Below are 144,179 nucleotides of genomic sequence, written 5' to 3'. Positions count from 1 at the left end.
GTGGTGGTGTGGCTTATAATCAGGTGCGCTCTATAGTCCAGATTTTACGGTATGTAATTTTGTCTTATGCTAATTAGGAGGCAGTGATATACTCAAAGAAAGTGCAAGTTGCCGTATTAACTTACAAACTTCTATCACTAACAAATAACCGACCCAACAGCACGTAACAAAAATAAAACACTTACTTGTAGAACAAATAACTGTTTCGGGTCCCATTGATCCTACAGGTATACACGTTGAGTTTATCAAGAAGCCGCAAGCATTATGTGTGATACAGAAGCCGGGCTGTCGTCTGCTTCACGTTCTGATTGGCTAAAAACAAGCGCTGACAGATATATTAATTGAGTTTGAGAACGCTGCCATAAGCAAAGTTTTGTATTGGCTTGACTGGGAGCCAAACTCACAACTCTTAGTGTATAATACAGCTGAGCAACTGGCGATGTCCTAATATCAACCAAAACCCTCATCCTATTTAAGTAAGTCAGCCATTTTAACCCCAAAATGGTGAATTTTGCCTAGAGTTAAGGTTTTCAGGCAGTTTCTTTTTTGTGGGTAAATTTAAAAATAGTTAAGGTCCTCTGTCAGTCTGTTGTGAACATGAAGGTGATGACATCATCAGTATGCGCCTCACAGACGGCTGCTCCTTGAGCCACAACCCAAGTAATGTCTGCCACGTCCTATATAACATCAAAAGTATTAGTAAGTTTTAACGACAAATACACAGAAATTGATTTGACCAAAATCGTACTTGATTCGGCTCCGCTAGCTGTTGAGTTGAGAAAAAGCTCGATGTAGCGATGTTCTGTCAAAAAAAAAAAGGTAAATCCAATCAGTCCAATGGATGACTTTCTACTTGGGGGTAAAAATGAGTACTGTACTTTCTGGTTTATTAGGCACACCTCAGAAATTAAAAATATGCAGGAAAGTGCATTTAATAGACTGGAAACGTAGTTAATAAAACCAGAAATGCATAATTACAATCAAATGCTTGTTTATATGGTAACCATTTATGAAGGAACATTAAGTTTGTGAAACAAAATTTCCGTATATTTGTGTGTGTGTAAAGCAGGGATGGCCAACCCGCGGCTCGTGAGCCGCATGCGGCTCTTGAACTAGTTTCATACGGCTCATCAGGTGATGTTATAAACTAGTTTAATGCGGCTATTTAAGGAGCTGTAACATGACAAAAATGTTTAGCCGACGCTGTTATTTGTCTTCCCTACAGCTAGATGGCAGACCGACAATGTAAGCCTGTTTAAGTGACGTCAAACGAGCGAAGAGAAAATAATTGCTTGACAAAACGTATTGTCAATTTACGTGAAATTACCTCTTGAAATGGCAGGTAAAAAAAGCACAGCCAAACAAAAATACAATGAAGAACAAAGGACATTTTTGCCCGAGTGGGAGAGTTTATCTTTTTTTATTGAACGTAATGGCAAGCCTATCTGCCTTATATGTGACGTAGTATTAGCACATTTCAAAGCTTCAAATCTGCGTCATTTCAGCTCACGCCACCCTAACGTCGAACAGGAATTTCCAAGAGGGACTGAACTTCCTAAGAAAGCAAGGTAGAAGAGCAGTTGCATTTTTTCCCAAAAATTATGAAACACTCGGAGACCGTAACACTTGCATCGTATCAGTAAACTTGGGATAGAGCACGGGCTAAAAAGCCATACAACGAAGATGAATTCATTAAAAAAATGCCTCATTGACGCCTTTGAAATCTTGGCTCCTGTAGATAACAAACTAAAACAGAGCATATCAGATGTTCAACTGTCTCGCCACAGTATGGAATGAAGAATATCCGATAATAATAAAGCTGTTGAATCACAGTTGCACACTGACCTTCCAGCATGTGAATGTTTTAGTGCAGCATTGGATGAGAGCTGTGACATACAAGACAAGCCTCAGTTGGCAATAATTGCGCGGTCTGTGTCAAATCAATGTGCGATAAAAGAATAACTCCTTGATATTGTGCAATTAAAAGACAACCTGTGGCATTGATGTGGAAGAAGCAATAATGGCCGCGTTTGCACCCACATCAAAACTGACTGCAATAGCTACGGATGGAGCGCCAGCCATGATTGGATCCAAGAACGGGCTTGCGGGGCTGTACAAAGCTGATCAAACATTTCCAAACTTTTGGGATTTCCACTGCATCATCCACAGGGAGCAACTCGTGTCAAAATCACTAAATTTTCACAACGTCATGAAACCTGTGATGGAAATCGTCAACTTCATCTGCACACATGTGCTAAACCACGGGTAATTCAGGAATGTCATCGCTGAGCTGGACCAAGGGCTTCCAGGTGACCTGCCGCTGCACTGCACTGTGAGGTGGCTGTCAGAAAGCCAGATACTCTCTCACTTCTTTGAGCTTTTGGATGCAGTGAAATTGTTCATGGGGGAGAAGGACAAGGACTATCCCGAGCTCTCAGACCTCAAGTGGATTATGGATCTGGCATTTTTAGTCGACATCGTATGCCACCTGAACAGACCGAACCTTACCCTGCAGGGTAAGTTAAAAATGCTGCCTGACCTGATGCAAACTGTGTTATGTGTATAATGTGGCATTTTAGTAACAAAGAAAAATTCGACTCGACTCGCCCCCGTCGACAACTATGATGTGGCTCTTTGTAGTAACACAGACGAAAAATTGGCTCTTAGTTGCTGAATGGTTGGCCACCCCTGGTGTAAAGGATGAAGGAGCTATGGAGGAGATTTGGTTAAGCACTATATAAATTCAATCTATTTACAATTTCAATGCAAACCTCACTTATATTGTAGTCCAGTGTGCTCTATATTTAAAAAATATTTACCAATATTTTTGAAGGTGAGCCTATTCAACACTGTAACAATAATGTTTAAAAAAAATAGCATATATTTCTGATTATCAGGTGCACTAAAAAAACAAAACAAATTGGCCAGATATTTGAAAGTGCGCAATGTAACCTGGTACGCCTTATACACCGAAAAATATGGTGGACGATATTGGAAATGCATGGTTACAGCACAGTAACTTCAAACGGTAACTGTTCTGCCTCTGTGAGGTCGAGTGGTTTTTGAGTGTCTGGTGGTTAATAAGTTGTTTTAAGAGACAGTGTGTAATATTTGGTGCCCCCTAGTGATACAAAATACTAATTCAGTAAAAGAAAAAAACATTGGTTGAATAATAAACAAAAATACATCAGCTATCAATCCAATAATATTTTCTATAAAAATATTATCGTTTGGGACTTTGGTATTTCTTTTTCATAGTGAAAACCCTAGCTAGAGGTCACCGCCATGTTTGTCTGTCATCTTGCTGCTACGCTTTGCTCTACAGCACCGACCGTCTGGCAAGGCACACATGCCGAGCAGCGAGAGAAGCCCAGGCAAGCCCAACTTAATAATTAACATTTTCTGCCCGAACCCTGCCCGAATTCCAGGCCAGGTTCAGGCCCAGGCCTAAGATCTCACCTATAATCCATGTTCACTGTTAGAACACCTTATAATAATAATAATTAATAATAATAATTTCCTTTGTATTGTCATTCTTTGTAACAATGTACACAGAACGAAATGTCGATACACCTGACCCGTTGTAGCGGGTCGATGCAGCCGCAGCCAGAGGGCGCCGCCATTATACCAATTAGGTATGTCTCGGTCGAGGCGCGAACCAGCGACCTCCCAGTCTCAAAGCGGGCACACTACCATCTAGGCTACTGAGCTGGTGATGAAAACCAGAAAAAACTGTAAATATGCCAAAACGTCAGGAAAGCACCTAGAGCAATTTGATTGGGTGAGCAGTAGGGGTGGGCAGAGCTATGCACGCACTACCTCATAACTCTCGTCATGCGCCCTTTTTAGGACTTTAAATCAATTTTAAAACTTCATCAATACCACTAAAAGAAAACATCCGGTGTGACTCATGTATTTTGCAGAGCCACAATTATATCTGCAGTTTACATTTGCAATTTTAAATATTGCGTGTGCATTTATCAAGGCCTATGTTTTTTAGACCTTGAGTAAATTACAAATCAATTTGCTTTTGAGACAAATCGCTCCACGTGTAAGTGTTGGGTAAAAATATAACTTTTCAATTGCAGGAAGCTTTCCCTAGAAATGTCAATACAGAGAACTCTCGGATTTCACAGTTAAGAGGTACCAGAACCACCCGCAAAAAGTACAAATCTGCAAAAGTAGTGTCATATTCATTCATTCATTAGAGCGGACTTGCCTGACTGAGAATCAGAGAGCAAACAAATTTAATCTCAGTACCCATTTGAATTTTTTTCTTTTTTTCCCCGGGGTTGCGCACGCTGATCTAAGGGGAAAAAGGAGAGCGAGCGAGAGGGATAGAAAACAAAGGCTTCAGCATGCCAAAGGAGCGGGATACAAACTGTCATAAGATTAATAATACGTGGCCCCCCAGCAATGTTGGCCGCAGTGTAAATTACATTTGTAGGTTGGTAAGTGTATCCCTTAACCACTAGGGTTGTAGGAGCACCATTTCCTGTGGTGTGTGTAAAGGCACCCATCCCTCTATATGCCACAAATGGTTACACCTGGTTTTGAACCGTATGTTAGGCGAATGTGCCAAATATTTCTACCCAAAAAATAAACAAAATAAAATAAAAAAAAATCAACATTTCACCAAATGATGGCAGTAGCCCGTTGGCCTCCTTGCTCTTGGCTTTCTGAGAGAATTTTAGCCCACCCAATGAACGACATGGCGACTGTAAATCAAAAAGATACGTTGACCATGAGGGTTACCACTTCCAGGACAAGTGGAAATTTGAGTATTTTTTTACCAAACTCAAAAATAACCGCGTCCGCCTAATTTGATAAGAGACTGTGGCTGTTTTCAAAGAATATAATATCAAGAGGCACTGACAGACAAAACATGCTGATTGGAAACAAACGCTGTGAAAAGGTGAGCAAGTGGAAGCTGTTCAAACAGCACAGCAGCGATTTATCACGAGATCCTGCGAGTCAAATTAAAGTGCTACAAAGGCGAACCACAAGGTCACACCGCTGATCGCCAAACCTTTCACAAAGGGTGAATTTATTAAAGACTGTTTAAAGAATGCCAGGCTGAATAGTCGCCCTCACACATTTTGAGCTTAACAAATCTTGCCCGCTTTCTGAAAACTTTGGACATCCGTGTGCTATGATATGAAATGGCCAATCTGCATCGGATAGCTCAAATCAAGAGGCGTGAATCATGGCTGCTTTTATATGAGAAAATTATCACAAATACTATTTTGGAGGGATGCACCTTATAATCTGGTTCGCCTCATGGTGCCAAAAAGACAGTACAATGGATTTATACATTGCAGGAAGTTACACTTATAGTAGTTAGCACATCATACAAATGCTCAGATACAAAAAAAGTAATATGGAAGCCGTACGCATGTGGTTCTTGTCTTTGGACATGGCTGCCATGGCGTCCTTGTGGGAGTGAAACTCTACGTTGGCCTCTCCCGTCAGCTTGCCATTGACGTCCACGTCGATGTGCACTCTCAGCGGGTGTATTGGTGAGAAAAACTGCAAAAAAAACCGTTACTGACAAAGCAAAAACTGACGCTGATGATGCATTCGGGTACAGTCTTCTTACTTTAGCCACATCCATCTCATTGGCACGGAATGGTAAGCCCCTCATATGGACAAAATGGCCACCATAGCTACCTTCAGACTGACGATTGTGACTTCCTAATGACAAACACAACCACAATAAGAGTAATGGTACTTGTAGAAATGGATACGTCAACTGTAATTTACAGTGAAGAAAAAAAGTACTTGAACACCCTGATATTTTTCTATTTCTCCCACTTAGAAACGTGTAATTTTCTCAGGTGTTCAAATACTTATTTGCAGCTATATCACACATATAAATTGTTAAAAAATAATGCATTGTGATTTCTGGATTTTTATTTTTAGTTTATCTCTCTCACGGTGGACATGCACCTACAATTATAATTTCAGACCCCTCCATGATTTCTAAGTGGGAGAAATAGCAAAGTAGCAGGATGTTCAAATATCGTATTTTCACGACTATAAGGCGCACCTAAAAGCCTTTTATTTCTTTCAATAGCTGACCATCCGCCCGCCTTATAATACAGTGCGCCTTATATATGGATCAATATTGAGTCGCAAGGTCTCGCAACTAAGGCAAGCAGCCACCGACTAGATTTTCCCCCGAAGGCGAAGTAGTCAGCGGTGTATGCTGGGATGTATACCAACGTTTCATTTCACAACCAATCATCTTGAATCGGTCACTATTGGCTTAAGTTATTCTGAGGTAAAGGAGGCGGGTCCTTTTTAGCATTTACAGGCTTGCATAGGCTAAAGCGGGGCAAAACAAAGCCTGCAGTTGGCCAAAAAAGATGAATGTGAAACACATGTTAGGTTGCTCTACAGCAGTGGTTCCCAAAGTGGGCAGTACGCACCCCCTGGGGGCAGTGGAAAGATCTGGGGGAACGGTGAGGAGGAAGCGGTGGTAGGGAGACGGCAGTCAGAAGCTTCAACTATTGTTTGACGATTTGTACACAACACGTTAGGGCCGCACGATTCACTGAAATCAAATAGACATCGCAATGTGACGTAGTGCGGTTGTGAAAGCGCAAACCACTACGTTTTTTTTTTTCAAGGTTTTGTAGTGAGTGATGGAGTTTTGGCAGACCACAATTGTTACTGAGTTTTAAAAGCACCTACCAATCAGAGGCAAGTTTTAATAATAGCACAAGCCAATAAACGCGATTCAAAGTTTGCAACCGCCACACTATGCCACACCAACCATGTGAGCTCATTGAGTGTAATTGCGGACTCCGTAAACAGTGCCAGAGTCACCAACGAGAAGGAAACGAAGCTTGCACCGAAGAAGGGCGGTACATCACTTGTTTGGACCTATTTTGGTTTTGATGAAGCGGACATGGAACAGAAGCTTCTTCTGGGGCTGAGGTTTTGGCTTGATTCCTCACCACTTATCCATTTTTCTTGTGTTCTCTGTGCGTCTACTTTGGGAAATTATATGCAAATGCACGACCTTATAACGCTCTGGAAAGTCCGGAAGCACGAAGGCATTCGATGCAGGCTTCTGATTGGCTGCAGAGTATGCAAATTGCCAAACGAACTTCCGAAATTCTCAAACCGAACAAAGGTTTCAAAATCGGAATAAAGCAAACTTTCAATTCGAAAAAAATAAATAAAAAGTAAAAACGAAATTTTTTTTTTTCTAGAAAAACTTCTCGGCCACCCGGGCAGACATCGTTGTGTAAGTTGTACGCCCAACATAAGAAATGCACGCCCTGGGCGTCCAGGCAGACGTCATTTCAAACACTGCCAATATTCAGATATTCGTCCTACCTTGTATATACTCCCATCCAAGCTGTATTTATATTTATAAAATAAAATACTGGAATCAGGTGGTCAGTTTATATGCACATATTTTATTTTTGCAATACATCGTTCCTGGATATTAAAAAAACATCTTGGACATTACCTGGAAAATTCAAACGGATATATTCAAATGGTTTAAAGATAAAATGGATATGGAGTGTCTTGGCTGTGATAGTTTTAAAGCTCTCAAGATTGCACGAGCCAAGAAATATGAAGACTTCATCGCTCCCACACGTTTTTTTTATATTTTATCATGTGGCTATTTTTAAGCCGTTCCAGAGGGTCAGCTTTAATTTGAGTATGTACAGTAATCAGTATCTAGGTAGTTACTTACAAAATAACACGCTACTTTTGGGTGTCAGTAATATGGGGGCTAACACATTTTTTTCAATGTCACTTGTAACTTTAACAATTTTTTTTTTATTCGGTTCCATGCCCAACACTGGTCCTGATAGGCAAAATCTTTCCAAACCAGAAGTGATTACCTCTAGATCCTCGCTCTTCCCTTATGCGTTCATCAATAAGGCAGGTTCCGAAGCCATAGTTGCTCAAACCGTTGTAGCTGTTAAAACTATGTCTGCAGCCTGGAAACACACAAGCAGGAAAATTTAAAAAAGGAGAAAACGTCTTTCTATTTTGCCTCGTCAATGGCAAAACAAGCTCTACAGCAGACTAACTGCTGTGTGTGCGCTCCCTCAAGTAACCAAATACAATAAGGAAAATTTGTGGCTCTGTATATTCACCAGTGGAAGTTTGACCTTAATTTTTTTCTTCTGTGAAGCCAGGGGTTTCAAACTCAATTTAGCTCAGGGGCCAAATGGTAGGAAAGAAACATTCTCACACGGCCGGACTATTAAATTAATGGCATAAAAAGGGCTGGGGGTATTTTTGGAGGCTGCCAGTGTGGCAAAATTCTCTGCCCTCTAAGATTTGATCTGCAACCTTAAGACTAGGCTTAAAACACACATTTTCTAGAGCTTACGAATGACCTTTATTCGATGTTCATGATATCTGGGTATTGTTTGTTGAGGCATCTATTGCACCATGGTCATCATGAAGGAGGTATTACCTAATGTGAGGCCCCTTGTTAAGGTTTCTTAATTTCCTTATGCTGATGTTTTTGAGTTTTTACTGACAGAGGACCTTAACTATTTTTTTCTCCTTCTTGTTATCAAAGGCTATACAAATAAGCTTGACTTGACTACTAAACTAAGGTTGAAATTTGTTGGGGTTTTTTCAGTCAAACTGTCCAGTCAGGGAGACAGCAAAGCTTTGCCTCACGTCACGTATCCATCCATCCATCCATCCATTATTTTCCGCTTATCCAAGGTCGGGTCGCGGGGCAGCAACCTTACAAGGGAAGCCCAGACGTCCCTATCCCCAGCCACCTCCTCCAGCTCATCCGACGGGATCTCGAGGCGTTCCCAAGCCAGCCGAGAGACATAGTCTCTCCAGAGTGTCCTGGGCCGCCCCCGGGGCCTCCTGCCAGTGGGACATGCCCGGAACACCTCCCGAGGGAGGCCTCCAGGAGGCATCCTCATCAGATGCCCGAGCCACCTCAACTGGCTCCTCTCAATGAGGAGGAGCAGTGGCCCCACACAGAGTCCCTCCCAAATGACTGAGCTTCTCACCTTATCTCTAAGGTAGAACCCAGAAACCCTGCGGAGGAAACTCATTTCGGCCACTTGTATCCGGGATCATGTTCTTTCGGTCATGACCCAAAGTTCATGACCATAGGTGAGAGTAGGAACGTAGATCGACTGATAGATCGAGAGCTTTGCCTTTCGGCTCAGCTCCCTCTTCACCACCACGGACCGGTACAGGGTCCGAATGACGGCAGACGCTGCACCGACCCGTCTGTCGATCTCCCGTTCCATCCTACCCTCATTCGTGAACAAGACCCCAAAATACTTGAACTCCTCCACTTGGGGCAAGATCTCTTCCCCAACCCGGAGGGAGCATGCCATCCTTTTCCGACTGAGTACCATGGTCTCGGACTTGGAGGTGCTGATCCTCATCCCGGCCGCATCGTTCAAAGAGGAGGTTACGTGGCTTGTAGCAGACGACGCAACACAAACATTGCATGAATGAAGATGAATACAGGTACATACTGAGGCAGATGGAAAACAGCGATGTCATATACATGTAATGAATGTTATAAGTAGATTTATAATAAGCTTAATTTTGAAGTGTTGTTCTGTTATATATTCAGATTATCTATCCCTAATACTTTGCAAAAATATTCTTTTTTTATTGCGATTAGTCGTCCTATTGTGTTTTAAGTAGTGAAAAATGGGGCAGGCAGGCAACTTTTCAGAGATGCCTGCCCTGGTGTCCGATAACTTTTTGTCATGAGTTTGACACTGTTATTAGTTATAGTATTAGCAAGCCAAGAGAAAGCCAAGCCATTTAGCCATTTATTTCTTTTTATATAGACTGTTTTTGAAGAATGGAGGATTACCTAAAGATGTTATTATTCAAAAGTAGTATTTAACATATTACTGTACCAGGCATCTGTAAATGCAAAATGAGAAGCATAATTCTCTTGCCTCTTGGCGGATGGCAATAGTGAGACCAAGGATTCAGATTTGGTGCACATCTCAGCCACAAACATTTCAATTAGTAATGGTATAGCAACCTAGCAAGCTAAGCCATTCAGTATTTTCTTTTTATGTGTTCCGCAGGTTCGAGAGCGTTCTCCATCCGGGCACCGGTGTTGTGGAATGCTCTTCCCCCTGAGATCCGATCTGCAACCTCAGTGGAAATGTTTAAATCTAAGCTTAAAACTCACTTCTACTCTATAGCATATGAATACCCTAAACTGCTTATGTGTAATAACCTGTGAAGCCCTTCAAGACTCTTTGTGATTAAGGGCTATACAAATAAAAATGACTTGACTTGCATAGACTTTTCTTCATAATGGAGGATAACGTATCTATTAACGCATTCTTTCAAAAGAAGCAGCAGAAAATGTTCATTTCCAAGTTAAAGTACGACATTTTTTTTCTATGCTTCACTTTATGTATTGCTTTCTTGCTGCCAATCAAATGTTATAAAGAAGTAGGTTTATTCATTTGTAAATCTGACTGTGCCTTCCAGACACAAACCTCACCGCATATCGCTGTTGTGAGTATGACTTTTGACTGAGGTTTGAGCAAATTGAATGTGACTTCAGCTCAGTGAGCATCCTAAACATACCTACCCCCATTTCCCCCGCCACCCCTCACGGAGTCTATAAGGGAAGTGCTGCGACTGGGACCAGAGCCAAAGTATCCCCCAATGGGGCCCTCCATCACGGGCCTGTCATAGGGCCCCGATCTCTGGCCCACAATAACTCGTCGGGGTTTGTCTAGGTAGTCTCGGATCTCGATGCGACTGCTCTTAAAGATCTCAATGTACCTGCGGGACGGAGAGATACGGTGAGGTGGGAGGGAAATGGACAACGTAGGTAAACAGAAAACATATGCACAGAAAAGACAGATTTACCCCTAATATTGGTCTACCACTGGTCAAATAAATTCTTAAAGGCACTTCCGCTACCTGAAACTCAGCAAACTGCCCCTACAAGCCCAATTGCCCTGTTTACATGTAAGAAATAACAGTCATAAGAAATTACACAGTTCATTGTATGAAAGCCCCATTTTAAACAGTGTCATTACTCTAGAAGTCCCCGCCCCTTAATAGCAAAAGAATACAATGTAGAACCCAAGCCCCACGACTAAAGTAGAAGAAGCCATACCCAGAGCAGCCCGTCCCATTTGCCGTAAATCCCACCTGTGCCCTATTCTTTCCTTGTGCTTCCCCCGAGCCTTTTCTGCTATCTCCTTTGAGGCAAACTGCACGAAGGCTTCCCCTGTGCTCTTCCCCTGGTAGTCCACTGGCAGAGTAATCCCATTCGCCACGATTCTCAACCCTTCAACCCAAGCACACAAATACAAAAGTCGGTAGGTAGGTAGGCTGGAGCATTCAGCTGGGGGAGAAAGTCATAAGGGCAGCCAGCTGCTACAGCTACGGGCGTGCCCACGCCAAGAATCAGGCATAATTGCGCTGCATGGAATAGGCCTGGAGGAGGTGAGGGGAATCGGGGGAAATTGACACAAGATCTGGCCTGGAGTTGGCAAACACAAAAATAAAAGTTGGATTTTTGTGCTTGGGGAGTGACTGATGCTAACTAGGAGACAATTTTGGTCCACCTGCCCAATCAGTGAGCTAACAATTTTGGCATTCTTATTTGTATTTATGTCTTTGTAGAACTCAAGCTATCTTAACTTTTTAGTTGGAACTAGCAATTGATATTAACTCAGGATATTGACTTGTGTATAACAGAATACAGATTATTTAAACTGGGCTCTATCTTATTTAAAGACGTTCCAATGGGGTTATAATTTAAAGTTTCCAAAAAGCCTTTCACAGTTCCCATTTTTGTGCCCCTTTTTTTAACAGAAAAGAAAAAAAAACACTTTTTTTTTCCTAACATCAAGTAAGCTTTGAAAATAAAATCACCCAAATTGGTTTTAAACAAATACAGAAAAATATTCCAAACATAATGATTGCTTTTTAATTCGATTACAGTATTCTTTTTTAAATCCAGAGTTTCATTAGACCTTGTCTATTGTGCGGCATGAAATTGTAACAACTGTACAATTAGTCCATATCAGTAAGGTGGCAGCAGATGGCTTTTCCTATTATGCAGTAATTAACTGCTCCTGAGGTTCGACAGTATATTCAATAACTTACTTTGTTTGGTGAAGCTTCTAAGCTTAGACAGCAAACAAAAGAGTTTTAAAAAATATCGAATAGGGTAAAAAGCTTGCATAAAATTTTGTTGATTTTAAGTTGTTTTTTTTTTTTTTAATCGAGATTTTTGTTTTTTTATTTCAAGTTTGGTATTTTTTTTTAGAAAAAGATCATATAATTTGAAAAAAATGTCTAAAATACATTAAAAAACAGAATTACAACCAAAATGAATTACCCATATTGCCTCCTGAGCCCTTTTGACCACAAATGAAAAAAATAAACAAATGTTTACAATCAGGTCAGGGAACATTTAAAAAAAAACAAAAAAACCATGAGTTTGGTTCTTGAACATTTTCCATGGACAGCGTACCTTGAGATGAATTAATGGAAAAAAGTGTGCCATGGCTTCAAAAAAAAGTGGGGAAACACTGCTATATTAAATGCAAAACTGCAATTTAAAAAAGATTTAACTAGTATTCAACTACAGTAATTGCCCTTTGTTATGTTATCTGGCCTGCAAAAGGCAGCACAAGGAACTCCAGATCAGTATCATTTATCATTCATCTCCCCTGACCTATTCCATTGATTACGTTTCTCATTAAAACATATTTAAACATTAAATCATTTTCCAGCAACATAGTGACTCATTATGAAAACAAGGTCAACATGTTAAAAAAACAGATGGACATATGCACACATGTAATCATGCCTTTAAAAAGCTTCATTAGAAATACTGTTGATCATAGATTTGCTTTATTGAAAAAAATATATCCATAGAAAGATATTTTGATAAACAGTAAACTTTAGACCCATGTATGGAGGGAAACCAACTAACAAACAAACAACATGTATTAAGGATAATAATCTAAAGGGTGTGTGTCCTGCTGACATACCTGAAAAGAATTGAACTATTTCCTCCTTGCTGCAGCCAAAGGGCAGACCCCGGAGCCTCAGCATGCAGCCGCTGGAGCTGTCGTAGTCGGCCGGGCCACTGCGCTTCAACACCCAGTCCATCTCGCTACGGTTGGATTTGAACACTGACAGGTGCAACAACAATAGCAAAAAACAATATACAGTCAGCAATTCAATAAAAATGTTGAAATCTTCCTATGCCCGAAAAATTATATTCAATTTACATATCCAGAAATCTTGCCATACCCTCAATGTATCTGTGTCCCATGTATTTGCGATCTTTAGAAAGAGCATTCTTTAAATCCTCCGATGTTTTAAGCTCCATAAAAGCCTCCCCACTGGGGCGCCCTTCTTTTGAGTAGGTGAAACACACTCCGTTGACTTTGCCTACGATATCACAGTCTGCACACAAGGTAGGTAATTTTTTTTAGGGGAACAATGACAATGTGATTTACAAGACCACATTTTCTTCCCCAAACCATCACCACAATAACCAAACATGCAAGGCAGTGAAAAAATGTATATACATTGCCTTTGAATAGAAAAAATGTATATGTTCATATTTTATCCCTCAAATCGTATTTTGGAAATGTGTTACTGCTAATGTCTGTATTACAACTAAAGACTTTTTTACATCACTCATTTTTATATCTACTTCACCTATTATTAATGCACTTTCATATACTGTATTTAAGTGTAATTGTGATCAATTACGTCTAGATTTCCTCACTTGACTTTTTAATACACCGTGTCATTCAGATGTTAGATAGATAGATAGAGAGATAGAGAGATAGATAGATAGATAGATAGATAGATAGATAGATACTTTATTCATCCCCGAAGGGAAATTCACATTTCCAGCAGCATCCCTGAGCTGAGAACAGTACAATAATAAAGCCAAAAGAATACAATATACAAATACCCAGTGTGACGTGCAAATGCCCACTGTAGCGTGTTATATAGAGTAACTAAATAGTGCTACACAGAGTACATATTGCAGTAAGATTCGGTAATATCCAATGTAGGTGGTGTGGTTTAATGTGGGCCTTTACTCTGCCGGGTGGAGTTAAAGAGCCTCATGGCATGAGGAAGAAAAGATCTCTTCAGTCTGTCCGTAGTACAAGACAGTGACAGCAGTCTGTCGCTGAAACTGCTCTTCTGTCTGGAGATAATGCTGTGTAGTGGATGCGATGGATTGTCCATGATTGACCTCAGCTTTTTCAGTGCTCGTCTCTCAGCTACTGTTGTTAGGCTGTCCAGCTCTTTGCCCACAACAGAGCTCGCTTTCCTAGCCAGTTTATTGAGACGAGAGGCATCCTTCTTCTTGACGCTGCCTCCCCAACACGCTGCTGCATAGAAGAGGGCGCTTGCCACTACTGTCTCATAGAATATTTTCAGGAGCTTTTTGCAGATGTTGAAGGAGGCCAGCCTTCTGAGGAAGTAAAGTCGGCTAACCCTTTCCTACATAGAGCTTCTGTGTTGGCAGTCCAGTCCAGTTTGTTGTCCAGCTGCACACCCAGGTATTTGTAGGTCTGGACACAGATGTTATACATTGTTGTACATTGTTTCAAATTCTGTTTTGGTTTGCGTTGGGATAAGGCCTTGAATCTGAACAAAACCTGTCCCTGACCCAGTCCAGACAAAGGGACGGGGTTCAGTCGTTTTTTTTACCCACTGATGTCACGTTTTGCCAGCCCTCTTGGTATAGAAGTTAATGTCAGCCATTTTGACTGCACATTGTGTGAGACCATAAAGCCTTGCTCTGTTATCACATGCCCAGAATATGTTCTGTCTATAGATAGTGTGATTGTAATAAAAAGCTCAATTGTAGTGCTTGACTCCAGCGTTTGTTCTACCAGTGCCGTCTAACAAACCCAGATGTCAAACAAACACATTGAGGAAGAAAAGTCGTCCTCCAGTTCATTGCACTATTGTGCTGATGCAATGACGACTTAGACTAGTCGACAAACACTACCTTGTAAATATTTGCTTATTTATCCAAGCATTCTGTTATATCGTATTTTTCTCTTTTAAGTGTTTAATCCCATGTTCATCCTGGAGCTACACTTACAACTTCACAAACAATGATCACTATGTTGATTTTAGAGGTAAGATCCTAGGCCTTCAGCCGGGTTTCTCTCTGGCTGACCTTTTTCCCCTGTGGTATAATCGAATTTAAGTGCAGCATTTCTGGCCACCACTAAATAGAAATATCGCTTTGTTTATGAATAAGCACTGAGCACTACTGCTTCTTACAGCAAGGAAAATGAGGGGAGAATCCAGTTAAACGCGATGCCGTGATGGTTGTTTTGTGAGTACCACAAAAAAGTGTTAATCTTAACCTTCTTTATTGTTATGTTTCTTTTCTTCGTCGATGATCCGTGCGATAAATTTCACAAATAAAATATGCAAATACGTGCTTTCTCCAAGCCTGGTAACTCAAATCATGTTAATTTGTCGGGACGGTCAGGCTGTTTATTAAGGCCTGATCTTACCTTAAGTTGATATCATAAAAAATTAAGTCAATTCTTATTCCAATCCTAAATTTCACTATTGGGGTTACATGTCATTCCGTGTTAGGCTCATTAACCCAAATAAAACCTGCCTGAATGAATGCAATTTATATTAATTCCATTATGTGTGGCCATTGCAATGTGTGTGTTTCACCTGAGAAGAAACTCGCCACTTCCATCTGCGTGCAGGTCCAAGGAAGGCCCCTGATCCTGACCACAAAACCTTCTTCGTTAGAAGACATCTTCACTGCCGCGCAGGATACTGGATATGAAGTCATTTTTAAAAAATCAACAGTAAACACTGATAAGTCGAGTAGGTACACTCCCAGGCCCCCGCGACGAAGCGAATTCGGCGGACGCGGCGTCACACAGCACGACGCGAGAAAAGGCGACAGGCGTGATCGGGATTTATGAGTTTCTAACTATGTGCATTCCTGGTAGAGTTTTTAAGTACAAGGACCAACTTGTGCTGGAAGTGCCCAATTAAAAATATAAGCACTCGGGTGACCGAGGCTCTCTTATGCTGCCGCCAGGCTTTGAAATCAGCCACAAGTAATGTTGAGTCTTATTTCTGACCCAAGCTGCCTTAAATCCAGGATATAAACCTCCTTCTTCAGGCTATTAATACTCAGTAGAACAAGGACACTTTCATTTAATTTAATTTGATCTTATTTGATACGGTTTTGTTTATTGATTTGATTGTATTTTATTGTTTTTATTTTTTTATTGTTTGGTTTTTACGTATTGCTTCTCTATTATTAATGTAAAGCACTTTTATACAACTAAAGGATCGTTGTAAAGGGCTGTATGAATAAAGTTCTTTTATTTACTTTAACTCCTCCCGTTACCAACTTTGGTAGTTCCTATGGAAACCTTAACAACAGCAAGCAAACCAAATACTTAAAATCAGCAGAAAAAAATATTTTTCTGTATGTCTGACGTCTGGAGAAAGGTTCTCCAGACACCTAAGGCCAAACATCCCTTTCATCCCTTTTGATTAATAATAATACTAATAACAAAAAAAACCTAGATTTGTTGAACACCAATTCAGTAACACATCGAAAAGTGAAGGTATTCCTCTGTAGATTCAAAAGCCCCAAAACATAATAGGTTTTGTCACTTTTGTGTGTCGGTACAGGAAGGGAAGTCAGATTTTAAATTTAAAAAAAAACATTTGTTTACACAGCGCGATTCAATGAAACCACGGTTTCATTTACAATAAAAATCCGTTACAATAAAGCTATTATAGTACATCATATAAAGGCTATTAGTGTACCATTAACTGTGATTTTTTTGGTTTGTCAAGTCAAGTCATCTTTATTTGTATAGCCCTAAATCACGGAGAGTCTCAAAGGGCTTCACATATTATTACACTATATTACACAGACTATTTTTCAGCCGACGAGAAGAGCGCAGCGTGAGAAGCAGAATGCACGTTCATGCGGGGAGAGGGGGGGGTTGCAGGGAAGTCAGATTTAGGCACAACACCGGCGCTTATTTGATAGATGTGCTAATGTTAGCGTTTAACGTTAGCAGTTAGCTTCAGCTAACACGGCGGTCAAATGTATAACGTGAGCTAACTAGCTCTCTGATGCGTTGTCAGTGTTTGACAGGATTCGTCACTGAAACTAAGCTAACCGGGCGCAAGCTCATGTGGTTAAAAAAAGACTAATTTGTCTCACAAACTTGATTTGGGGCGCCAGTGTCTTCCTTCTTCCTCAGGTGACACTTCCTGACTGTCATCGCTTTTACGTTGGGTTCTCGCGAGATTGGGATTTGACAATACAAAATTTGGATTTTTGCATTACTTCGGGACGGTTAGGGCCACAAATATTTCATTCGGTCAAGTCAGGTCATGTTTATTTGAATTGCCCTTAATCACAAGAAGTCTCAAAGAGCTGCACAGACTATTACAGACAACAGACGTTAAAAGCCTTTTTACGCCCAATTTATGTTTTCCAATAGTGTCCAAATAACAATACTAATTTAACAAACAAAAACTGTCACCTAAGTCTTTTTTTTCTTCCTCAACCCCGTTTTTATTCTTCTAGACTTTCTTCTTCATGTTCCTTTTCTGCCCATCCATATTTTGCTGAAGAGCTGATCTTCCCCAGCAGTTTTCGTTTGCTAAAAAAAAGGGATGAAAGTCTGCAAAAAGTGTCTTTGAAATTGTATTACACAAATAGAAACTACTTCAGTGACTCAATAGAAAGCCTGTTCCTCTCATTAGCCCACTGGCTCTGCATCAATGAGGAATCTCTCTGAACATTGGCATCATGAGAAGGAAGTGCAAAGACAAACTGTGAAGTCTTCAGGAGTTCATAATAACATGCAATGCTTTTGGCTGTCTCAAAATATTTTGTCCACTTCTGGTGCATCTGCAAGCTACTGAACTCCTCATCACTGTTGCACCTTTCTGTGAATTTCCTCAGATTGGTGACCTGGTCAAAACACTTCACATCATCAATTGTCACCCCATTTTCTCCCTGGAACTGGATGCAGGCCTCCACATCATTCCAATCTGGTGGCTCACTCAGATTCATCCACATGAATGTGGGGAACTCTTCCATGGGAGTCATTCACTTCTCCAGATACTACAGACATGCACTGTACAGACCTTGCACATCCGCACAGAACTGGTCACAGCCCTTACCAAGTCAATTGCTGCGCTTTTGTGCTAGTAGTCCCTTAACTTTAAGAGACAAGAAGCTGCTCTTGCGTTAAAGAAGAATGGTCTGGATGTTTTCTTCACCTCCATAATGGAGTTGTTCTCCTTCTCCATCCCTTGAATGTGGGTGTGGAACACAGACACGAGTGAGTGCATGTGCCGAGGTAAATTTCACTGAAAGCTTTCTCCCAAAAATATCTTGATCACTATAGGTGGCTTTTGCTGAAACAGAAATAATGCTGGGAACATCTGTATCGTTCTCTCAATGCCTGGGAACAATGACAGCCACCTTGTCTTGCTGTGAGAAAGCATCTTTCTGTACTCAATGTCAACAAAGACACAGTACTCCTTCAGGTTCTAAGTGTGCACGTGCACTATTTAAATATGGAAGTGCTGGTAGATATTGAACATGACATTCTCAAGGCCAACATTTATTGTGTCTGCCCCATGATGAACAGAACTATTTAGTTTGTGTGTTAGGCAACCCACACCAAACAGAGTCTTGTTGTACAGCATCCCCGTCAAACAGGCAAATACATTCATTCCCCTTTTCCCCTACCTAGTCCCACTCCACCCCGGTCTACTGGCTCCCGCACCCTAGTTATAGGTGACTTCATCACCCGTAACATAAAGCTTAGCACCCCAGCCACAGTTATGTGTATTTCTGGGGCCAGAGCACCCGACATTGAGGCTAATTTGAGGGAGCTGACATGCAAATCTAGACACCGATATAGTCATTCACGTTGGCTCTAATGATACTAAAATGAGGCAATCTGAGATTACAAAGGAAAATATTCCTAGGACATGTAATCTCGCCAGAAAGATGACTCGGCATCGAGTAATTGCCTGCGAGAGGCAATGACAAGAGGTTTAGCAGACTAGTCTCGCTAAACCGGTGGCTGGCAAGTTTCTGTAGTCAGCAGGGATTTAGGTATGTGCATAACTGGCCTGCTTTCTGGGGCCGACCTGACCTGCTGAGGAGAAACAGCCTTCACCCTAAGTGGGAAGGTGCTCTCGCTCTTTCTAAAAATATAGAGTACTGTTTAAGCCTTCCATGACAGGGTACACTAGTGCAGGCCAGGTCACAGGTGATTAGTGAACCTGTAACCACAGGTGTAGAGTCTGTATTGCTAGAGCTAACAAGCGCTATGCTAGATTCATGCAATTCACATAGTTTTTGTATTTTAGAGCGTTCCATTGCCTGCACCACAGACCCTGATCTGTACTCTTCTATAACATCATATTCTGTGCTTCTTACCTCTGATTCTCCCTTGTTAGGTGAGGAGGGAGAATAAATAACATTATTTTCTACCACTAATCATCCTGCTATTCCACCTGTCAACAATATTCCTGTGGTATGGAATTGGGGCCGCATCTGCCGTCATGCAAGGCACAAGACCCGGGACTGGCAGTATAATCCTGAGGAGGTTACCACTAAGGTTGCCATTAAGGTTCAAAACTCAGGAAAGGGTTCAGCTCAGTCCACAGTGCTGAAACTTTGCCTTCTAAATATTAGATCACTAGCCTCCAAAGCTTTACTTGTCAATTACCTTATTAATGAACACAATCTTAACCTTATTAGCCTTTTTGAGACCTGGTTAAAACCAAATGAGTTTGTAGTGTTAAATGAGGCTTCTCCCCCTAAGTTTGTGAGTTCGCACTTGGCACGACCATGCAAAAAAGGTGGAGGCGCTGCTCTTGTATCGGAAGGTAAGTTGAAATTTACTCCTGGTACCCCTACTGTTTTTAAAATGTTTGAAGCACTTGTTATAAGGGTCCTTAATGTCAACACCAATTTATGTAGTTGTTTTGTATCGCCCACCTGGACCATACTCAAATTTTTTTGATACATTTTTGGAACGGTTATCAGACTTAGTAACGTATGCAGACAATGTTGTAATTATTGGTGATTTTAATATTCACATAGACTCCCCATCAAATTCACTTGCAATTGCTTTTAAGTCACTGATTGATACATTTGGTTTCAATCAAATAGTTGATGTGCCCACTCATAAAGATGGGAACACTCGAGATCTTGTTCTGGCATTGTAGCCTCAAATGTTACGGTGTTACTGTATCATAATGCCATCTCTGATCACTATCTTGTTAAGTGTGAGGTGCTCTTTAATGCTTACTGTGATAAGGAAAATTTAGGCTTGAGCAGTCGCAATATCCGCCCTACAACGGCATTAGCTTTAAAAGAACTATTACCTATGGTAACTGCAGCCGTCCCTTCGTACACTGGGTCTGTTGACTCCCTTACAAACAACTTTAATACTGCTTTGGTTAATGTTCTTGATTCTGTGGCGCCCCTAAGGCATAAATTTCGACCTAAGAAGCATACACCTTGGTTTACTGAATAAACCAGGTCACTCAAACAAGGTTGAAGAAAACTTGAACGAAAATGGCGCACTACTAAGCTGGAAGTCTTCCGACTGGCCTGGTGTGACAGCTTGCTGAAATATAAAGTAGCTCTTGCCTCAGTTAAAGCATCGTTTTTCTCTAAGATTATTGTTAAACATAAGAATAATCCAAAATTTTTGTTTGACACCATGGCAAAACTTACCAGACTGTCGTGATTACCTAAGTGGAGCCACCTGGGGTATTCATCTGGCGCGCTGGAGTGCGCTTCCTGATTGGATGGTGTTCCCCACTTAAGCTGTCAGCGTCTAGAGATGGACGTTCGAGTGTACTCCTCGTATCTCTGAGTGTGACTCCAAAATACAAGGTACCCACGATTTCTCTTGCCTAATTCATGCCTGCCTCTCGTTGCCTGACCTATTTCTGTTACAAGTTTTACGATCTACTCTCCCGCCCCGGCCACCGAATAACCCGCTACGCTACGCTGCACCTTACGCTTTTCATCACGGAGCTGCCGTTCCGCCCGAAGAGGCTTTCGACCAGCAAGAGCCGATGTCCCAAGCCTGTTCCAACGATCCTTGTCAATAAAAACTCTGAAACTGACGCAATTGGATCCGAGTGTCCGTTCTGGTTCATGACAGAACACTCAAACCCTAACATGGATCCAGCGGAAGTTTCCCCTACCTCCGGAGACTGCGGAAATGCCGATCAGCAATCCGCGTTAGAGCGCCTACTGCACACTGAAGGCGCGGTACAACAAATAGCCCATGACGTGTCCATCCTGGTTCGGCAAGTACAGCGACACCAGCAATTGTTCGAGCAGCAAAGCAACACTTCCCTAGCAGCCCGGCCACAAAATCCGGGTCCGCCCCTTCCCGATCAGTCCGGCACCTGCATTGTTGAACCACGAGTGGGTTCGCCGGAGAAATTCGGTGGAGATCCCGCCCAGATCCGCCCCTTCCTCATAAATTGCCGACTAATATTTGACCTACAGCCATGCAGCTTTGTGAACGAAAAGACGAAGGTGGCTTATGGAATAAATCATTTGACTGGAAGAGCCCGCCTTTGGGGAACGGCCGCATATGAACGGGGGGCGACAGTATGCACCTCCTTTAACCTACTTGGCCAGGAAATGATCAAGGTATTTGACTCGGGTTCCTCATCGGTCGACGCCGCCCGTTCGATCATGAACATTCGCCAGGGGAGACGTTCCATTGCCGACTATGCGATCGACTTTCGTACGCTAGCAGCCCAAAGTCACTGGAATGAAGAGGCGCAGGTCGACGCCTACCTCCACAGTTTGTCCGGTTATCTCAAGGATGAATTAGTATCCCACGCCCCTCCGGCAACACTTGACGAAGCTATCGACTTGACCGCCCGGATCGACCGTAGGGTTCAGGCGAGACGCAGAGAGAGGGAAGGTCCCAGCCAATTCGTCACCAGACAAGTTCAAGAAGCTAGTAATGTACCGAACCCCCCAACCACGTCTACCACATCTTATGAGATGATGGAGGTGGATCGTACCTCCCTCTCCGTCGAAGAGCGCCAGCGAAGGCGTTCCGAACGGCTATGTTTTTACTGCGGCGGCCAGGGTCATAGGGTGGTCAATTGCCCGTTAAAAGCCAAACGCTCGTCGGACATAGGGGACGTCCGATTGAGCTCGGCTTTAGTTTCGTTCCCCAAGACTGATAGACCGGTCCTCCGGGGCAATCTCATTCTTTCCGGTTCATCTCAGTCCTTACATGCCCTGATCGATTCTGGCGCTGAAGCAAAATCCTTGATCTGTCCCTCGCACACAAAATGGGGATACCTGTTAAACCCCTTCCTAATCCGGTATCAGCTCGGGCTTTAGATGGTCACCTGTTAGGCACCGTGTCTCAAATAACTGAACCCATAGAATTACAGTTGTCTGGAAATCACCGAGAGAAGATCCGATTCCATTTACTTCACTCCCCGAGCCAACCCCTCGTTCTGGGTCATCCATGGTTGGTCCAACATTTCGACTGGCGCACTGAGTCGATACTAGAATGGGGCATGGACTGTCACCAAACCTGTCTGCGAGCCGCTCCTTACCCGGATCACCCTGCTTACACAAGGGCTCCACCCAATATGTCCAAGGTCCCAGTCTGTTACCACCACCTACGGGAAGTCTTCAGTAAAGCTAAGGCCTCTTCCCTGCCCCCTCATAGACCTTACGACTGCGCGATTGACCTTCTGCCAGGATCCGTTCCTCCTCTGGGCCGCCTCTACTCCTTGTCTATTCCCGAGAGGGAGGCCATGGAGGAGTACATTTCTGATGCCTTGGCGGCTGGTATTATTCGGCCCTCCTCTTCCCCAGCGGGGGCGGGGTTCTTCTTTGTGGAATAGAAGGACGGGTCACTCCGACCCTGTATAGACTATCGAGGGCTTAACGACATCACTGTTAAAAATCGCTATCCCTTGCCACTGCTTGCCTCTGCATTTGAACTTCTACAAGGGGCCACGATCTTCACTAAGCTTGACCTGCGTAACGCCTACCATTTAGTCCGTATCCGGGTGGGAGATGAGTGGAAGACGCCATTCAACAAACCCACCGGCCACTACGAGTACCTGGTAATGCCGTTCGGGTTAACCAACGCCCCAGCCGTTTTCCAATCTTTGATTAATGACTTTTTACGAGATGTGCTTAATCGCTTTGTATTTGTGTACCTGGATGATATTTTGATTTTTTCGAAGTCCCTCGAAGAGCACCAAAAGCATGTCCAGCTTGTTCTCCGTCGTCTCCTGGAGAACTCTTCATTTGTTAAAGCGGAGAAGTGCGAGTTTCATGCCAAGACAGTTTCGTTCCTGGGCTACATTGTGTCGGAGGGGAGCCTTCAGATGGAACCTGCCAAGGTATCAGCTGTCACCTCTTGGCCTGTCCCGGAGTCTCGCAAGAAACTCCAACAATTCCTTGGATTTGCCAACTTTTACCGGAGGTTCATCAGGAACTACAGTTCGGTGGCAGCTCCCCTCACGTTCCTCACCAGCCCTAAGGAGCCATTCCGGTGGTCCCCCGCGGCCGATGCAGCCTTTAACTGTTTAAAGAACCATTTCTCTACGGCCCCCATACTCCAGGTACCTGACCCCGCACGCCAACTTGTAGTGGAGGTGGACGCCTCAGATGTGGGAGTGGGGGCCGTCTTGTCCCAACGGTCAAACAAAGACCAGAAGATGCTCCCGTGCGCCTTCTTTTCCCGGCGGTTGTCCCCGGCCAAACGCAACTACGACGTGGGGGATCGTGAGTTGTTGGCCGTCAAGCTAGCCTTGGAAGAATGGCGGCATTGGTTGGAGGGGGTAACGGTGCCGTTCATAGTTTGGACAGACCACAAAAATTTGGAATATATTAGATCGGCCAAGCGGCTAAACCCACGCCAGTCACGTTGGTCCCTGTTCTTCACCCGTTTTAACTTTACAGACCTGGATCTCGTAATGTGAAGCCCGACGCCCGTTCCCGGCAATTCCAGAATCCCAATGAGATACCTCAGGGTCCTGCGACGGTTCTTCCGGCTTCCCGTATGGTGGCGGCGGTTTCCTGGGATATTGAATCCCGAGTCTGAGAGGCTCTACCTGATCAAGCGGGTCCCAGCTCCTGTCCGTCAGCTACGGCAAACGCACGCCGCTGTCGGCGAATCGGGGCTCGTGCCCGGGCCACACTCCTTCGGGCAGGCAAGGCTCATTCAGTCGGGGCTAATCGACGGAGGAGTCCTGCTCCGAATTACCATGTGGGCCAGAGTGTTTGGCTTTCATCCGCTGATCTACCACTGAGGGTTGAGTCGAGGAAACTGGCTCCTCGATATCTAGGCCCATTTCCTATTGAAAGGATTATCAACTCCTCAGCAGTCCGTCTCCGCCTACCAAGGTCTATGAGAGTGCACCCCACGTTTCATGTTTCCCGAATCAAGCCCGTCAGCCAGAGCCCGTTGGCACCCATACCACCTCCTTCCCCGGCTCCGCGCCTTCTGGACGGGGAACCTATCTACACGGTGCGCCGCCTGCTCCGCTCCCGACGCAGGGGTCGGGGGTTCCAGTACTTGGTCGACTGGGAGGGATACGATCCGGAGGAGAGATCATGGGTCCCCAGCGGGCAGATCCTGGACCGATCTCTCGTGGCGGAGTTCCATCGACTACATCCAGACCAACCAGCGCCGCGACGTGGTCGTCCTCGTGGGTCCGGCGCTGCTACTATTCCACCTGCGGACCCACCCGCTGCCGCCCCTCCAGATGCTGACGATGGGGTGTCCGTCCATTCGGAGGAATTCTGAGAGGTACTGCGCTGTTACATAGTTCTCTGTTTACCTGTGGAATTTTTTTTTCTTTCTGTTCTACCGGCGGATTGTTTATCCGTTCCTGGGAATCGCCGGTGTGATATTTGTGGATCTTCTGTGGCTCGTCAGGGGACTACTGGACGCATATTATTGGATTATCGGTGACGTATCTTTTGGGATTACTTGTGATCTGCCTATGACTTTTTGTTCCCTTGGATTACCTATGTTTCCCTGTGACGTGTCTTGGATTATTTATTTTTTTCCTGGGGGACTTCTGGGGCCGTCCCTTGAGGGGGGGGTTCTGTCGTGATTACCTAAGTGGAGCCACCTGGGGTAATCATGTGGCGCGCTGGAGTGCGCTTCCTGATTGGATGGTGTTCCCCACTTAAGCTGTCAGCGTCCAGAGATGGACGTTGGAGTGTACTCCTCGTATCTCTGAGTGTGACTCCAAAATACGATTTCTCTTGCCTGATTCATGCCTGCCTCTCGTTGCCTGACCTATTTCTGTTACAAGTTTTACGATCTACTCTCCCGCCCCGGCCACCGACTTACCCGCTACGCTGCACCTTACGCTTTTCATCACGGAGCTGCCGTTCCGCCCGAAGAGGCTTTCGACCAGCGAGAGCCGACGTCCCAAGCCTGTTCCAACGATCCTTGTCAATAAAAACTCTGAAACTGACGCAATTGGATCAGAGTGTCCGTTCTGGTTCATGACACCAGACAACTTAACCCAAATAGTTCTACTTATTCTGCTAATGACTTTGTGGAATTTTTTAATAAAAAGATTCAACCAATCAGGAATTAAATTTTAAATGAACGCTCTGTAACCTCCTCCTACCTCAAAGATGTGGAGGTGTTAGGTAAGGACCGTGTCGGCGGTTGTTCAGAAACCTTTTCCAGTTTCAATGATTTGTCCCTTGATAGTCTAACACAGATGGTCAGTAAGGCCAAACAAACTACTTGCCTGCTTGATCCGTTTCCAGCTTCACTGGTGAAGGATCTGTTTGGGATCTTAGGACCATCAGTTTTAAAATTATCAATACATCGTTATCCTCGGGTATTGTTCCTGTAGCCTTCAAGTCTGCCATCAATAACCCACGCTTAAGAGACCTAACCTTGTCCCAGAAAGCCTAGGTAATTATAGGCCAGTGTCAAATCTGCCATTTTTTTGCAAAAGTACTTGAAAAGGTCGCTACATAGCAGTTAAATGTCAGAAAATAACCTCTTTGAAACTGTCCAGTCAGCATTTAGGGCAAATCGCTCTACTGAGACAGCCCTGGCTAAAGTAACCAATGACCAATGAATGAGCAATAGATTCCGGTGCTTCATCAATGTTACTGCTGCTGGATCTCAGTGCTGATTTTGTACAGTCGACCACAACATATTACTTGTTCCTCTGGAATGCATTGGTATCTCAGGAACTGTACTCTCATGGTTTAGGTCCTACCTGTCAGACTGGATGCAATGTGTTAACAATGGCATTCTGACCTCTAAACACTAATGTCTCCTGTGGTGTTCCACAGGGCTCTGTACTTGCCCCCTTCTTTTTAGTATTTATATGATTCCGCTTGGTGACATTATCCGCAAGTATAATATTAGTTTCCATTGCTATGTAGATGACACTCAACTGTATGTGCCACTGGAGACAACTGGAGAGTTAAGTTGTAGAAATCTGGAGGCTTGCCTTACTGAGATTCAAAGATTGATGACACTTAATTTTTTGCGCCTTAACCCAGAAAAAAAATGAAATGTTGATTATTTGTCCAGCGCACTGTCGTGAGTTGTTTTCACACACTGCCCTGAACCTAGACAAATGTAATATCACCCATAGTGACTCAGTCAAAAATTTAGGTGTTATATTTGATCCTAATCTGTCGTTTCAGTCACAAGTTAAAAATATTACTAGAATAGCTTTCTACCACCTCCGTAATATTGCGAAGATTCGTTCGATGCTGTCCCAATCAGATGCAGAGGTTTTAATTCATTCATCTATTACTTCTCGGCTTGATTACTGTAATGTATTGCTTTCTGGTCTCCCGATGTCTAGTATCAAAAGTTTGCAGCTGGTTCAGAATGTGGCAGCTAGACTTTTGACTAAGACAAAAAAGTTTGAGCATATTACTCCTGTATTGGCCAAATTGCACTGGCTCCCAGTCCACTTAAGATGTGACTTTAAGGTTCTCTTATTAACATACAAATGTTTGCATGGACTTGCACCCTCTTATATCTCTGATTTGATTTCCCCCTATGTTCCTGCATGGAGTCTGCGCTCGGAAAATGCAGGTTTACTGATGACTCCGAGAGCCAAGAACTCTGCAGGCTTGATAGCGTTCTCCATCCGGGCCCCGGTGCTATGGAATGCCCTGCCTCCGGAGATAAGATCTGCAACCTCAATGGAAGTTTTTAAATCAAGGCTTAAGACACACTTCTATTCCAAAGCTTGTGATTGATGCCCACCTCATATTCTGTATTGTCCTGTCTTTTTCCGACTGCCTGCCTGGTGGTTGTCGAGTCTTTAAAGATATAAACCCCTGGCTGACCAAAGAATTCAGGCAGAGGCAAGAATTCCGGTTCAGTAGCTGCATTTATTGAAAAATCACGCATGCGCAGTACATACAATGGAGTCACGCATGTGCATTAGATGGCATACAATGGAAAAAGACTGAAAAACGTGGATCTTTGAATGTGACTATGTGTGTGTGTGTGTGTGTGTGTGTGTGTGTGTGTGTGTGTGTGTGTGTGTGTGTGTGTGTGTGTGTGTGTGTGTGTGAATGATTACTTGTGTATTAAAAATAGAAAAACAGGTTAATTAACAAGTTAATTTCATTGCAAGTTAATTTGTAACATAGGAGTCTGAGAGATACACAATAACTAAAAGTAGCTTACTTAACAGTGGTGATACGAAGGAGAAGGATGATTTGAGATGAGTCAGCGGACCAGCGTTTGACCTGAAACATGTCAACGCCTGTATTGACCAGCTGGCAGAGATGGGAAGCTGCATCGTGGCCGTCATAGAATTTCTGGACTAGTTTACAGGCTGGGGGTGTCGCTGCTGTCATGCACTTTCCGGACAAATTTTCAACATGTTACCTAGTGTTTACTATGGTTGTGTACTGTAATGCTAAATGTAATTCACCCTGGTCATCCTGAAAGAGGGATTACCTCTTGAGGTCCCTTCTCAAGGTTTCTCTTTTTCCTCACGCTGAGGTTTTGAGTTGTTCCTTGCCCGCATGTTGGTTTAAGATCAGGTAATTGTGTCATTGTAATCCTGTGCAGTCCTTTGAGACATTTTTGTGATTAAGGGCTATATAAATAAATGTGACTTGACTTGACTTGAATTACACACTGGATTCCTCCGATGGCATTCTGACCTCTAAACACTCTAATGTCTCCTGTGGTGTTCCACAGGGCTCTGTACTTGCCCCCCTTCTTTTTAGTATTTATATGATTCCGCTTGGTGACATTATCCGCAAGTATAATATTAGTTTCCATTGCTATGTAGATGGATTCAACATGTTGTCCTTTGAGACATTTTGTGATTAAGGGCTATATAAATAAATGTGACTTGACTTGACTTGAATTACACACTGGATTCTTCCGAAATTTGTGTTGCCATGGTCACCAGTAAATTTAATAAATGTTTCACACAATTTGTTATTTTGCCAATGTTTCAATGAGATAATGTGCAATGGTTTCTGCTGTCTCATTTGGTGTCTTTAACCTAATTTATTTTGCTTATTATTTTGCACCACACTTCTTCCAGGCAAAGTACTGGATTATAACAGTGAATATTTTAATTTCTCCATGGTTACTCCCGTCTGTAGAAACACCAAAGCAGAGGATATCTTTGAGGGACTTTATGAACGACTTCAACTGGGTGGGGCGCTGTAACGGCATTCACAATGACTTCGGTCTTAGTCCGAGTACTTCTGAACTTTTTGGCGGTGTTTGAGTCTGGAAATGACGTTTTCAACAAGGCATCCGTCCAATCCATGGACCGGTAACTTTTTTGGAGTTTTTTAGTGTGAAACGCTAACACACCCTCCGCTGCGTTTACAGCATCCTCTCTTTACCCAGGTCTTGCAAGGAAGTCGGTCAGTTTAACAGAAGAATTCTCCCCACACACAGCTTTTTTTGTGTTTCTCTGTGTCCATGTAAGCTTTAAGGTCTCAGGCACCTTTGTTAGACACTGAAATATATGTGCCAGCTTTGCACACGGTACACTCTGCCTCACATTTGTATTGACTGGGAATGTGTGGGGAAATTTTTATGCAGCCCATCTGTGAAGATGGATTTTCGTTTTCTCTGTCACTGAGCACAGCCGAACCAACCACTAGGCAGGGTCCCAGGGAATATGTTACAGCATGTTTGGGCATGTTTGGTCACCTTAGATAATTGTATCGCCTTTCAGGATAAGCAGTTCACCATTCAAATAGTAAAATCACTTTTAAAGATTTGACATATTTTGAAAATCGAGACTAACCTTGACTACTCGAGATATAATGTGTCACAGGCTTGTGCAAATACAATCCATAAATTTTCTCAAAGGATGCTAACCTTGAACCTTTGCCCTTCCTATCATACTGATTTAGGAAAAAAGCAAAGATACTGAATAATCATGGAAGTCCAAGAGTGTCATAATTCAATTAATAGAGCAAACTTTTAATAAAACAAACATTCAATGATTAAAACAGCTTTAAAACGAACAGTTTGATGCTTGAACGAAACGTCCCTTGGATGCAACGGGGACGCATCTTCAGTGACGTATCTTGGGTTCATTGAGTGTTTCGGGTCTCGCAAAATCAGACACTCTCGTCCAGGTGACCCAGCCGAGGTTGATCACGGCAGTTCACGGATCTGGCCTTTGGAGCCACAGCCACCTAATAGCTTTCTATGTGACTTCACTTGCTGATTTGCCTTCTTCTTGGCTGCCCCTGTCACTCCCAACCGTCCTAGGACTTTGCAAATGATTGGCTCATAGAAGATCTTCCAGCCCCTGCCCCTGCAGACCTCCACCAGTTCCTTGTACTTCGGACGTTTCATTTCATTGCCTTCCTCAATGCGCTTTTACCAGGGTACAGAATGATCAGATGTTTTTAAGCCTCAGATTATATCATATCTGGCCGGAGGGACTTTACTGCGATGTGCTGGGGGAACTTTAGATGTTTTCCCAGGTCGACGTGCAACTGCCAATCAGCAGCAGTGTGGAGGAGTTCTGTTGTTCTCTTCGGACATGCCTGGGGTTTTCTCTTCTGCCTTGATGAAAAAGATTGCCTTGCTCTGGGTTAATGGTGTTTACTTGCGCTAATTTCTAGGGCTACGTTCTCAGCAACTGCTTTCAGCACCTGGTCATCAAACCAGTGATAGCGACCATCAGCCATAGACTTGAGCAGCTGATGTGGGGATGTTTCAAGGAGCCTCTTCCAGAGCAGATGGGACAGGAGAGTGTCTCACTATTTCCCCACACATGGAGGTTCGCTGGGTTTGAGAGGATGTTTTCAACTGCCTGCACAAGGAACCGGACACGGTGGAAGTCTGCTAGCATGATGCTTAACTAGGTCACTTAGCACTGTAACTTGTTATTGCCCACTGCTGCTGCAGGCCAACTGCCCTGCTCAGCCATTCTTCCTCCACACCTGCTCGGACCTCTCCTTGAGTACCTGGTGTCTCTCCTTTCCCCGGGTCTTGCTCACTTGGGTCTTCGGGAAGTAGCCCAGGCCTGTTTTCCCCTTTGCCAAAATCTCCACCAATGTCTTCTGTCTCAGGCGTGACTGTGACACCTCCACTAAAATCTCAGCTCTCCACTGCCTTCCGTTCTTACTTCAATCCCAGGTGATGACACCTCACTGTACTTGGAAGCCCTGTACTGTGGCGCCACTCTTGTATGTGCTACTTTGAACTAATAAAATAAAAACAGCCTTAAAACAAACATTCAGTTGATTAAAAACTTTTTGGGGGAAATAAATTGTCTTTATTAATGAGGGGGCATTAGCTCAGGAGGTAGAGCGCTCTTCTTGGGATCAAGAGATAGCAGGTTTGATTATATGTCGAAGTGTTTGGGCAAGACACTGAATCCCTAATGCCCCCAATAAGCAGGTTGGCGCCTTGCATGGCTGCACGGCCGCTATTTGTGTGTGAGTGTATGTGAATGGGTAAGTGTGAAGCACATTGTAAAGCGCTTTGGGAAGTCTTCATTGACTTGAAAAGCGCTATATAAATGCAGATCACTTCATTTCGATGAAAGTTTAATCAGAAGCTTACTTTATATAATAATGTAATAATAAACCAAGCACGTTTTTATTTCAACACGTCCTCTTCAAATTACTTTATTAGGCTGTTCTAAAACATAAAAGCGATGTAAAATTAAAATACAATAACATTACAATTAAAATATTTTGTTAAAAGCTTCTTAGTTAAGAGGCATTTTTATAGATTGAAAAATTGTTTTCTTGATTGAATATGGGACTCTCACACTGCTTGAAAAGAACTCGACTAAACAATTGAAATGAAAACAGGAAAAAAAGGCTGATGTAAAAAGACAAAGCTTATCAATGTTGCAGTCAAATTTAGAGTTATCTGCAAAGTAGTCATGTCAATTTTAAACTTGAGTAAACATGCAAAACAAGGAGAGACTTTTTAGTACCTTTCTTTTTTTTTTTTTTTTTTTTTCCTAATTTTCTTCTTTTCAAAAGTGGGCGCATTTTGGGGATTTGGGGACTTTGAGTATCCGTATTTTGTCTCCTTCCCAGTATTTTGTGCTTCTGTCAATCGTTTTTGGTGGCACGACAGAAAACAGTGACATATAGTGAGAAAATGATACAAACTCTCCCTTTGCCTTTCGTATTAAGACAGGGACCTCAAACTGTCATCCTGGGGGGCACAATTGGTCCCCGGGCTGCGAGTCCCTTGGTGGAGAGAAGAAATGTCGGTTGACCACATATTCTCCCGGCAATTATAGCTCAAGCTCCGACAATGCCCTATTGCTGTCCCAATCTGATGCTGAGAATTAATGCATTTGTTACCTCCCATCTTGATAACTGTAATTTACTACTCTCCGGTCTCCCAATGTCTGGCATTAGCTGGTACAAGACATAAAAGTTTGATCGCATTAGCCCAATTTCAGCATGTCCGATTTTTAAAAATCCGTAGGTTTGAGAGCATTCTATATTTGGGCTCCGGTGCTCTGGAATGTTCTGCCCTCTGAGATTCGATCTGATACCCCAATGGAGTGAAACTGTTTGAATCTAGGCTTAAAACACACATATTTTATGACATTTGTATGACCTATATTTCATGTTGGTGATGTCTATGTATTGTTTGTTGATTGCAGCCTGGTCATCCTGGAAGTTTTCTTCATTTTGAGGTTTTTGAGTTTTGCCCTCATGGTCTGCATTTATATAGCACTTTTCAAGTGAATGAAGACCAAAGCGCTACACACTTTTCTCTTTTTACACACTAACTAACTGATGGCAGTGTCAGCCATGCTAGGCAACCTGCAATTGGGGGCATCTTGCCCAGGGACATTACGAGATATAACACGGAGGAGCCGGAAATTGAACCTGCGACCTCTTGATCCCAAGACGAGAGCTTTATCTCCTGAGCTAATCCCGCATCAGAAGATGGTGACTGTTGTCTGTACAGCCTTTTGAGACTTCTTGTGATTAAGGGCATCACAAATAAACATGACTTGACCCGACTTAATGTGACCAGATCTCAGTCATGTAGAAAATATTATATCTAACATGTGATTCATTTATGCAACTTTGAAGTAGTTTTATTTTATAACGTCTTTGGAAAATAAGAAGACTGGCAAGCTTTTTTTGAGTCCTGAAATGATTTGGATCAGTGGTCCCCAACTTCTTCCACACCCCTGACAGGGGTCATCAAACTACGGCCCATAGGCCGTACTAACAGATTTAATCCGGCAAACAAGGTGATGCTGAGAGACGCATAATAATTTTTTAGGGGTGTTTTTAATGTGTCCAAGGGCAGTCGACAAAGCATGCAACAAAACACTTTTGTTGTCGCCCTAATTGTTTTAAATTTGCAATGCAAATTATTAAATTTATTTCTTAAAAATGGAAGATAATATTTTCTATTACTCTCAACTCAAGTTTTCATTTTAAAATCAGGGGTCTGAAACTCACGGCCGGGTGATAGTTTGAGGTCCCCACCTTAATATGAAAGTTGAAAATACATTACGTGTTATGTGACCAGTAGATGTTGCTGTCTTATACCAGGCAGCCAAAAACGAGTGTTAAAATGCACAAGGAAGAATACAAACTACGGCTCAAAGTGACCAAAAGGAACCATTTTTGTTCTAATTTTTCATGCCCGGGCTTTCTCAACGTTTTTGGGTTTTTCGGCCACCCATAGAAGCAAGGTGGCGCTCATGAACTTTCTCAACCTACAATTGTTTAAAAAAAAATCCACATTTCTATGATATTTTATGTTTTTGTTTTTTTTTCCGAAGTATTTAATTTTCCTGTTGTCCTTGAATCAAAATGAGCCAACGCTTTGCAGTTAAAAACTCAGAAAAAAATCCCTACGTGTTTTTGTTTGACCTTAAATATTATGACTTTCTAAGATCGGTCCCAAAAGTAGAAAAACTGGATTCCTCCATTCACATTTGCATTTAAACTGTATAAAAAGTACAAAGAGTCCTTTAAAATGAGGACACACAATATTGGCATATGCACTACCCAGACTGCTGTCACTACTACATTCACTTTTCTTTGGGTGGGCAGAGTGTGCCCAGAATGGGCACTTGCCCCAATTGTACCCCCGCCCCCTACCCCAAAAACCTCTTCTCCCCCCACAACGCTATAGAAAAAAATTAAGACAAATGTCAGGCGGTCCCAAAAGTAGAAAAACTGGATTCCTCCATTCACATTTGCATGTAAACTGTATAAAAAGTACAAAGAGTCCTTTAAAATGAGGACACACAATATTGGCATATGCACTACCCGGACTGCTGTCACTACTACATTCACTTTTCTTTGGGTGGGCAGAGTGTGCCCAGAATGGGCACTTGCCCCAATTGTACCCCCGCCCCCTACCCCAAAAACCTCTTCTCCCCCCACAACGCTATAGAAAAAAATTAAGACAAATGTCAGGCGATGTCGTCAAGATAAACACTACCCGCCTAATTTCATCCCCTGTTCTGCCCTGGGTAGGATGCACTTTGTGCATTTAGCAACTCTGTCTTGTAATACAAACAGCCCAGGTCAAAGTCCAAGCAACACATAAAAGCGCCGTTGGATTAGTGTTTCATATTCACAATGGAGATTCCTGTTTTTATAGTGGACGCTTTTACTAATTCCCCATTCAAAGGGAACCCAGCAGCTGTTTGTCTTTTAAACCAGGTAAGTAGGAAAAGCTCCAATAGTTATTTGCTGGGGATGTAAAAATAAAGCTAACAAAGTAAGTTTCAGATAGCAAAAGCAGAGTTGATCATAATCCTAAACATGATTCATTTGCATGTGCGATTATTACTGCATAGAAAATGGATGGTTACCCACCTTATTCTAATTCTATTTATTATTTCCATAACTGTTCTTTACTGTTATTTTCACTATTGAGGTTATTATTGTCATTATTATTGATGTATGAATGATATTTAGGGGCAGCACGGTGTTGCAGTGGTTAGCGCGTGTGCGGCACAGTTCTGAGGTCTTGAGATCGGACCTTCCTGTGTGGAGTTTGCGTGGGTTTCCTCCGGACACTCCAGTTTCCTCCCACATTCTAAAAAATGCATGTCAGGTTGATTGACCGGTCTAAATTGTGTAGTTGTGAATGAGCGCGTGAGTTGTCTGTCTCCGTGTGCCCTGCGACTGGCTGGCAATCAGTTCAGGATGTCCCCTGCCCACTGCCGAAGGATAGCCGGGATGGGCTCCAGCACCCCCCCGACCCTACTGAGGATAAGTGGTGTAGATAATGGATGGATAGATGATATTCAGTGATTAGTATCATTATAAGTGTTGATAGATGGGTAAAACTAAGAATAAGTTAGGTATTATTTTAACTATTATTACTATCAGTATCCAAATGTTAGTGAGCAAAATCCTTATACAGTCAATAGAAGAGTCAAGCTAATAAATATGCTTGTTATTATTATTATTATCACTAGTCAAGTCAAGTCATTTTTATTTGTATAGCCCTTAATCACAAATAGTCTCAAAGGGCTTCACAAGTTATTACATATAAGAAGTTTAGGTATTAACACATGACGACCGTAAATTCCGGACTATAGAGCGCACCTGATTGTAAGCCGCACCTACCACATTTCGGGAGGAAAACCGATTTTTTACATACACAAGCCGCACCTGTATATTAGCCGCATGCACCCACATTGAAAAAAATGCAATACAAACACAAAATTAACCCATACCCGACACAGTCTAAAATACACAGCCCGAGTTTGCCCCGCCCCTTCTTTCTCATTTGCTCGTGAAAAACAGAATAAGTTTCTAAAATAAATACATTACACAAATATACAGTTGCAAATACATATTATACATGGTTACACATATTTACAAAGAAAGACGGTACACCAAGAGAGTTTTCAAAGCTTTAATAATAATATTATAACTTTCATCCCAAACCGTTTCTGTGAAGGGTAGCAAAACGCTACTAGCAACACGCTCGCAACACAATAAACTGATCTGTTAAAAAAACATACCCTACATTTAAAAACCACGGTAAACCATCCCCATCCTCGCGCTTATAACTGAAGTCATCAAAGTCATCCTCCTTCAGTATTGGAAAGAGACTTTGTCATGTAGACGTCGTCCCACGCTCCCTTATTCAAAAACACGCTAGCAACACGCTTGCAAAATAAAGTTCACATGCAGTAGCTTTGTTTCCTTCTATATTGGACTGCTCGATTGCGTTTAGCTTGAAAGCTGCGTCATGTGCCTTTCTTTTTGCAATTTGCATGATGAGAATATGTCTACGCTAATTTAATTTGTGCACAAGCTAAGAAGTTGCAGTCTAAATCTTACCTTTTGAGCGCGGCTTATAGTCCGGAATTTACGGTATTATCTTTGTTGTTGTTGTTGTTATTGTTGTGGTTATTATTATTATTATCAACAATAGGATTATTCTAATTGATTTTGTTGAACGTTGTTATTATTATGATATTGCTGTCACCATTACATTGTGAAAATTCATTACAATCCAGATCGGGGTCTCAACTTGTGGCCCCCAGAACAATAGTTTGAGGCCCCAGCCTTAATATGAAAGTTAAAGGGACTGTGTGTATTATGTGCCCACTAGATATCGCTGCATTCTGTCCTCCCACTGAAAAACGAGTGCTAAAAGCACAGAGACATAAAGTGGCCCAAGCATCCTATACTTTTGAAAAAAAGAAATAAACTACATACAAAAATAAAAGAAAATAGAACCATAAAAAGGAAAAGAGAAAAAGGGGGAAAAAAAAAAGTAAAACTCAAGAACTCAGAAAAAAAGGAAGAGAAAAATGAAAAATGATGAAAATAAATAAATGAAGAAAGAGAAAATTGCTTTTTTCAGTTTTTGTCTTTTTTTTCTTTCCTTCTTTTCGTTTTTTCCCATTTTTATTTCTTTTTATTTCAGTTTTCCTTTTCCCCCCTTCTTTTTTGTTTTTCTTTTTTGAAAGGCTGGGTAAAAATTGTAAGTGAAGGGGTGCTTTTTGCTCACTTTCAGTCACCGTAGTTTGTAGTCTTTCTTCGACTAATTTTTGGTTGCCTACTCATGATGGCAACATGTAGTGGAGATATATAAAACACTGTTACTTTAAGAACCGAGGAATGTTTTTATCAGTGCTGTTTTTGGCCCAACGTCACATGGATCCTAGCTTCAGAAACCCCAACTAAATTAAATTTGAGACAATTGATCTAGATTTATATTAATAGACAAAACAACTAGGTGAATGAATATGTTTGTGATTATTGTAAAAACTAAACTAAATAAATCGGTATACAATCACATGGAGGGCAGCACGGCGGGACAGTGGTTAGCGCGTGTGCGGCACAGTTCTGAGGTCATGAGATCGAACCTCCTGTGTGGAGTTTGCATGTTCTCCTCGTGCTTCTGTGGGTTTCCTCCCACATTCCAAAAACATGCATGTTAGGTTATTTGGCCAGTCAAAATTGTCCCTAAGTGTGAATGAGCGAGCCAATTGTCTGTCCCTGTGTGCCCTGCGACTCGCTGGCAACCAGTTGAGGGTGTCCCCAGTCCACGGCCCAAAGACAGCTGGGATGGGCTCCAGCACCAATGGATGGATGGACAATCACATAGAGATAACTTTTAATAATAACACAAAGCAGACAAACCTGCACAACTCATAGTTGGGGCAGACAAGCGGGAGTTTTGATGCCGGAGGTATCTGGCTCAAGCTCCCATGTCTTGTCTTTTTAATGCACAGTTCTAGACACTTAGTAATGGGTGGTCCAGCTGCTTGGGGGCAGCCACCCCTCTACAGCAGGTTCAAATGTACTTTGTATGATGGACAACACACCACAAATTAGTCTGTTTTCACCATGAACACCACTGAGAATTATTGTTAATAAAATGTATACTCTTATTATACGTGGTTCCCTTAACCACTAGGGTCGTAGGGGTGTGCCTTCGGTAAAGTACAACCTCGAAATTCATGGAGACAAAAATGATGATGATGGCAGTAAAAATAGTGATGGTGACAATAATGATAATGATAATGATGAAGTGACTGTGCATTCACAGAACCTGTGTAAATATGTTTATTCGTGAGGTGTTTGTTATATGTAAATACACAGGGGATCTAGCTGTAAAACACTATTATTAAAAAAAATCATATACTTCCTATCCTTTTCGGACATGTTACAGTAACATTGTTTTTGTTTTTTTGACTTGTTTTGCTTCATTTGTGTTTTTATCACGTTTGAAATAAAGTTTCATTTATTTAAAATAGTATCCCTGCATTTGTTTTTTGACAGGAGCTGCATGACGAATTGTATCAAAAAATCGCAGCAGAGATGAACTTATCAGAAACAGTCTTCATCACCGCAGTCGAGACACGTTTTGAGGATTTCACAACAGGCGAGAAAAAAAGAAGTTTGAATGATGATGACCAAGTATTTTTTTGTCAAGGTCTCAATACAAAGCTATAGCTAGAAGAGTAGTGCAATTCTGTAATATGAATTGTAGTCAGTAAAAAATACAAGATTAGGGGTCTCAAATTAGCATCCTGGGAGTCGTTGCAGGGCGCTAGTTTGAGGCCCCTGCCTTAATGTGAAAGTTTAAGGGACAGTGTGTATTATTTTCCCACTAGATGTCACCTTATTCTCTAGTGCCACTGAAAAAGAGTGCTAAAAGCACAACAAAAAAAGAGAAATATACGGAGACTCAGTGACCAGAATGCACCTTATTACTTTTGAAAATAAGATAAATAGGAAAAAACAGAAAATAAATAAAACTAGACAATTCCCGAGGCAATTGTGAGAGTTGTGATGGATCAGGAAGATGATACCGGTAGGTGTCCGGTAGGTGGCCCAAGTGAGTCAATGTCCCACATGAAATTTAACCATTGGTGGTTGCTAACGAGTGGGTGATTTGAGACATAATTTGTTGACATGTGTCCGTTAGCATTTTAGCATTAGTGTAATACTTTAACATAAAGCAGTTAGAATTTAGCCGTTAGCATCACTTTTTAGCATGTACCCATTAGCATAACTCATTACTATGTGGCCGCTAGCATAATTTGTAAACATTGAGCCGTTAGCATTTCAGCATTAGCATAATTTGTAGCGTGAAGCAGTTATCATTTGGCCGTTAGCATCACTTTTTAGCATGTATACATTGGCATAACTCATTAGCATGTACCCATTAGCATAATTTGTAAACATTGAGCTGTTAGTATTTTACAATTAGCATAACTCATTAGCATGTAGCCGTCAGCATAATTGGTTAACAAGTAGCCGTTAGCATTAACATGCTTTTTTAGCATGAAGCAGTTAGCCTTTAGCCATTAGCATCACATTTTAACATGTGACCATTAGCATAACTCATTAGCGTGTATCTGTTATTTTGTAAACATTGAGCTGTTAGCATTTTATCATTGGCATAATTTTTTAGTATGAAGCAGTTAGCATTTTGTCGTTAGCATCACTTTTTAGCATGCAACCATTAGCATAATTTTTTTAACATGTAGCCGTTAGCATAATTTGTAAACATTGATTCGTTAGCATTTTACCATTAGCATAATTTCTTAGCATGAAACAGTTAGCATGTAGCCATTAGCATCACTTTTATCATATATTCATTAGCATAACTCATTAGTATGTAGCCGTTAGCATAATTTGTAAAAATGAAGTCTTTAGCATGTTTTCATTAGCATAATTTGTTAGCATGAAGCAGTTAGCCTTTAGCCGTTAGCATGAACTGTTTACATGTTGCCATTAGCATAATTTGTCAGGATGTAGCTGTCAGCATATTTTGTTAATTTTTAACTGTTAGCAAGTATCCATTAGCATAATTTATAAGAAAGTAGCAGTTAGTATGTAGCTGTTAGCATAATGTCTTAGCATGAAGCAGTAATCATGTAGCTATAAGCATTACTTGTTAACATGTATGCATTAGCATAATTTGTTATCAAGCTGTTAGGATTTAGCTGTTATTATGACTTGTTAGCTCATTGCTGACAGTGTTTAAAGCTAGCAGCCGCTAATATTTGGGCTGGCTAAGCCACCCCAACTCATCACCGACAGTGTTTACAGCTACCTTGCGCTAATATTTGGGCTGGCTTAGCCAGCCCAACACTTTGCTAGTAGAGCACATAGCATTCACCATTTACCCATGTGTAACAACCCTAAATCATGTGCGACACAAAGGTTCACAGTCACTCTGTTTATTGCCTGCATTCAGCAAACAAAACAATAAAAAAGTCAGGGCATCTGTTCACAACTGCAATCATCTTCAGCGCGATGATATTTAGCTGAAGCTACGGTCAGCAGACAACATGCGAGCACATTAATAGTGAAACTTTAATAATAACAATGAACATAGCTTTCCCACGTACCTGCATTCAGTAAACAAAACAATACGAAAGTCAGGGCATCTGTTCACGACTGCAATCATCTAAAACATTAAAAATACTTAAACGGGACATCACTCAACAGGCCGCACTTCGTGGCGTATTTGCATCAAAACATGTTGCACCATCGTTTCAAGCTGCATTACTTTACTTTTAATTTAGTGCTTTTTTATATGCATCATTCAGCACAACTTATATATCTTTATATACAAAAATAATTTGTGAAAGCAGCTCCTATATCTAGCAAAATATGCATTTTTTTATCCATCTGATATTGGGCACATCATACCTTCAGCACGATGGTATTTAGCTGAAGCCCATAAAGTGCCAAACGAAAAACGACAGTTGCAGACGCCCATGACTTAACAAATGAATGAGGTACCGGAATTTAACAGTAATGCAACAAAAACACGGATTTTGTGAGAATTCAAAAAAAAACACTCAAAACAATCAAATTTCAACTCTGTTACACCTGGTTAAATTTAATGTGCGTCAGTCACCCACTCAAACCACCTCTGGAAACTCCGTGGTTACCATGGCTACCAATTGAAATGAATGGGCCCATGCATTTTGGATTGGCCCGTTCTCTCTCCATTCATTGTCTATGTCGCTTTTTTCTCGTTTGACGGCTAATTGTGTTGTTATGGTAATTTTTGGTGTACAAATCGTTGGGGTACTGTAATAGCTCTGTGAGAAGAAGCGAGACAAACTTTTATGTAAGAAGATGAAATGATAAGATTTTGGACGAGATTAATAGTTGTGTGGCCTTGCCACTCACAACACATTAACACTGTCTTACAGCTCAGTTGGTGATGTGTGTTGTGAGTGGCAGGCCATCACAACTAAAAAGAAAAGAAAAGAAAAGAAAAGAAAAAGAGAAAAATTGTAAAAAAAAAAAAAAAAAAAGTAAAACAGGAAAGGACAGGAAAAGGAAAAGCAAAGGAAAAAAATAAAAGAAAAAAGGAATGAAAGATAAAAAGGAAAACAGAAAGAAAAAAAAACATTTAAAAAATATTTTTCATTTCTGATTTTCTTTCTTTTCTCTTTTGTCCTTCTTTGCGTTCCCTTTACTTTTCTTTTTATTCCAGTTTTTCTTTCTTGACTCATTTTTATTTTTTCTTACCTATTTTTTTATTCTGTATTTTTTAATCTCTCGTTTATCGAAAAAAAATTGGAAGAGAAGGGCTGTTTTAGTCTCCGTAGTCTGTGTCTTCCTTGGACTCAACTGTTATTTTTTTGTTTTGTTTTTCTTTTTCCTTTTTTTCCCCTTTTCTATCTTTTTACCTAATTTTCTTCCTTTTTTCATATTTTCTTCTCTCATTTTCTCTTTTCTCTTCTTTTATTTCTTTTTTGTTGATTTTTTTCTTTGTTTTTCTTGCTTTTTCATTTTTCCTATTTTTTTCTTCTTTTTTGCGTGTTTTCCCCCCTAGCTTTTTACTTGTTTTTATTGCTTATTTATGTTTTTTTCTTTTTTTCACTCTTTTTTCTTTTGTATTTTTCTTTTTCTCTCGTCTCTTTTCTTCATTGTTGTATTTTGGGGGGATTTTGCTGTATGTTCCCCCTTTTTAAGTAATTGTGTGCATGACAATACATTGTAATTGGTAATATATGGATTAAACGGCAACAAAAAAAATCTGAAGAGTTACTTTGGAGCCGAAACAGCTGGCTGTTTTTAGTCAGCTGAGCCGAAAGAGCGGTTTTTCAGAAAAGGGATGGAATTCCCATCACTACAACAAAGGGATAAGCTGGAAGAGCTGCTCCCTCCAAGGGGCCTGAAGCACAAACTGTGTGCAGTAGGAGACAGGAGAGTCCATGCTAGTGTTCACTGACATCCACAATATGAATGAGATATGCGTTTCCCTGATTGCCAGCAGTACTACATCCTCTAAATTGTTTTTCTTCCTTGTGCTTTGTAACACTTGTAAATAAAGCAATATCTAGCGGCGAAATGTACACTAATATGTCACTTGATAATAAGAGAAGCTCGTATACATTATTAAATACATGGATACATGGGACTGTTTGTTTTTACAAAAACAAAAACAAAACAGCATTTATAAAAAAATATTATTTCTCTTATAAAGTCAAGTATTTTTTTTGACTTTATTTGTTGAGTATAAAAAAAGGTTAAAATGTTATGTATTTTATCGTTTTATTTTTAGATTTTATATATATATATATATATATATATATATATATATATATATATATATATATATATATATATATACATATCTATTTATTTATACAGTGGCTTGCGAAACTTTTTGCCCCCTTGAACTTTGTGACCTTTTGCAACATTTCAGACTTCAAACATAAAGATATAAAACTGTAATTTCTTGTGTAGAATCAACAATAAGTGAGACACAATCATTAAGTGGAACACACTTTATTGGAAATTTTAAAAAAATTTAACAAATAAAAAACGAAAAAGTAGGTGTGCAAAATTACTCAGCCCCATTGAGTTAATACTTTGTAGCGCCACCTTTTGCTGCGATTACAGCTGCAGGTCGTTTGGGGTATGTTTATATCAGTTTTGCACAACGAGAAACTGATATTTTTGCCCATTCCATCTTCCCACCAATTTTAACCATCTTCCCTGTCCCTTCCATTAAGGCCAGATTTGTGCAGTATACAACTGATTGTTGTCCTGTGGATAGATTCTCCCACCTCACCTGTAGACCAGTTCATTCAGAGTTATCATGGGCCTCTAGGCCGCATCTCTGATCAATTTTCTCCTTGTATGAGCTGAAAGTTTAGGAGGACGGCCCAATCTTGGTAGATTTGCAGTGATCTGACACTCCTTCCATTTCAATATTATTGCTTGCACAGTGATCCGTGGGATGTTTAGAGGTTGGGAAATCTTTTTGTTTCCAAATCCAGCTTTAAACTTCTCCAAAACAGTATCTCGGACCTGCCTGGTGTGTTCCTTGTTCTTCATGATGCTCTCTGCGCTTTAAACAGACCTCTGAGACTGTTACAGTGTAAGTGTATTCATACAGAGACTTGATTACACACAGGTGGATTCCATTTATTATCGTTAGTCATTTAGATCAACATTGAATCATTCAGAGATCCTCACTGAACTTCTGGACAGAGTTTGCTGGACTGAAAGTAAAGGGGCTGAATAATTTTGCACACCCACCTTTTCAATTTTTATTTGTTAAAAAAGTTTAAAATATCCAATAAATTGTGTTCCACTTCATGATTGTGTCCCACTTATTGTTGATGCTTCACAAGAAATTGTAGTTTTATATGTTGATGTTTGAAGTCTGAAATGTGGCAAAAGGTCACAAAGTTCAAGGGGGCCAAATATTTTCGCAAGCAACTGTTTATAAGTACTGGTAACATAGATATTACAAGGTTCTGTAACACATCTACCTGTCTGTTTTTCTTTCACTCTTTCATTCTTTCTCTGTCCTTTTCTTCTCTGTATCTCTTTTTCCTTCTATGAATTGTTTTCTTTCCTTCTTTATGTCTTTACGTCTTTCTTTCTTTCTCCTCCCTACTTCAAATGATTCACCTGTAACTCGTACAAGATAAGTTATTATATATTATCAAGTGGGTGCCTTACACACTGATAAGTAGCAAAAAGTAGCTCAACGTTTAAAAGGTCGGAGTCCCATGCTATAGAGTAACTCAGTTACAAACTCAGTTACTTTGTGTAGTGAGTAACTATATCTAGTGATCTTTTTAAAGTACATGGCCAACACTTAAAACCAGTGAAATACTATTCTCTGATTGGACAGGTTCGAGGTTCCGTCTCCGTTGGTTCACACCAACCACAGAGGTCAATTTGTGCGGTCATGCAACTCTCGCCTCTGCTGCCGTTCTCTTCAAACACAAGCGTGAGACATTAATTTTTTTAAAGTAATATACAGTGCAAATTTAATATTCACAATGCAGTATGTCCACACAGCAAATTAATGACACACAAGGAGTGGAATTATTTAGAGCTTTAACAACGAATCAATAAAGTCGATAAAATTGATGATTAAGCGTTGGCAACTAATTAGATCATCTATTGGTTGTCTCAAGTGATTTATGAGTCACTATGTGTGTTAAATAATTGCAAATAAGAGTGCAGGTTTCCTTTTTTTATTGCATCATCACAAAAAAATTGTCATGAAATTCAATCATAGCCATGCTACCTTTCTTCAAGCATTTAGCAGTACAACCATCCAACCTAGGTGCCTTTCATTTTTTTCACTGCCTCTTACACCTCCCATATTTCCACAGCCTTTACATGTACATCACCCAACACGAGCATTCTCCCCATACCACAAAACGAATCGACTCTCCCTTCTCTCCCATCCTCCACATTCAGCAACTCCTCAAAATACTCCTTCCATCTCGTCCTGACTACACTACCACAAACCAGCAAACTACCGTCCCTATCTTTCACTTTATCTTCGCACTTTCTTACTCTATTGACTTCTTTTCAGAACACTTTTCTCCTTTCCTTAAAGTTCACTCCTATCTTTTGACAGCATTCATCATTTGCTTTCCTTTTTGGTAGTTCCGCTGCCTCTTTTACCAACCTTTTCTTCACTTTATACCTCTCATTTACATCACCTCTCTTATCTTGCAGCCACACCTCAAAGGCGCATCTCTTCTCTGTCACAGCCTCTGAGACCTTATCATTCCACCATTCAATTCCCTTCCTAATACCTCGACCAACTTTTCTCATTCCACGCACTTCTTTCGGACTCCTCAACACTTCCTTCTTAAACCGCTCGCCCTCCACAATCCATCTATTCTCAGTTTTTCTTCCACATAAAAGTGATCGGACATACCACTCATTTCACCTCTATAAACATACACATCCAACAATCTACTTAACATCCCTATCCTAACCACTACATAATCCATCAGTCCTCTATCCACCATCACACCACCATCCACTCTGACAAAAGCATATTCACGTCCCTCTTTTCAAACAACGTATTCGCAATCACAAACTAATTTTCCACACATAACTCAATCAATTTCTTCCCACTGTCATTTCTTCCTGGTATTCCATATCTACCAACCACATTTTCAACCATTCCATCACCCAGTCTAGCATTCAGGTTACCGAGTGTTACCACTTTCCACCCCTCTTTCGCACTTGCCACACATTCGGACAAATTCTTCCAGAATTCCTCTCTATCCTCAGCACTTCTTTCTGAACCAGGTCCATATGCACTTATAAACATCCATACTTCTACACCCCACTTTAATCGCACCCACATCAAGCTGGAAGATATCTATTTCCCCTCCACCAGCTTTTCCTTTGCTTTCTCACTCACAACCACACAAACTCCTTCTCTAGCATGTCCACCCGTAATTCCAGACTTTCTACCATACATGCCTCCAAGCTGTAATTCACCCTTTCCTTTCATCTTTGTTTCACTTAAGGTTAACACATCATCCTTCTGATTTATTCTTTCTTCCACTGAATCGCTTTACTTCCACATCCTCTCACATTTAGTGACCATATAACTAGGGTTTGCGAGACCCTTCGGTCTCCCGTCCCCCTTTCTTTGCCTTGCTGTCTCTTACGAAGCAGAGATAGAGAGGAGAGGATCCCCAGTCCCTTCGCTCCCTCCACTTAATCGCCTCTTACGTCACGCAACGGACCGCAGTAGGAGAATTCTCACACCTCCCCGAGGGAGAGGGCCCCTCACCACAGGACAGGAAGTTTAAATATAATATGATCATTTTATGAGGAGGTAGGAAAAGAGTATCTTACATATTTGCAGGTCTATAGCATATATTTGTGCGTATTTTTATTTATTGTCTAGTTAACCGACAAACACTTTGTGGCAACCCAAGGACCCACACATAAAGGCAGGCCGCACCGGGTGGGCGGACACGACCTTTCCTTTTGGGTGAGGTCGTGAACCACCGCTACCTCCTAGTGCAGACCTGCAATTAATTGGAGCCCTAGTGTGTTCAAACCTGAAGCCAATCCACTGATTGTCCAAAGAGCAGCATTTAAGCGCCGCTTCCTAGAGAGGAGAGATGACCACATTTATGCACTAAATGTGTCAATCTCCCACCGCCTCTGGGGTCAGCGGTCAGTTGCAGAATCCTTTTTGAACAAAGAAGAGGAACTTTCTTTTGTCAGGCAGACCTGGGCGCTCTGGTCCTGGGGGGCCATACGTCCTGCCAGATTTTGAAGTTTCCTCTTCTTTAACTCAGGTGATACAAATAATAACCTCGTTAGCAAGCTAGCAAGTGCTCGTTAACGATACAGGTGATTGGAATCACCTGTATTGGATCAGAGAAACCTCAAAAATCATGCAGAACATACGGCCCTCCAGGACCGGAGTGCCCAGGTCTGGCTAAGGTATTCCCGCCAAGGAGGGGGAGATTAAAGGACCATTGTGATGTTACTGAACAAAAGCCCTGCTGACCACAGCAAGCCCTTCTCCGTTTTAGAGAAGAACATAAGTTAGTTTTGTACCACACCCCCATTTCCCCTGAACGTTTTGTGCAGTCAAAAAGTTTACTTCGTGTTAATTTCTGTCTCTTGGTTGTGTAAAACCTACCTGATTTCCCGGGTTGTCACATTTGGTGGAGAATGTAGGCAATGCGGCCTGCCAGGGTTCTACACTAGGAGACACGCAACCAAAAACAAAACTTAAGCTCCGTAATGAAGGACCAAATCCACAAACTCAGATCCTGCAGGCCCTACAAGATAGCCTACGCCAAGTCTGCTAAACGATGGTTACTGCTGGGAGCCACATGGATTTCAGCAAGGTCCTGGCCAAGCTGACCTCTGAAGACGACGTTGAGGTCTACCTAGAAGTATTTGAATGCACAGCTAGATGGGAGAGTGGCCTAGAGAAGAATGGGCCGGCATTCTCGCTCCTTTTTGTCGGTGGAAGCTCAGAGGTGTGAACAGCTACCTTGCCCTGAAAGTGGCCATCCTGGCCCACTATGATCACAACTTGCAACCCCGCGCCCAACGTTTCCACACTTGGACCTACGACCCCATCTCACCAGTATGAGCCCAAACGAGGGACAGCCAATGAAGGTACCACCAGAGCCCCCAAAGGCTTTTAATCCTCTTCCTGCTCAGGACAAATTCCCCCTTGTGAACCGAGATTTAGAAAAATGCTTACCTGCGGGGTGGTGGGTCACCCTGCCTGGAATTCCCCCAAGATGGATGGGTTAATGTTCTCGGCCAGCCCCTTTGAACCCCAAGGTGACCTCTGTAAGAATATCACTTCCCTTTTGGCCCACAAAGGGAAACGAGCCCATAGGTTCCCAGTGAGAGTGGGAAATAGACTCTGGAAGCATAGTAACCCTGGTCCACCCAGAATTTGACTAATAAGCAAGAAACCCCCATTATGGTAACCTGTGTTCATCTTGCAGCTAGAAAGTACAGTGGGACCTCGTTACTTCGCGGTTCGACGTTCGCGGCTTCAGAGCTTCGCAGTCTGTAATGGTTAATTTTTTTATTTTTTTTTTGAAGATTTTCACTTTTTGCAGGTTTTTTTGGCGGAACGTCAGACAGGGGTGGGGAGTCGGCGGAGGTCACTCCCGGGCCGCGCGACGGAGCGAGTTCGGCGGACGCAGCGTCACACGCGCGACACGAGAAAAGGCGGTGGGCGTGATCGGGCTACTCCCGTAACTGGGGGGAGCCCGCTCGTCCGACGACCCCAGTAGCGCGGCGCGAGACAGGCGGCCGTCCGCACGCGGTGGGCAAAAGGCGGCGGACGTGCGCGGGACCCCCATAACTGTGTCGGTGTCGTGCGTATCGCGCCCGAAAGTACCCGCGCCGTGGGTTAGGGGCTCGCTCGCGGGAGCGACCGAACGGCACCTGCGGTGCGGCGCAAGTAAAAGCCCTGTCGTGAATTTGTCTCCAATCGTCCCGGGCGGACGTAAAATCGTCCAGCTGTACGACTCTTAGCGGTGGATCACTCGGCTCGTGCGTCGATGAAGAACGCAGCAGGCTGCGAGAACTAATGTGATTTGCAGCTGCGATTGGCTGGCAACCAGTTCAGGGTGTCCCCTGCCCACTGCCCGGAGATGGCTTTTTTTTTTGCGCCGCTACTTCGCGGATTTTTACTTATCGCGGGTGGTTTTAAGTAGACCTCGGTAATCGCAGTTTTAATAAATTAATCCATGCTGAAAACCTCAAAATGACATCATCGTTAGAATGTACACAAGTTTCAGAAAAGCTTTTGAGGGAAAAAGTTTGCCATAGCATTAGTATTACCAGATTATTAAAAACTTTTCACACAAGTGGTCGATTGTAAGGTTCAATTTGTGATATTAGCATTGAGTCAATAACGTTTTGATGACCAAAAGCTTATGCAAAAAATGCCCGACAATTAGGAATGGTGGCATAAACAAGGGGCAATTAAATAAAAACAATAATAAAAAAAATATTTGTGTTATCACATAATAAATTAATTTTACCCAAAATTTACATGAATGTGCAGATATTTTGAGTAATTAATGATTGCTATGTCTCAACAGGAGAGATGATAGCACAAGTATGACCTGTTTAAAAATGTTTTTAATGCATGTTTGATGTTTAGCTAAACATAATTCAAAATGCTAGGCATGAGTAAAAACATATAAAGGGAAATTGAAACGTTTATCCTTCATTTTATCTTGTTTTAGGGTTTTATTTAATTAATTTAATGTGAGGAAAATGATTATAGATTTATGCTGACAGACTATCGTGATGCACTAACAGTACAAAAAAAGTTTCACTTTGATTCAAAACACCATTTTGTTTATCATCCACAAAGTCTAGGGTTAATGATGAAAATGAAAGGCAGGATTAAAAAAAAGCCATTAAAAGGGAAGTGAATAGAACATTTTGATTTACTAAATAATATGTAAAAATCGCAAGTTTAGAACTAACACCTTAAAATGTTTGGTAAACCTGATAGACTCCAATTGTTTAAAAGATAAATACATATAGATATACCGGCGCTATAGTGGGAGGTGGCTAGAGTCAAGAACACATTAACATTTCTGACTCTTTCTGGGATATTGATACAGAGGAGGGGATTCCCAGCCCCCTCGCTCAACCCAACTAATGTGTTGGGAGTCATTAGGTGACCAAACCCCCCAACTAATGCCAAGCGCCAAGCAGGGAGGCAATGAGTACCAATGTTGTAAGCCTTAGGTATGACTCGACCGAGGCTTGAACCAGCAACCTCCCAGTCTCGGGGCGGGCGCCCTAACCAAGGCCACCGAGCTGGTAAATGATACATGAATAAATGAAATAAATAAATACATAAATGAAATAAATGCTAGAATGTGAAACACATAAGGAAACAAAGATCAATTGAACAAAGTAATGACTTTATTGCAACACTCACCACGATGCGACCCCTTGATGAGCCGGGAGATTTAAAAAAAAGAACAGCTGGCAATTTCCAGGTTTTATTAACAGCTATAAAAATAGCTGAAAGGTCACCTTGGGTTCATTTGTCACATTGTTAAAACATCCTTTTACATAGAGTTTCCAAATAATTAGTGAGCAAAGTCTGTCTTTTGGGGGGTCTAACAACAGCCAAAGGCAGTGAATAAATTAAAGGCTACTGTAAGCAGCAGAGGAAGCCTCAAGCTGAAGCCTAAGGCTGAAGACTATTTGCGAAATGATCACGTACTGGCGAATTGGATGGGAGGCATTGTCTATTTTTTGGGGGGGCAGTTGGTGTTTTGGGAAACCACCTAAAAGTAATCAAACACAACATGATGTAAATTATCAATCTTTTGTTTTGCACATGATCAAAAGGGGTTGCTGACACACGGTTCACAGTCCCTTCGTTCCATGGGTCATATCATGGCATCATTATTCAATCGGATAGCAACAAATATAACAACTGCATTAAGGGTTCCTATTGGAAATTTAAGAGGGTTTAAAAATACCAAACACATAAACCAAACAAATAAGCGCCAGAGAGTATGAATGGTATTGGTGGTACCTGATAGGACGTATGATAGATTTCAGTTGGAACTCTTTAATTACAACTCAAGAGTTATTGTGCTGCAGGAATGAGTGTCAAGGCAAAGTATTTTCATAACAAGATAACAATCAATAAACAAGGATTAGTGTTAAAATTAAAAATAACAGTCCTAAACTGCCAAATGCAGAATTTTTCAATACATCTCATTGGGGTTTTCTCTTATGGCCATATTCTACTAGGCCAGATTTTTTCCCCCATAATAATCTGTAAGAACTCAACTATGACTCCTTTAGAGGAACTTCATGTAAACCAATACACCAAAAGGCAAGTGTCATAGTAAAATACATAAAAAAACCAAATTATTGATTCAAAATTTTAGGTACCGTATTTTCCGCACTATAGGGCGCACCGGGTTATAGGGCGCACCCCCAAAAAATAGTTTTTGGTCCTATATCTTCCATACATAAGGCGCACCGGATTATAAGGCGCTACAATGGGAACGTCGACAAAACAGATAGTTCAGTCAAACTTAACATTCCGAAAGCTTGCAAAGAAGCAAATACGTGTCGTAGACACGTGCGGATGCGGTGTCCGTACGATGTCACTCAATTGCATCGTTCCAAATATCATTCGGAAGGTTAAAGTCTTGGGATTCAAGAAATGCCAACCATTCCTTAGTTTCTATTTTCTTTTTTGCTCGCAACGTTACTGTGCACATGACAATAAACACTTGGAATTGAGTTTAATTTAAAAAAAGCAGAAACATCAAAATCGTTCTAAAACAAGATACCGGGAAAATATATAGCCGGAGTAGCTCACCGAAGTCGTTGCGTTCAATAATAATGTGCAACCATGGTCCTCTTTTATCCGTGAGTGTAGTAAATCCAGGAGAGTAAAATATTTACAAATACAGAATGGTAAAACATGTTTCCTCTATGCCGTAGACAACCAAACTTGCTATTCACATTCATCTTTTTTGGCCAATTGCAGGCTTTGTTTTGCCCCTTTAGCCTATGCGAGCCTGTAAATAATAAAAAGGATCCGCCCCCTTTACCTCCGAATAACTTTAGCCAATAGTGATCGATTCAAATGATGATTGACACATTGGCTGGGAAATGAAACGCCGGCATATGTATCCCAGCATACACCACAGACCACATCGCCTACGAGGAAAAATCTAGTCGGCGGCCGCTTGCCTTTGTTGCGAGACCTTGCGACTTAATATTAATCCATATATAAGGCGCACTGTATTATAAGGCGCATGGTCAGTTTTAGAAAAAAATAAAGGCTTTTAGGGGCGCCTTATAGTGCGGAAAATACGGTAATAATGGGATATTAGGGGCAAATAAATAGCTGGCTCTTAATGGTTGAATGGCTGCCAGTTTATCTCATTCTGACTGTGTTGCATGCATGGGTCCTAAACCAATGTTAAAGGTAATACCAGCTATTGTGCCACCTCAGTGTATTGGGGAGTTAATGACAAAAACAAATCCAAACAAAACCTGTGTAGAGCAAATAAGCCCAGCACAAAAATGACTTTCACCTTCTTTGTTTCAAATAACTTATTTTGAAATGGATGGAACAACGGCGTTCCCTTTTGGACAATTCCCGGACGTACCAATTCACCATGTACCATAATGAAATCTGATAACATGACGTTTTGAATATACTTAAATCATCCAAGGCAATGTATTGATAAAATAATGTTCTCACCGTACGTAATTATGTCGATTGGAGTGATATCCTCAAGTACAGAACATTATGCAAAGTTATCACTTCTTTGGCTTTCTGACAAGTTTAGCAACTTCAAACACCATTACCCGATACTGAGAGTATCAGATATCTGAGACAATGCCAATAGAGGCATGATCTGGTCAAGCGTCACCGGTCCATATAAAAAGAATTGGCTGAGCGATGGCGGGTCCCTTTTTCTCCTACCTGACTGACTCATCACACTTTGGTCGCGTGGCACGGCCGTGCGGGCCTGCACTGCCTTGAGTTCAGCACGTTGGCCACACGTTGCGACCATTCGGAGCACGAGACCAAATCTCTCCAAGTAAGATGACGGTTTCAGATTGCTGTGTCATACTCATACGTACAGTGACCTTTGGTGTCCTGAATGGCGCTCCGAAATACAATGTATTTATATTATTATTATTATTACTGTTATTATAATAACTCCATGTTTGTTGGTTCTCGAGACTGAGTCTTTTTTCTGTACAAGGGAATCTCCCCAAATCGACCAGCATTATAGCGGAAACTTTCTTTTTGTGGTAGTAACTTCCAGACTTTCAGCGGTTGAAAACTGTCATAATCTCCGGCTTCCCCTCCCCTTTTTTCCTCCTATTATTAATTCTCTGTGTGCTATTTCAATCGTCCGGGTTCATTGAATCAATTTTCTTGGGATTACTAATTCATATCAGAACTTAACCCTAACCCTAACTCAAAGTAATATATATTTTTTATCAGTGTAGGAAATTCTAGCATCCTTCAGAGAAAAAGAATATTTATAGTGGGGCACAAACAACCCTGAGAGGCAAAGTTGTTTACTGATTGTTTCAATCCTAGCAATTTCTAAAATTAAAGCAAGAAAAAACCCTACACCTGCAAGAATTGGGACGCAGTCTTTTCTTTAACTGATCAAGCAAAGAAAAAACAATGTTTTTGAAAAACATACTGTTGCGGTCAAATTTACATACACTTTAAAGAACACAATGTGATTTTTCTATGAGGGAGTTCTTTGTCACAAAAATATTCTTGAGGTTTTTTTATGACTTTATTGTGGCTTAACAGAAAAAGTGATCAAATCTGCTGGGTCAAAAATATTTATAGACACTCCCCTACTTACGAACATTCGAGTTATGAAAAACAGTAGATAGTTGGACATTGTTGTAAGTTAGATTTTGTATTGTGGACCTTTTTCCGAGTACAGGACAGTACTGTAGTGCTTCTTCCCCCCCTACCAGCGTGTGGCGTTGTTAGAGCTCACCCAGCATCCTCTTCTTTTCACAGTCCCAGTTCGTACATACTATACTGTATCTCCAGCGCGCTAAAAAAGTTGACATTTTTACTGTTAAATATATTGTGCATTCAAGGCTTCAAAGCTTGATGCGGTTGAGAAAATGCTTGTTTTCGGCCACTTTGTACAACGGAAGAGGAAGTCGCCTAAGTCTTGAAGCTCATTTTTTAAAAGTAAGTTAAACTAACCTTTATTTATCTTTATAGGAAATAATATTTTATTAGATGTTTATTTTTTGGTACAAAACAATACAGGTTACTTATACAAGCCTTAAACATACTTATATAAATCTTAAACATACATTCCATACAAAATATAGCACTGAAGCAACTTGCGAACAAATTCAACTTGCGAACAATCGGAACATATCTCGTTCGTAAGTAGGGTAGCGTCTGTATACAGCAGAGCTGATATTTGGTAACATGTCCCTTGGCCATTTTCACTTCAATTACTGTAAATTCCGGAATATAGAGCGCACCTGATTATAAGCCGCACCATGACATTTTAAGGGGAAAACCGATTTTGTCTATACACAAGCCGCACCTGTATATAAGCCGCATGCACCCACATCAAATAAACACAAAATTAATCCAAGCCAAACTTCAAGTCCCACAATTGAAACTAAATGTCCTTCATTGAAGCACACAGTCCAAAAATCACAGCCGCCAAAATGAACGTAAAATGATATGGGTACTTAAAATTTGTTGCAGACCTGCAGATTCTGGGTGCCCGTTGATAGTAATCCAAGGAAAAAAAGTGTATACTTCCAAAGGTAAGGGTGGGAAAAATATATATCCATTATTATCCGCTGTGTCCACAAAAACCGGTCTCCACTTTCCCATCAGCCCGCGTTTGCTCCGGCCCTCTTTTTTAATTTGCTCGTGCAGAATAAGTGTCTCAAATAAATACAAATAAATAAATTACAAAAATATACAGTTGCAAATACATATTACACATATTTACAAAGAAAGACAGTACATCGAGAGAGTTTTCAAAGCCTGTAATAATAATATAACTTTCATCCTAGACCGTGCCTTTGGGAGGTAACCTCACGCTACTAACAAGACGCTCGCATACCTGTAAATTAGTCTGTTAAGGAAATAAATGCCGTAATCATTGGAATCACGGTAGACCATCCGCTTCTTCCCCCTTGATATTGATATTTAAGTTGTCTTTCTCCATGTCGGAAAGAAACTTTATCATAATGATGTCGATCCAAGCTCCCTTACCTCATACATCCCAGTAGTATGCCCGATTGCTTATAACAAGGAACCTGCGTCATGAACTCATTTTGTGTAATTTGCACGATCAGGGTATGTTCACGCTCATAATTTGTGATCTTCCTCTGCGCATATAATCCACCGGTCTGAATCTTACCTCTCATACTTGAGCGCCGCTGGCGGCCGTTAAAAAAGTTACATAAATTGGCCGCATCTCTGAATAAGCCGCAGGGTTGAAAAATTGGGAAAAAAGTAGCGGCTTATAGTCCGGAATTTACGGTAGGCGCTTTTTGGTAGCCATCCACAAACTTATGGCAAGCTTCTCGTTGAATCTTTGACCACTCCTTCTGACAGAATTTGTGTAGTTCAGGTAAATTTGATGGCCTTCTGACATGGATTTGTTTCTTCAGCATTGTCCATAAGTTCTTAAAGGGGTTTAAGTCAGGACTTTGGGAAGGCCATTAAAAACCCTAATTCTAGTCTGATTTAGCCATTCCATTCCCACTTTTCATGTGTTTTTGGGGTCATTGTCCTGTTGGAACATCCAACTGCGCCCAAGACCCAACCTTCAGGCTGTTGACTTAAGCTTATCTTGAAAAATTTGAAGGTAATCCACCTTCTTTATTATCCCATTTACTCTCTGAAGCACCAGGAAGGCATGTACTTGGTGTTAAAGGCCTTACCTTTTTATCCTCCAAATATGCATGTGTGCATGTACTTGGGAACAAAGAACCTATGAGAGTATCCTGGGACAATACTGTAGGCCAGGAGTAAAGAAGGCTGTCCAGGACTACTGCCAGCAGTGTGGGGAGTTTCAGATGAAGAGTCTGAAGGTAATTTACCACAACCCTTTTGGTTCCCTTAACCGTAATTGAAACTCTGTTCAACCAGGTTGCAATGGACATCATAGGTCAACCTTCTCAAGTCTAGCCCTGGCCACCGTATCATCTAAGTAGTTATGGATTATACGACTTAGAGTCCCGAGGCCATACCCCTATGCATCGCCTTTGCTAAAGCTGTGGCCAGCGATGTGTTCCTGCTTTTCAGCCCCTGGTAGATAAACTCATTGAGCGGTTGGACACCGCCTGGTACATCAGTCCCTGGACCTGACCAAAAGTTAGTAGTAGGTGCCCCTAACCGACCGGGCCAAAGAGAAGACTGCCTCTCCACCCCAGATGGGCTGTATCACTATTGAGTGCTTCAGTTTGGGGTACATGGGGTTCCCGCCATCTTCCAGAGGATGATGAATCAGATCCTGCGACCACATTGTGACAACACAGCAGCCTGTCCTGACGATATCCTTTTCCACAGTGAGGACTGGATTACCCACCTGACGCAGTTGGAGGCAGTGGGGAGAGCCGTGTGGGGTTGAATGCCAATCCGAACAAGTGTCGATTGTGTCTGGATGAAGCAGATTACATGGTCTATAGGATCGGTTGCAGAAATGTGAAACCGTTTTGAATTGGCCCTGGTCTGCCACAAAGAAACGGGTGAAAACCTTCCTCGGTCTAATTGGTTACTACAAAGAGTTTGTGTCCAACTTTGCTTAACTTGCAGAACCCCTCAATGACCTAACCATGAAAAACCTACCACATCATGCAACCTGGATCACAGAATCAGAGGAATCCTTTATGTCCTGTGACAGTCCCATTCTCATCACTCCTGTTTTTAAAGAGTCCTTCTTAGTCCAGACAGATTCTTCAAAGACTGGCCTGGGTGCAATGCTGTCCCTAATTCGGAACTTGTGCACTATTTTTCTATCCGTCCAAAACTTCAATATTTATATAAAGAGGGAGAATTCAGAGATGTCTTTAAGAGATCTGATTCATTGATTAATCAAAAAATAATCAAATTATTTTCAATTATGATATTAATTGTTTGTTGCGGCCCTAGAATTATTTCATCTGAGCTATTTTGCACTAATCCTACACTCTTTTATTTCGTTTTTTATGACTTTTCAGGAAATGTCAATTCTGCTGTGGTATTTGAGACCAGAAGTGGTGACCTGTCTGTTGTGCAGCAGGGGGAGGATTTGGTGATGGATTTTCCTCTCAACACGCCTACCAAGGAGGTGCACTATACAGGTCAGGGGTGTCAAACCTATATAGGCTCAGGGGCCACATGGTAGAAAAAGGACTCTGGCAGGGGATGGACTAGTAAATCATAGAATAGAATAGAATAGAATATAATATACCTTTATTGTCATTGTTACAAATGGGCTAACATATTGTGACAACGAAATTGGGCATGACACTCCAGTTTTACACATTCATAGTGAGGTATGAGCAAGAAGATAAAGGAACAGAGAAGATAATGTTATAAGACAAGGGGGATAAGGCTATAGTTATAATTTACATGGTATTTACACAAGAAATGTCGGCATGTGGGATGTTACATTCAGGGTTGTCGTGATAACGTCGGTATCGTAACGGTTGTGCAATATTGCATTTGGTGCAAAGTCATCATAGTGCAAAAATAGTCAGCATGAAACAGGAAATGGTCAGACATTGTGCAATAAAGAAAGAGAGAAAGAAAGAAGGGGGAGAGGGACATTTCAAGAAAGAGTGAAAGAGGTTTTACAATAAGAGAGTGAGAAAGAGAGAAATAAGAAAAGGAGAGAAAGAAAAATAGAACAAGACAGCATAGAGAAAGAGAGAAAAGAAAAAGATAAATGATAAAAAGAGAGAGAAAGTGAGAGAGAAAGAGAAAAAGAGGGATCAGAAAGTGAGAAAGAAAATAACAAACGGGACAGACAGAAAGAGAACATTTGCAAGAAATAAAAATAGAGATAAAACAGGGAGAGAAACAGCATTTCAAAGAGAAAGAGAAAAATAGAGATGAGAAACAAGGAAAGAAAAATAGAGAAAGAAGGGAGAGGAAGAGAAAATTACGAATGTGAGTGAAAAGACCTTAAGTATAGGACCTTAACAATATCCTATAATATAAATATGTTTGTTTATTTTGTTATATTCCCTAAAGCCACACAGTTATTTTCTTTAGTTATAACAGACATAAAGTATACTTACATTTTTGAAAGCTGCGCTTTTATTCTGAAAGTATCTCGGCGAAAGTGTCCGTCTTAATCACCATTTACAAACAAACACGGTTTACCAAACTTGACAAAGTAAAAAGTGAGTCTGATAAGGGACAAGAGTCAGACGTAATGATATGAGAACCTGGCTAATTGGGCACAACGTATGTGTGGGGTCCAAATGTGGGTAAACCCCGTATGGCCGGTCATCAGATATAAAAGGAAATTCAGGCAGAGACAATGTACATTTTCGTCCCGCTGCAGTGGGGGAGAAACGGGGAGAAACACAGGGGATGTGTTCTCGGCTCCACAAACGTCCTCCTCCCTCTTCCCCTCCGCAGCCGGCTTTATTTAGTACAAGTACGGTGGACTTTAGACTGACACATCATCAAGTGGACATTAGACCGACACATCATTGGGTGGTCATGAGACTAAAACAGCAAAAGATATATAGACAGTGAATATTAGGGGAATGTTCAGAGAAATACACAATATATATATATATATATATATATATATATATATATATATATATATATATATATATATATATATATATATATATATATATATATATATATAGACTTCACATTTTCCCCCTGTTGTGAATTTCGAAGAACATCAATGAATACCCACCAAAGGTTTCTGGTAAACACATGATAATGAAAACACAACAATCGGTACATCACCAGGATGGGGCGAAAAACCCTACCGCTATTTGTTGTAAGGAAAATTCCCCAACTCCCCCCTCGCATGAGGGCAAGAACCTTCTTGGTCTGGTGATATACAAAACATGAAGTTAGGGGAAAAAAATCAGTGTACATGGGAACATCATCAACATCATCATCATCATCCTTAATATCATCATCATCGTCGAGGTTCATCAAATTATAGTGATACATTTGGGCGACAAAGAGCCTACTGATTGTTCTTTTGGACAATGGGAAAATACAAGTTGAACAGATAATGCAAAAAAAAAATGATTATAACAATCAAAAAGGGACCAATGATTTTCAATAAAACTTGGGCACTTCCTTTTGGTAGGCCTGGGCCAAGGATGTTAACTTCCAATCAATTGTTTGTCCTGTGACGTGAAACATCGAATCCCACGCCTCCCGATACCCATTGTTAGTCCATCTGTTGGGCGGGGTGCCTGCGTACCACTTATAAGTATCGTGACGTGTCCCTGGTGCATATCCGTTGCCCCCCATGGCTTCACATTCAGTGCACAGCGATCTTAAACCAGCCAAAGGGGTATCCAGAGTTGCTGTCCCTTTGGCTCGTGGGATGCATGCTGTATATGCCTGGTCTTGCATTACTGGGCTGGGCCATGTTGGGCATTGACGTCGTGACGTCTCTGAGCCCCAGATCTGTGTTTTAATATTGGGTATAGTCTCAGTATTTGTGAGGTGGACCATTTCTAGTCCAAGGACGATGGCAGCTCCATAGAACCAGGCCATGTTTATAGGTGTGGTACAAGAGTTCAACCGACCCTAAGAGTCCAATTAATCCTATGTCAGTTTGGTGACCTTTTTGCGATGGTTCTGGTAAATCCAAGTGTCCCAGCGTGGGCTCGACCAGGTTTTCCTTTTCACCACTTTCACCAGAACGAAGTCACTAGGGGTCACCGTCTCCTGCAAAGAAGAACCAGATACAACCGGCAGATCATTTGTTCTCCCAATTTCTTTTTCTCTGAACAGATTGCAGAGCCACTTAGTGAGTGGGTCTTCTTCTCCTATTGTCTCTGAGCATGGCTGGCCCTGGTTTGCCTGTTTCTTCCATAATTTTATCGTGTTTACGTACTCGGATTATTCAATGTCTTAAATTCTCAAAATTTAAGTACTAGTAGACATTATCTTAGTTCAATCAATTTCTATCCATTTATTTCCCGTGCAATGATTTTTAAATTAGCATGATATGTCTCGAAATTAACTAATCCGTTATTTTTATTTCCTATGACCCTCTTCAAGATTGATCAATCTGTTTCTCATTGTCTTCTAAAAAGACACTGTTTCCTTTAACTTAACCAAACATAAGTCAGTATTTGTTACACATTTGTAAATCATTTGCCAATCGTAACACTCATTCTAAAAAAATTCAGTGTGTAATCAATTGTCCTCCCAATTGTCCTTTGGGCTAAACTTGTCAAAATTCCAAACCCTCACACTATCTAAACATCAAAAGTCTCAAAATATCTAAAAAAAATCTCAAAACAATGCCATATCTAACTTAATGTCAAAACTTTCTAATTGTATTTTCCTCTCTCTGTAATCACAATCAATCTTTTGTTATTGATTCAATATAGAGCAATGCATACTTGTCACTTATGAATTATCTTTTTGAGTCGTATTTATTTTATTTTATTATCATTATCTTTTATTCTGCGCAACAATCTTTGTTTCTACGCATTAGTCTTTGTTCTATGCAGCCCTTCGAGATCCCTTGTGATTAAGGCTATACAAATTAACATGATCTGGCCCGACTATTAATACTAGTTTCTTTTCTGTGTTAATTTGTCGTCATTTTCAAACTTCTTTCAAAATTTTGATTATTTGAAATGGTTCAAATGACCTGCATTATTTTATTGAGAGTAATCTATTATTGAATATGAGAACAACTATATACTTGGGAGCAAAGAACCTATGAGAGTATTTCAATTTACGAACGAGAAGATGGACACTAAAATTATGGACGGTTTCCAGTCGTCTTCTTTGCTTTACTCGTCCTTGCTTTTTTTTTAGGAGCAAAACTACACGTCTTAAAGTTATTACCCTTTGCTATTCGCATATTCAACGAGAAATGATTAGTTTGGTTACTCAAATATTCTTTCTTTTTAAACTATTCTGTATAATTATCTCGTATTATACACTCAGTGTTTTCATTTCACGCAACTTTTTTCCCTTTAAGTTGTCATTATCATCTTGTTACTCTTTAACAAAGTTTTACTGCATTACAAGCTTTTCATCATTATTTTGGTTTTGCGGTATGAGTTCTATTTTTCCTCACATTGATCTTAGCTAACGAGATCTCGTCTCTTCAAGATTACGTCATTGTTGTCGAGCAAAGGTTAATTCAATCTTTTTTTATCAGATAAGCGGCTTTTTTTTTCTGTTCAATTCATCAAAGAGAGCTTGCTTTTAAATGGCTCATTTGCTTTGATAATTGATATCACGAATTATGTTGTACTAAGATGTTAAGGAAAGTAGAAAAAGTAGAAAAATGGAAAAAGACAAGCCTGTGGTATCATCAATTGTTCCAAATGCTGGGTTAGCTACGGCTACCATGGGATACGTTGGTATAGGTTCTAGCTCAGGCAATATACGTAGGATATAAAGCTCCTTGATATGCAACTACATCAGACTTAGGGCATTGTTTGTTTTTCTTTGGTTTGTCGCCAGGGGGCGCTTTACTTTTCCCTCTAGTGGTGACTCCTTCAGTGGGTGGGCCTGTGCTCTGTTGGCCCGCCTCTTCTGGTGGGGCCTCATACGCCTCCTCTTCGTCCTCAGTCGCGTGTGAAGCTGCTCCCTGCTCATTTCCTGGTACTCTCTGTCTGACCCTAATTCCTGTTTCCTCCGTCTCAACGATCTTCATACGCAATACTTCCTTTCTAAGCTTCTTCTGGTCTACTTCTCCTTGTCTTTTCTTTCCCTGAACTATCCATGCATCTATAGCGCGGAGTTGAATTTCAACTGTCGCTGTCTTTTTCCCTTGACTTAATTCTTTTTTTTTTTCCTCAACAACTTTCTTTTCACTTCCTCTTTGTTGGGGACATCAGTCAACTCGGGAGAAAAATTCAAATTTTTTTCACCCAATCCATAACATACTTCACATACTCCTTACTCATCGTTCCCATATACTTCACATCTTTATGTTCCAACAATATTTTTCTCTGAGTTTGCCCCATCTTCTAATTCGGCAAACGATTCAATAGGGTAACGTCCGAACTTGTCAAACACAGCGTTGGTCTAATCACATACAGACACACACACACACACACACACACACACACACACACACACACACACACACACACACACACACGCACACACACAGTGCACTTTGTTTTCTCTAATTGTAACAACGCTCTTACTTATAATTACTCACAATATGTTTTGCTCTGGCCGGGCAATTCACAAATTAGATTAAACACGTTTCCTTCACAACACTAAGTCATTCTTTTATGCTCCTTTAAAAATTCATAAGTGGGGTTGGTCTTTTTTCTTCTTTGAGTCACTGTTACGTAGACACCAACGTTTAATTTCCACGACCCAGAAAACCCGATACCGTTAAGTGCTATTACCACCAACTAATGTTAGTCCTTATTTTACACTTAAATATAAACCAACTCTAATTCCTTTTTTATGGTTTCTTGGGTTATCTGGATAATATATTTTTTTGCCAGCTGGGCTTATACAAACAAGGGTCCCGGCCCTTTTCCTGCGCGCTCTGCCAACACCCACTTCCTTTATTTTTGTAATCCAACCTGATACTATGCTTTTAACCGTTAATTTTTAATAAACGTATAGTAGATTGCACTACCTGATTCTCTGATGCCGGTTCGTGGGTCCCAGTGTTCAGGCAACCTGCCGAGATGCTGGAGAGAGGAATCCTCACTTCTTCAATGGGAAGCGCTGTCGACAGGTTCTTGGTGTCCTACAGTCCAGCGTCGACAGTTTGTCCAAAATATGGGTCCCGGGTTTTGCCACCAGTTAGTGTGAGGTCCAAATGTGGGTAAACCCCGTGTGGCCGATCATCAGATATAAAAGGAAATTCAGGCAGAGACAATGTACATTTTCGTCCCGCTGCAGCGGGGGAGAAACGGGGAGAAACACAGGGGATGTGTTCTCGGCTCCACAAACATTCTCCTCCCTCTTCCCCTCCGCAGCCGGCTTTATTTAGTACAAGTATGGTGGACATTAGACTGACACATCATTGGGTGGTCATGAGACTAAAACAGCAAAAGATATATAGACAGTGAATATAAGGGGAATGTTCAGAGAAATACACTATATATATTTATATATATATAATACACCGCATTATAAGGGGGTGTAAGTGCAGGCTGGTTTAAGATCAGGTAATTGTGCAATTTTGTAATTGTAATCCTGAGCAGTCCTTCGGGACATTTTTGTGATTAAGGGCTATATAAATAAATGTGACTTGACATAACTTGGCTACAGTAGAGGATGTAGTTACGTTATGCAACCATTAGATGGTGCCGCGCTAAAGGGAATGTCAACAAAACAGTCAGATAGGTCAGTCAAACTTTATTAATAGGTAACAAACAAGCTTTCCACAACTCCATTCACTCCCCAAATGAATAACAGCTGTTTTATTATTTTCTCTGAGGTAAAGCATTTTTGTGACACAACTTTAACATATTTGAACAACAGCAAGGCATAACATTTTACTTTTCCTCCATTTAGATAGATAGATAGATAGATAGATAGATAGATAGATAGATAGATAGATAGATAGATAGATAGATAGATAGATAGATAGATAGATAGATAGATAGATAGATAGATAGATAGATAGATAGATAGATAGATAGATAGATAGATAGATAGATAGATAGATAGATAGATAGATAGATAGATAGATAGATAGATAGATACTTTATTCATCCCCACAGGGAAATTCACATTTCCAGCAGCATCCCTGAGCTGAGAACAATACATTAATAAAGCAAAAAGAATACAATACAGATAACCAATGTGACGTGCAAATGCACACTGTAGCGTGTTGTATAGAATATCTAAATAGTGCTACACAGAATACATATTGCAAAAAAATTTGTTAATATGCAATGTAGGGGTTTGTGGTTTAATGTGGGCTTTTACTCTGCCGGGTAGAGTTAAAGAGCCTCATGGAATGAGGAAGAAAAGATCTCTTCAGTCTGTCCGTAGTACAAGACAGTGACAGCAGTCTGTCGCTGAAACTGCTCTTCTGTCTGGAGATAATGCTGTGTAGTGGATGCGATGGATTGTCCATGATTGACTGCAGCTTTTCCAGTGCCCGTCTTTCAGCTACTGTTGTCAGGCTGTCCAGCTCTGTGCCCACAACAGAGCTCGCTTTCCTCGCCAGTTTATTGAGACGAGAGGCATCCTTCTTCTTGACACTGCCTCCCCAACACGCTGTCGCATAGAAGAGGGCGCTTGCCACAACTGTCTCATAGAATATTTTCAGGAGCTTTTTGCAGATTTTGAAGGAGGCCAGCCTTCCGAGGAAGTAAGGCAGTCCAGTCCAGTTTGTTGTCCAGCTGCACACCCAGGTATTTGTAGGTCTGGACAAATTCTACACATTCTCCTTTGATGGTTACAGGAACCGGGTGAGTTCTAGTTCTCCTGAAGTCCACCACCATCTCCCTGGTCTTAGTGGTGTTCAGGTGCAGGTGGTTTGCGTCGCTCCATCGGACAAAGTCCTGAATCAATTTCCTGTACTCCTCCTCCTGCCCATTTCTGATACATTCCACGATCGCAGTGTCATCGGCAAACTTTTGCACATGGCAGGACTCAGAGTTGTACTTAAAGTCCGATGTATACAGAGTGAATAGGAACGGAGAGAGAACGGTCCCCTGCGGAGATCCTGTGCTGCTAACCACAGTGTCCGATGTACAGCCCCCCTGTTTCACATTTGGGGTCTGCCTGTCAGGTAGTCCGTAATCCATTCTACAAGGTGTGAGCTAACTCCCATCTCTGTCAGTTTTCTACTCAGTAGCAGAGGCTGTATGGTATTGAAGGCACTGGAGAAGTCCAAAAATGTAATCCTCACAGCCCCCTTAGCCCTATCCAGGTGATAGAGATCGGTGTAATATGTATACTATAGCATCCTCCACTCCCACCTTCTCCTGGTAAGCAGATAGCAGAGGGTCGATGGCGTGACGGACCTGTAGCCTCAGGTGGTGCAGCAGCAACCGCTCCATGGTTTTCATCCGTGTGATGTCAGGGCGCGGTTGCCTGAAGTCGTTGAGTTCCTCAGGTCTTGATTTCTTTGGGACTGGGATGATGCAGGATGTTTTCCACAGCTGAGGGACCCTCCCCTGTTCAAGGCTCAGGTTGAAGATGCGCTGTAGAGGGTCTCCCAGCTCAGACGCACAGGCTTTCAGCAGTCGGGGGGATACTCCATCTGGACCAGCTACCTTGCTGGTTCGCAACCTCCTCAGCTCTCCACACACCTGGGCTGCAGTTTTTTTGAGTGGGGGGATTTCTTCCATGCTAGTGTCCAGAGGGGCAGGGGGAGGGACAGCTGCAGTACTCAGGGGTGAGGATGAGTGGTCAAACCTGTTGAAAAAGTTGTTCAACTGGTTGACTCGCCCCACATCTACATCCACAGCCACACCCTGCTTGGTGCTGCAGCCAGTAATTGTTTTCATCCCTTCCCACACCTCCTTCATGTTGTTGTTCTGCAGCTTTTTCTCCAACTTCCTCCTGTACTGCTCCGTCCCTTTCCGGAGCTGGACTCTAAGCTCCCTCTGTACTCGTTTTCGCTCCTGCTGATCACCATCATTAAAGGCCCTCTTTTTTTGGTTCAGAAGGCACTTGATGTCGCTCGTGATCCAGGGCTTGTTGTTAGCATAGCAGCGAACAGTCTTTATAGGAACAACATTGTCCAGGCAGAAGTTAATGTAGTCAGTAGTGCAGTTTGCCATCTCCTCACTGCTGGACCCTAGCAGGACATCCCAGTCCGTACGTCGAAAGCAGTCTCGCAGAGCCTACTCTGCCTCGGTGGACCATTTTCTAAAAGAGCGTCTGGTTGTTGGTAGCCTCCTCACTTTTGGTTTGTAATGAGGTTTAAGCAGAATGAGGTTGTGGTTTCCTTTCCCAAGGGCAGGCAGTGTCGTTGCACCATAGGCATACTTGATGTTCGCATACAGGAGGTCAATAGTCCTATTTCCCCTGGTCTTGCAGTCCACATACTGGACGAAAGAGGGCAGTCTCTTATCAAGAGTCACGTGGTTGAAGTCCCCAGAGATTAACATTGCAGCCTCCGGGTGTTGTGTTTGTAGCTTTGCCACAGCGGAGTGGATTTAGTCACGCAAAAAACCGTCTGACTGTTATGGTAAATTAAACGTTAGTGCAATCGCGATATAGTGACACTCGTAATGTGCAAAAACAACAAGTGCAAAACAATAACAATAAAGCAATAACATAACTGTAAAATTTAAAACGTAAACACACACCAAGTAGGACCACCTCTGAATTCTTTAATGTTAAGTTCCCGTGCCAGCGCTGTTGCCTTCATTCGAATAGTTATTGTACTGACACTTCTACTTGCTGCTCTTTGTTCAACAACCCACTGTTCAAGTGTGTCCTCTAACTGTGGCCATCTCGCTTTATTGCCACGGAAACTTTGTTTAGTCTTCCTTACTTGGCGCAGCTTATCCTCATGCCTCCTCCACTTCCGCACCATCGATTCATTAATGTTGAACTCTCTCGCTGCTGCTCTATTTCCGTGTTCTACTGCCTGACTGATCGCCTTGAGTTTAAACTCTGCGTTGTAAGCGTGTCTCTTAATAGGAGCCATTTCAGGGTCTTTATGCAAACGCACAAATAAAAGAGAATCGTTGTTTAATATTTCCTAGTATGCACAGCGCACTTCTTCTACGCGAAAAATGGAGTCGGTGGCTGCTTCTCTTAGTTGCGAAACCTTGCAATTCAATAATGATCCATATATAAGGCGCGCCGGATTATAATGCGCATGGTCAGCTTTTTTAAAAAAAATAAGATTTTATGTGCGCCTTATAGTGCGGAAAATACGGTACTTATTTTCTTCACTGTCAGAGAACCGACAACATCTCCTCATGAGACACATCTTCATCGACAGAATCCCCAGTATGCACAGCCTGGCAGTTGATGGTTAACCCGGACAGTCTCGTTGACAATTACTCTAACTTTATCCAGGTTCCTATACCAGACGATGGCTCTCACATGAATAGAGGAAGGGTTCCTGGCTCAAGGCATCAGCTACTCCTTTCTTAGGCCCTGGGAAACATTTAAGGTCAAAGTCATAGTTCACGAGCATCAAGCTTAAGCTTTGTCAAAAATGTATGTTAAGGAATTGTTGTCAGACGATGCAGTGAAGTGTCTACCTGTCAACCAATGTAAGAACTTGTCGCATATGGCCCATTTCAATGCAAGAAAGTTTAGTTGGGCTCGTGACAGGGTTTTATAAGCAATAGCTCCTGGTCTTGCAACTTTCTCACCAGCTGCAGCTGGGAAAGGACAGCTCCAATGCCATCAAATGAAGCATCGACAGCAAGGATAAATGGCTTGCTAAAGGCCCGGTCACACAGCCTTTCACGGGCGTATCGAGGCTGAATCACGGCCACAAATTTCTGCCCGTGAAGCAGACGCGGTTGGACGCTTTGAGATCGCGATACAGACGAGATACAGCAGTGCTTTACGCGCGGTAAGAAATTCACACGCGTTTGGCCGCGCGAAAAAGTTTTGCGCTGCTCAAAACTTTAGACCACGGGTAACCGCGGGCGGCACACGTGGTACACACGAGGTAAAGACACGGTACGAACGTGCTAGGACGTGCTACGGCCGCGGCCAAGACGTAGTTACACGCGGGTAGGACGCGGAATTTTAGTGGAAATAGCGGGTGGAGCACGGTCATAGCACGTTTGTTCTGCATCTGTATCGCGGTGTTATCACGTGCATTAGCGTGTGTACCGTGTGTAAGTCAAGTCAAGTCAAGTCAAATTTATTTATATAGCCCTTAATCACAAAAATGTCTCAAAGGACTGCACAGGTTTACAGTTACAAAATTACACAATTACCTGATCTTAAACCAGCATGCGGGCAAGGAAAACTCAAAAACCTCAGTGTGAGGAGAAAAGAGAAACCTTGAGAAAGGACCTCACATGTGGTAATCCCCCTTCCAGGATTGACCAGGGTGAATTACACTTAGCATTACTGTACACATAATAGTAAACATAAGGTAAGATGTTGAAAATGTCCTGAAAGTGCATGACACCAACGACGCCCCCAGCCTGCAAACCAGTCCAGAAAGTCTATGACGGCCACGACGCTGCCTCCCGTCTCCGCCAGCCGGTAAATGCAGGGGTTGACATGCTGCAGGTCAGACGCCGGTCCGCTGACCCATCCCAAATCATCCTTCTCCTTCGTATCAGCCAGGCAGGCGTCGGAAAAAGACAGGACAAAACAGAATATGAGGTGGGCATCAATCATATGCTTTGGAATAGAAGTGTGTCTTAAGCCTCGATTTAAAAACTTCCGTTGAGGTTGCAGATCTTATCTCCAGAGGCAGGGCGTTCCATAACACCGGGGCCCGGATGGAGAACGCTCTCGTGCCCGCAGACTTCTTGGCTCTCGGAGTCACAGTAGACCGGCATTTTCCGAGCGCAGACTCCGTGCAGGAACATAGGGGGAAATCAAATCGGAGAGATAAGAGGGTGCAAGCCCATGCAAACATTTATATGTTAATAAGAGAACCTTAAAGTCACATCTTAAGTGGACTGGGAGCCAGTGCAAGTTGGCCAATACAGGAGTAATATGCTCAAACTTTTTGGTCTTAGTCAAAAGTCTAGCTGCCGCATTCTGAACCAGCTACAAACTTTTAATGCCAGACATCGGGAGACCAGAAAGCAATACATTACAGTAATCAAGCCGAGAAGTAATAAACGCATGAATTAAAATCTCTGCATCTGATTGGGACAGCATCGAACGAATCTTCGCAATATTACGGAGGTGGTAGAAAGCTATTCTAGTAATATTTTTCACGTGTAACTGAAACGACAGATTAGGATCAAATATAACACCTAGATTTTTGACCGAGTCACTATGGGTGATATTACATTTGTCTAGGTTCAGGTAGTGTTTGAAAACAACTGACGACAGTGAGCTGGACCAATAATCAACATTTCAGTTTTTTCTGGGTTAAGGCGTAAAAAATTATTTGACATCCATCTTTGAATCTCAGTAAGGCAAGCCTCCAGATTTCTAAAACTTAAATGTCCAGTTTTTTCCAGTGGCACATACAGTTGAGTGTCATCTGCATAGCAATGGAAACTAATATTATACTTGCGGATAATGTCACCAAGCGGGATCATATAAATACTAAAAAGAAGGGGGCCAAGTACAGAGCCTTGAGGAACACCACAAGGGACATTAGATTGTTTAGAGGTCAGATTGCCATAGTTAACACATTGCATCCTGTCTGACAGGTAGGACCTAAACCACGAGAGTACAGTTCCTGAGATACCAATGCGTTCTAGACGAACCAATAATATGTTGTGGTCGACCGTATCAAAAGCAGCGCTGAGATCCAGCAGCAGTAACATTGATGAGGCACCAGAATCTATTGTTAAAAGGAGATCATTGGTTACTTTAGCAAGGGCTGTCTCAGTAGAATGATTTGCCCTAAATGCTGACTGGACAGTTTCAAAAAGGTTATTTTCTGACATGAAGTCATTTAGCTGCTGTGCAACGACCTTTTCAAGTACTTTCGCAAAAAATGGCAGATTTGACACTGGCCTATAATTACCTAGGCTTTCTGGGTCAAGGTTAGGTCGCTTAAGCGTGGGTTTAATGACGGCAGACTTGAAGGCTACAGGAACAATACCCGAGGATAGCGATATATTAATAATATTTAAAACTGATGGTCCTAAGATCCCAAACAGATCCTTCACCAGTGAAGCTGGAAACGGATCAAGCAGGCACGTAGTTTGTTTGGCCCTACTGACCATCTGTGTTAGATTATCAAGGGACAAATCATTGAAACTGGAGAATGTTTCTGAACAACCGCTGACACAGTCCATACCTAGCACCTCCGCATCTTTGATATAGGAGAAGGAAACAGAGCGTTCTTTTAAAATTTCATTCCTGATTAGTTGAATCTTTTTATTAAAAAATTCCATAATGTCATTAGCAGAATAAGTGCAACCATGTGGGTTAAGTTGTTGTCTGGTAAGTTTCGCAACTGTGTCAAACAAAAATTTCGGATTATTCTTATGTTCAACAATAATCTTAGAGAAATACGAAGCTTTAGCTGAGGAAAGAGCTACTTTATATTTCAGCAAACTGTCACACCAGGCCAGTCGAAAAACCTCCAGCTTAGTAGTGCGCCATTTTCGTTCAATTTTTCTGCAACTTTGTTTGAGTAACCTAGTTTCTTCAGTAAACCAAGGTGTGTAAGCACGGTCAAACGCGATGCAGCCGCGGTTACCTGCGATGAGGACGCGGAACAGTCGCCGGCATCTGTTTCGCGGGTAAACAGCGGGTTTAGCCAATTTTGCAAATTTTCCACCGCGTCTGCTTAACGGGCAGAAACTTCTGGCCGTGATTCAGCCTCGATACGCCCGTGAAAGGCTGTGTGACCGGGCCTTAAAGTCAGGATGAGCCAATGTCACCCTGTGTGACAAATCGTGCTTCAGGGTCTCAAATGCATCCTGTTATTCATTAGTCCATGACTTGGAGGCATTCGCTGCAGGCTTCGTCCTACGTCTGGCTTTATTGACGGTTTTCTGTCCTGTGAGGAGCTTAAAAAGGGACCTGGCCTTAACTGAGCAATCTTCGACAAAATGTTTGTAATACATCACCATCCCTAAGAACAATCTGATTTTCTATTGGGAGGGGGTGATGCCATTTGAATACAACAGGCCAGACACCTACACTTTGCTGATTGCCTCAATCTTTGCTAGGTCAGTTTTTACTTTGAAATGATATGACCAAGGAACTTGACAGCTCCTTGGAGAAAGTGGCACTTTTTTGGTGCTAATCTGAAATTGTGATGCTTCAAGCGTGAGAAAATAATCACCAAATGCTATCTGTTCTGTTGGACCAAATATTATGGGCTCGTCAAGATAACACAAGAGGCTCGTGTTCTTGTGCTCAAGTTCTGATTACCGAAAATTGAAAGCAACATCCGCATGAATGTTGCCAGACTGTTTGATAAACCCTGTGGCATCCGGTTGTATTCATTAAAACGCCACTTACCTTCCTGATCTTTGAATAGGGAACGTTGTAGAAACCTAATGTGAGGTCCATGGTAGAAAAGAAGACATTCCCACCAAGCGCAGCAAGTGCATCAGACTGATGAGGTAGTGTATATGCGTCCCGAAGTGTTGTCGCGTTCCGCACTATAAGGCGCACCGGGTTATAGGGCGCACCCAGAAAAAAATAGTTTTTGGTCCTATATTTGACATACATAAGACGCACCGAATTATAAGGCGCTACAATGGGAACGTCGACAAAACAGTCAGATAGTTCAGTCAAACTTATTACCCCCTTAACATTCCAAAAGCTTGCAAAAATCCAAATACGTGTCGAGAACACGTGCGGATGCGGTGTCCGTACGATGTCACTCAAATGCATCGTTCCATCATTCGGAAGGTTAAAGTCTTGGGATTCAAGAAATGCCAACCATTCCTTAGTTTCTATTTTCTTTTTCGCTCGCAACTTTACTGTGCATATGACAATAAACACTTGGAATTGAGTTTAATTTAAAAATAGACACTCCATTCCATTCATTATCTGCACGGCTTATCACAGAAACATCGAGTTCAGTCTGAAACAAGATACTGGGAAATATATATAGCCAGAGTAGCTCACCAAAGTCGTTGTGTTCAATAATAATGTGCAGCCATGGTCCTTAAATATCTGTGAGTTTAGTAAATCCAGGAGAATAAAATATTTACAAATACAGAATAGTAAAAAAATGCTTTCTGTATGCCGTCATCCACGTGCTATACGCATTCATCTTTTTTGGCCAATTGCAGGCTTTGTTTTGCCGCTTCAGCCAATGCCAGCCTGTAAATGATAAAAAGGATCCGCCCTTTGACCTCCGAATAACTTTAGCCAATAGTGATCGATTCAACTGATAATTGACACATCTTTTTTGGCCAATTGCAGGCTTTGTTTTGCCGTTCAAGCCAATGCCAGCCTGTAAATGATAAAAAGGATCCGCCCTTTGACCTCCGAATAACTTTAGCCAATAGTGATCGATTCAAATGATGATTGACACATTGGTTAGCAAATGAAACGCCGGTAAATAAATCCCAGCATACACCGCATTCGGGGGAAAATCTAGTCGGCGGCTGCAAGTTAGTTGGAAGACTTTGCGATTTAATATTGATCCATAAATAAGGCCCACTGTATTATAAGGCGCATGGTCAGCTTTTGAAAAAAATTAAGACTTTTAGGTGCGCCTTATAGTGCGGAAAATACGTTATGCCCTTTTGTTCCATCTCGTTGAGTTGTTCTCAGCTTCTCTGTCTGACTGAGTGGTACTTGCCGTTAGGGTAGGCGGGAGAGCCTTGTGATTAAGCGCTGTTTTTATAGCGCTTAATCACAAGGAGTCTCAAAGGGCTGCAAAGACAGATAATTTCAAACCACAGACGATCATTACACCATCCCCTGATCTAAAACCTATATGAGGGCAAGGAAAAACTCAAAAACCTCAACATGAGAATGAAGAAACCTTGAAAAGGGACGCACATGAGGCAATCCCCCTTCCAGGATGACCAGGCTGCAATGGATGTTGCAATAGCAAATGATATACAGATATTGTCAACATGAAATATAGGTCATTCATAAGCTACAGTATAGAAATGTGTTTTAAGCCTAGATTTAAACAGTTCCACTGAGGTTGCAGATCAAATTTCAGGGGGCAGAGCATTCCACAACATCGGGGCCCAAATGGAGAATGCTCTCGAACCTGCGGTTCTCTTCTTGGCTCTTGGGATCATGAGTAGACCAGCATTTTCAGAGCGAAGGCTACGGACCGGGACATAGGGGGAAATTAAATCCGAAAGAAATGAGGGAGCAAGTCCATTCAAATTTTTTTTTACGTATGTTTGGAAGGACAGATTGGGGTCAAATGCACACCTGTCAACCTGCACGGTTTTGCCGTAGAAACTACGTTTTTTAATGCATTTTAAGACAAGTACAACGTACAAGGAAATCTGTACGGAAAAACGCAAATTTGTCAATGATGGGTACCATCCGGTAAACACCGACTATCACGAAACCGCAAATCAATCAAATCAAAGGAGTTCACAGTGGAAGCCTCTATTAGGCATCGTTTTTTTCGATGCAAACGAAGCGAGCGGTTTGATGCTGCTGTGCGCATGCGTCTCCCGCCTGGGGTTTTCCCATCATGCATCATTCTGAAAAAAAAATCTGGTGTACGATTATTTTGTTCTTTGTACGGGAAAATACGACAGTTTGTATGGGCATGGAGCCGTGGAGGTTGACAGTTATTCAAATTTGACACCTACATTTTTGACTCGGTCACTCTGGATGATATTATTTGTCAATGTTCAGAGAAGGTTTTGAGAACAAATCACGGCATTAAGATGGACCAAAAATTAACATTTCGGTCCTTTCAGAGTTAAGGCGCAAGAAGTTGAGTGACATCCATTCTTTTATCTCAGTGAGGCGGCTTCAAAATTTCCACAGTTAAGTGGGGCCGATTCCTCCATCGGAAGATATTGTTGAGGGTCATTTGCGTAGCAATGGAAAATGACATTATACTTGTGAATAATATCACCTAATGGAAGCATGTAAATGCTGTAATGAAGGGGGCCAATTACTGAATGCTGCGGAAGAACACACGTAACACTGAAGGGCTCAGATGTCATTTCACCATATTTAACACAGTGTGTCCAATATGAAAGGTCGGATCTGAACCATAAGAGACCAATCCATTTTCCCAACCGGACTAGTAAAATATTATGGTCCACAGTGTCAAAGGCAGCACTAAGGTCCAGCAGCAGCAAGAGTGATGAAGTGCCGGAGTCCATTGCTAGTCGAAGATCATTGGTTACCTTAACCAGGGCTGTCTCAGTAGAGTGATTAGCTCTGAATCCTGATTGCATGGACTCAAAAATATTATTCTCAGATATAAAATCCTTCAGCTGCTCTGCCACAACTTTTTCAAGTACTTTTGAACGAAACGGTAGGCTTGACACAGGTATGATTACATTAGCTTTCTGGATCAAGGTTGGGTCGCTTAAGTGTAGGTTTAATGACGGCAGACCTAAAGGCCGCTGGAACAACACCTTAGGAGAGTGATATGTTTATAATATTTAGAACTGAAGTTCGATGGACCCCGTAAAGACCTTTATTTAGCGAACCCGAATGCGGGTCAAACAGGCAAGTAGTCGGTTTGGCCGTACTCACCACCTGTTAAAGATTATCAAGTGACAGATCACTAATTTGGGAATAAATCCCTTGACGCATCTACAATTTTCAGACCTTTGACATGAGGCGTATTTACATGGTCTTTAGAAATCTCTTCCCGTATGTGTTAAATCTTCTTATTAAAGAAGACCATAGTAATGGGCTGAATGGGTAGAACTATCTGTAATAATCTGTTGTCTCGTTAGTGATGCTACAGTATTGAAAACGATTTTGGGGTTATTCTTTTGTGCCGCAATCACCTTCAAAAAATGAAAGGATGTTTTTGCAGAGGCAAGGGCTACTTTATACTTTAACAAGCTGTCACACCAAGTTTGATGGAAAACCTCAAGCTTGGTGGCACACATTTTTTGTTCAGATTGACTGTAGTCTTGTTTAAGCGATCTAGTTTCATCAATAAACCAAGGCGTGCAACTTTTAGGTAATTACTTAAGCGGCAGGGGCGTGACGGAATCCAGGACACTAGCCAGAGTAGCATTAAACTCATTCATGAGTGAATCAACAGAGCCTTTATATAAAGGAAACGACGCAACTACTCCTGAAAGAAGATCAGAGAGCTCAGAAACTATACCAGTGCAAATATAATTTAATCCTTTAGTTTCTTTAATATAGCATTTAGCCAGCACTTCAAATGTAACTAAATAATGATCAGAAATAGCGTTAGTACATTGTAAGACCGTCACATTTGAGGTTGAAACTCCTCGAGTCAGAACCAAGTCTAGTGTGTTTCTATCTTTATGAGTCAGCAAATCAATCAGTTGATTAAAACGACATGTGTCACTAGAGACCGAAACACAACAGTAAGTGAACTAAGTGGGGAATTCATATGAATGTTAGCTGCGCTGAATGTTTAACTTAGCTGAAGTCTTTGTAGAAATCGCCACAAGTTGTCGCCGTTCGGCCATTTTGTGTCGCAGGCATCGGTTGACAGGCGAGATCGATGAAGAAATATTGGTAGATTTAGGCAAGATTCCATCATCATCATGTCCCTCTCTGCTGTTTCCCAAATCAGCTTTGTACTCCTGCCAATGTACCTCCGTAAGCTTAGCACCATGGCCTGAGCGACAGCCCCACTTATGTTTGCGATCCCTACGCTGTCTCCACCGCTTCGTAAGTTGGTTGGCCACCTACGTAGATCCCATAACCCTTTGTATTTCTTGCGGGACATAAAAAGAGGCATATAAAGTGCCAAAGAAGTCATAATTTAGACTCAGACCCAAATTTATAACTTCCTTGCGACTATAGGTGTTATTGGCCAAGCTTGTGTCCAGAAACGAAAGTAAAATTGACAAGAGAACGGTAATAAATAGAAAATTAGCTAAAGAGCTGTGAGCCACTGCGTCCATGGATGCCCCCCATCTTCAAAGTCCATTTTGTTTCTTGAAAAGATGGACTCATCTCATCTCTCAATGATCTGGAAAGGTTTATTTTCTTCCACATGTCAGACACTGCACAGGCATACAGGTCCAATTCTTGCAGTCCAAGTTTTTTTCATGCAACCCTGATTGCGGATGGACTTCAATTTTTTTCGGGCTGAGACACTTCTTCAACGGTGACGCAGGGAGACACATCAACTAGCTTTGCCTTTTTCTTCAAGGCCACTTGTTTACTTGAAGGGTTCATGACTTTTCACTGGCAGTCAGTGGTGTAACAAGCCTGCCCACCAGCATCTTTCTTGGTCTGCATCTCGCCTAAGTTGGCTCAGTCATGACTGTGCTGCCGACTGACATAGGTGCAGAATCTGGAAGCCGGGCCCAAACAAGATGCTCACGTTTGGTTGCAACATCATATTCTGCCATAACTTTGTCTGGTACAGCCTTGGCTTTCCACTTTTCGGTGTTGGCAAGAAGCGAGAAGGATAGGTGGGGGTCTTCATCAATGGCATCACTGGGCTGGGACATAAGAATCCAGTAACTTTCTGTCTTTCTCATCAGTTGAATAATCTTTTTGATTACATTACTGCCCAGAATATGTCATTGGTCTGCCCAGGCACAACAAACATAGGCACAGCTAACTTGCAATACACCAGCATTTTAACGGCACAAACAGCCAAAGGTGTCACTTGATGACCTCTGCATCCAATAATGACTCGCATCTTCTGCGCTGTGATGTCACATCCCAGGGTTGGCCTCCTTCAATCATGCCACAGCCTACTCACTTAAGTGCATCCTGTAGAGCTGCTGTCAATCATTGCTTTTAAGGAAACACCTGCTACATTGGCAGTGGTGTAGAATAAACTGTCTGAATAGAATAGAATAGAATAGAATCGAATAGAATAGAATAGAATATACCTTTATTATCATTGTTACAAAATGGGTTGAACATATTGTGACAACGAAATTTGTAAGTTTGCATTGGTATTCCTCCTTAAAGAGCATTTGTGGAGAGTTTCAGTTTTTGTGCAGTGTGTGTTTAGGGTGATGATGGCTCTGGGGAAGAAACTATTTTGTTTTTGTTTTGTGTGACCTGTAGCATCTGCCGGAGGGCAGCAGGTCAAAGAGGTGGTGGCTGGGTAGAGAAGAGTCCTCAATGATGTTTTCTGCTGTGCTGAGGTAGCGAGAGCAGGCAATGTCCTCCAGACTGGGCAGAGAGCAACCAACGATTCTCGGGGCTGTGTTGATGACCCTCTGAAGTGTTTTCCTGTCTGCTGCCGTGCACCCAGCATACCACACCGTAATGCTGTATGCCAGAATGCTCTCCACTGTGGCTCTGTAGAAGGAAACAAGCAGCTTGCTGATTTTTCCTGAGCACTCTCAAGAAATGAAGTCGCTGCTGGGCCTTCTCTACCACCGCTCTGGTGTTTGAAGACCAGGAGAGGTCGTCGGAGATGTGCACACCCAGAAATTTGAAAGAGTGCACTCTCTCTACGCCAGGGGTCGGTTATTTATGACATGCGTGCCAGCAGTGGCACGCGAGGGGTTAACCAGTGGCACGCGAGTGCACGGCAAAATAATGCAAATAATAATACTTTTTTTAAAGCGCATTTTACCTGAAATTTAGACATTTTCAGTTGTGCGCCGTTTTTATGGGAGTGCCCCTCCTTTTCTGTTTCGTGTGTGAGTGCGTGTCTGTGCCGAACCTCACAAAGGAGAGCTCCGTGTTTTAACGCAGTCAACGAAACACTCGCGCGCGATAAATGAAGGAATCATAAAAACATCTCATTCTTTCCAGCCAGCGTGGACAGACGAATGAGGCAGCTGAGCGTTGTACCCCGCACAGCAAGTTTTAAACGTCATTACGAGACAAAACAAGAACATGAATTCAAGGCGGAGACATTAAAACGCGGCAAACAAACACAGACCCTGAAAACTTTTGTCACTGCTAAGAACACAAGTCATCACATTGCTCACTGCATAGCACAGCTCAGAAAACCATTTACTGATGGCGAATGTTTCAAGAAGTGTGTGTGTGTGTGTGTGTGTGTGTGTGTGTGTGTGTGTGTGTGTGTGTGTGCTTGTATGCATGAGTGCCCGTGTGTGTGCGCACGTGCCTTCTTTGCTGCTGTTATTTCAAGTTTTTATATTTTCTGCAACAAGATATCATTGATGGTATGCTAGCTGTCCATAGCACTTGTTTTTTTCGATTGTAGTTCATTGTTAATGAAGAATGGTTGATTCTGGTAAATTCTTGTGGCAAAAAGTTGAAGTCATGGATGGCTACAGGCCTTTCCACTTATTATTCACATTCATTTTTAGTTGATTGATGAACAAGAATAGTGGAAGATAAATTGGTCAGTTATACCAGTGTTTTTCAACCAGTGTGCCAGGGCACACTAGTGTGCCGTGAGACCTTGTCTAGTGTGCCGCTGGAATTTGCCCAATTTTATCTTTCCAAAAAATCAGGCCATTATTCAGTATTTTTGCAATCTTCAGACGAGGAACTGTAATAGTCATCCATATCAGTAGGTGGCAGTAGATTTTTATATACTTTTTATGCACTAATTATTGAGGTAGAACAGTACTTGTAATAACTTAATTTGTTCAACATAGTGGTTTAAGATTGCAATGTAAAAAATAAAAACAAAGCACATCATTCTTTTTTATTTTAAGTATTATTTTTTTCTTTTTATATACTAATTATCAGGTTATGAGGTAGTACAGTGAAATGTTTGACTTCATTTACAAACGTTTTCCACGGACGGTGAGCCTCTGAACTTTTTTATGAATAAAAGTGTACCTTGGTTCAAAAAGGGTTGAAAAACACTGAGTTATACGATTAAAATGTATATCCATGTTGTATATTCGGACTGGTGTAAAATGACAGCTCTGTTCGATATTAAGAAAAAATGTTGTGCGAGTAGTTGATCTTGGTGTTGTGGCACACTAATTTACGAGGACATTTGAAAGTGGCACTCAACACCAAAAAGGTTGCTGACCCCTGTTCTACACAGTCTCCGTTTATAATGAGTGGTGCTGGGTTCCTGCTTTTCCTCCTGAAGTCCAGTATGAGTTCTTTTGTTTTTGTGGTGTTCAGTATGAGGTTGTTTTTCGAACACCACATTGTCAGTGACTCCACCTCATCCCTGTACGCCGCATCGTCCCCCTCAGAGATGAGGCCGAGGTGCTTGATCCTCCTCATGTAGGCAACATTTGCATCCTTAATGCCTCTCTTCATGTCAGCCCTGGCCGTGCTGTAAAGAGCCTTGTCTCCAGACCTGAAGGCGGTGTTGCGGTGTTTGAGGTGGGTGCGCACCCCACTGGATGTCGAGGGTTTTTGGTTTGGGCAGACGCTTATTTTTTATTTACTGTGACGTTTTCCATACAGTGTTTGATATAAGATAGTACAGTGTCAGTGTATTCCCGGAGGTCATTATGTTCAAATACCTCCCAGCAAGTCTGGTGAAAACAGTCCTGCAGCTGAGAGAGTTCCCTCAGGCCATGTTTGTATTGTCCTTGTTGCAGGCTTTGTTTTTCTCCGGGGGGGTTCTATGAGGGGGTGAGGAATAGACAGACATGGTCGGATCCAGCTAGGTGGGCGAGAGGGGGAGTTCTGTACGCATGTTTGATATTACTGTGCATACGGTCCAGTGTTCCCCCCCCCCTGGTTCCACAGTCCATGTATTGAATAAATTTGGGAAGTACGGTCCTTAAGCATGCCTGATCAAAGTCGCCAGCGACGATAAAAGCTCCGTCGGGGTGTTCAAGCTGCTGTTTATTGATAGCAGCGAGCAGGAGATTTAGCGCTATACTACTGTTAGCATCCGGTGTAACGTAGACAGCAATCACAATGACCACAGTTAGCTCTCTCGGTAGATAGAATGGTCTACAAGATACTGCTAGAAACTCTATATCGGGTGAGCAGTGTGTGTCAATGATTCTGCTGTTATTGCACCAGGCATTATGCATGTAAGCGCATAGTCCCCCACCCCTGCTTTTACCGGAGTCTCCATCTCGGTCGTGCCGGTGTAGCGTGCGTCCTTCAAGTTGGACTGCAGCATCAGGGATCCACGGGTGAAGCCAAGACTCCGTGATAACAAAAATACTGCTAATTCCGGACTAAGCTGTTGGTAGCGATCCGCAGCTGTAATTCACTAATTTTATGAACGATGGATCTGGCATTGGTCAGGAACATGCTCGGAAGCGCTGGTCTATATGGTAGCCTTCTGAGCCTAGCAGCTAGGCCCGACCGGCAGCCATGGTTCTGCGATGCTTTTAATGTACGTTTATGTTTTGTAGCGTCATAAATTTCCTTTTGAATCTTTCTTCTGGGGCTGAGGTTTTAGCTTGATTCCTTACCACTTATCCATTTTCTTGTGTCCGCTGTGCGTCTACTTTGCAAAATGATATGGAAATGCACAACCTTATAACGCTCGGCAAAGTCCGGAAGGCCGAAGTTATTCGATGCAGGCTTCTGATTGCCTGCTGATTATGCAAATTGCTAAACGAACCTAAATCCCAAAATTTCCAAACCAAACAAAGATTTTGAAATCCGAATAAAGCAAACATTTGATTTGAAACAAAAAACTTTTTTTGGGTTGTTTTTTTTTTATGTGTTTTGGGGGGGTTTTCCTGAAGAAGTTGCGGGCGGAGACGTTTGGTAAGTTGTATGCCTGACGTAAAAGATGCACGTCCCGGGCGTCCGAGCTGACATTATTTCAGATTCTGAGTTATAACTGACCCAACAGCAGCGTAAACTTCATTTTAATGAAAATAAAACACTAACTGTAGAACACATAATTTTGATTTCGGTTCCCATATACTGTGGAACCTCGGTTTTCGAACGCCTCTCAGTTCGAACAAATCGGTTCTCGACCAAAAATTTCGAGAAATTCTTGCCTCGCTGTTCGGTCAAATAATCGGAGTTCGAACGCTGGTACGCTAGGGTGCGATGCTGAGCGGCGTACGGGTGTAGATCGTGTCGAATGCCCCCACCCCTTGTGAAGAATGTTATCACGTGCGGACGTGTTTCGCTTTGCTTTCGCTTTCAATATAGGTGTACCAAGTGTTTTAGCCCCTAATTATGAGGTGTAAGCGACCAGATTTTTTTATTTTTACACGTTCATGTTAGCGTAATCTTCCGTACGAAAGATTACGCTAACGCGAACGTACTATTAGCCTGGGTTAGCTTCATGTTTACGTCCATGGTAAACATTCAGGGGGTTGGAACGGATTAAAAATGATTTACATTACTTTTAATGGGAAAACCGATTTCGGTGATTGAACAAATCGGTTTTCGAACAGGGTTCTGGAACGGATTATGGTCGAGAACCGAGGTTCCACTGCATCATCTTCACGTTGACTAGAACGTAGGGGCGCCTGCATGCCTTAATACACTTCAAACACTTCCCCAAATTAGCTTTTGGCTGAGGAAAAGGGACGAACCTCACCCCTACCAATCGTTTCGGATACCTCTGATCAACGTTGTGCACATCAATTAACCATTTTTTATACAAAACACTATACTTACAAATGTTGCCTGTTACAAATCTACTTCCAGAATGAAATACATTTGTAAGAAGAGGTACCACTGTACAAGAGTGTGGATCACAGTGATACAAAGATGGACGACATAAATTGGCAACCACCAGCGGTCGTCATCTTCACTTTCTGATTGGCTGAGAACAATCGCTGTCGGATCTATTAATTAGAATAGAATAGAATAGAATTTACTTTTATTGTCATTCTTTGTAAGCATGCACACAGAACGAAATGTCGATACACCTGACCTGTACAGTTACAGTTAAACTGTAGCGAGCCGATGCAGCCGCAGCCAAACAGGGTGCCACCATTTTAGACCCAACTTGCTGTGCCGTGAGTCATTAGGTGACCAAACCCCCCAATTCCAACCCTTAATGCCGAGCGCCAGGCAATGAGTACCAATGTTGGAAGTAGGTATGACTCGGCCAAGGCTTGAACCAACGACCTCCCAGTCTCGGAGCGGGTGTCTTACCATCTAAGCTACTGAGCTGGTTAGCTCTGACTAATGAATTTCCTGTGTCCACCTAAAAATGGAACAGGTAAAACATTATTCCTTTGAAATATAGTCTCAATACACTCAAAGGGAGGTTTTTGTTCAATTACTATGCTCTGTTTATTCATTTTTGTTGGATCAGTCTCATTGCAAATAAGTATTTCATTTCATTGTGTAAAACTCTTAAATAAGAAGGATCACTATGTAGTCTTTTATGTTGTTGCAATAGTGAATGTGCCCGAATTGGTTGTTTAAACAAAACACAGTGGAGCATCTGTTAAAAGGCTCAACCATCATTCAGCCAAGCCGCGAGAAAAAGAGAGAATTGAAGAAAAGAAGACAAAAGCAAGTGATGAGAGATAGAAACAGAAATAGAAAGGGAAAAAAGAGAGAAAAAGCTTGAGATAGTGAGAAAGCTTGAGAAAGGAAAATAAAAAAGAGAATTAAAGAAAGACTAAATAAAGTGAGGGAGAGAAAAAGAAAAAGAGAGAATTAGAGGGGTAAGGAAATAAAAAGTTGGAGAGGGAGAGCAAGCCAGAGGGATAGACAAATAAGAGCTGACAAAAGAAGACAAAAGAAGGTGGAGAGAAAAGAAAACAAGAAATAAAGAAAAAAGAAAAGGAGAGAGAAGAGGAAAGAGGGAAAGATGGAAAGAAAGTCAACAAGCGAAAGAAAGAGAGATAGAGAGAAAGAAATGAATAGAAAAAAAGGGAGAGGAAAAAGAAAGAAAATAAGATAAATAATGTTATCTCGGGTGGATATACAAAGTGTATTATGTATCTACAACTGCAGGCTGTTGTTTTGGCCCTTTTTCCTCTTGCGCTTGTAGGGATTTTTCTAGCTTTAATTTTGAAAATCGTTAGAATTGAAAAAATAATTCTTTACTGCAATCAGTAAACAAATTTGCCTCTACGTGTTGCTTGTGCGCCACCATAAATCTTTTTTTCTCTAACGGTTGCTAGAATTTCCTACACTAATAAAAATTCAAATTATGTTATTACTTTGAGTTCTTTGAGTTCTGATATGAATTACTAGTCCCCAAAAAATGGATTTAATGAACCAGGCCGATTAAAATAGACAACACAATTTATTAACACAGAGAATTAATGACAGGCAAAAGAAGGGGAGAGGAAGGCGCCGGAAATTATGGGAGTTTTCAAAAGCTGAATGTCTAGAAGTGTCAGGCACCAGAAACGGAGACAGAACCACATGGCGGCTCGCATAGATGCTGCGGCTAGTTGCTCTCCAGCTAATCTATTTATTACCGTTCTCTTGTCTTTTTTGCTTTCTTTTTTGGACTCATGTGTGGCCAAAAATACTTACAGTACAGTTCGGTTGGGTGGGCGTCTAAATTTCGGCTTTTCGGGCACTTTTTACACTGCCTATGATATACCGAACGAACTTCAAAGAGATCCGGCATCCTTGTGGACAACTATTCCTCCTAACAAACGACGACAACTGCGCCATAAAGACAGAAAACAGAAGCGTGGTTGCCATGCGGGTAAATGTGTAAGGCGTGCGAAGTCGAAGGAGCAAGAAGGACGCGAGGATGTGACTAATTCCACCATTCATTCCTCGCCGGACAACCGACGCTTTAAACTCAACGCTCACGAACGGCGACATCTTGTGACGATCTCTACAAAGACTACAAAGACTTCAGCTAAGTCAAATGATTCAGCAAAGCTAAAATTTGGTCTTTTAAATATTAGATCGCTTGCTCCTAAAGCTTTACTTGTTGATAACATTATTCCTGATTATAAACTTAACTGTATCGGTCTTTGTGAAACTTCACCCCCAGACTACGCTAGGGTGGCGGTGTCGCGCTCATTTCTGAAAAAACGCTCAAATTTAATCCTCGTACCTCTAATAATTACAAGGCGTTTGAGGCTCTTGTGATGCGGTCCTCTCTATTGTCAATTTATGTAATAACTATCTATCGCGCACCTGGGCCATACACAACTTTCTTAGACGAATTTGCTGAACTTTTGTCTGAACTAGTAACCTATGCAGACAAAATTATAATTATGGGGGACTTTAACAATCATATAAACTCCCCACTCAGTTCACTTACTATTGCCTTTCGGTCTCTAATTGATGCATTTGGTTTTAATCAACTGGTTGATTTGCCAACCCAAAAAGATGGAAACACGCTAGACTTGGTTCTGACTCGAGGAGTTTTAACCTCAAACATTATGGTGTTACCGTGTACCACCGTTATCTCGGATCATTATTTAGTTACATTTGAGGTGCTAGCCAAATGTAGTCCTAAAAAAGCTGAAGGATTTAGCGGACGCAATATAAGCACTGGCACAGTTTCTGAGCTCTTTGAACTCCTTCCTGGAGCAGTTACGTCCTTTCCTTCATACAATGGCTCGATTGACTCACTCATGAATGAGTTCAATACTACCCTGACTAGTGTCCTGGATTCAATAGCGCCCATAAAGCTTAAATCACGTCCTAAAAGACGCACACCTTGGTTTACTGATGAAACTAGAACCCTTAAACAAGAATGCAGGAAATTGGAAAGAAAATGGCGCGCTACCAAGCTTGAGGTTTTCCATCAAACCTGGTGTGACAGCTTGTTAAAGTATAAAGCGGCACTTGCCTCTGCAAAATCGGCCTACCTTTCGAAGGTGATTGCGTCTCAAAAGAACAATCCTAAAGTCCTTTTTGACACTGTAGCATCGCTTACAAGGCAACAGACTATCGCAGATAGTTCGACGCACTCTGCTCATGACTTAATGGTCTTCTTTACTAAGAAGATTCAATGCATACAGAAAAAAATTGCTAAAGACATTATTAATACCACACATATTAAAGGGCTGAAATCTACAGATGCACGACAGGGTGGCTGTCCAGGGAAATTGTCCAGTTTTAGTGAACTGTCACTTGATGATCTCAAACAGGTGGTGAATGCGGCCAAACCGACAACTTGCCAGTTTGACCCGCTCCCAGGTTCACTTATTAAAAGTCTTTTTGGCGTCCTTGGACCTTCAGTTCTAAATATTATAAACATATCACTCTCCTCAGGTGTAGTTCCAGCAGCTTTTAAGTCCGCCGTTATTAAACCCACACTGAAACGACCCAACCGTGATCCAGAAATCTTATGTAATTATAGACCTGTGTCAAACCTACCTTTCCTTTCTAAAGTACTTGAAAAAGTAGTGGCACAGCAGCTGAATGATTTCATATCCGAGAATAACCTTTTTGAATCTATGCAATCACGATTCAGGGCTAACCACTCTACTGAGACAGCTCTGATCAAGGTTACAAATGATCTCCTACTGGCAATGGATTCTGGCGCTTCTTCACTTTTGCTGCTGCTGGATCTTAGTGCTGCTTTTGACACAGTGCATCACAATTTCCTACTAGAACGGTTGGAAAAATGGATTGGTCTCTCAGGAACCATCCTCTTGTGGTTCAGATCCTACCTCTCAGAGAGGACGCACTGTGTTAAATATGGCAAAATGACATCTAAGCCCTTTAATGTTACCTGTGGTGTTCCGCAGGGTTCAGTGCTTGGCCCCCTTCTTTTCAGCATTTACATGCTTCCATTAGGTGATATTATTCGCAAGTACAATATCAGCTTCCACTGCTACGCAGATGACACTCAACTATATCTTCCGTTGGAGGAATCTCCCACACTAAACTGTGGAATTTGGAGGCCTGCTTCATTGAGATAAAAGAGTGGATGTCACTCAATTTCTTGCGTCTTAACTCTGAAAAGACCAAAATGTTAGTCATTGGTCCATCTAAATGCCGTGACTTATTCTCAAAAACTGCTGTGAACATTGACAAATGTCACATCACACAGAGTGACTCAGTTAAAAATTTAGGTGTCATATTTGACCCTGATCTATCCTTTGAAACGCATGTAAAGAAAATTACTAGAACCGCTTTCTTCCATCTTCGTAACATTGCTAAAATCCGTTCAATAAAGTCTCAGTCAGATGAGGAAATTATAATGCATGCGTTCGTTACTTCCCGTCTCGATTACTGTAATGCACTACTCTCTGGTCTCCCGAAGTCTAGAATCAAGTCTCTTCAGCTGATACAAAATGCCGCAGCGAGGCTTTTAACTAGGACAAAAAAGTACGATCACATAACACCAATTTTGGCTAACCTGCATTGGCTCCCAGTTAGCCTTAGATGTGATTTCAAGGTTCTCTTAGTATTATACAAAATCATACATGGACTTGCTCCCTCTTATCTTTCAGATCTGATTTCCCCCTATGTCCCGGTCCGAAGCCTACGATCTGAGAATGCCGGTCCTCTGGTGATCCCAAGAGCAAAGAAGTGTTCTGCTGGTTCGAGAGCGTTCTCCATCCGGGCACCGGTGCTGTGGAATGCTCTTCCCCCTGAGAGCCGTTCTGCAACCTCAGTGGAAATGTTTAAATCTAAGCTTAAAACTCACTTCTATTCCATAGCATATGAATGACCTACTCTTCTCGTCGGCTGAAAAATAGTCTGTGTAATATAGTGTAATAATCTGTGAAGCCCTTTGAGACTCTTCGTGATTTAGGGATATACAAATAAAAATGACTTGACTTGACTTGACTTAACCCAATTGCGTTCGTTTCTTAGTTTTATTGAAAAGGCGACAAAGGCTGGAAACCCACAATCCAGTGAGCCTGGGGGTTTAAAAAGTGGCAAGGAGCCAATCAGCGACCAGGGCTGTTGGCGCCACTGGGGCAGCCGCAGGTGCCCCGAATCAGTAATCATGACAAGAGGTTACTTGCACAAAAAGAAATTTTACCGCTATAATGCTAGTTGATTTGAGGATATTCTCTTGTCCAGAAAAAAAATGCTCATTCCCAAGAACCAGGAAACATGGTGTTAAATCTAAAACCGTCCTCTTGTTGTTGCGGAGGGATTTAGTCTTATGCTTCGGAGGGTCACAAAGTACGGCCCACGCGCTGAACTCAAGGCCACAGTGCAGGCCCATAGGCCGTTTAGCGCGGCTGTCATGTGAGTCCAACCAACCAATCAACCAACCACAAACCAGCCAGGCAGAAGAAAAGAGGGTGAGCTATTGATCAGCTCCTCTTTTTAATGGACCAGGGATGCTAAACCAGATCATGCCTCTTTGGGCGTGGTCTTAGATATCTGAGACCACCAGCACCAGATGATGGTCTTAGAATCTACTAAACTTGTTAGAAAGCCAAAGAAGTGGGAAATTTGCGTAATGTTCTGTACTTGAGAATGCTCCAATCGACACAAATATCCACGGTGAGAACATTATTTTATCAATACATAACGTTGGATGTTTTAATTCCATTCAAAACTTCATGTTATCAGATTTCATTATGGTACATGGTGAATTGGTACGTTCGGGAACTGTCCAAAAGGGGACGGCGTAGTTACATTCATTCCAAAGCGAGCCACCTGAAACAAAGAAGGTGGAAGTCATTTTTGTGCTGGGCTTATTTGGTCAGCATGCTTCTCTCAGCATTGTCTCACGGGACGGATTCAATCTGTGGCGGGCCTGATCCGGCCTGCGGGCCGTAGGTTTGACACCCCTGATATAGGAAATCAAGTTTTTTTTTAAAACAAATAACTCCTTTTATTTCCCTTCAGGTTCCAGATCATTTTATAAGCCTTATTAAGGTGATAAAAACAAATACCGATCACAGTTGTGATTATATCTTTTCTTGTGCTCATGTTGTGTGTCCCCTCAGGCTGCAGTAGGAGACCTCCCAGTCCAAGATGTTTACCGCAGCTCCCACACTAAGAAACTTCTTCTCCGACTGAAAGACACATGTGACAGGTTTTGATCCAAACACATTTACCATGGAGTAAATTAACTTTGAGTCAAATAAAATAACTGCATTGATGTCCTTCTACTGTTGCTCAATGTCCGTATGGTGAAGTGCACATTTAATAGCATACACATTTAATTAACGCAATAGTAGGAGCTGAAGGCAATAAATGTCATACACATGTAAATAGCAGCAGCAATGTGTTTGTAAGTTTTTATGGCTTAGTCAGGGTTATTTAAATTATTAATAAAGGGAGAAAATGGGTGTGGTTGAAAAGGTACGACATTTTGACATCATTCATATTATATTTAGGTCATTTTATTAGTGTGATACCATGATGTTGCCTTTTGGTTGCATTTCTAATCTATTCTGACCAGTGTTGGGCGCAATTCGTTTTTGTCACTTTTTTCGAAAAAGTAACTGAGTTAGTAACTAAATTTTTCTATATTAAAATGAACTAGTTACCAAGGAAGGTAACTATTTCCGTTATTTTAAAAATAAGTTTCTGTATCTCCAAAAATTTGAGAATTTCTAAGCAGTATTCAAGTCAATTGAATAGAGAAGAACAGTGGGACTGATAAGCATAACAATTCTGCACAAAGTGAAAAAAGCGTGAAACCTTCAGGGTTTGTCCTTGAAGGCATAAGCTGTAGTTTGAGGTGTGGAGCCATTCTCAGTTTGACATGTGGGGTCAGATAGTGGTCACGACCTCCATAATATTAAATTTTTATACATTAAATTAGAAATGTCTGTTTATTAACACCAAAATGTCTTAGAAATGTAAATTAAATGTTGTTTTTCATATACTTATCTATCTATCTATCTATCTATCTATCTATCTATCTATCTATCTATCTATCTATCTATCTATCTATCTATCTACCTTGGTCATATCCCTCAAGAGGGGTGACCGACAGCAAGACAAACACATACAATAACAAAGAAAATAAAATAGCTAAAAACACACCCAAACATTTTTGGACCATGGCCAACCCAATTGCCCAAACACCTAAACAAGTTAGGCACCTCGGCACCTAAGTTGGTCATGCTTTCGTCCCTCCAAATGAAACGGGACACCAGAAAGCGGCCATGTCACTCGGGTCAGGGTGACACAACACACTCTTTTGTTCAACAGCAGGGCCCGACAGCTTTCAATGGTTTACCCCTGCCGCATCATACGGGTGCCCAGCCCATCTTTAAGAACGCGTCCACAATCCCACTATACTTTCACAACACCTCTCCACTCCTTACTATCACCAACCTTTCATATACCTGGACATGACTATGTGATTGTAAACCAGTACAGATTCTGTGGAATTTTCATTTTCCTGTGTTTAGCCCATTATTTTCCAACAGTGTAAAGAGGGGGAGGGAGTGTGGTTTTCGCGTGCTTGGAACCTGTGTTACCTGAGTTCTGCTCTCTTCTTCTCACTCTCTCTCAATTCTGTCCAGCTGCATGTAGATTCAGTAGTACAAGTGCACACTTGTGCGGCTTGTCCCCTTTCTTTTGAATAACAAGATAGCTGCATGAAAAAATAAATAGTAGATTCAGTCGTTCAAGTGCACACTTGTGTGGCTTGTCTCCTTTCTTTTGAATAACAAAATAATAGTAAGTTTTGTTTTAAATTATTTATAAATTTAATTTTTTTGTCGCATAATGTTAACTCTATTTTACTTTTGTAAAGAGATGGTCTTGTGGCACACTAGCTGTGTGCTAACTCTTTGATAAACAGAGGCAAAACGCAAGATGCTGGTTGACTTAACCAAATGTCACTCACAAAAACAACCCAAATCACAAACTAATTGGGTTGTGTGTGCTCTGTTCCTGTTGCACGCTAGTGAGGCATTGCAATGTCCTCCAACATCTACCAAGAAACCTGCTGGTGTTGGTTATGTATCATTATCTAAGGATCTTTTGGAGTTCAAACAACTTGGTGTTGTTCCCATGGGTATTGATATTGCTAGACTTAGATGAGGGCACAGGTTTGGATGGTACACTGTTAGCTAACACTGCAAAGTGGCACAAGTCTTGTCAATTAGGATTTTTACCACATGGAAATCAACATATAAAGGGGCTATGCAGAACGAAATATAGCCATGTACTGAAAAACATCCCACTCGTTCGGCTGGCAACAATCCTGTGCAAACTGACCAGCATGGGTCAGAAAAACTGCCTGAACAAAACATATGGATGCAAATGTTTGCAAATATGCAATACAGTTGGAGGACACTGAGCTACTTGCAAAACTAGCTCCTGGAAATATCATTGCCTTTGAAGCAAATTACCATCTTACTTGTCTCACAAAACTATACAACAGAGCAAGGCAAACGATGTACGTTAGTAATGATGATGTGGGTCGCCTTTGTAGGCTTGCTTTGCTGAACTGGTTGCTTTCATTGATGATGTGGGTGACAGTGAAAATGCTTCAATATTCAAACTAGCTGACTTGGGTGAAATGTACAGAAAATGATTAGAGCAACTAGATTCATGAGTAAATAGCCGTGTTCACACCACCAGACTTAAGAACAGATTACTCGCAAGCCTGTCTGATCTACAGGCAAACTGTCAGGGAAGGGACACTCTGGTTACATTTAAACATGGTGTAGGGCATGCTCTCCTGAAAGCATAAAAATATGACAATGAGGCTCTGTGCTTAGTCAGAGCTGCACAGCTTATCCGAAGGGATTTGTTTGCCAAAAAGAGTAAGTTTGATAGATACTTTCACCCCAACTGTCAAAAAGATTCTGTGCCACCCTCACTTTTGACTTTCATCAATATGGGACTGGAAAGACCCAGTACAAAACATGAGAGCCAGAAGCAACATTCAGTTGCATCATTATCAATTTCACAGCTAATTGTCTTCAATAGTGTGAAAATGCAATTAATGTATTTCAGAAAGTCTGTCTAGAATAAATGTGGATTGCCTTTGGATTTGGTAGCAATTTCTGTAATATAACCATTCACAAGGTGTCTGCTGCATTGGGTCCCACCACTTGTGCAACACATCTGGCATTTCATTCTTTCACGGGCCTTGACACAACATTTTCATTCTGTGGTCATAAAAAGGGATACACGGCGTGTATACCCAGAGGTCACAGAGGCTACCCTTGAAATGTTGCAGATGCCACAAAAGAGTGTGACCACTCTTAATCTGCCCTGGAACGTTTTGTCGTGCTTATCTCTGCCAGAACAGCTGCATGTCTAGACGTAAATGAGGCAAGGAAGCATCTTTTCACCCAGAGATCAAGATGACCGAAAGCAATCCACCGACACAGGATGCTTTGGAAAACACATAAAAAGAGCAATGTACCAGGCTAATACATGGAACCTTGCTTTGGTTCACTTGAATTCCCCACTCAGTTCATTTACTGTTGCTTTTCGGTCTCTAATTGAGACATTTGGTTGTAATCAATTGATTGATTTGCAGACTTATAAAGGAGGAAACAGGCTGGAATGGTCCTGACTCAAGGAGTTTCAACCTCAAATGTGACGGTGTTACTGTGTACTAATGTTATTTCAGATCATTATTTAGTAACATTTGAGGTGCTGGCTAAATGTTGTATTAAGGAAACCAAACGTTTTAGCGGCTGCAAAAATTGCATTGGTACAGTTTTTGAGCTCTCTGATCCTCTTTTAGGGATCGTCATTTCCTTCATATAAAGGCTCTGTTGACTCACTCATGAATGAGTTTAATGCTACTCTGGCTAGTTGTCCTGGATTCTGTGACACCCCCACGGCTTAAATCACGACCCAAAAGATGCACACCTTGGTTTACTGATAAGACTAGATCGCTCAAGAATGCAGGAAATCTGATCAAAATTGGCGCACTACCAAGCTTGACTTTTTCCGTCAAACCAGGTGTGACAGCTTGTTAAAGTATAAAACAGACCTTGCAAAATCAGCCTATTTTTCGAAGGTGATTGCGGCACAAAATAATAACCCCAAAATCTTTTTCGACTCTGTAGCATCGCTAACGAGGCAACAGATTATTTCAGATAGTTTTACCCATTCAGCCCAGACTTTATGGTCTTCTTTAATAAAAAGATTTATCGCGTACAGGAAGAGATTTCTAGGGACCATGTAAATACGCCACATGTCAAAGGTCTGAAAATGATAGATGAGCGGCATGATGGCTGTTCAGGGATTTTATTCCCGATTTAGTGATCTGGCACCTGATAATCTTACTCAGGTGGTGAGTACGGCCAAACCGACTACTTGCCTGTTTGACCCGCTTTCGGGTTCGCTGTTTAAAGGTCTTTTTGGGGTCCTTGGACATCCAGTTCTAAATATTATGAACATATCAATCTCCTTAGGTTATGTTCCAGCGGCTTTTAAGTCCGCTGTTATTAAACCTACACTTAAGCAACACAACTTTGATCCAGAAAGCTTATGTAACACTACTGTTTCTTTCAAAAGTACTTGAAAAAGTTGTGGCACAGCAGCTGAATGATTTTATATCAGAGAAAATAGACGCTCTCTGATATACGACCGTTTGACTTACGATAAAAAGTAGATCTGAACATTTTTTTCGGGATGTCAAAATATCCGGACATTGCTGTAGGTTAAATTTTGTATTGTGTGCACCCTTTTCTGAGTACATTGCTGTAGTGCTTCTTTCCGTCGCTACCGGCATGTGGCGCTGTGAGAGGTCACCCAGCATCCACCCTAGGAAAAAAAATCTGCTTCCTCTTCCTCGTTCGGATGTAAACATTCTATTCTGTCTATACTTTGTCTATTCTATCTCCAGCTGCCTTTGACACTGTGGACCATAATATCTTACTAAACCGGTTGGAAAAATGGATTGGTCTCTCAGGAACCTTCCTCTTATCGTTCAGATTCCACTTCTCAGATAGGATGCATGGTGTTAAATATGGTGAAATGACATCTACAGGGTTAAGTACTTGGCCCCCTTCTTTTCAGAATTTACATGCATCCATTAGGTTATTAGTTTTTCCTGGTCAGAAACAGGGAAATACACATCCAATCCACATTGCTATCACATTTAGATCCTTAGATATAAACGTTTCTAATTTCATGCATAGAAAGTTTAAATTTCAGAGGTCAATGACCTCTACCTGACCCCTGGAAAAGCCTCTAAGAGACATATTGATATTAAATATGATTTGTCATGCCCAGGTTAGTGGAAAAAAAATAATTTTTTGTCCCATTATGGTGTTAATATACAGACATTTCTAATTAAATGCATAGAAATATCCTATTTTGGAGGTCGTGACCTCTATCTGTCCCCAGCCGTCAAACTGAGAATGGCTCTAACTCTCATATAAACAACAAAAAACTAACAAAACCTAAAAGTTTAATGTTTTTTTTTAATTTTGTGCACAATTGTTATCATAATGAGTTCCACTAATATAGAATCTTGTCATTTTTATTGCAACTCACCAAACCAAAATAAACAGTAAACAATATGATGAAATAACAACCAAAGGCACACAGCGGGTTATGAAGGGAGAACCCTGAAGTGGGTGAAAGACAGTTGCACCGAGAGCAATCGATAATAACACCTGTATTTCAAGCACTCGGGCCATATGAGCTGAGGCTGCACGTTCAGTTCGCACACAAGCCCTGGGAGAGACGCTTGATCTCGCCGTGGCAATTGCACTTAAAGGAGTGCAACAGACAACCGCTAAACCTTTTTCGGCAACATCAGTGGCGGAGAGGGAGCACACAGACCTGCATGGTTTGGGAGCTTGTTTGTGCAATCAGGTCCCGTACAGCACAGCCCTTGTGTACACTGGATCTTCAGCCACGATCGTGAAGCCTGACGTTGCTCTAGTGGCAACCGTCTTAAGACTGACCCTCACAGAATTGAAGACTGGGTGGCTGATGTATGTGACTCTTGCATGTTAGGTTTAGACGTTTTGAAAGCCGCAAATATTGTGGTGGACCTTGGGAGCTGGGGTGCTCATTCTCTAAGTGATCAGCAAGTGAAGCTGATTTGGGCCTCTCAGCAAAGTGCTGAGGAAATAACTGTAAACACCGCAATTCCAGAAATGGCAATTCTGTCGGGGTAAACGCCAGTCATGAATCTACAGCAATCAACGGAAGATCGGGTAGAGTTTGCCAGCCCAGGATGGACTCGCCATCAGCGGTCAGTGCCACACTCTATCCCACATTGATTGACGATAGACTGGGAAGAGTTTGCTTGCCCTGATGGACTCTGCCAAGCCCAGGTCTGACCCCAGAGACCGAGAGTACCGAGGTGGTTGGAAGATCTTTTTGTCTACCCCTCGGGCGAGAGGCTTCATAAAGGGGAAGGCAGTGTATTGTATGTTTTCTTTTGTTGCTGTTGTTGTTGTTGTTGTTAGATCGCTTCAAGTCGTCTAAAGATGATCTTTAGGAACGACATGGAACGCTTCGGTTGTGTTACGAGTTCCGCGAATTGGCCGCTCCGAAAGCGGATGAGGTCAGCTTTGGGTAACTTGTACCGAAGCGTTCGTGTAGCGGGTGGGAGACGCATTCGTCGGCCATGTGGCCGTCCACAGGACACCACGTGGAGGTTGCGTTCCTTGTCCTGCTTTGTTGCTGTTGTTCACACAGCAACCCTTTAAGATGGGATGAAAGGGAGAGGTGACAATTTTGTCCTTTAAGCTTTGAAGTCAGCCTGTGCGTGCACCGCATTATTTTGTGTCATTGTCGATGGCTGCCGTGTTTAGTTGAACGAGAGCCGTATTCACATTCGTGCTTATCTCTGCTGATTACCACTAGCAAAGTCAGTCAAATTAAAATTAACGGCGGAAAAAAAGTGTATTTTTTCTGGTACAAATCAGCATGTTGTATCATGTTAGGGCTATGTCAGAGTGTGAAGTCTTCTTGTGCGTAAGGAAGAGAAAGAAGACATCCTCGGTCAGCCTTTTGGCATATTTATTTACCAACAACACGCGAACGTAAACACGGCTCTTATTCAACCTAACATGGCAGCCATCTACAAGAACAAAACAATACGTGCGTGATGACGTCACACAATGGGGAACATCCTACCATAATATCATCATATAAACTCATTCTTTTTGCGTAAAAGAGGTAATACATTTCCAATAATTAACATCTCATTTGGGGATAGTGTAGGATTTTTTTTCTTGGTGGTTCCAGCGTTTTTAAACCCAAATTGTTGCGAAATTGTTGCTCTATCCTCACTCAGAAAAGTCTTGTCAGCTATCTTAGAGAACGGGAGAGAGAGATTGAGAAAGAAGTTGCCCATAAGAGAGGTTGAGAGAGGGGGGTCAGTGAGAGAGGTTGAGAGAGGGGAGGCAATAAGAAAGGTTGAGAAAAGGATTGGATCATTCATATTTACTCTTGACTTTTGTGAACAAAATATTTTGAAGTACAGTTGCCTATTTCTACTTGACCAGTTGTCTCGGGTTGTCGGAGTTTGATTTATTTATTTTACACTGCAGTGTTAAACACACTTTACTGTTGAAGTATGTTATTTTTTGTGAAACTGAAGTACGGTTTCCTCCGGGCACTCGGTTTCCTCCCACATTCCCCCAAAAAATGCAAAATTGTCCCTAGGTGAGAATGAGCGAGTGAGTTGTCTGTCTCTGTGTGCCTGGCGACTGGCTGCCAACCAGATCAGGGTGTCCCCTGCTCACTGCCCGAAGATAGCCGAGATGGGCTCCAGCACCCCTGTGACCCCACTGAGGATAAGCGGTGCAGATAATGGATGGATGGATGGACTTGAAGTACAGTAGCACATGTATACTTGAGCAGTTGTCTGACTATAGATCAATACAGGGAAAATCAATTTGTATTGCTTTACAATTGACTTTTGTTATGAATAAAATACTTGAAGTGTAGTGGACTATATGGGCCCAATCTCATTCCTCTCACTTGCCCTGAGAAACCTCCAGTGAGGTCCCTCCATAGGGAAGTGCCCTCAGTGAGAGGAGTGCAAGTGAACATTGTCGCCTAAGAATTTGGACGGCATTTGTAAGGTTCCTCCCCAGTCCAGTAGATGGCCGTAATACGAATTGGCTGTAGACGTCAGTGACGTATTGGCCTACGTCACATATAAACAACTCGAGTCTCAACCTGTGGTGTGGCAGTTGTATAGTCTGTGCAGCGTTAAAAATGCCCGCTACAGCTCTTGAAGTCAGACCCACATTTGCATCCTGTGCTTTTACACATAACGTTTGCATAGACAACGGGGACATCCAAGACCCAGATCAAGATGTATCAGAGGAAAATATGGACCTGCAGCTGCCAATTCCAGAACTTCCTGACCCCAATGAAACCTCTTGAAATGCCAGAAGAGTTTGACTCGCCTCATTGATGTAACAAAGGGCAAGCCCTGCATTATATGGTTAGATCAACTTTAAAAAAGTTCTGTTCCTCTCTTATTTTGGATAACTATTAGTTATTACTGCACAGTCACTATTTGCCCTGAGTTCTACACAAGTTAATGTACATACTATACCTGTGCTTCATGTGTATTTGGTATATTGTTTCTCTAAGTACAACTCCTATTCATTAAACGTCTTTATTTTGAGTTACACCTTGGTGGTTTATTTCATAAAGATGTGACATACTGTGTGTGAACTGTGTGATCGTTGGACAGAAAACAACTCAGTCAAAACAAAAAAACAAGTCAGTCTGGGTTAATTAATCATTTACTTTCAGAAAAACAAACTCACATTGGTCCAAAATAGATCAGAGTAAATTAATAATGTGTCACAAAATGTAACAAAAATATACCAATACGTCCATAAAACTGTAAAACACAAACTGGAACTTCATTGAGTTCTTAATCAAATAAAATATTTTCCTTTTATAAAACAAAGGGAAACATTTTGCAGAGATGTCACTCCTCTGGCAATTTGTCCACGAGCTTCCCAAAAAGGATCAGGAACCGCTCAGTTTCGGCCTCAGTTTTTTCAGTCCTTTTCTGCACTCTGATAGACTCTTTCAAAAAGTCAAGGAGTTTATTGTGCTTCCTTTTTTTCTGGGTTATTTGGGGTTTGGTGCCGGAGTGGAAGATGCCGTCGACGTGCCCGGTGGTGTGGATGGTGTGGTAGCTGTGATGGTGGCCAGCTCTTCCACGAGACGTTATACATTGGCCTTTCAGAGTAACATGACACTGTAATATATTGTGTATGTATTTGAAACAGGATATACATAACACCAACTCACGGGTTAGGATTATGTCAATCAAATTGAATTTTGAATTACTTTGTATTCCCATGTTTTTTGTTGCCTGTTGTCCTGTGATTTTCCTCTCCAGGCCGATCGCTTCGACAGCTATCCTATGATTCTAATGAGTGGGTTAATGAATTGTCACAATGAGATTGCAAAACTGCATGTTAGGCTACTCACTCCTAGTTGTTTTGTGGTGAACGTTTTCTTTGTGAACTGCTCATCATTTTCTGCCCTGAATTTGATCAAGGCTTTGGTTTGCAAAGTCTGAAACATTAGCCCACATTACCACATTAGACACAAGTTGCTCTGTGATAGGCCGATGCAACTTGATGTGAGACAGAAAATTATACAATGTATTCTGGATAAATATTTAACAGTGAATACATGCACAAACCTGGCATGTTATTCTTATGGCTGTAAGAGCCTTCTATTGGCCAGCATCACTTATGCTTTAGAATTGTCTCCACATTTGGACAACATTTTGAGAAGGTAATTAGTTTATTTAATATGTGTTGACAGAGAAGACAGTGGACTGAGTGATAGATATTTGTTTCATCTGTATTTCCACCTGAAATATGGAGACGTTATTCATGATGCATGACGAGAACTAACGCATTTTGATCTCACATGAAAGCATCATATTGTAAATAAAACAGGACACCCGAAATTCTGTGCAGTAAACAAGCGCACATATCCAAAACGTTATTGTGACTATGCTGCTTTAACGACTGGCCATGTAGATGTAAAGGCACGACTCGTTTAAGACAGGGATAGGCTAAACCGTGATTTTCTGCAGTTATCCAACTCTACGGTATGGAGTGTGAAGAGCTTTTTGCGGCTCCTTCGATACATTTGTGCACTGTGTAAAGTAGCGATTTTGCAATGTTCGTGTTTGAACGCGAAAATATGATTTTCTATTGCATTTATGTCTCACTAAGATATCTCGATATATTTCGTAGCAAATACATGCGTAGTTGGGAAAAATGACTTACATTTGTGCATTCCTTTCCAGCCATGTTTGTTGATTTTGAGAATTCGCAAACTCTTCTGGGAAGTCACTTCGTTTTAAGTCAGCTCCTGACCTCCATCCATCTGAAGTGGTTATTTTGTGGGTTGAAGGGCACTTCTCCCTCGGTCTTGAGAGTATTGGGACCCATCCCATTTACACGCGCACGCGCAAAATCGAGTGACTAGGGCAAATAGCGAGGGAAAGTGAGAAGAATGGGACGCAGCCTATTATGTCGATTTAAAGAGTCGTCTCAGGTGGTGAGGGTTAGATTTAATTTATTAAACTCACTTCATAATGTTTACAACTGATTGTTATATTATTATTTACTGATTATTTATGTTGCACTTCAAGTGTAGGATAAATCTGTTGTTGTTGAGGTGCATTAAGTATTACAAGGTTCGATAACACAAACACCTGTCTATTCAACTGACTCAATTCCTGTTCAGAAAATGTAAAATTCTTTGACATACAACAACTTCTTTATATATTAAAGGAAATGGTTACCTCTCCCAGGTAAGGTAACCAGTTTACCATAGAGTAATTCAGTTACCAACTCAGTTACTTTTTGGAACAAGTAGTGAGAAAATATAACTATTAACTTTTTTAAACTAACGTGCCCAACACTGTTTATAATAATAATAATAATAATAATAATGCATTTTATTTAAAAGCGCCTTTCAGGCCACCCAAGGACACTGTACAGACAATGAAAAAAATACAATTTAAAAAGTTGTAAGCGAAGTAATACAGGTGCACGTCCCCACTCGCTCCCTCAGATCCTCGTCCTCCCTCCGACTGTCAGTGCCCCCTGCCCATCTGAGCACCATGGGAGCCAGAGCCTTCAGTTGCGCTGCTCCCAAGCTTTGGAACAATCTACCTCCGGACCTCCAAAACTGCACACCTCTCTCCACTTTTAAGTCCCGTCTAAAAACACACCTGTTCAGGACTGCCTACAACACATAGCTTCTCCATTTCCTATGTTTTTATGAAGGTCGGACAGGTAAGGAGGAGCCAGGTTGTGAATGGCCATATATGTATATAGGATCAGTTTGTAGCTGATGCGATGCTGAATAGGAAGCCAGTGTAGCTGTTAGAGAACGGGGGTGATGTGCTGCTGGGAAGATGTTTTTGTGATGATGCGAGCAGAGGCGTTTTGAACCAGCTGAATTTTATGGAGGGACTTTTGAGGAAGGCCGAAGAGGAGAGCATTGCAGTAGTCAAGGCGGGATGTGACAAGACTGTGGACGAGAATAGCAGTGGTGCGGGGGGTGAGGGAAGGGCGGAGTCTGGTAATATTGCGGAGGTGGAAATAAGCAGTGCGGGTGATGATGTTGATATGTGAGTGGAAGGTAAGCATGCTATCCAGGATGACACCCAGACTCTTGACCTGGGGAGAGGGGGACACTAAGGAGCTGTCGATATTGAGAGAGAAATTGTTTACTTTGGATAAAGTGGATTTGGTGCCAAGAAGGAGGAATTCTGTTTTATTGGCATTTAATTTAAGAAAGTTTGTTGTGAACCATGTTTTGAGTTCGGAAAGGCAAGAGGTGAGGGAGGGAGGTGGGAGTATGGAGTTTGGTTTGCAGGAGAGGTGGAGTTGGGTGTCATCAGCAAAGCAGTGAAAGTGGATATTAAATTTGCGGAGGATATGACCAAGAGGCAAGAGGTAGACGATGAAGAGAAGAGGACCTAAGACAGATCCCTGGGGTACACCTGTGGTGACTAGGGAGGGCTTTGAGGTGAAGGATTTCAGCTGGACAAACTGAGTGCGGCCAGTGAGGTAGGAATGGAACCAACTGAGGGGAGTATGGGTGAGACCAATGGAGGAGAGTCTATTGAGGAGGATAGGGTGAGAGATTGTGTCGAAGGTGGCGCTCAAGTCTAGGAGGATGAGGATGGAGACTAAACCGGAGTCAGATGCTATGAGGAGATCATTTACAATACGGATTAGGGCAGTCTCTGTGCTGTGGCGGGGGCGGAAACCAGACTGAAAGGGCTCATAGAGAGAGTGGAGGGACAGGTGCGAGTGGAGTTGAGCAGCAACAGTTTTTTCAAGGATTTTTGAAATAAATGGAAGGTTGGAGATGGGGCGGAGGTTGTTTAGCTTACACTCGTGTCATTGAGCAACCATAGCTGTCTCCTGTTTCTACAATTTCTGTGTCGCGCTGAAGATAATGTCAAGCCACAGTACAATGCGGTACTACTATGTAATGGAAAACGAGACTGAAAGGTACTTGCTACTCGTGGCGAGGCGAGTCGAGCTGCAAACATGTACCGTATTTTCACAACCAAAAGGCATACATAAAAGTCTCAGATTTTCTTGAAATTGTGTGGCGTGCCCTATCATGCACCCTGTGTGTGGCGTAACACAGCGTGCATAGCTGAGGCTGCCATTCACACTGCAGAGCTTAAGGCTCAATTACGATTTTTCTGTGAAATACTGTTTTTCTGAGATCTTTCACATGTCTAAATGAGACTTGTATGTGCACCCCTGTGCCTTTATTCATCTCTTGTTTGATTGCCATCCTATCCCGCCTGGGCGGAAGAGGACACGTGATGACACACGACATTAATTATTTGCGGAAGTAATCATTGATACTAACGCCGTAACGTATCTAGAAATTTGATTTATTGTGCTACCGGTGGTTGAATGGAGTTGTCAATCCAAATATCAGAGGTTCGCAAGTCGACGAAGCCAAAAAACAAACTCTTACAAGTTTTTATCCGTGTGTTTAACTATGTAATCAATATTTTTTTAAAAACCAAAACGAACTTTTTGCTTCCACTGGATTTTTAAGTACGCAAACTTGTATGCTTGTCTCTGTTGTGAGCTGGTGTCGTGTCCAAAAATGCCCCTAAACATGAAATGTCCCCCGTGGTGCAAACGCTACTGAAACGTCTTCGCATCTAATCTTTGGGGGAATGTAATATAACAGTAAAGCACGGAGCATTTTCACCTTGTGTGTACACCAGCGGCTGCACCCATGCTTTATCGTGTGGTGCGCTCTGTGTAATGTTAAATACAAAAATGGAACCAACTACGGAGACTGCGCCTTTTAACACGTTGCGCCTCATGGTCGTGAAAATACGGTAATATAAAAGTGCCATTAGGGAGACATCAATCAGGTAATAATGTGCTTGCAGATCAGTACTCAAGAGTCTCGTAGTGAACCCTCAAGCCCTCCTGAACAGTGAAACAAGCGGACAGGTTAAAGGCCTCATAATCACTATTAAAGGTACTTCTATCCCTAAACTTGATCTGATTACCAACATACAATCACTGCGATTATATTGCACGGTGTAAGGTATTTTATGGAAACATCCTCCTCTTAGAGGAATTGGCTACTGGGATGCGACACAATTAGGAGCGTTACTGGTGCGGGGTTCAATGCCCACCCACAAACAAGGTCTTTCAACTTAAGGAAAACTGGAAGAAGAAGAATAAAAAAAGACAAACAAACGAAGGCAAAAGATAAATCAAAATAGGAAAGGGAGGATCAAAAATAAACAAAAGAATAAAAGGAAATAGAAAAGGCAACAAAAAAGGAAAAAGCTAGGGGAAAAAAAGAAGACATAAATAGAAAAAAGGAGAGAAAAATGAAGAAAAATAATGATGCAAGAAAAAAGAAGTAAAGCTAGCGAAAAAAAACAGAAACAAAAGGATAAAACAAAAAATTAAAGAGAAAAAAAGAAGAAAATGAGCAGGAAAAATAAGAAAAAAAGAGGAAAAGGCAAGAAAAAAATTAACATGCTAAGAAAAAAGTACAAACCGAAGGAAAAAAAAGAAATAGAGAACAAAATAAGAAAAATTGACAGGTTTTGGGTAGCCCCTTTGTTGAGTAATTTAATATTCTACACAAAATAAATTAATATGTTTTTTCTTTAATTAGCATTCTAATAAATGTTATTTGGCATTTACACTGCCATGAACTTTTAACTTAGCTAAATCTTTTTAGATTAAGCAAATATAAAATATATTAAAAATATTGACTTTTTGATGCAACAACAACAAAAAACAACAAATATAAACTATACCCATCCATCCATCCATTATCTTCTGCTGGTCTGGGGTCAGGTCTCAGGGGCCGCATCCCAGACCTCCCTATCCCCAGCCACTTCATCCAGCGGGATCCCAAGGCGATCCCAGGCCAGCCTAGGGACATAAGGACACCTCTAACGTGTCTTGGGTCGTCCCCGGGGCCTCCTGCCTGCGGGACATGCCCGGAACACCTCCCAAAGAGATGCGTCTGTGAGGCATCCTTATCAGATGCCCAAGCCACCTCAACTGGATCCTCTCAATGCGGAGGAGTAGTGGCTCTACACAGAGTCCCTCCGGATGACTGAGCTTCTCACCTTATCTCTAAGGGAGAGCCCAGCCACCCTGCAGAGGAAACTTATTTCAGCCACTTGCATCTCGGATCGTCATGACCCACAGTTCATGACCATAAGTAAGTGTAGGGACATAGACCGACCGGTAAATCGAGAACTTTTCCTTTCGACTCAGTTCCCTCTTCACCACGATGGACCACTGTTGATCCCCCGTTCCATTCTACCCTCACTCATGAACAAGACCCCAAGATACTTGAACTCCTCCACTTGGGGCAGGATCTCACCCCCAATCCAGAAAGAGCATGCTACCCTTTTCCAGGGTCTCGGACTTGGAAGTGGTGATCTTCATCCCGGCCGCTTCACATTCGGATGTGAATCGCTCCAGCGAGAGCTGAAGATCACGGCCTGAGGAAGCTAACAACACCACATCATCTGCAAAAAGCAGAGATGCAACTCTGAGGCCCCCAAACTGGACCCCTTTCCCACAAAGGCTGCATCTAGAAGTTCTCTCCAAAAAAGTTTAGAACAGATCAGTGACAAAGAGCATGCCTGAGTTTTGCCTCGCCAACTGCCGAAGCCGCATTCCGCTTGACCAGCCGATACCTGCCAACTGCTTCCAGAGTCCTGCAAACAAGGAGGGCCCGATGAGACTCCTTCTTCAGCTTGATGGCATACCTTACCGCTGGTGACCACCAACGGGTCTGGGGGTTGGCGTTACGGCAGGCACCGACTACCTTTCGGCCACAGCTCCAATCAGCCGCCTCGGTGATGGAGGCATGGAACATGGTCCACTCTGACTCAATGTCCACCACCTCCCTCAAGACATGGGCAAAGTTCTTCCGGAGGTGTGAATTGAAACTCTTTCTGACAGGAGTTCTGCTAGCCGTTCCTAACAGACCCTCACAACAAGCTTGGGTCGGACAGGCATCTTCCCCCACTATCGAAACCAACTCACCACCAGGTGGTGATCAGTTGACAGCTCTGCCCCTAACTACACCCGAGTGTTTTCAAGGGAAAAATGAAACAAAAGAAAAAAGAAAGAGAAATTAAAGAAAAAAAACAGAAAAGCTGGAAAAAAGAAAAAAAAACAGAAAAAAGAAGTAAAAAGAGAAAAGGAAGTAACAAATAGAAGAAAAAAGGAAACTAGAAAACAAAAGAAGAAAAGGTAAGTAAAACAAAGTTAAAAACTGTTAACAAAAACAAAAAGCCTGGAAAAAAGAAAAAGAAGAAAGAATTAAAGAAAAAAAGGAAACAAATAAAAAGCAAAAAAAGCAGGAAAAATTACACAATTTTTGGGGTCTCTTAAATGTAACACTAAATCTGTTTGACAATATTGTACTACCACTAAAATGTTTTATTAAATACACCTCTGTATTGTGCAACCACCTAATAAATCCACAAAATGTTAGTATCATGTAACAAAAGAGCCTTTTTTAAAAAACGGAAATCTCTTGTAATAGTTGTTTTTAAAACAACTGACGTATGTGGGTTGTGTAACCTTTCCCATGTGACATTAGCCAATTCCTTTAAGTTTGATAAACTAACTAGGGTTACTGGAAAGCCAGCAACTTGATTTGATCTCAGGTTTTGGACATGTTTGCTTGGTTGCAACACGCAGGATTTCTGTTGCTTACCATTAGTCATAGCAATGCTCAGAGACTGTGTGATTGCTCAGACCTGAGGAAGATTATAGGGGACATTGCTTGGGAGTAACACTTGACAACAAACTTACCTTTAATCAGCTGCATACCACGGACATTCCCCCAAAAAAGTTTACAAATACTATTAGTCATCTGTAAATTTAAAGGACTACAGTGTCGTGAAAAAGTATTTGCCCTAAATGATTTCTGTATTTGCAGAATATTTATCACTCGCAATGGTTTCCAGTCATCAAACCAGTTTGAATATCACACAGTGAACCAAGGAAATACAAAATGCATTTTTGAAATGTTGATTCCATTTATTAGGGCACAAAAAAATCTGAACCTATCTGACCCATGTGCACTATAGGGCGAAAACAGGCGGCCCGCAAGAAAACACTAAGAGAAGCTCAAGTGAAAAATGTGCTGCAGTTATAAATAGGTCCACTTGATGTCACCCAAGCTGGGCACCACTCACAATGCGGCTGCAGTTCTCTCTCTCCTTATTTATTTGTCTTTCTTTATTACTCTTTCTTTCTCTGTTATCTTTATTTATCTTCCTTTCTCTCACTTTTCTATGTCTCTCTCTCTCTTTTCGCTTTCTCACGCCTTTTTTTTCTTTCTCTATTTTACATGCTCACTCTTTTTCTCATACTTTTTATCTTTCTCACTTTCTTTTTCTCTCTTCTCTTGTTCTCTCTTTCTCACTCCCTATATATTTCTCTCTCTTTCTCATGCTCACAATTTTTTCTCTTTTCATTCTTTTCATCTTTCTCACCTTTTTCCTCTCTTTATTTCTTTGTATTTATTTTTCTGTCTTTTATCTCTCTCTTTCTCTCTCATTTTTTCTCACTTTCTTTCTCAATTGTGCTTTCTTTTTCACTCATTGTTTCTCCCTTTTTCTGTGTCTTTCACCTTCTCTCTCTTACTCTGTCTCCATTGATCTTTCTCTTTTTATCTCTTCTCTTCTTTCTCTCTTGGCCCACTCTTTTCTGCAATTTTTAAAAAAAATTGCTATATTGTAGTGTTGTCTAGCATGAACTGCCTGTTCAAGGTCACACCTCAGCATCTCAATTGGATTTAAATCCGGACTTTGAATTGGCCACTCCAAATCTTCACTTTGGAAGTTTTGAGCCATTCAAAGGTGGACTTGGTGTGTTTCGGATTTTTGTCCTGCTGCGTGATCCAAGAGAATTTAGTTAGAGGGCAAAAACTGATGGCCGGACATTTTCCTTCAGGATCTTCTGGTATACAACAGACTTCATTATTCTGTCAAACACATCAATTCTTTCTGGTCCCGAGGTTACAACATTTCAATACTGCTTTATGTTTCTCCTTTTGTTGTCTCTGTTTTAAAATGTATTTGACGATCTGAAACCTTTGCGAGTGATACACATGCAAAAAACACAGAAATCAGGAAGGGGGCAATTCATTTTTGTGCCTAAATCAAATTAAATCAACATTTTAAAACTGCATTTTGTATTCTGTCGAGCTTGAAACGGGAGTTCGCGTGTAAAATTGTTGTTATATTCCTGTAGTAGTGTTTTTGAATTATAGTATTATTGTAGTGGTATTTCTGTACAATATTACCATTGAAGTGTTTTTTTAGTACATTAGTAATATTACTGTAGTTTATATTTTATTGTAAATGGTCTGCATTTATATATCGCTTTTCAAGTCAATATAGACCTCCCAAAGCGCTTTACAATGTTCTTCACACTTTCCCTTTTACACTAGACCTAAGATTTATGGCCCGAGCCCGAACCCGAACCCGAACCCGAGGCAATTTCGGGCCGGGTCGGGCCTGAAATGTCAGTCATACGGTCGGGTCGGGTCGGGTTCGGTCCTGCTTTTTTTTTTTTTTTTTTTTTTTTTAAATTAATTAATAATTATAAATATATGTTCATTAAAAATATATACTTAAACTATGTATAGATACTAGACCAAGGAATACTTGTTATAAAATAAATAATTTGGATAAAACGGAGAAGGAGCTGTAATTGCTTTTAACGGAGCCAGAGCATGCTCTGTGTGTGTGACGTTAAAAAACGCAATTTGTAGAATACGATCGCGCTTTATTGTTTAAATAAACGCGTTATATAGACTAGGATCTCCCAATTGTTATAATTAGCTCGCTTTATTGTTTTAATAAGCGTTTTATATAGAATACGATCGCTTTTGTCGGAAGCGTACATTGACGTTGGTGACATTTTCATCCGCGTTAAAAAACGCAATTTGCAGAATAAAATCACGCTTTATTGTTTAAATAAACGCGTTATATAGACTAGGATCTCCCAATTATTATAATTAGCTCGCTTTATTGTTTTAATAAGCGTTTTATATAGAATACGATCAGGGGGGGGGAATTTGCATAGGAGTCGGAAAAGGGCACAACACGTCAACACCCCCTCAATGAAAGTGCTGCGCTAAAATCTTAAGGACGTACTACTACTGCTGCTGTGGATTATGGCCCAATGATCAAGTCGTAAAAATGACGGACGCCCTTAAATGTTTTCGCTACCTCAAAAAAAAAAAACCGTCAATGACAGATTGTCGCTTAATGTAACATCTGCAGTACAGACACAGAAATATAAAAGATGTAAATGTTTATACAGTTTTATTTAACTTAGGCCTAGATGTTGTAACAAAAGGCAGAGTTTAATTTGTTATCATAAATCACCCCTCCTTATAAATAAAATATGTAATTTCGGGCCCCTTTCGGGCCGGGCCAGCAAATCCAGTTAATTAGTCAGGCTCCGTCCGGGTCGGGTTTAATACCCCTCGGGCCTGCGTCGGGCTCGGGTGCTTTTTTTTGGCCCGATCTTACCTCTATTTTACACACACTAACTAACCGATAGCAGTGTCAGCCATGCAAGGCAACGACCTGCTCATCAGGGGCATTAGGGATTTAGTGTCTTGCCCATGGACACTTCGACATGCAGCACGGAGGTGATGGGAATCGAATCCGCCAACTCTAAAGTTTTAATTTATAACTTTATTTCAAACATTAGAAAATAAAAAACAAGACAAAAACAATGACTCAATAACAAAAATAATGTTAACATAAGATGTTCGAAAAGGGGTCGTAAGAAGCAGACGCTTATTTTCCCTACCCCTTCATCTTCCTTATTAATTACATTTTACAGATAGCTCCCCTTTTGTGTCTTAATATGACAAAATCTCACGGATATACATACTACACAGGTCAGATATCAATAATTATAATAACAACAGTAGTCACATATGTTATATACTAATCATCGTAGTACCCATCTATTAACGTTATAATGCTACTAGTCACTAAAATCATTGTGACACCAATGCTAATAACAAGAGCAATAGTAACAGTTATGACATAATAATGGTAACAATAACAACAAGGTTAAGTATAGTTGTAAACCATCCATTTGAATGCAACATTTTCAATCTCTAGTATCGCTCATACCCCATTTTCTTCATCTCCGTATTCTGCCAGTAATGTTTTTTTTTTTAAATTTAAATTTAAACACGTGAATATTTGGACATTGTTTGATCTCATCTTGTAAATTGTTCCAAAGTTTGACTCCTCACACAGACACACACATACTTTACCTGGTGGTTCTCACCATTGGGATTTTGAATTTACTACAGCCCCATAAGTTATAACTTCCCTCTTTCCCAGTGAATAATCTTTTCATGTTTTCTGGCACTATGTTTTCGTTGACCTTAAATAGCAGTTGTGAAGTGATCCCAAGACAAGCAATTTACCTCCTGAGCTACAGCCGACCATATTATATATATCTCATCTCATCTCATTAGCTGCACCGCTTATCCTCAGTAGGGTCGCGGGGGTGCTGGAGCCCATCCCAGCAATCATCGGGCAGTGGGCAGGGGACACCCTGAACTGGTTGCCAGCCAATCGCAGGGCACACAGGGACAGACAACTCACTCGCTCATTCACACCTAGGGACAAATTGGGCCGGCCAATTAACCTGACATGCATGTCTTTGGAATGTGGGAGGAAACCGGAGTGCCCGGAGGAAACCCACGCAAGCACGGGGAGAACATACAAACTCCGCACAGTAAGGTCGGTAGCTGGATTTGAAACCACACAGGAGGTTCCCAAGACCTTAGAACTGCGCCGCCGTGCTGCCTATTATATATATATAATTTGCTTTTCATTTTTTGTTGAGTTTTACTCGTCTTGTTTTTTTTTCCACTTTTTAACATTTAAACAAAAAGAAAGGACTTAAGGAGAAAAAAGACATCTTTTTCCATTTTGATTTTTCTCTTGTTTCAATTTTTGTCTTATTTGTTTATTCATTTTTGTCTTTTCCTCCTTTGTCCTTTTCCCTTTTATATATATTTTAAATTTTCTTATTTCCCTTTAAAAAAAAGGTGCGTTTTGGTAACTGAGCCTCCGTATTTTGTCATCTTCTGTTGTGCTTTTAGCACTCATTTTTAGTGGCACAACAGAATACAGCAACATTAAGTGGGAAAATCATACTCACTGTCTTTTTTAACTTTCATATTAAGGCGGGGGCCTCAAATTATCATTCTGTGAGCCGTGAGTTTGGGACCTCTGCCCTAATGGGACCAATAAATTAAATATAATATAATCTTATTGACCGTATTTGAATAAAGAAAATCAATTTAAGTAAACGTTAAAGAGGTTTGTCAGGTTTTTGTGAAATAACATCCTGACCTTTCTCTTCTTTGCAAATTTATATTCAAACACAAGGATCTCCAGATTGCGAGACAGGATACGACTTCTACTCCAGATACTTTGCACCTTGGAATGGAATTCCGGAGGATCCTGTCACTGGTTTAAGTTCTCTTAAATACTCTTTTTTTATATCCCACAAAATGATTGAAAATACCATCAACATTTGACACGAACTTTTGCGCTTACAGGTTCTGCGCACACTCTCTTGGCTAGCTACTGGTCAAATGAGCTGGGGAAAAAGAAAATGCGTGGTCAGCAAGCAGTCCTTCCAAATACACTAAAGATCAAAATTAGAGAACAATTTATCATAAGTTGAATAATTTTGTAATGATACCACCTTCGCTGCGTAAGTTTGAGGACATTTTGTTGTTTTTATACCATGCTACTACAACACTTTTTCCTAAAATGGGTAGGGCATTTCAACAACCAAAAAATTGTATTTTGCCAGAAATGCACTGATAAAAATTAGAGAACACTTTCATACCAGAGCAATGTGAGAGACTAGTGCTATCCTGTAGCCGCAGATCTGCTGAAGTCATTCACAACCGAGGCCTGTACTCTTCTTACTCGTTGCTGACTGTTGTAACCTTCAGAATAGTTTTTTCCCCACACCAAATTCATTGTTGTTTTCTAGTTTTGATCAATGTGTTTTCTGATTATTATTTTTGTGAACTGGCTTTTGTCATTATGTGATAAAGTGTTGCAGTACCATGACATAGACACAATAAAATGTCATTTAACTGTTGAGTAGTGATGGTACTACTTGTGAATTTAATTTGTTCTGGGAGTAGCTTTGCATCCTGAAACATTTCTAAGTAGAGGCATCTGTTGAATGTGGATGCACTAACTTTTCCAAGAATATTTTTTAAGAAATCATAAAAGAGCATCAGAACATAAAACTTACATAATTATAATAGATTACCGCACAATTAACATAAAAAGAGAGGTACATAATGTAGAAAAACAAACGAATAACAAAAATATGTATGTACTGGCCTCTTAGTTCACTGGTCCTCAGCAGTGTTTTTTTTTGCCTGGTGTTTCTTGAAAAACTGATCCAATGACATCTGCTTTTGCCAGCTTTTGACGATCCGTCAGGAATGCGTGAGGCAAACTTCATCATAATAAGCGATAGCCTGACCTGTCAACACTTTTTCAGGATAAATCCTTTTCACAAAATTCCAACACTTGATGGAATGTTGCCAAAATGTCTTTAATTTGTGCTGATGGAATGATGGCTGTGTCCTTCTTGTCTTGGACTCCTCTTGGACGGCTGTGTGTGTTTTCATACTTTTCTATAATCCCTTGCTCTGTTCTGATGGCCAGAAATAGTTTCTTCCTCTTTTCTCCCTGTACACTTTTCTGCATGTCTTTCATAGATTCATTGAGAATGATAGCTTTTTGTAGCGGTACCATACAGTAGACTTTACAGAGCGGGAAGGTGACACACTGAGCATGTTGGGATACATGCATACGCACCGAATTGTCAGATAGAAGTCTGGGAGAGGCAAATGGCAGTACTGTACTGTATTTTTGACTTTGTATCCTGAAACCCCTTTGTAACCAGAGGCAATATTTTCCATTACAGGTTCTTCGTCACCTAAAACTTTAGTATGTAGAGCCATTTGCAAGTAGAGGTATTACTCTTTTATTTCAAAGTTATTAAATTTTTTACAACTTGCTCTGTAATTTTGATCTCCAGTGTATTTATTAACCTTTGCTTTCACCTAAAAGTTACAATCAGCACCTTCTTTGTTTTTTTTACTGACAATATCTAGCCTTTCAGTGCTCAGGGCGAGGTGGAGAACTTCAACTGGAGGTGAAAGAAGACGGCAGACTCAACATAGTGGGGAAAAGCGTCACCGTGCTGCATGGCACAATCATAATATAGGCAAGAATTGGGCAGAATACGTCTCGCGGGACAAACACGGGCCGACAGGCTTTTTCATCCGTCAGACAAACAAAAGTTGTTTAAATATAATAACATGTATACAATAAATAAAGTATAAACAACAAAAAAGAAAGCCCTTCTTTGTGCCAGCTTTGTCCCCATATCCCTTTGTGTATCTACTATAAGATACATGTTAAATGGATGACATTAATATAGCGCTTTTCGGTTACCGGATCCTCCGTGTTGCATGTCAAAGTGTCCTTGGGCGAGACACTGAATCCCTAATGCCCCCGATAGCAGGTAGTTGCCTAGCATGGCTGCCGTTGCTATCAGTTAGTGTGGAAAAGGGAAAAGTGTGAAGCACATTGTAAAGCGCTTTGGGAGGTCTTCATTGACTTGAAAAGCGCTATATAAATGAAGACTATTTACATTTACATCTTTGGAAATAGTAGAACAGAAATACCACTACAGTAATACTACAATACAAAAATACTACTACAGGAATATAAAAATAACACATTTTACACGCGAAAGGTCCCTAGTTCGAGCTCGGGTTGAAACATTTGTTGGCCTGAGAGGGATGGGCGCCACCAGGCTGAACTTTCCCAAGATACACTACAAGAAATGTTGCCCCTGTGACCCTAGTGGTTAAGGGATCCAACCAATACTACAAAAATTTCCATCCATCCATCTTCTGTGTTTCTTATCCCCACTAGGGTCGTGGAGGTGTTGTTTGCCATCCAGACGCAGGGCACACAATGACAGCCACCTCACTTGCTCAGTCACACCTCGGAACAATTTAGAGTCACCATTACCTGCCTTGAATGTTTTTTGAAAATTGGAGGAAACCGGAGTGCCTGGAAGAAACCCTCACAGGCCCCGGTGGCAGGACCTCTGCATTATGGGGCTGTGCGCTACCACCTATCCACTGCTGCCTCCTACAATGATTCTCCTACAGAAATACCACAGAAAAAAATCAACTACAGTAATATTACAAACATACTAAAGAAATACTACAAAATACAACAGATAGACTACAAAAAATACAATGAAATACTATAATAATACTTCAGATGTCCTACAAAAACACAACAACAGAAATATTATGACAGAATAATTACAAAAATACAACTACAGTAATACAAAATACTACTATCGAAATACTCCCAAAACCACAAAACAGGAATACTACAAAAAATACAGATATACTTCAAAAGAACTACAATGAAATACTACAAAAATTACAGAAATATTGCAACAGAAATGCTACTAAATTACATCTACAGTAATACTAGATGTACTACAAAAGTATTATTGCACATATGCTACAAAAAAAAACTACTAAAAATAAATATTATGACAGAAATATTTCAAAAATACTACTATAGAGATACAAAAATACTACAAAAAAATACAAAAAAACAACAAAAGTACTACAAAAATCCGACTGAAAAAACACAACTAATACTCTAAAAAAACAAGTACCACTACACTACACATACTGTAAAATGTAGTGCTTTAAAAAAAGACCTTATATATATTTTGTGTTTCAAAACAAATTTGAAGTAACGTATCCATTTAAAAACAAATATAACTAAATAAATCATGTGAATGTCTACATGTATATTCATTTATTCATAAATGAAAATAATCGGATAGGGTCTCCAGGATAAGTTCCTTGGATACATTTTGAACCCAATGACTAACCCATGACTCTAAATGGTTGCCAAGGACGTGTTCCTGTTCGTGTGTCCCTCAAATCAGTTTTTCTCAACTGGTCTGGCTTGAGGACCCAACATCATACCCTAATTGCATGCCAGCACACAAATCAAGAAAAAGAGAATCAGTTCTCAAATTCATTGAATGTAGGTCAAGTCATGTTTACTGTATTTGTATAGGCCTTAATCACAAGGACTTTCAAAGGGCTGCACACACCACAGATTATTGCAAACTACAGACTTTTATACACCATCGCCTGATCTAAACCCTACATGAGGGAAAGGAAAAAGGACTTCGGGAAACCGGAGAGTATTATATCACAGTAATGTATGAATTATAATTTCTGCATCAGACAGGGACAGCATATGGCAAAATTTTGCAATGTTGCGAAGATGGAAGAAATACAGGTACAACTACAGGTATACTACAAAATATAGCTCCCGTAATACTACAAAAAACTACAAAAATACTATAGTCATACGACAAAAATGCTATTCTGATACTATTGCAGTATTACCATAGTACAAAAAAAATAGAAACACTACCAAATACTACTATGGTGTAGAGAAAATTTCATTTGGTTCACACAAATTCGGCCAGCAGGTGGTGCTCACAGTCCCACACAAATTAATTTGAAATAGCCTCATATTGTGTCTATCCTTTATCATGAAGGAAGCAATACTCTAAAAATATTTTATTTTAGCTTTAAATTTGTCCTCATTCAGGAAACAGGAACTAGTACAAGTCCCCAACCTCATGGCTCTGGGTTGGCCCAGGCCCAATCAGAGGTTTAGGCCAGCCATCTTAATCCAGGGCCATTACACTGCTGGAGAATTCAGGCCCTTCCCGTAGGGGCAGTCCTGTGGGTGGAGTCAGCTACAACAGTAATCTAAAAAAATCCTACAGAAAAACTACAAAAATCACCTTCAGAAATGCTGCAGTAATACTAAAAAAATACTTTTATGTTATTATAAAAATATTACTGCAGTATTACAGCACTACAAAAATACAAAAACTACAGTGATGCTACAAAATACAGATAATCAACAAAAATTAACAACAGATTGCTGCAAAAACACAATAAAATTATAATACAAAAATGCAACTACATAGATATTATAGTAATGCTACTACTGTACTACAAAACTACTACTGCAAAAATACATCTACAGCAGTTCTAAAGAAATACTAAAAAAAAAAAAAGAAAAAAAAGAAAAACTAAATCACGACAAAGAATCACAGAATTATTGCCATCTTATGTTAAGGAGTTGAAATAACTATTATATATTTTCTTTTCTTAGTATTTTTTTGCTAAGACAAAGGCCCGTGACCCACTTTTGGGTCCCAACCCCTTGGTTGAGAACCACTGTTATACACATTCGTTCATTCACAATTTCACAGCATGGCACACAGTCATTCTTTGGTGAAGTTTTATTGTTAAAGCAGCTTCAAAATAAAAAATGAAATAGCAGACTTGCTGTACAAGTACAATAATACAAAAAAATTAATGGTCTTAGGGGTAAAAATACATTCTATTTGTATAATCACAAAGTTTCTCATTCCATGTTTTTGACTTTTTCAATCAAAAGCAGGTAATTTGTTGATAATGCTTTTTGTGCAGCATTCTGTGACTAAAAGTTCTCATTTGATCCGCATAGGAGAGCTTTTTTTTTTTTATCCATGCTTTTAAATCATTTTAAAGTGGAAGTCAACCTAAATGATGCCTATGCGCCCTGTGTAGTAAAATCACAGCATTTTGTAGAATATTTTTACAGCTAACGACCATCACGGTTTACTTACATTCAAAAGCAGTGTCTTCTTTGCTATTCAGCGACTCTCAAAATTTTCTTTTCTCATGACATAATTTCCCTGTTTGGAAAATGTTTTTTTTTTTTTTTTTTTAATCTGAAGATATTACCTTTTAAACTCATATTCTAAAACAAACTTGAAACAGTGGAGTCCCATATAATATAGGAAGGAAACTCCCTGGGTTGACTTCCACTTTAAATCGAATCTGGGGGAACACAACAATTCACCATTCTACGAATAATTCCAAATGTTAGTATCTCAATCAAATCAAGTATGCAGTTTACAAAGATTAGAAAAAAAAAGATCAATTACCGGTTGTAGACAAAAAGCTCACAATTATGAAAAATTTTGAACAAAAATATAACATGCTACAATTGCTAGAGTCTGATCATTAGAATCAAAAAATGAAGATGTGAGGCACTGCACTGTGGAGCTCGAAGAATCCTGACTGGATCACAGGTGCATCATGGGTAAAGCTTCATGGGCTGCCGGAGGAAGCTGGATTATGTGACGATGGTTAAGTATTATTTGTTTGATTTCAAAAGCTTAAAGCCCCAGTGTGTAACATTTGACCACTGGATGGCACTATTGTCAATGCCAACGAAAACTAGTATCAAATAACACCTCCAAATTCAACGTAATCACCCCAACCATTATTGTATTTTTGTTCAAAAAACTCTTGTTCTTTATAAAGGAGAGCCTAGCGTGAAATATGATTAAATTCGGTAGATTTTAAAAAAAAAAAAAAAGAAAAAACAAAACGGAAATGTGAACAAGGCAGTGTCAGAAATACTCCACCACATTAAAATGGTTCAGTCTATTTGATTCCTACCACTACTCTGGAGCTGGGGTCCACGTAAAACTGTCCCAAATAAGTCTTTCCAGAAGATAAGCTCTGGTTAAAACATTGCAGTGTTGTCAAATATATTTTTGAATTTGCAACACAAAATATGATCTACAGAAAATAAATTAAGAATTAACCTGTAAATGAATTAATGTGAAAAATAATAAATAATTCTGTAATTTGCAGGGGTTTTACTTACCCAAAGGGACAATGTGTACTATGTGACCACTAGATATTGTGGTATTGTGTAGTGCAACCGAAAATAAGTGCAAGGAAGAATACAAACTATGGAGACTCAAAGTGACCAAAATGCACAATTTACCTTCTTGCCCAGCCTTTTTTTTAAGGTTTTGGTTACCCGTAGCAGCAAGGTGGCTGACAATTAACTCATGTTATGTATAATAAATGCAAATTTTTTCGAGTTTATTCTTATTCAAATGCTTGTTTGCATCATAGTTCGTGTTTTGGAACTCTTTTTTTAAATCAACATTGTTCTTTTTAAATGAATGATTTTTTTTCTACCACTTGGAGGTGCTAAATAATACAACTGTCCCTTTAAACATTTATATTACTGTGGGGGCATCAAACAATGACCAATTGCAGCCCGCGGGCAGCATGTTTGAGGCCTCTACCCTAGAATTTCAACCCCTCAAAATTATATGGAAAACACTGCTCATTGTGATTAAGTACTCAAAAAAAAAACACTCACAGAAAATGCACATTTTTTTAAAAATCGAAAATCGCATCGATATTGAAATATGAAATTGTTTTTTCCCCCAAAATCATGCAGCCCCATTGGAGAGTGATTAATTAGCTCTTATGACAGTTTGTCAATCCCAAGCTCTGTTGAAATTTCCAGTGCTTTTTGTTCTAAATTAATTTAAGTCATTTAGATTGTACTTGCCCAAGACACACCACAGAAATGGTGCCCCTTCGACCATAGTGGTTATGAGATCAAACCACAACCACAGGTTGTATTGACATTTTATCATATTCATTGAAAAACAAACCAGGGAGCTACCTATTTTATTTCCTGCACTGTTAGCTTTTGAATTAAGTAAGATATTAGTCATGTTACTTGTGTTGTTATTCTAATTTATTTAATGTAAAGGGTTTCAGGGAGCTATAAAGTTTTATTTGAATTTTAACCAATATGCTTTGTTTTTTTGTGTTTTTTTTAATTATAAAAAATTTCATACGCCAATTTTTAAGCTTTTACAGCGAATGAATATTGGCTCCAAATATCAGTCATTGGCCTCAGTTCAACACTAATAATTGGTATCTGCCATGAAAAATCCATATCGGTCAATCCCTTTTGTAAACAATATATTTTTTAAATACTTGTATGTCCAAAGATTTGTGTTAATTTAGCATAACATGCATCTCACCTACAGGGTGCTGACATGATTGTCCGCCATCATGCTGCTACTGGTATCCCCACAAACAGAATTCTTGTGAAAAGCTCGGCAGAAACACTAAATACAGTGCACTTTGGCTGATTTGAGTCTCTATAGTGTTTATCCTTTTTTGTGCTTTGTAGAACTTGTTCTCAGTTGCACGACACAATTCAGAGATGACAAGTGCTAAAATAAATGGTCTAGAGTGTTTTATTTACACAAAATCAAATTTTATCAATTCTAGAAAGTTGGGATCCTACAGCCCAATAGAATATGGTAGATTAGGTATTAACATTGATATTTCGTCTTTTTGGGTGTGTTACTAAAATTTATGATAGTAATAGTCTACAATGAAATCCATAGTTGACTATTGTCGCCAGTCACGTTCTTCCAACAGAGTGACTCATCTCTACATGAATATAATCTCTGTTGAAAGTTGCTCACGCGTAAGTGTTTCTGTTTCGAGCGGTATCATACAGAAATGACGGGGCCAACATCGATCATGCATACCAAAACTTCTAAGGTTTGGAAGCATTTTAGCCTGGATACAGCAAATAAAGACTACTTGCAAAAAGTGCAAAGCAGACCGTGTGTATCATTGCGGTAGCTTGGCAACAGACAAATATTTAAAGAGCATGCCGGACAGTTGAATGAAAGGCCATGACATGCATTGTGCATTTAACATGCGTATGTTTCATTTTCCCACTTGCCAAAGACACACAACAGGTAGTGTTGCACCAACAACCCAGGAGCTTAGAGGATCCATGCACCTTATGAACTAAACGCAAAATACAGGAATTTCAGTCTCAATAGCAGGAGAAATATTAGAGTTATGGAAAAAGGGAGTTTTTTTTATAGTAATATTATCTACATATTAACTGGAATATACTTTATGCAGGGGAGCACGGCGGGGCAGTGGTTAGCGCTTGTGCGGCACAGTTCATGTCATTGGAACCTCCTGCGTGGGTTCAAATCCAGCTCCAGACTTCCTGTGCGGAGTTTGTATGTTCTCCCTGTGCTTGGGTGGGTTTCCTCCGGTTACTCTGGTTTCCTCCCACGTTCCAAAAACATGCATTTCAGGTGAATTGGCCGGTCCAAATTGTCCCTAGGTGTGAATGAGCGAATGAGTTGTCTGTCCATGTGTGCCCTGCAATTGGCTGGCAACCAGTTGAGGGTGTCCCCTGCCCGGAGATGGCTGGGATGGGCTCCCCCCGCAACCCTAATGAGGATAAGCGGTACGGCTAATGAGATGAGATACTTTATGCAGTAGAGGTAAGATCTTCTCTCTCGCTACAGTGCTGCTTTTTTTTTTAATCCACTGCTTTTGTCACACTGTTTTTTTTTTCTAATCAACAGCTCCTCTTTAAGCTGTTTTTCTTATCCACCACTTTTGTCTTGGCGAGTTGTTAGCAGGTGTCATTTTAAATTCACCTCTCTACTCCTCTCTCTGAGACTGCCTTTTTTAAAAAGCCACTCGTCAGTGTTCTTTATCGTGTTTCTGCCCCTCTCTCTTTAGAAAGTATCGCTGCGGTGGTTAATGGCCCAATTTAATTTCAACCTGAAGTGGACCTGTCAACATGAAACACCCTGCTATTTTGCTATTTATCCTACTTAGAAATCATGGAGGGGTCTAAAATTTTCATCATATGTGCATGTCCACTGTGAGAGATATAAAAAAATAAAATAAAAATAAAAAATAAAATTTCATGATTTTTTTTTTTTTTAACAAATGATTTGTGTGATACAGAAGTCGTTAGCTTTATAAAGATTGTATGTCCACCCCATGCAATCAGTAAGTGCTGTCAAAGGACACCAGAGACAAAATTCTACACCTTCACAAGGCTGGAAAGGGCTACGGAGCAATTGCCAAGCAGCTTGGTGAAAATGGAAGAAGCTAAACATGACTGTCAATCTCAATCGGGGTGGAGCCCCATGCAAGATATCAAATCGTGGGGTCGGACAATGACCTAAAAAGAGCTGGGACCATCGTTTCCAAGGTTACTGTAGGAAATCATGCATGGCACGAAAGGTTCCCCTGCTTGAACCAGCACATGTCAAGGCCCGTCTTAAGTTTGCATATGACCATTTGGATGATACAGGTGTCATGTGAGAAAGTTTTGTAGTCAGATGAGACCAAAATATAACCTTTTGGTCAGAATTCCACAAAGCGTGTTTGGAGGAATAAGAATGAAGAGTACAATCCAAAGAACACCATCCCGAGTGTGAAGAATCGGGGTGGTAGCATCATGTTTTGGGGGTATTTTTCTGCGCATGGGACAGGATGAGTGCACTGCATAAAAGAGAGGATGACTGAGGCCGTGTATTGTGAGATTTTGGGGAACAACCTCCTTCCTTCAGTCAGAGCATTGAAGATGGGTCGTGGCTGGGTCTTCCAACACGACAACAACCCGGAGCACACAGCCAGGAAAACCAAGGAGTGGCTTGGTAATAAGCATATCAAGGTTCTAGCATGGTCCAGCTAGTCTCCAGCCCTTAACCCAATCAAAAATATTTGTAGGGAGCTCAAACTCCGTGTTTCCCAGCAACAGCCCAGAAACCTGAATGATCTCGAGAAGATCTGTGTGGAGGAGTGGGCCAAGATCCCTCGCTGCGAGGTGTGCAAACCTGGAAATGTTTGACCTCTGTAATAGCAAAAAAAAGGCTACTGTACCAAATACTACCATTCATTTTCTCAGGTGTTCAAATACTTATTCGCAGCTACAGTAAGACCTCGGTTATCGCGGTTAATGGGGACCAAAACCACCCGCGATAAGTGAAAATCCGCGAAGTAGCGGCGCACCATCAAAAAAAATAAATAAAAATAAAAAAAAAAAAAAAATATATATATATATATATATATATATATATATATATATATAAATATATATTTTTTTTAATCATTACTTTTTAGACCCGGTTAATGGGGACCAAAATCACCCGCAAAAACTGAAAAGTAGTGACGCCCCTTCAAAAAAAAAAAAAAATTACAAATCATTATTTTTTAGACCCGGTTAATGGGTCTGAAAAAAATCTCATCTCATTATCTGCACCGCTTATCCTTATTAGGGTTGCGAGCGAGCCCCTAATACGCACGACACCGCGACAAGTCGAGCGGGTCGACGCTCGGCGCGGAGGCCGGCCTGTCGGAAGCGCAGCAGAATGCGCGTTCACGCGAGGGGGGGGAGGATTTTGTACGGGAGTCTGAGTTGGGCCCGGCGTCTCCTGCTCGGCCGCGATGGCTCTACATGGCGCTACACGGCCCTCGATGGCTCCGGCCGATGGTCGGGCGGCCGCGGGCGAAAGGGGTAGGGGGGACCTGTGGGGTTAGGGGGGCGGTGAAGCGGAAGCCGCACCAAAACCGCGCGCCGGGAAACGAGAACGGCGCGTCGTGCTAGGGTCGTCGGCCGCAAAAAGTAAAAATCTGCCAAGTAGCGACGTCCCTTAAAATTTATTTTTTATTTTTTTATACCATTACAGACCGCGAAGCTCTGAATGCGTGAACGTCGAACACAAAATAATTGTTAAAAAAAATCATGCACTGTGATTTGTTTTTTCTTTTTAGTTTCTCTCTCTCACAGTGGACATGCACCTACGATGAAAATTTCAGACCCCTCCATGATTTCTAAGTGGGAGAAATAGCAAAGCAGCAGGGTGTTCAAATACTTATTTTCTTCACTGTATATACTTAATTTCCTCCCCCATCGCAATTTAGCATGCATTTTGACAGGTAAAATGAAGCAGCGAGAAGTAAAATATAAACTAAAAACAGGTAAACTGAAAAGGCAAACATGCTCTGGTAAGATTGAAATTAAAATGTTATTCTTTATTTATTATCTGGTTTGTGCTTTTGCGCTTGGATCCTATTCCTGAGATTTTCCTTTTTTGGAATATAGAAATAACAACTTCAAACAGTATATCTTTAAACGTTTATTTGAGCTGTATTAATCAATTTTTAAAGGCTAGTGGGCTGCAGTATTTATCCACGTAAATAAGCAAAAGATCTATTTCTCTCTCGTTGTCTCTCGTTGTCTCCCACCGTTATTTTGTTGTTGAAATGCATTCATCACGTTCATAAAAATAGGTAATATTTTTTCAACCTTAAGAAATGTAAAAAAATTGCAGGCCCTGAAAATTTCATTTAGTGAAGCGTTGAAATGTATTCAACTCCAAGTAAAAAGTATATAATCACCAGTCTTGGGCAAGCCCTCACTCAGATATTTCATTCTGTAAAAAAACTCACAAACATGAAACAATCGTAAGGTCATTCCAAAGTGCAACATATGGACATTCAGAAACACTAAAAGTAATTAAGAAAAAAACATTGCAACACTCAGTAAATGTTACTCTTATAGACCAAGTACAGGGAAATAAATATGGAATCACTCAATTCAGAGGAAAAAAATATGGAATCATGAAAAACAGACAAAGAAATAACAATCAAAACACATCACGAGTATTTACTTGCACCATCTTTGGCTTTTATGACAGCTTGCAGTCTCTGATTCATGTACTTGATGAGTGACAAACAGTATTCTTCATCAACCCGGTGCTCTCTTTGATTGCAGTTGCTAGATCATCTTTGCAGGTCGGAGCCTTGTTGGGGGCAATTTTTACTCCAGGTTTTCAATTGGGTTGAGATCTGGGCTATTTGCAGGCCATGACATTGACCGGATGCATCTTTCTCCCAGAAATGCTTTTACACTTTTTGCTCTGTGGCATGATGCATTGTCATCTTGGAAAATTAGTTAATCATCCCCAAACAATAATAAGACGGCTGTCCAAAATGTCAATGTAAACTTGTGCATTTATTGCAGTTTTGACCACTGCCATCTTCCCAGTGCCTTTGCCAGCCATGTAATAAGGACTGTGGGAATTTTGATGTTTTCTTTAGGCAGTCCTAAAGGCACTCCTTGTAAACCTTCACCAAAACTGCGCTAAACAAAAATTCCAGCATCATCACCATGTCCGATGCAGATTCGTGACCCATCACTGAAGATCAGTACAGTACATGATTGCCCATTAGTCTTGTTCTTTTCTGTTTAAGCGTCAATGATGGTTTCCTTTTAGCCTTCCTATATGAAAATCCCATTTCCTTTAGGCAATTCTGCACAGTTCTGTAACATTGACACCAAATTACTCATATTTCCTCTTGATTTGTCTTGTTGTGCATTTTGTTTTCAAGACACATGGTCTTTAGTTGTTTGTCGTGTTGCCCAAATGTGTTCCTTGGCCAACCAGTACGCTTGACTTGAACAACCTTTACATTTATTTGTATTTGGTTCAAATGTTCGATACAGCTGACTGTGAACAGCATCTTTGGCAACCATACGAGTATAGTTACCTTCCTTAAGAAGTTTGACGATCTTGTATTCGGTCTCAAGAGACATTGCTCTTGTTGGAGCCATGATTCTTGTCCATCCACTTAGTCCAGGAGCCCCCCAAGGTGTGATAACGACACTGTTTTTAACTGACTAACTAGCAGACTTAATCTAAGCCAGGAAATTGACTAGGTGTGTCCTTATTTTCTACTCAAAATGCACTGATTCAAGATTATTTTCCTTAGAATTGAGTAATTCCATTTTTGTTTCCCTGCACTTGCCCAATAAAAGTAACATTTAATGACCATTGCAATGTTTTTTCTTAATTTCTTTTAGTGTTTCTGAATGCCAATGTGTTGCATTTTGGAATGACCTTGCGATTGCTTCATTTATGATCTGATTTTTTTCCACAGAATAAAATGTCTGAATGAGGGCTTGGCCAAGACTGGCGATTCCATACTTTTTGCTGGGGGCTTTACATGCCGAGTCTTCACAGGCAGCGTCGGGAGAGAAGGCAATAGCAGTGCTGCAGGACCAGCCTACTGCTACACCTAGACTACATAACTCTCACTAGCTATACATACTGAGCCTGTATTCCATCAACACCAGATCCATTACCAATGAAACGGATTACATGGAGCTCCAAATCATGGGAAATCGCTACGTTTAAGCTTCTTGTATTTCAATTATCGCAGAGACCTGGGTCAATTCAAGGATATCCGATACTTGCACACACCTAGCCGGCCGCTCTCTAAATTGCTTTCTTGCACGAAAAGAAGTCCTCCAATTTTGTTGTACTTTTGTACTATGACATGCCGAGTCTTCACAGGCAGCGTCGGGAGAGAAGGCAATACAGTGCTGCAGGACCAGCCTACTGCTACACCTAGACTACATAACTCTCATTAGCTATACATACTGAGCCTGTATTCCATCAACACCAGATCCATTACCAATGAAACGGATTACATGGAGCTCCAAATCATGGGAAATCGCTACGTTTAAGCTTCTTGTATTTCAATTATCGCAGAGACCTGGGTCAATTCAAGGATATCCGATACTTGCACACACCTAGCCGGCCGCTCTCTAAATTGCTTTCTTGCACTGAAAGAAGTCCTCCAATTTTGTTGTACTTTTGTACTATGACAATGAAGAACATCTATTCATTTGTTGATTTTTAGTTGTTATTTTGTTAGTCGTATATAATAATAATAATAATAATAATTTCCTTGTATTGTCATTCTGTGTAACAATGTACACAGAACGAAATGTCGATTGCACCTGACCCGTTGTAGCGAGCCGATGCAGCCGCAGCCAACAGAGGGCGCCGCCGACCACTTTTTAAGTCTTAGGAAAGACTCGGCCGGGGCGCGAACCACCGACCTCCCAGTCTCAAAGCGGGCGCCTTACCATCTAGGCTACTGAGCTGGTATATATAGTGGGTAAGGACGTCATCTCGAAGTGATTTTAACCCTTAGATGCCTGTATGAAAGTGCAACGCTACTTTACAAATTTTCACTTTTTGCGGTTGGTTCTGGTCCCCATTAAAAGCGTTAACCGAGGGATTACTATAAACATAGGAACTCTTGCTACTCTTTTAGGGGCTGATCATAGTTTGACAACCAATTTTGACATATTCACAATTTAAAGTATTATTATCAAATAGTCTTAATATAAAAATCACTTGTGTACTGGTGCAACTAAGCCCTTGTTGTGCTGTGGGCTGAATGTTTGGAGTCAGGTTGGGAGGAATGCAGTGGATTGAATCATTTCATTTCATTTCAATGTTTGGCGAATGAGAGTGTGTTATCGACTCTAGTTACCTCACACTGGGGGATAGGGTTTCGAAAGACATACTGGGAGAGATACATAGGGAGAGAGAGAGAGAAAGATGGAGAATACTGGTGCACCAAATGACTGGGTTGCCGAAGGATATCATGTTCTCCTGCTCCAGATGACGAAGTAGCTTCTCCACAGGGGTGTACCGCCTAAGTGTGGGCACAGAGCCCACCATCAGCAGTTTATGTTTGGCCCTGCTGATGGCCACGTTTAGGCGGCGCCAGTCCTTCAACAGCTCCCCTAGCTAGTGAAGAAAGGAACATGTCGGAGGTGGTAGAAGTACTGTAGTACTGCTTCCAATAAATGCAAACATACATTTTCTTCCGTTGTGGTACTCCTGACAAAAGAGAGCACGATGAGGCTCTTGTCTCGTCCTTGGTATTTGTCCACTGTGTTCACCTCCACGTCACTAAACGCTGACGAATGCAGCAGAGAAGAGATGGCCTTCACTTGTTGTCTGTATGGCGCGATAACGCCCATGTCGCTGGCCTTGCAGCCCGCCTAATATGGGAAACAAAGATTTTGTCAAAATATTTTTTTCCTATTCAGGGAGTAGGAAAGATTGATACATCTTTATCATGGCCAAATTCAACCACTTCTTAGGGACTTTTAAAGCTAATTGTTCCATTTCTCCAGTATCATTAAAACAAGATAGATACATACAGTAGATAGATACTTTATTCATCCCCGCAGGGAAATTCACATTTCCAGCAGCATCCCTTCGCTGAGAACAATACAATAATAAAGCAAAAGGAATACAATATACAAATACCCAATGTGACGTGCTAATACCCACTGTAGCATGTTGTATAGAGTACTTAAATAGTGCTACATAAAATACACACTGCAATAAAAGTACGGTAATATGCAATGTAGGGGGTGTGATTTAATGTGGGCCTTTACTCTGCTAGGTGGAGTTAAAGAGCCTCATGGCATGAGGAAGAAAATATATTTTCAGTGTGTCCACGGTACAAGACATTGACAGCAGTCTGTCGCTGAAGCTGCTCTTCTGTCTGGATATAATGCTGTGTAGTGGATGTCAAGTCAAGTCAAGTCATCTTTATTTGTATAGCCCTAAATCACAAAGAGTCTCAAAGGGCTTCACAGATTATTACACTATATTACACAGACTATTTTTCAGCCGACGAGAAGAGTAGGTTATTCATATGCTATGGAGTAGAAGTGAGTTTTAAGTTTAGATTTAAACATTTCCACTGAGGTTGCAGATCGGATCTCAGGGGGAAGAGCATTGCACAGCACCGGTGCCCGGATGGAGAACGCTCTCGAACCAGCAGAACACTTCTTTGCTCTTGGGATCACCAGAAGACCGGCACTCTCAGATCGTAGGCTTCGGACCGGGACATAGGGGCAAATCAGATCTGAAAGATAAGAGGGAGCAAGTCCATGTATGATTTTGTATAATACTAAGAGAACCTTGAAGTCACATCTATGGCTAACTGGGAGCCAATGCAGGTTAGCCAAAATCGGTGTTATGTGATCGTACTTTTTTGTCCTAGTTAAAAGCCTTGCTGCGGCATTTTGTACCAGCTGAAGAGACTTGATTCTAGACTTCGGGAGACCTGCGAGTAGTGCATTACAATAATCGAGACGGGAGGTAACAAATGCATGAATTATAATTTCCGCATCAGACAGACAGTATTGAACGGATTTTAGCAATGTTACGAAGATGGAGGAAAGCGGTTCTAGTAATTTTCTTTACATGCATTTCAAAGGATAGATCAGGGTCAGATATGACACCTAAATTTGTCAATGTTCACAGCAGTTTTTGAGAATAAGTCACGGCATTTAGATGGACCAATGACTAACATTTCGGTCTTTTCAGAGTTAAGACGCAAGAAATTGAGTGACATCCACTCTTTTATCTCAATGAAGCAGGCCTCCAAATTTCCACAGTTTAGTGTGGGAGATTCCTCCAACAGAAGATATAGTTGAGTGTCGTCTGCGTAGCAGTGGAAGCTGATATTGTACTTGCGAATAATATCACCTAATGGAAGCATGTAAATGCTGAAAAGAAGGGGGCCAAGCACTGAACCCTGCGGAACACCGCAGGTAACATTAAAGGGCTCAGATGTCATTTCACCATATTTAACAAAGTGCGTCCTATCCGAGAGGTAGGATCTGAACCACGAGAGGACGGTTCCTGAGAGACCAATCCATTTTTCCAACCGTTCTAGTAGGAAATTGTGGTGCACTGTGTCAAAAGCAGCACTAAGATCCAGCAGCAGCAAAATTGATGAAGCGCCAGAATCCATTGCCAGTAGGAGATCATTTGTTACCTTGATCAGAGCTGTCTCAGTAGAGTGGTTAGCCCTGAATCCTGATTGCATGGATTCAAAAAGGTTATTCTCGGATATGAAAACATTCAGCTGCTGTGCCACTACTTTTTCAAGTACTTTAGAGAGGAAAGGTAGGTTTGACACAGGTCTATAATTACTTAAGATTTCTGGATCAAGGTTGGGTCGTTTCAGTGTGGGTTTAATAATGGTGGACTTAAAAGCTGCTGGAACTACACCTGAGGAGAGTGATATGTTTATAATATTTAGAACTGAAGGTCCAAGGATGCCAAAAAGACTTTTAATAAGTGAACCTGGGAGCGGGTCGAACTGGCAAGTTGTCGGTTTGGCCGCATTCACCACCTGTTTGAGATCATCAAGTGACAGTTCACTAAAACCGGACAATTTCCCAGGACAGCCACCCTGTCGTGCATCTGTAGATTTCAGCCCTTTAATATGTGTGGTATTAATAATTTCTTTAGCAATTTCTTCCTGTATGCATTGAATCTTCTTAGTAAAGAAGACCATTAAGTCATGAGCAGAGTGCGTCGAACTATCTGCGATAGTCTGTTGCCTTGTAAGCGATGCTACAGTGTCAAAAAGGGCTTTGGGATTGTTCTTTTGAGACGCAATCACCTTCGAAAGGTAGGCCGATTTTGCAGAGGCAAGGGCCGCTTTATACTTTAACAAGCTGTCACACCAGGTTTGATGGAAAACCTCAAGCTTGGTAGCGCGCCGTTTTCTTTCCAATTTCCTGTATTCTTGTTTAAGGGTTCTAGTTTCATCAGTAAACCAAGGCGTGCATCTTTTAGGACGTGATTTTAGCTTTAAGGGCGCTATTGAATCCAGGACACTAGTCAGGGTGGTATTGAACTCATTCAAGAGTGAGTCAATCGAGCCATTGTATGAAGGAAAGGACGCAACTGCTCCAGGAAGGAGTTCAAAGAGCTCAGAAACTGTGCCAGTGCTTATATTGCGTCCGCTAAATCCTTCAGCTTTTTTAACACTACATATAGCTAGCACCTCAAATGTAACTAAATAATGATCCGAGATAACGGTAGTACACGGTAACACCATAATGTTTGAGGTTAAAACTCCTCGAGTCAGAATCAAGTCTAGCGTGTTCCCATCTTTATGGGTTGGCAAATCAACCAGTTGATTGAAACCAAATGCATCAATTAGAGACTTAAACGCAATAGTAAGTGAACTGAGTGGGGAGTTCATATGAATGTTAAAGTCCCCTATAATTATAATTTTGTCTGCATAGGTTACTAGTTCAGACAAAAGTTCAGCAAATTCGTCTAGAAAGTGGTGTATGGCCCAGGTGCGCGATATAGTTATTACATAAATTGACAATAGAGAGGACCGCATCACAAGAGCCTCAAACGCCTTGTAATTATTAAAGGTACGAGGATTAAATTTGAGCGATTTTTCAGAAATGAGCGAGACACCGCCACCCTTTTTCAACGTGCGTGCTATATGGCTACTCTCGTAATCCGGGGGAGAAGCATAATTTAGCGCTAAATACTCATCCGGGGCGTAAGTTTCACAAAGACCCATACAGTTAAGTCTATAATCACGAATAATGTTATCAACAAGTAAAGCTTTAGGAGCAAGCGATCAAATATTTAAAAGACCAAATTTTAGCTTTGCTGAATCATTTGACTTAGCTGAACTCTTTGTAGTCTTTGTAGAGATCTTCAAAAGATGCCGCCGTTGTGGCTTTTCGTGTGCGCTGAGTGTAAAGCTTCGGTTGTCCGGCGAGGAATGAATGGTGGAATTAGGTACATCCTCGCGTCCTTCTTGCTCCTTAGACTTCGCACGCTTCACACATCTACCTGCACGGCAACCACGCTTCTGTTTTTGTTGTGGAAAATAGACTTGCATTTGTAGAATAGAGTTGCATACATTTAGAAATGTAGAAAGACTTGCTTACATTGCTTACAGTAGTGAGGGAATGTTGACATCATTCGAGAAGATCCTTGGCAAGACAGTTGAGTTTCCCGAAAAGGGCATGAGACCTGCAAGGCCCTTCTTCAAGGACTCTCTGAGCAAACTGAGGCGAACAACATGTCCTAATAAGGGTATGACAGCATCTTCCGTGTTGATTACTGAGGACGAAATAAAAGGCTCCCCCTCATGGCTGGTTCCCGATGTACTTAATTCAATCACGAAAGAAGACTTAAAAGATTATCGAACCTACATTTTTTCCTACATTAAATGGCGCCCCAACGTGGTTTTTGGCTCAAATTGACTTCTTGTCGTGAATGCTGCCCCGACGAGCGGTTGAGGTAAGGACACGGTTTCTCTTTCCTTATTTCGGTTTGCTTGTCGGGGTAAGTGAAGTGCATTGGGGCCTGTGACGTGAGGGCTAAATTATGGAAATGCGTGCACGTGGATAATCCGTCTGTAGTCCGGCAACAAGTTGGACGGATTGTATGAGTTGATATGAGATTTTTGGCCGGCAACAATCTTGTGCTCAGGGATTGATGTGATGTTTTTTTTGGTCGGGCTCCGGGGAGTCTGGATGAAGTAACGGCTGTAATCTGCCGGTCCGTGGCGATGTTAAAGGAGATCTCGTCTAGAAGGCGATGATAACACGTCATCAGTTGCTGATATTTTCGGTGACGGAAAGTAGACGATCTATTAATGGTCCTACGGGGGTGTGTTTTTTATGTGGAGAGTTATACCGGCAGAGGTTAATGAGCAGATGTTCAGATGTTGTATTATTGAGATGACTTCGCGGATAGACAGCGTTGGAGGAGCTGTGTATGAGAATTGCTGACGTAATTTCGCTCTGAGCGTTATCTCGCTCGGGAATGTTGGCTGTTGGTGTGTGCGTGGTTTGTTTGGTGTGCGTCTTTGCCTTTTGCGGTCTTGTGTGTATCTTTCGCGCGTCTGAATGCGTGTTAGGGAAGGGAGTGTGTTTGAGACAGTTGTAATCGAACTTTGTGTGTGGGGGTGTGTGCCAGCTGGCGATAATTGTGCGTGTGTCTCTCTGTATGTGGATGTGTGTTCTGTTTGGTTCGGTTTTTCCCCCGCCCGCCTGAGTGAGTGTGTGCGGATGATTTCTTAACTGTGTAAGGGCTGGGACGACGCTGTGCGGAGGAGAACCTTTGTTTCTTTTTGTCTGTTTTGTTTTTCGTTTTGTTTGGCGTTGGGAGGGGAGTTAAGGACGTCTGGATGAAAGATGGAGTGACTGCTTATTCTCGCGGGCGAGGACACAGTGGTAGTAGAGAGTGGTTTAACGGCATGAGGGGTTTTGGGAAGCAGTGAAACCGGGATGAGAAAATATTGCGCGATTGGTGTGTGAGATAAGTGTAAGATACTTACGTTACTGGGGAATACATTGGGATGAATGATTTGTCCAGCGCTTCGTCTGCGTGTGGCTTTTTAATTTGTGAGATCTTGTTCCGTTAAACGTGATATGTATAGTTTGGGTAAATTAAGAAAGCGATTTGTCAAGCGTTTTCAAAAGACAATAAGGAGCAGATTACTCGATCTTGAGGAAGACCATGAAAAATTTAAGAATTTAATTGCTAAGGTGATGTCTTCATGGTCATTTAACCTAGACTAAACATCCGAGTTTGTAAACATGACCGATTTAACAGGATTCTGAAGTCAAACGGACTGTTGAAAAGGGCTGAAGATGGACAGAAAAACAAGCAAAGAACAAACAAAGACGTTCACTCATCCGTTGTCTGCGCCGCTTGTCTACAGCAGGGTCGTAGGGACACTGGAGCACATCCAGGCTGTCCTCAAACAGTGAGCAGGGGGCAATCTGAACTGATTGCAGCCAGTTTCGAGGAGAAAGAGAAAGAAAACTGTTGCACTGATAAGGCTCATGGACACATTCCTGCAGCGGATTGCGGTGGAACGTCACAATGGACTGAGCCAGACAGCCAAGGCCGTCGACGAGGCGGTGATAACGAACGGCACGAGTCTGCATTGAATTACGTTAGGATCTTGTTGATTGACGTAGTGTTTACAAATCTGAGGAGTATTGATACATTTGGATTGTAAAATATTATTATTTTATTTTTTTAACACAGGAATACTGCTAAAATTGTATTTTGAATCTGCTTTCCAGGAAAACGGTGATGTGTCTCCAGATGCAGGAGCATCAGGAGGATTTTTAAGGAGAATAGGTAACAGGGGAATACCTTTGATTTTATATCAGTTGCATTAGCACAATTTGAAATATTGTGCAAGGGGGGAGGTTAAAATAAGGTTACAGGTCTCCGTATTTACAGGCCACGGTAGACGAAGTGCTCAACCAGTATATGAAATCTGTGCAGAGAACAATATCAGGAGCAGTTCAATCAAAAGATCTAGGTGCGGAAACAGTAATAAAGTTTTTGATCAGAGAAGTTATTCCGCGATTTGGTATACCGTCTGAAATAAGCTCAGATGGTCGTAATAAGCATTAGTTCAAAAGGTCGTGGAAAGAGTAAATGGAATATTAAAATCAAAGATAAACAAGATCTGTGTGAGTACTAGGCTCAACTGAGGGGATGCGCTACAGTTAGCGCTGATGAGTTATCGCATGCAAACTCATTGGATCACGCATTTAACACCGCATGAAATGCTAACAGGCAGACCAGTGCCCCATCTGGGAGGTCCCTACAAGGGACCGCCACTTGAGCAACTACAAACTGAACTGAGAGACTGTATGAGACAATTGACGGCTGTCATCTACCGGCTGGTTAAGAGACGAGGGTCCAAGGTCGAACAACCATTGGGGAAGAAGGTGGTCCCAGGGGATCTCGTCTACATCAAGGTTTCGACGAGAGTGGAACCAACCGAGGCGTAAGGGACCGTACACCGTCGTGAGGGCAACGCCGACCGCAGTCCAGGTCGAGGGCAGCTCAACCTGGTACCATCTGAACCACTGTACCAAGGCTCACGCTGCCACCATCAATGGGATCAACCAAGATCAACAGGGCAGTAATGTTAAATTAGGAAAACAAGATGTGTATGATAAAGTGGTGTGTGGTAATAAGTTGTTTGATATGGTTGTTACTAGGAGCAGAGCTCGAGGAATCGCAACGGCGAATGGAAATCGCGGGTCCGGAAGTGCAGACCTTGACGCATCAAAAAGACAGCAGCCCGGTTAAGTGTGACACTACTGTACAACATGCCAAAACGGTTGAGAATTTGGAAAGTACAAGTACATTTTACCTCATAAAGGGCTCATTGGCCCTGAGGTATGGAAGCTCGAAAGTACCAAAATTAAATTATTACAGGAAAAAAGAAAAAAAAAGAAAAAAAAAGAAAAAAAAAGAAAATGTGAGATAAGACGAAAACGTGTAAAATATAATTTGTAAAATATGGTGTCATGAGAAACATGCACTCAAAATCTTTTAAAGGGACAGTGTGTATAAATTGACCCCAAGATGTCTCTGCATTGTGTAGTGCAACCGAAATAAAAGTGCTTAACAGGATAAAAAAGGAGAGTCACAGTGCCCAAAGAAGCACTATTTTCTTCTAATTATTGTGTCATATCCACTGCCTCTAGGTGATGCTCATGTTATGGAAAACTCCAGTAACTCCAGTTTACAGTCACGTTGTCACACCAGCAGTCCCTGTTTTGGATGTAAATTACTAAAAATACTTTATAAGAAAGCTGATTAAACGACTTAGGTTCACTATCGAGACATTTTTGATAGAAACTCACAGGAAAAAACTTTAACCCAAAACAAACGTTAACTGTTTATCCAGAAGCTGTAGCAAAGCAACTCAAACAATTTTGATTGGGTGGGTGTTAGGAACTATAAACCGGACATGCGCATTTTACTCCATTGCCCAGCGCCTGTGCTAAAAGTAAATACTAAGTATCTTCAGTTTTAGGAATTTTTGACATTTTCACAAAATTAACTTTGAGACAAAATGACAGACAAAATGAGCCTCAGCACTCATAAGTGACGGCGGGAGGGTGTCGATTTTTAAGTCCTACACCTCTATTGATATGGAACACTCAAACGTCACACAGTGAAATTAAATTCGCTGAAGGAAAAATACCGTAGAAGTACTACGACAGTAATACGGTAATGCAGAAATGCCACTAGAGATATACTAAACATTATCACAAAACTAACGATTCAATATAGTGCTTTAAAACAAAGACATAGTACACTACATCAATTAAAAATAAATGACTACAAGACTAAATACCAAGTACAAGCCGGATCTCTTCAATGAATTGAGAAAAAAGCCGTTTTGTCTAATGAAAAAGACTTAACCAATTACCAACAACAATGACGTAATCTCGAAGCGACGGGATCTCATTAGCTAAGATCGGCGTGCAGAAAAATAAAAACTCATACAGCAAAACCAAAATAACAATAAGGCTTGTAATGCGTTAAATCTTTGTTAAAAAGGAATTAAATAATAATGACAATTTAAAGGAAAAGGTTGCGCCCCCAGCATAAATGCTGCATCTAGGACACAGGTACTGAAATTACGAGTATTATGGGATGAGTCAGACGAAAGAGAGACGTGCAACCAGTCGGAGTGCCGACTGACTACCAGAAACCAAATATGTTAACGACAGTACGGACTAAAGTGATGGATAATAGGCCAAACCTTAACGGCTGGTGGACCACTCCAGCACCGAAAGTGACGATACAGACGAGAGTGGTAACGACACACCAAAGATCAGAGAAATCTACACCCACGGCGAAAACCCTGAAGAGTGAGGTTACAACGCTGACGGCCAAAAATGAGTGCACTGCCAGTACGTAAAATTCAGGAAAATTGTGTAGAAAAGGAAAACCATAACCAAAACTCGGTAGTTGTGTAGGCGCATGGCTTCAATTAAATTAAATTTTGTGGGCCATCTGTCTTGTCTTATGTTTTATGTTTGTTCAATGTTGTAAGTGTTTGTATTCTTTCCTGTATTCTTATCTTTCTTGTCTTATATGGTTGTCCAGCGCTGGCGTTTAATCGGCCCACGTAACTGAAAGAAATAACAAAACTATCGAAGGAAAAAGAAAAAGGAAGAAATACAGTGCTCATTGTAACGAGAAAAACGTTTTTTGAAGAGTATGACGGTTTGAAATGTATTGTTTTGGATGGAAACGATAGCACATCTCGTTAGGAATCTAAAACGTTCGTTTTTTGGGAAATCGTTTTGACGCTAAGGGTGTGCAACGTAACGTCCGAGAGCCTATGGAGTTCCCGGAAAATAAATGTTTTTCAGTTGGAAAACGATGAATTTAGGGGTGAAAGGTTTAGAAAAATTATGTTGAGTTATTTTAGATGCATTAAGTTAATGCCAGAACCACACCATGAAAAGATGGAATAGTGACAGAAAATGAATAAAAATGTTTCGTTTTACAGTTAAGAATTGGAGAATTAAGGACTGTAAAGACGAGGAAAAAATCCAATTGAGTGAATTGGGATAGATTAATGTGAGATGAAGGCATGGTTATAAGATCAATGCACGTCAATTTCACATTAAGTAGGCGAAGCTAAAATAGTAGATTTAGTTGGTTTGGTAAAGAAATAAAATGAGAATAAGGTAAAATTAATTGGGATGGTTATATGTCAATTTCCCATTTGGACTGATGGGCTAAAAAGCAAGTGTTAATATTCAATATTTATCTGGATAACTCCGGATAAGACCGCAGAATGGATTAATTACATTTATTAATTTATTACAACCGACAATGTTTTATTTATTACACTAACAAGGCCTTTAGTACAATAGGAGAACGTCATGATTTCTATCTGGTGGCATCAACGGTCGGGAAAACCTACACTAGATGATGGAGCATCTGAGAGAATGGACACATACGATAATCTGGACTAAATGAAATATCTAATAGTACTTTCGGTTGACACACAACACACAATAGCGCTAGGAATAAAAGCTACAAATATGTTGTTTTCTAATTGTGATTCTCTTGTTGGTATGTCACTCTGCCGGGGAGTAAGCTGCTGTCTAGGATGGTCAGGATGCATCGTCGCTTCCGGGTTTTGGGCTGCATGGAAACTGCGCGTGATGCCTGCTGGGATGAACACTCACTCCAACATCTGACTTCACGACACCCGTTGACGAATACGACAATGCATGGTCTTCAAAATGTTCACGGGGGTCAGGCCAAAGGCCAATGTGTATACTGTATCACTATCCAGTCATGCACTCATCTTGAAATGTATCAACGACTGTTACCAAAATTTGTTATCACTCACTTATCAGTTCATTTATTCATTTACCTTTATCACGTACCGATCAACCGTCGACGGTCTACGTGTGTATAATCCAGTATGTACGGATAAAGATAAATGAAGGGGGGGTTAGTGCATGGGTCAGATGTTTGGAGTGTTGGGGGTTTTTGTTATCGAAACATGAATAACAAGAGTTGGGATAATCGCAGCAGGCTGACCGCCAGGATTTTATTTTTATTTTTTGATTCCGATAATTCTGTCCGTGTAGCTATGATTTAAGATACTTTACCACTACCCTGTATTGATTTTTCAATTTTAATTTCCATTCAAAGTGGGAGTATAAACTCCCAAAGGGGGGATATGTTGTGGAAAATAGACTTGCATTTGTAGAATAGAGTTGCATACATTTAGAAATGTAGAAAGACTTGCTTACATTGCTTACAGTAGTGAGGGAATGTTGACATCATTCGAGAAGATCCTTGGCAAGACAGTTGAGTTTCCCGAAAAGGGCATGAGACCTGCAAGGCCTTTCTTCAAGGACTCTCTGAGCAAACTGAGGTGAACAACATGTCCTAATAAGGGTACGACAGCATCTTCCGTGTTGATTACTGAGGACTAGGGCCGCCTTTTGGGTTGTACTCAAACTGAAGCTATAAAAGCATTGTTATGTCTGGAGTTCTCGGAGTTCTTTTGGGATGACGAAATAAAAGGCTCCCCCTCATGGCTGGTTCCCGATGTACTTAATTCAATCACGAAAGAAGACTTAAAAGATTATCGAACCTACATTTTCTCCTACATTTTCTGTCCTTACGGCGCCGTTGTCGTTGTTTATTAGGAAGAATAGCTGTCCACAAGGATGCCGGATCTCTTTGAAGTTCGCTCGGTATATCATAGGCGGTATAAAAAGTGCCCGAAAAGTCGAAATTCAGACGCCCACCCAACCGAATAAGTTCGTCCCCACTGTAAGTATTTTTGGCCACACATGTGTCCAAAAGTGAAAGCAAAAAAGACAAGAGAACGGCAATAAATAGAAGATTAGCTGGAGAGCAACTAGCCGCATGCATGCATCCATGCGCTGAATTGTCCATGATTGACCGCAGCTTTTTCAGTACCCGTCTCTCAGCTACTGCCCACAACAGAGCTCGCTTTCCTCGCCAGTTTATTGAGACGAGAGGCATCGTTCTTCTTGACGCTGCCTCCCCAACACGCTGCCGCATAAAAGAGGGCGCTTGCCACAACTGTCTCATAGAATATTTTCAGGAGCTTTATGCAGATGTTGAAGGAGGCCAGCCTTCTAAAGAAGTAAAGTCGGCTTTGACCTTTCCTACATAGAGCTTCTGTGTTGGCAGTCCAGTCCAGTTTGTTGTCCAGCTGCACACCCAGGTATTTGTAGGTCTGGACAAATTCTACACCTTCTCCTTTGATGGTTACAGGAACCGGGTGAGTTTTAGTTCTCCTGAAGTCCACCACCATCTCCCTGGTCTTGGTGGTGTTCAGGTGCAGGTGGTTTGCGTCGCTCCATTGGACAAAGTCCTGAATCAGTTTCCTGTACTCCTCCTCCTGCCCACTTCTGATACGTCCCAGGATCACAGTGTCATCAGCACCCTTTTGCACATGGCAGGACTCAGAGTTGTACTGAAAGTCTGATGTATACTGAGTGAATAGGAACGGAGAGTGCGCGGTCCCCTGCGGAGATCCTGTGCTGCTAACCACAGTGTCCGATGTACAGCCCCCCTGTTTCACATACTGGGGTATGCCTGTCAGGTAGTCCGTAATCCATTCTACAAGGTGTGAGCTAACTCCCATCTCTGTCAGTTTCCTACTCAGTAGCAGAGGCTGTATGGTATTGAAGGCACTGGAAAAGTCCAAATATGTAATCCTCATAGCCCCCTTAGCCCTATCCAGGTTGAGAGGGATCGGTGTAGCATGTATACTATAGCATCCTCCACTCCCACCTTCTCCTGGTAAGCAAATTGCAGAGGGTCGATGGCGTGACGGACCTGTAGCCTCAGGTGGTGCAGCAGCAACCGCTCCATGGTTTTCATCACATGTGATGTCAGGGCGACCGGCCTGAAGTCGTTGGGTTCCTCAGGTCTTGATTTATTTGGGACTGGGATGATGCAGGATGTTTTCCACAGCTGAGGGACCCTCCCCTGTTCAAGGCTCAGGTTGAAGATGCGCTGTAGAGGGTCTCCCAGCTCCAACGCACAGGCCTTCAGCAGTCGGGGGGATACTCCATCTGGACCAGCTGCCTTGCTGGTTCGCAGCCTCCTCAGCTCTCCACACACCTGGACTGCAGTTATCTTGAGTGGGGGGATGTCCTCCATGCTAGTGTCCAGAGGGGGAGGGACAGCTGCAGTACTCTGGGGTGAGGATGAGTTGGGGTGGTCAAACCTGTTGAAAAAGTTGTTCAACTGGTTGACCCTCCCCACATCTACGTCCACAGCCACACCCTGCTTGGTGCTGCAGCCAGTAATGGTTTTCATCCCTTCCCACACCTTCTTCATGCTGTTGTTCTGCAGCTTTTTCTCCAACTTCCTCCTGTAATGCTCCTTCCCTTCCCGGAGCTGGAATCTGAGCTCCCTCTGTACTCGTTTTAGCTCCAGCTTATCACCATCTTTAAAGGCCCTCTTTTTTTGGTTCAGAAGGCACTTGATGTCGCTTGTGATCCAGGGCTTGTTGTTGGCATAGCAGCGTACAGTTTTTATAGGAACAACATTGTCCATACAGAAGTCAATGTAGTCAGTGGTGCAGTTTGCCACCTCTTCAATGTCCCCAATGCTGGACCCTAGCAGGACATCCCAGTCCGTACGTTCAAAGCAGTCTCTCAGAGCCTGCTCTGCCTCAGTAGACCATTTCCTGAAAGAGCGTGTGGTTGTTGGTAGCCTCCTTACTTTTGGTTTGTAATGAGGTTTAAGCAGAATGAGGTTGTGGTCTCCTTTACCGAGGGCAGGCAGTGGCGTAGCACTTTATGCATCCTTGATGTTTGCATACAGAAGGTCAATAGTCCTTTTTCCCCTGGTCTTGCAGTCCATATACTGGACGAAAGAAGGCAGTGTTGTATCAAGAGTCACGTGATTGAAGTCCCCAGAGATTAACATGGCGGCCTCCGGGTGTTGTGTTTGTAGCTTGGCCACAGCAGAGTGGATGACGTCACACGCTACTTCCTCATAAGCGCGCGGTGGGATGTAAACGATAACAGCAATGGCGTGTCCAAACTTTCTGGGCAAGTAATAGGGACGCAGAGTTATGACCGAAAGTTCGACATCACGGCAGCAGATAGAAATCTTGTGTTTACATGCCCGGGGTTACACCACCTCGTGTTCACGTAGATGGCAAGTCTGCCTCCTTTGCGCTTCCCGCAGGCTTTTGTGTCTCTGTCCGCTCTAACAGCACAGAAGCCAGTTAGCTCGGCGTTAGCGTCCGGGATGCTAGACGTGAGCCACGTTTCCGTAAAGCAAAGCAAGCTGCACTCCCTGTATGCTTTGATGTCTTTCACAAGCACAGCCAGTTCGTCGATCTTATTTGGTACATTCCCCATGATTATGGACGGTACCGAGGGCTTATATCGCCACTTCGCCGCTTAGCCTTTACCTTAGCACCGGCTCTCCACCCCCTGATAGTGCCGCCTCACCTCGTCAGGTAAAAGGGGGACCACGCCGGCTCGAGAATTCTTCAGGTAGAGGAGTTGATTCCTCGAATAAACGCATTTTTGTGCGTTATAACCCATATCCATAGGATAGAAAGTAATGCAAGGCAAACACTGAAGATATAAGCAAAACCAAAACAATAAATCACAAAAGTAGCGAAAATAACACGGGAGCTTGCTGGAGTGGCTGCCATTCGCGACAACGCCGTAAGTAAGAAGTAAGAACTCTGGTGTGAATCATGTGTTTTGCAGAGCCAAAAATGTATCTGTGATTTACGTACGTAATTTTAAAACATGCGTGTATTCATCATGACATCTAATTTTTCTATCTCGAGTAAATTTTGAATATATTTGTGGATCTGAACGATAGGAGTCTAAATATTTTTGAGACAAATCTCCCCCCAGTATATGGTTTGGGCAAACTGACAATAGCATGTTGCTTACATTTTCAGTAGAAGTAAGTCATTCCCATTGCAATTTACTACTGGGAAACGCCACCTTATTTTTTTACATGGCCCATAGTACATTTCCTTAATTGCTGCCTAATCCTTGCAATAATACACATTTCCTAGTGCCATGTTTAGGTTGAGCATGCATCTGTCTTATTTGGGTGAGATGACGCTGCATAGGATAATGGCACAGAAACTAATGCCAACTGCCGTAATGGCAAAGCCAAGCTGCGAGAGAGCAGTGTCTATGTCATTTTAAAGACTTGTTTTAAAACACGGCAACAACTTCAAGCAATTACAAGCACTGCACCTGAAATTGAAGCATTTGCAAGGATTTGAGCACCCGTACAAACCAGACATTGATTTAGTCATCAGAAAAAAAAGTCAATATGTTACATCATGAAATCAAGTGATGTAATTTTAGAGTTTAATGTAAGCTGGTACTGATTATTGAAAGTTGTTATTTACCAATTGTTATTTATGAATTGTGTTCAGGGTTCATATACCTTTTCACGGCCAAATTTAAGCACTTTTTAAGCACTTACAAGGCCATTTTTTTTTCTTTTTTCCAATACCTTCAAAGGAAAACATCCAGTGCAGATCAAAAGGACCTTTTTTCGGTCGATTTTCTGGCCCAAAGTAAAGTCGCTATCTTGTTGCTGGAACACACTTGTGGTATTTTGAGCTGTTCCTATTAATTATCTAGGATGTGTTTGTGTTATTGGCCTGCTATAAACTGACATACATTCTGCTTCAACATGCATGCATGTTCATCATGGCTACGTCACACTCGTATACAAACAAAGGGCTCTATAGATGTTTGGTAACAATTAGGTAAAATACAGGAAAAAAAAGAAATAACTATGTATAGAAAATAAAAAAATAGACAAATTTTGACTCAGTTTGAAGCAGAGTGCATTCAATCTGCTGCTGATCTTTTGATTTTTGTTTTACTTATATCTATATTTCAGGTGTTTTTAGGGATCCCCTGCAACACTTGTGAAATCACTATTTTTTTTTTTTTTTTTTATGTCCTCGGCGATAAAGCGATGTGAAATCCTGGTGGGCTTGAGAGCCGGTTGGGAAGAGGACCACGGGATGCAGAGTGTTGAAGGAGAGGTTGACTGCTGGTGGCTTGAGGCTTCTCTGAGGTCGCTGGCTTTGTCCCACTGGTTTGGTCGTTAGATTGATCAAGCTTGGCTGCCGACCTGGCAAGGCTTGCCGTCTGCCTGTTGAGCTGAGACCTGGCCAGAACCTTGGCCCAGCTTTTTCTTCTGTTAGGACATCCCTCCTGCCTTGTTGCTGGCCAAAATCAGACTGCCCTTGTGAGGTGAGACGTGTACCAGTTCTCTGTTCCGGTCTCCTTGGGGGTGGGCGGACCCCCTGTGGTACAGTGGTCACGAAAACCTTTGATGCGCAAATGAGGCCAACGCCCACGTCCCCAACCTCACATTCCAGCAGTAACGGTCAGATAACATGTATGTGATTGACTTCAAACACCGTATCTGCCTCACAAGTTTTGACATTGTTTGATCATTTTATGACATTGAAAAACTAGATTCTGACCAAACGTTGAATACTCTACACATATTTGCAGGTGGATAGCACATATATGTATGAATTTTTGTTTATTGTCAAGTCTGGGGGCGGCAGTAGCTCAGGTGGTAGAGCGCTCGTCCTGGGATCAAGGGATCCCAGTTCGAATCCCGACTCGTCTGTGTTACATGTCGAAGTGTCCTTGGGTAAGACACCGAACCCCTAATACCCCCAATAAGCAGGTTAGCGCCTTACATGGCTGCAAGGCCGCTATTGGGAAATGTGGAGCACATTGTAAAGCGCTTTGGGAAGTCATTTACTTGAAAGGCGCGATATAAATGCAGATCATTCCATTCCATTCCATTCCATATTTACTGAATAATTAGGTGCATCAGTGTTTATTATTATTAAATATATAATTTAAAAAACAAACAGAGGAGCTGCTTGGGAGCCTGTTTTCTATACAGTGGGCCCTCGCTACTTCGCGCTTCGACGTTCGCGGCTTTAGAGCGTTGCGGCCTGTAATAGTAAAAAAAAAAAAAAAAAAAAAAAAAAAAGTTTTTTTTTTTAAGGGGCGTGGCTACTTCGCAGATTTTCACTTTTAGCGGGTGGTTTTGGTCCCTATTAACCGGGTCTAAAAAGATAAAAAAAATAAATAAAAAAAATAATAATAATATTTTATTTTCTACTTGCGCCGCACCGCGGGTGCCATTCGGTCGCTCCCGCGAGCGAGCCCCTAACCCGAGCCCTACAATGGGAACGTCGACAAAACAGTCAGATGATTCAGTCAAACTTATTACCCCCTTAACATTCGCAAAGCTTGCAAAGAAGCAAATACGTGTCGTAGACACGTGCGGATGCGGTGTCCGTACGATGTCACTTAAATGCGTCATATCAAATATCATTCGGAAGGTTGAAGTCTTGGGATTCAAGAAATGCCAAACATTTCTATGTTTCTATTTTCTTTTTCGCTCACAACTTTACTGTGCATATGACAATAAACACTTGGAATGGAGTTTAATTCACTCAACTCATCACAGCAACATCAAGATCGTTCTAAAACAAGATACCGGGAAAATATAAAGCCGCATAACTCACCTAAGCTCTCACGTTCAATAATGATACGCAATCATGGTCTTCTTACAACTGTGAATGAAGTAAATCCAGGAGAGTAGAATATTTACAAATACAGACTAATGAAACATGTTTCTTTATGGCGTACTTTAGCAAGCTTGCTAAACTCGGCCGATTGCAGGGTTTGTTTTGGCCATCTAGCCAATCCGAGGCTCCGAATAACTTCAGCCAATAGCGATCGATTTAACGGATGATTGACACATCTTTTTCGGCCAATTGCAGGGTTTGTTTTGGCCCTCTAGCTAATCCGAGACTCCGAATAACTTCAGCCAATAGTGATCGATTCAAATGATGATTGACACATTGGTTAGCCAATAAAACGCCGGTATATAAATCCCAGCATACACCGCGGACTACTCCACGTTCGGGGTAAAATCGAGTCGGCGGCTGTTGAGTAAGTTGCGAGACCTTGCGAATTTAATATTGAGCCATATATAAGGCGCACTGTGTTATAAGGCGCATGGTCAGCTTTTGAAAAAAATTAAGACTTTTAGGTGCGCCTTATAGTGCGGAAAATACGGTAGTATAAATTGTGTATAGAAATGTTATTTTGCACAAGTTGATGAATGCAACGTGAAGTTTTGACCCTAATCTGTCCATTCAGTTACACAAAAAGACTTTTACTAGAACAGCTTTTATTACAGCTTCGCAACATTGCGAAAAATAGCTCTATGGTGTCCCAGTCTGATGCCGATATTATATTTCATGTTTGTTACCTCCAGTTTCGAATAATGTACTACTCTCTGGTTCCCAAAGTCTAGCATCAAGAGCCTGCAGCTGGTACAAAATGCTGCAGGGACAAGAAAGTTTGATCAGATTCTGGCTGGCCTGCACTGGCTCCCTGTCAGTTTAAGACGAGATTTTAAGGTTCTGTTAGTACTATTATAAATTATGCATGGACTTGCCCCATTGTATCGTTAATTTCCCCCTATGTTCCTGCAATAGGCTTCGCTCGAAAAATGCTGGTCTCCTAGTGATCCCAAGAGGCAAAAGAAAATCCGCAAGTTCGAGAGCGTTCTCCATTCAGGCCCTGGTTCTGCAGAATGATCTGCCCACTAAAATTTGATCTACGACCTCAGTGAAGGTATTTAAATCTGCGCTTAAAACACACTTATATTCTATAGATTATAAATGGTGTTGACTTCAGGAATCTGTCACCCAGACATCCTGTTATTACCTATATTTCATGTGGATTAGGTCTATGTGTTGTCTGTACAGCCCTTTGAGACTTCTTGTAATTAAGGGCGTCACAAAAAACATGACTTGAAATCAGTGCAATCAACATTTTGGAGCTTTTTGCCATTTAAAATGAGCAATTAATCTCTTAAAACAGTGATAGTCTATTTTGGCTTAAGGTAAGATCGGGCCCCCATCATCTGCTACCTTATCGTGGTGGATGAGTTTGTGTGTCCCAATGATCCTAGGAGCTATGTTGTCGGGGGCTTTAAGCCCCTGGTAGGGTCACCCATGGCAAACAGGTTCTAGGTGAGTGGCCAGACAAAACGCATATCAGAAGACCCCTTATGAAGAGAAAAAACGTTGGTCCACATTTACCGGGGCCCCCTTCTAGCCAGGCCTAGAGGTGGGGTCCGCTGGCGAGCGCCTGGTGGTCGGGCCTTTGCCCACGGGGTCCGGCCGGGCACAGGCCAAAGGGACGATGTGGGACCCTCTTCCTATGGGCTCACCACCTGTAGGAGGGGCCAAAGGGGTCGGGTGCGTAGAGAGCTGGGTAGCGGTGAAGGGAGGGGTCCTTGGCGCAACGCTATAGAAACTGGCTTTTGGGACATGGAATGTTACCTCTCTGGCAGGGAAGGAGCTCGAGTTGGTGTGTGAGGTTGAGAAGTTCAGACTAGATATAGTCGGACTCACCTCCACACACGGCTTGGGCTCTGGTACCAGTCATCTCTAGAAGGGTTGGACGCTCCTCCACTCTGGAGTTGCCCGTGGTGAGAGGCGCATATTTGTTGCTCCACGGCTCAGCGCCTGTATGTTGGGGTTCAGCCCGGTAGACGAGAGGGTAGCCTCCCTCCGCCTTCGGGTGGGGGGACGGTTGCTGTGTGTTGTTTGTGCTTATGCACCAAATAGCAGTTCAGAGTACCCACCCTTCTTGGAGTCCTTGGAGGGTGTGCTTGAGAGAGCGCCCCCTGGGGACTCTTGTACTGCTGGGAGACTTCAACGCTCACGTGGGAAATGACAGTGAGACCTGGAGGGGCGTGATTGAGAAGAACGGCCCCCCTGACCTTAATCCAAGTGGTGTTACGTTATTGGACTTCTGTGCCCGTCATGGTTTGTCCATAACGAACACCATGTCCAGACATAAGGGTGTCCATACGTGCACTTGGGACCAGGACACCCTAGGCCGTAGTTCGATGATAGACTTTGTTGTCGTTTCGTCTGACCTGCGGCCGCATGTTCTGGACATTTGAGTGAAGAGAGGGGCGGAGCTGTCAACTGATCACCACCTTGTGGTTAGTTGGCTCCGAGTGTGGGGCAAGATGCTGATCCGACCCAGCAGACCCAAGCGTGTTGTGAGGGTGTGTTGGGAACAGCTAGCAGAATCTCCTGTCAGAAGAAGTTTAAATTCACACCTCCGGCAGAACTTTGCCCATGTCCTGAGGGAGGCGGGGGACATTGAGTCCGAGTGGACCATGTTCTGCGCCTCCATTGTCGAGGTGGCTGATCGCAGTTGTGGCCGTAAGGTAGTCGGTGCCTTCCGCGGCGGCAACCCTCAGACCTGTTGGTGGTCACCGGCGGTGAGAGATTTCGTCAAGCTGAAGAAAGTCTCATCGGGCCTTCCTGGCCTGTGGGACTCGGGAAGCAGCTGGCAGGTATCGGCTGGTCAAGCGGACGCGGCTTCGGCGGTTGCTGAGGCAAAAAACTCGGGCATGGGAGGAGTTTAACGAGGCCATGAAACCCGACTTCCGAACGGCTTTGAGGAAATTCTGGTCCACCATTCGGCGTCTTAGGGTGGGGGAGCGGTGTGCCATCGACACTGTGTATAGTGGCGATGGGGCGCTTCTGACCTCGACCCGGGATGTTGTGAATCGGTGGGCGGAGTAGTTTGAAGACCTCCTCAATCCCACCGACACGTCTTCCTCTGGGGAAGCAGAGCCGGAGGACTCCGAGTTGGGCTCTCGCATCTCTGGGGTTGAAGTCACCTAGGTCAAAAAGCTCCTTGGAGGCAGGGCCCAAGGGGTCGATGATATCTGCCCGGAGTTCATTAAGGCTCTGGATGCTGTGGGCGTGTCATGGATGAAACGCCTCTGCAACATCGCTTGGACATTGGGGACAGTGCCTCTAGACCGGGCTGCCTTTGGCACCGATTCTGTTCATAACTTTTATAGACAGAATTTCTAGGCGCAGCCTTGGTGGGGATGGAGTCTGGTTTGAGGGCCTCAGCATTGCATCACTGCTTTTTGCACATGACGTGGTGCTGTTGGCTTCCTCAGGCCGTGATCTTCAGCTTCACTGGAGCGATTCGCAGCCGAGTGCAAAGCGGCCGGGATGAGGATCAGCACCTCTAAGTCCGAGACCATGGCACTCAGCCGGAAAAGGGCGGCATGCTCCCTCCGGGTTGGGGATGAGATCTTGCCCCAAATGGAGGAGTTCAAGTATCTTGGGGTCTTGTTCACGAGTGAGGGTAGGATGGAACGGGAGATCGACAAACGGGTCGGTGCAGCGTCTGCCGTCATTTGGACCCTGTACCGGTCCGTCGTGGTGAAGAGGGAGCTGAGCCGAAAGGCAAAGCTCTCGATCTATTGGTTGATCTACGTTCCTACCCTGACCTATGGTCATGAACTTTGGGTTAAGACCAAGAGAACACGATCTCGGATACAAGTGCCCGAAATTAGTTTGCCCCGCAGGGTGTCTAGGTTTTCCCTTAGAGATAAGGTAAGAAGCTCAGTCATCCGGGACTCTGTGTAGAGCCACTGCTACTCCGCAGTGAGAGGAGCCAGTTAAGGAGGCGTTCCGGGCATGTCCCACCGGCAGGATGCCCCAGGGGCTACCCAGGACACGCTATGTCTCTTGGCTGGCTTGGGAACGCTGGAGGAGGTGGCTGGGGATAGGGACGTCTGGGCTTCCGTTTTAAGGCTGCTGCGCCCGCGACCTGACCACGGATAAGTGGAAGATAATGGATGGATGGATGGATGGTAAGATCGGGCCTAAAAAAAAAAAAAAAAAAAAAGCCCGGCCGCAGGTATTGAAGCCTGGTCGCGCATGAGCCAGACTAATTAACTTGATATGGGAGATGGAGTGCAAAGCAAACCCCAATGTTCATATTTTACTCGTGTGGACCGGTAGCACAGTGGCTGGGTTCTTACCACACAGCCATACAGTGCATAGGTCCAGGGTTCAATTACATTTACCGCAGCCTCCCCGTGCAGAGTTTTCATGTTCTCCCCATGCCTGTGTGTTTGCAGGCACTCTGGTTTCCACCAAAAACATGCATGTCATGTTAATTGGGTGGTCCAAATTGTGCCTCGGTGTGAATGAGCGGGTGCATTGTTTGCTCCGTGTGATTGACTGGCAACCAGTTCAGGTTGTCCCCTGCCTGGAGAGAACTGGGATGGGCTAAAGCACCCCACGCAACCCTAGTGAGAATAAGCGGAACAGATAATAGATGGATACTTGTGAGGAGGAAGAAAGGGGTATTTTGGCTTACTCTATTGATTGCTGCGCTGCGTGAATCTTTCACAAGGAAAAGGAAACACAGACCACGAGTAGATTATTAAAAAAAAAAAAAAAATTCAGCAAGAGAGAAACCGAGCCTGCACCCAAAGTAATGATTGACATTCTAGGCCCGACAGGCTGGGTTCGGGCCCGGGCTCAAGATCTTCCCTTTAATTCCAGCAAATT

The 144,179-nt window shown here is 41.7% G+C and overlaps 3 protein-coding genes and 1 pseudogene across 10 annotated transcripts in view; 2 read left to right on the top strand and 2 right to left on the bottom strand.

The window, feature by feature from the left end:
• Positions 1-17,283, bottom strand: part of hnrnph3 (heterogeneous nuclear ribonucleoprotein H3 (2H9)) — a 24,546-nt gene extending 7,263 nt beyond the window's left edge. Inside the window, exons 1-11 of one of the 3 annotated variants that reach the window (XR_015850372.1) lie at positions 17,229-17,283; positions 15,697-15,804; positions 13,276-13,431; positions 13,011-13,154; positions 11,155-11,293; positions 10,583-10,779; positions 7,866-7,964; positions 5,600-5,694; positions 5,394-5,529; positions 749-802; positions 1-677 (exon numbers count right to left, since the gene is read on the bottom strand). The exon at positions 1-677 is cut by the window's left edge and continues 2,067 nt beyond it. Coding sequence is in view for 2 of the 3 variants with exons in the window: in XM_088334868.1 (XP_088190994.1) it covers positions 749-802; positions 5,394-5,529; positions 5,600-5,694; positions 7,866-7,964; positions 10,583-10,779; positions 11,155-11,293; positions 13,011-13,154; positions 13,276-13,431; positions 15,697-15,784 (1,108 nt within the window). In the remaining variant the exon portion in view is untranslated. The remainder of the gene's footprint in view (positions 678-748; positions 803-5,393; positions 5,530-5,599; positions 5,695-7,865; positions 7,965-10,582; positions 10,780-11,154; positions 11,294-13,010; positions 13,155-13,275; positions 13,432-15,696; positions 15,805-17,228) is intronic. The other 2 variants (XM_088334868.1, XM_088334869.1) reach the window with 2 other exon arrangements.
• A 16,772-nt stretch (positions 17,284-34,055) lies between these two features.
• On the top strand, positions 34,056-109,255 carry pbld (phenazine biosynthesis like protein domain containing). 5 transcript variants are annotated; one of them, XM_088334855.1, is made up of 10 exons: positions 34,056-34,222; positions 37,814-37,916; positions 43,659-43,757; positions 56,033-56,142; positions 86,256-86,285; positions 86,357-86,445; positions 99,745-99,836; positions 107,290-107,373; positions 107,463-107,525; positions 109,053-109,238. In XM_088334855.1, the coding sequence occupies exons 1-10, from the start codon at positions 34,139-34,141 to the stop codon at positions 109,163-109,165; spliced, it is 867 nt and encodes a 288-aa protein (XP_088190981.1). In that variant the 5' UTR covers positions 34,056-34,138; the 3' UTR covers positions 109,166-109,238. The 5 variants fall into 5 exon arrangements, with proteins under 5 accessions (XP_088190981.1, XP_088190983.1, XP_088190982.1 ...); XM_088334857.1 differs by lacking the exon at positions 43,659-43,757 and having other exon boundaries at positions 109,053-109,250; XM_088334856.1 differs by lacking the exon at positions 86,256-86,285 and having other exon boundaries at positions 109,053-109,243.
• Positions 47,804-47,952, top strand: LOC148368140 (5.8S ribosomal RNA; annotated as a pseudogene).
• Positions 109,256-112,332: 3,077 nt separating the features above from the next.
• Positions 112,333-144,179, bottom strand: part of dna2 (DNA replication helicase/nuclease 2) — a 117,993-nt gene continuing 86,146 nt past the window's right edge. For both annotated transcript variants that reach the window (XM_088334853.1, XM_088334854.1), the window contains 3 exons: positions 122,404-122,589; positions 122,186-122,332; positions 112,333-113,200 (listed from right to left, as the gene is read on the bottom strand). In XM_088334853.1, coding sequence (XP_088190979.1) covers positions 113,147-113,200; positions 122,186-122,332; positions 122,404-122,589 — 387 coding nt within the window. In that variant the 3' untranslated portion in view covers positions 112,333-113,146. The remainder of the gene's footprint in view (positions 113,201-122,185; positions 122,333-122,403; positions 122,590-144,179) is intronic.

The sequence above is a fragment of the Urocampus carinirostris genome, chromosome 4 (assembly GCF_059441175.1).
Source record: "Urocampus carinirostris isolate Australia breed hairy pipefish chromosome 4, RoL_Ucar_1.0, whole genome shotgun sequence".
NCBI lineage: Eukaryota > Metazoa > Chordata > Actinopteri > Syngnathiformes > Syngnathidae > Urocampus > Urocampus carinirostris.
The sequence above is the reverse complement of the archived record's forward strand: the minus strand, read 5'-3'. Positions and strand labels throughout refer to the sequence as shown.

Bases quoted from the DNA above. Each gene is read 5' to 3' on its own strand.
- pbld (XM_088334855.1), top strand. From the start codon at position 34,139: ATGGAGATTCCTGTTTTTATAGTGGACGCTTTTACTAATTCCCCATTC. The intron at 34,223-37,813 runs GTAAGTAGGAAA...GTTTTTTGACAG, and splicing joins CTGTTTGTCTTTTAAACCAG to GAGCTGCATGACGAATTGTA. The intron at 43,758-56,032 runs GTGAGACATTAA...ATGACTTTTCAG, and splicing joins CGTTCTCTTCAAACACAAGC to GAAATGTCAATTCTGCTGTG.